Source organism: Columba livia, chromosome Z (assembly GCF_036013475.1).
Source record: "Columba livia isolate bColLiv1 breed racing homer chromosome Z, bColLiv1.pat.W.v2, whole genome shotgun sequence".
NCBI classification, from domain to species: Eukaryota; Metazoa; Chordata; class Aves; order Columbiformes; family Columbidae; genus Columba; species Columba livia.
In genome coordinates, this window is record NC_088642.1 from 31,968,864 (window position 1) to 32,105,381 (window position 136,518).

At 37.0% G+C, this 136,518-nt stretch overlaps 1 protein-coding gene across 34 annotated transcripts; it reads right to left on the reverse strand.

Annotated features, from left to right (window-relative positions):
- Nucleotides 1–30,311: 30,311 nt before the first annotated feature.
- CSNK1G3 (casein kinase 1 gamma 3) lies at nucleotides 30,312–114,009 on the reverse strand. 34 transcript variants are annotated; one of them, XM_065045287.1, is made up of 16 exons: nucleotides 113,610–113,750; nucleotides 93,164–93,243; nucleotides 92,199–92,618; nucleotides 88,353–88,393; nucleotides 81,648–81,717; nucleotides 63,685–63,833; nucleotides 62,180–62,414; nucleotides 54,212–54,297; nucleotides 53,995–54,079; nucleotides 49,615–49,763; nucleotides 48,483–48,578; nucleotides 47,401–47,496; nucleotides 39,356–39,462; nucleotides 38,970–38,993; nucleotides 34,157–34,249; nucleotides 32,804–32,914 (listed from the first exon to the last, which is right to left on the reverse strand). In XM_065045287.1, the coding sequence occupies exons 3-15, from the start codon at nucleotides 92,374–92,376 to the stop codon at nucleotides 34,192–34,194; spliced, it is 1,374 nt and encodes a 457-aa protein (XP_064901359.1). In that variant the 5' UTR covers nucleotides 92,377–92,618; nucleotides 93,164–93,243; nucleotides 113,610–113,750; the 3' UTR covers nucleotides 32,804–32,914; nucleotides 34,157–34,191. The 34 variants fall into 34 exon arrangements, 32 of the variants coding, with proteins under 32 accessions (XP_021148965.1, XP_005506749.1, XP_021148967.1 ...); XM_021293291.2 differs by lacking the exon at nucleotides 93,164–93,243 and having other exon boundaries at nucleotides 32,799–32,914; nucleotides 47,407–47,496; nucleotides 113,610–113,812; XM_021293289.2 differs by lacking the exon at nucleotides 93,164–93,243 and having other exon boundaries at nucleotides 113,610–113,876.
- Between the last annotated feature and the right edge of the window lie 22,509 nt (nucleotides 114,010–136,518).

The window sequence follows — 136,518 nt, forward strand, 5'->3', positions numbered from 1 at the left end:
GCTAAATGCTTGTAACTTGTGATAGATGGGTAGGGAGTCCTTTCTGACTTTGCAAGCTCTGGGTCAACTTTCCATTGAATACATTCTATCAGTTTTGATCAATCAGATCAAAAGGGTGAAAAAGCCTTGAGTTAACAAAGTATTCCTGACTGCATAAAAAATTATTTTGGAAGATATAGCAAAAACAATTAGGCACAAACCCAGCCTTCCAAAGCTGAGACTAAACAAAAGAGTAAGCAGTTATCTCAGCTCTCAGTATGAAAGTTGCAGGAATCCTGTTAGGGGACATGTACACTCTTTGCTTTCAAAAAAAAATGACTTACCTTGCATTAATCTGTGTTCCTATTCCTTTGCCTGTACAAAACACTTAAGTCAGTCAAGGTTGTGTGGTTTTTCTGTTTCCTGCTTGCAAAGAAAGTTGATGAGTATCAAATCACATGAGTTTTTACGTACAAAAGACTTTCTCTTCCGTTTCCTGTGACCTAAGCATAGGAAATTTCCATGATGTCACCCCAGCAAAAGGAAAGGCGTGAGGTTTCATCCCTGAGTTGATGCCATTGGGCAGAATAGAGGAACAGTTAAGTCTGTAATGAAAGAAGATTTCAGCCTTTCTGAATAAACAGCACCTTGAACACAGAAAGTGACTTAAGGTTGGCTTCAAAATAACATGTCAAAGAGATTTTAACACCATACACAGTCTCAGTGTGTGTTGTAAAGGGTGCTGGGTTTTTTTATGTGGAAAGTTTTAAATATTTTCTTTTATTTACTATCAATGCCTCAATCTGCTGTTACCACTGGTAAGCACTTTGATGTGTTCATATACAGAAAAATTAGTATGGATGCCTAGAAGACAACAGTGCTATTTTCCAGATAATGGTGAAATAACAGCTTTTTAAAGAAAATTTTCTTCAATTGGGAAACAGTGCCAATTTGTTATCAGCTTGTCAGCACTCCACCAACTACTTCTGAAATAACTTACAATTTTTTGTATTTTGTTCTTCTGCATTTTATTAATGCTATGAGTTACTGTGCTGGTTCGACTGAAAATGGGCTAATTCTCATGCAGTTAGAAAGCTTTCCTTTTCATAGCTAGCATGGTCATTATTTTTGACTTAGTTTGAGAACAAGCAGATAACACCCCAGCACAGATTTAATGTTTTTAATTGCTCTGGTCTGAGCACCAAGGGCACTCTGAGTGCTCTGCCTAGAGGTGTGAGGCAGTGAGGAAGTGGGGCAGAGATGGGGCAGAGCTTGACTGACATCCAGACTGATCAATAAGAGTATTCCATCCCATTAGCATCATACTCCTTATTTAAGGAGTTGAGTTGGGCTTTCCTGCTCTTCCCCTCTCTCTCTCGCTCTTGCTTACCCTGGAGCACAGCTAGGAGAGTTTTGGTCTGGACATTTAGTCTGGCCTTTTCCCATTTTGCAGAGGCATAGGGGCTTTTCTGCTTTCTTTCCTTTTTTTTTTTTTTTTTTTTTTCCCTCTGTTTTGGATCGGCAGCTGAGGACTGAGGTATCACTTCCTGGGACTGGCTGCTTAGTGTGGATGGAGTTCATGGGGAATTGCCTTGAGTAGTGTATTAGTATTTTTTTATTTTATTAAACTGTGTTTATCTCAATCCAAGTTTCTCCCTTCCCTTTTGATCCTCTCCCCTGTTGAGGAGCAGGGGGAGGGGTTGAGCGTGCAGCTATCCTGGTTGTATTGTTAGCTTGGGTTAAACCATGACAGTTACAAATCATCAGGAAGCCTAAAAGAGTTACAAGCAAATATACACCAGCTAACAAGACATTCTGCTAACAAGTCATTTAACAATAAAGCTTCCAACACATTAGGGACATCTAAAAATGTCATTTCATATTCTATATCAGCATTACTTCAAATGGTGCTTCTGATTTCCGTCAAATTGGAAATTTTCAGAAAGGTGAAATTGGCTAACAAACTCGTGAAGTGCAGAGCCTGAATTAAAAATCTATTTCAGTCAAATAAAAATTGGAAGATGGTTTCACTGGAATTAAATTGTCAAAAAACAGGAAACAACTCAATTCTCAGAAACATGTATAACCGCTTAGGAGCATCTGTTAACAGAAAATAAGCTCTCCGCATGATGGGGTGGAAGAACCTTTCTCTAGTTCAGCAGTGGAAAAAAAAAGCCTCTCCTTAATCTTCTCTTCCGAGCTGGGGGTCTACAAAAGGGTCTACACAAGTGTGTCTGTCTTCTCTCTATTCTGAGCACCTTAAGGGCTTCAATTAGAAAAATACAACTTAAGTTCTCAACCTTCAGTCTGGTGACAAGTTTTTGTTCTCCTTATCAAGGATATGCAATTTTTCAGGCTGATGTCTACCACGCGAAGAATACTCACACACCATCCTACTGTATCTACAAGGCAGAGCATACTGCTAGGCCAGCAGAAATACTTTTGTATTGACCTTGGAAAGTAGGATTAGTATTTCAATAGTACTAATTCAACAGTACTGATGCCACTATGCATCTTTCAGAATTTTGATTAGCTCACTTATCTTTGCATAACACCATACTGAATTTTACACCATAACCCAAGAGTCACAAATATGCAATAAATACACACACTTATCAGAACCTTTCTACCAGTTCTTCAATTAAATACAGCCAGGAGCTATTCAGATTCTCTATTTGGAGGAATCATCTCCATTCTAAGGCTGCTCAAGCAGCCTTTTTGACATATCACTCTCTCCTGTATTGAAAGTGTCCAGTATCCATATAAGGTAGACATTTGCAAGCCTGTCATCTTCTAAGCCAAATAAGACCCAAAAAGTGATACTTAATTTCAACTTCATACTGAAGATGCTTCTTCTAATCCTTATCTGTGAAGTGCTCCATCTCTTCTCTTATACTCACGCCCTGTGGTCATTTTGCTTTAGCTTAATCTGAGTAAAGCTAAATTGACCTAATCAGCCTGCAACTGTTAATCATATATATAAAGTGATTTTGAATTGTTTCATCTTCAATGGTTATTGTATACAATTTCCTATATTGAATGCTAACACAGGAAATTACAGTTAAGAACAAGTGATAGGTCAGCATCCCAGACAGTATCTGACTCCTTTAGGAACCCTCCAAAGTGATACTCTAAAGCCTTCCTTCCCTCAAAGTCCTGATGGATTCTAATTCTCTCATTTTCTCCATTCGTCACACCATCCTCTCACCACCCTAGTCAGGCAAAACTGAGCTGAACCTGCTCTAGCAGAGAATGGTAGATCCTCATCAAGAAGGACTATGTATTCTGTGACAGCAGGTCAGAAGAACAGCAGAAGTGTGTCTTCTGCTGTGAAGGCCTCTTCAATGGTCAATTCAATTAATTTCAAAAGTCTTGGTCATTCATTTCAAGAAAAAAAGTTTTGCCCCTTTTAGCATGCAGTCACTACTTATTACATAGACAAACACCAGGCCATTACCCACTCCCTGTTAAACCGTTACTAAATTTCTAAACTTGTCAGAAAATTATTCCTAAAAAGCCTTCCACTGACCTTAGTGCAGAGAGATTAACATTAAAGTGTTTGGGAGCAGCAATCTTTCCTGCTCACACCCAATTCTTTTGCCAGCTGATTTCAACACGGTGTGAAAATGCCAGTCATTAGACAAGTGTAAGCTCCTGTCCTCACATGAAGTTCATTTTAAGATCAAGGCATAAGTCAGTGTAGCCATAGCAATAGCAATTTTATTTTAGCACACTGATCACAGTATCACAGTATCACAGTATGCTTGGGATTGGAAGGGACCTCAAAAGATCATCTAGTCCAATCTCCCTGCTGGAGCAGGAACGCCTAGGTGAGGTCGCACAGGAACATGTCCAGGTGGGTTTTGAATGTCTCCAGGGAAGGAGACTCCACAACATCCCTGGGCAGCCTGTTCCAGTGCTTTGTCACCCTCACTGAGAAGAAGTTTTTTCTCAAATTTAAGTGGAACCTCTTGTGTTCCAGCTTGATCCCATTACCCCTTGTCCTATCTGTTTGCCACTGAGAAGAGTCTGGGTCCATCCTCATAGCACTCACTCTTTATATATTTATAAACATTAATAAGGTCATCCCTCAGTCTCCTCTTCTACACACTAAAGAGACCCAGCTCCTTCAGCCTTTCTTCATAAGGGAGGTTCTCCACTCCCTTCATCATCTTCGTTGCCCTACGCTGGACCCTCTCCAGCAGTTCCCTGTCCTTCTTGGACTGAGGGGCCCAGAACTGGACACAATATTCTAGATGTGGTCTCACCAGGGTGGAGTAGAGGGGAAGGTGGACTTCTCTCTATCTACTAACCACCCCCCTTGTAATACACCCCAGGATATCCAAACAGTTACCTTGGAACCTCACTAGAAAGACTTGGATAATCAGCTGTGATTATAACAGTTAAATGGTCATGATTTAAATCCTACAAATTGTAATTTTCATACATGTGTTTGAATTAAATATTTCTGTCTTTTGAGGACAGAGAAATAATTTGCCCTGATATTCACACAAGCTTCTTTTCTATTTTTTTTTCATCCTTTTTTTTTCTTCTCCTTAACAAACAGTCAAGTGACAATCAAAACAGTAAACTCATGCTGTCTTTGGAGATCAAAGAAAATCAAGGAAATTGCTTCCAGTCTGATCCTGAGTAATCAAAGTTTCAGCTGTTTGATATTTCAAAAAGCAAACACATCAGCACCAACTGGAATTGGCTTTTGCAAAGTAATTTTTTTATCCTGCAGTCAAATAAAAGTACAATTAACTTTCCCTGCAAGCTGATTTTGGAAAAAAAAAAAAAAAAACAAAAACACAGAAACAAGAGAAAAAGAACGGAACGGGATGATCCAATAACATTTTATAATGTAGACTTGGTTATTATTTTAGAAAGAACCAGAATAAAAGGCAATTTTATTTTTTTCCAGATTGGTGGGAGAAGCAAGAAGGAAGAGAACAGAGTGAAATAGCAGACTAAGCAAAATAAGTGTCCTTGGAAAAGATTACACTGAATGCTTTATCAGCATGTACCAGAATATACTGTCTAGTGGTCAGAAAATCAAACATCACAGCTATGCCAGGGGCATGGTTGTTTTGTGGATTCTGACAGGAAAACAAGCACCATGAATGCTCACTTCAGCAGAACAAGTGCAGCCTTCTCCACTCACAGTCTAAGATACTTTGGGGCCTAAACATAAGCTACACCTATTGCTCATTTGAACAACCAAAGCATGTACAAACCAAAACAATGTGTTGTTTATTTTGTGCCATCTGCCACCAACATAACATAAACTTGGACAGCATAATCCATTACTCTTAGTGCAAGAATAGCATGAAGGTGTTCACTGTCAGCAAGCTTTTTGTTGAAAAAGTGTGTTTATTTTGTAATTGTTCAAAGAACATTCCAATTTGCTTATGTAACTTCTTGGAGGAATGTTGTGTCAATTGAGGGCTTGAAGTCCTATTCACCTGAAAAATCTAATGTATGATAAGAAAAGAGAAAATACAACAGCATGACCATTATGCTGCTGCAAAGCAAAAAAATGCCTGCAGTAAAAAACACCACACTGATTTAAGCACTGCTGTCAACATTCGCTTCTTTTAGGCCCTAAGGACCAATAGCCTCTTACAGGGAAGCAAATCTGGGTCTTACAGACAGGCAAAGCTCCTAGTACTGATTATTCACAGTCAGGTCCCCAGGAACTCTTACCACATTTCATATTTTTTTCAGTTTGAAAGAACGCAGTACTTATCTTGAAACCTCCTTTTTCCCAGAAATGTAATCCATCAATAATAATGTAACATCAGCACAAAAAACCCCGCAGAACTTATGTTTGCCTCTGATTTTCCCTTAAGTGTTAAATGAATTAATATATGACTATCCACCTCAAAAATCGTTATCCAACAGTATTGTCCATAACCATAAAATAATATTCACTGGTGTGAAACTAAATTGGAAGTCTCTATAACTAGCCATAGGCTGTGATAGTCATCACTGTCACAGCCTTCTTTTCCTAATTGCATATGTATTTTTGCTTCTGGATTAAGCAATTGACACAAAGGAAACGAGTTTTATAGTTATTGTTACAACAGCTATCCATTCATTTCTTCTAGCTGCATTTTGCACCTCCTTGAACTGTGAAATGAAAGGTAGTACGTTAAAAGTTAAGTTATACTGAGGTAAGAGAAAAAAAGATGAAAGATGTAGAAAATAAATAGCTGGCTCAGGAAAGACCTGAAAATCCAGACCTGGTTCAGAGACTGGTATTTAAGCTTATGTCTCTAACATGAAAGCTAGCTGCAGAGGCTCTTTTGTGGAGATGCATCTGGCTGTATGAGGTAGGATGTCAGAAGTAATAGAGCATGGAGCCTTCAGATTGGAACACACTCTCTTTCAACCAGACTGAAAAGAAAACAGAACAAAAGATAGCTCCTTACTGAAGATGTAGATCCAAATAGCTTACACATATATGCAAATGACAAACTGTAAATAAAGTTTCTCTTGGTAACTCTACAACTTTAAAACTCCAAATCTTGGATCAAAATGAGGGATTGTGGTAAAAAGGGGAAAGGAAGATATACTACTTGCATGTGATCATGTTTTGTGCAATGACAGTATTTTTAAATGGCCATTGGTTAATCTCAAAACTGTAAAACTAATCCTGTAAAGACCAGAACTCTTGAGACTTTGTTTCGTACTCTGTTCTCTGATCTATACCAATGCACATAGCATGGGCAATGAACAGGAGGAGCTGGAAGCCATTGTGAAGCAGCAAAAATATGATATAGTTGCCATCACGGAAACATGGTGGGGTGGCTCCCAAAACTGGAGTGGTGCGTTGGATGGCTATAAAATCTTCAGAAGGGATAGGCAAGGAAGGAGAGGAGGTGGGGTATCCCTGTGTGTTAGGGAGTGTTTCGATTGTCTGGGGGTTGATGAGGGTTATGTGAGGGTCAAGTGTTTACGGATAAGAATCAGGGAGAAGGTAAACAAGTCTAGGAGCTGGATGGGATCCCCCCAGAAGTACTGAGAGAGCTGGTAGAAGTCTTCACCAAGCCACTTTCAATCATTTATTAGCAGTTCTGGCTAACCAGGGAGGTCCCAGTTGACTGGAAGTTGGCAAACGTGACATCCACTGACAAGAAGGGCCAGATGGAGGATCCAGGGAATTACAGGCCTGTCAGTCTGACCTCAGTACCAGGGAAGGTCATGGAACAGATCATCCTGAGTGATGTCTCATGGCACATAGAGGACAATCAGGCAGTCAGACCCAGTCAGTATGGGTTTATGAAAGGCAGGTCCTTCTTGACTAAACTGATCTCCTGCTATGACAAGGTGACCGGCTTAGTTGATGAGGGAAAGGCTGTGCATGTTGTCTACCTAGACTTCAGTAAAGCCTTTGAAACCATTTCCCACACCATTCTCCTGGAGAAACTGGCACCTCATAGCTTAGATGAATATGTTTTTTGCTGGGAAAAGAACTAGCTGGATGGTTGAGTCCAAAGAGCTGTGGTGAATGAAGTCAAATCCATTTGGTGGAGGTCACGAGTGGTGTTCCTCAGAGCTCAGTATTTCAGCCATTTCTCTTTGATATCTTTATCAATGATCTGGATGAGGAGATCAAGTGCATCCTCAGTAGTTTGCAGACAACAGTAAGTTGGGTGGGAGTATTGAACTGTTTGAGGGCAGGAAGGTTCTACAGAGATATCTGGACAGGCTGGATCAATGTACTGAGGCCAGTTGTATGAGGTTCAACAAGGTCAAGTGCCAGGACCTGCATTTCGGTCACAAAAACCCCAAGCAAATCTACAGGTTTGGAAAAGAGTGGCTGGAAATTTTCTTGGCAGAAAAGGACTTGGTTGGTTGACATGCAGCCAAATATGAGCCAGCAATGTGCCCAGGTGGTCAAGAAAGTCAACAGTATCCTGGCTTGTATCAGAAACAGGGTGGCCAGCAGGACCAGGGAAGTGATCAACCCCTGTACTCGGTGCTAGTGAGGCCTCACCTTGAACACTGTGGTCAGTTTTGGGCCCCTCACTACAAGAAAGACATTGAGGTACTAGAGAAAGTTCAGAGAAGGGCAACGAAGCTGGTGAGGGATCCGGAGCACAAGCCTTATGAGGAGCGGCTGAGGGAACTGCGGCAGTTTAGCCTGGAGAAAAGGAGACTGAGGGGAGACTTTATCATTCACTCCAACTACCTGAAAGTAGTTTGTAGAGGGGTGGTTCTTGGTCTCTTGTCCCAAAGAACAAGCAATAGGATGGGAGAAAAGTTGCACCAGGGGGTGTTTAGATTGTATATTAGGACCAATTTCTCCTCTGAAAGGGTTTTCAGGCATAGGAACAGGCTGCCCAGGGAAGTGGTTGTGTCACCATTCCTGGTGTTGTTTAAAAGACGCATAGATGAGGTTATTAGGGACATAGTTTAGCGGTGGACTTGGCAGTGCTGGTTTTATGGTTAGGCTCAATGATCTTAAAGGTCTTTTTCAACCAAAATGATTTTATGGTTCTATGATTCCCTTGTTTACCAACAGCCCTGATCAAAGGAAGTCTCTATGGTTTATTCCCAGTAGTGAGGTGTATGTGCTTGCTGAGGCTGGTGCCAAATGAACAGTAATGGTTGAGCTCTGCCTGGTATTCCTGCCACTGATCTCTTTTCATTGATTTTCATGCATCTTTCAAGAATGTAATTATCTTTGAGAAATTCAACTTTCTTTCAAAATTGCTTGAAACTGACCAATTTTTGGCAAGGACGAAGGGAACTGACAAACAGACAGCTTCATTCTACCTTCTAGGTCTTTCAACAGTCGCTCATAAGTATGCATGTTAGCTTTTTTGCTCGTGTTCTTGGTTTCCCTGTCTGCTAGAGAGCTCAAAGAACCTAGTCTGGCATTTGCTCTAAGATACAATTTTTGCTACCATTACTTGAATGGGTGAAGTTATTAATTTATTTTGTCCTGACTTTTAATTCAAAATCAGACATTCTATTTAAAAAATTTATTTATGAGTAGCAGCAGCACCATAACTGCATACAGATTCACCAGGAATGCAGTCCAACTGTATTATGTGCACAGAAACCAGACAAAATCCACCTGTTTGCATAATAGTGTTCAATTCATGTTTTATCTTTTAAAATATGCACATAGTACTGCATGTTCAGATGTTCTTGATATATTTAGTATATTCAAGGAACATATTTTAGAGAAGAAAGTCTCAAGAGTAGCACTATCTGAAGAACTGTTAACAGACAGATCATGTATTTAAGATGGAACAAGCAGGGCAACACCAACAAAATATGATCAAAAAAAGATACGACAAATGTATCTCAATTCAGTCTCTCTCTAAACCAGCAAAGCTGAGAAACAAAGCATTACATTTTCAAGCACATATAATTAGGCATACTTAACCCCATCTAAGTAGTCATTCTAACCTTGTACATTTCAGTAGCAAGTGGACTGGTTTGTTATCCATCCTGTAGATTCAAATGTGTATTCACACCCACAAAAAAAAAAAAGGAAAGCAAAGAGACTATATGGAAAGAATCCAAACAAATTCAGAAGGAAAATCATCAGCTTCAGGCAGTGCCAAATCCTTCTCAGCAGAATTATTTACTTCTGAAGATCTTACTGTGTTACAGTTTCTTATTCTTCATAAGAAAGGCCTTCAGTTTTATGAACAATAAATATCTTCCAAACCATGAACAGATGCATTTCAATGCAAGTCATTTTATTATGAGAGCTAAAGAAAACTGTTAAAAATTAGCCTCATCAAAGAAAAGTAAACTAAAGAAAAGCAAACACTTATTTTACTATGACAGTTCAGATGCTATGTTACATGATCAGCGATAATCTCTTACATTGAAGGACATTAAAAATAACCAATACTCAACATATGTCATAGGTTCCTTAACTTTCTGGATGCTAGACTCTTGTCAGCTTTCAAAATTATACTGATTTTTTTACATGAAAACATTAGACATGCAAGATGTTTCCTAGGATGAGCTGAAGCTGCCTTGAAGACCAGCAGTACATACGTGACCTTTTTTGTATTAACAATGCCTTTGAGAAAATAAAATCAAGTTTAAGAAAGTAACCATACCCACAAGAGATACAGACCGTGGTTTGAAGCTCAATCAAAAACATGTTCACATTTGGATTTCATAATACTGTAATTACAAGACTACAGGTCATAACTACAGAACTGTTTTCAGATTTCAAGAGCTTCCTTTTGGCTGCTTTGACCTTGAGGTTAAATGGTATAAGAATATTTTGGGTTTTTTCTGGTAATTTTGTCAATGGAATAAGTGATAAAGAAATAAACATTTTATACATCAAACTACCAACAAGAAATACAAGGAATCTAATTAGGCCTTCAAGTTCAATATTTACACATAGAAAGTTAATTTTACCCCAAATAAACTGTTTCTGCTGAAACAGCATTATGCAAATAACATTTCAGTCCACAAATGTAACTGCTGTGTAATATGCTCACTGAAAAAAAATGCCTGGTTTGGAATTATTTGTAAAGAATAACAAAGACATTAGCAAAATATTTCAGTCAGACTTTCCAAATCTCACTACTCTAATTTGCTCCATCTTAACCACATTTTAAATACAATGAGACTGAGCAACTATAATCTAAATCATACACTTACCAGTCTTTTTCCCACAAGACTTGGAGTCTAAAAGTTACCATGGAAACAAATTCTACATTTCCACAAATTGTAAGAGCCAGTTAAAAACAAAACAAAACAAAACTAATAAATAAATAAATAAATAAATAAATAAATAAATAAATAAAATGAACTCATTGCTAATTATTCAAGGTATAAAGATGGCAATGGCTAACTAGATTGCAAGCAGTCAGGAATAATGAGAGGGGAACTCTAATTAATTAATTAATTAATTAATCAGGCATCCAAAATAGTATGGGCCTCATAAGGCCCTCTTAAAAAATAATAAATAAAAAAACCACTCTGTTTCTTCGAAATAATTATTTTTACAGTGTATTTACAACGTGCTGTTAAACTGTTAGCGTGTGATAAGAGTGCCACTAAACCAGAAATTATCCTTTCACCTAAGTGGAGGCGGAACTCCTGGCTGAAGCTTTTGGTTCAATCAGCATATACTCAAAGTGTTGTCTACATCAGAAAATTACAGAAGGATTTAATCTCTCACAGCTCTGGTTTCCTATCTATAAAATGGGGATGGCAGTGCTTGTAATAGCAGATAATTCTTGGGAGAGGTACTGCTTAATGTCTATCTGCATGGATACCTAATCATGTAACGTCATACAACTGCCATATTGTGCTCTATTTATATCCCATGATGCTTATCTGTGACTTTGAGCAATACAAAGAAGCTGTAACTCCCAAGGTCGTCTCTTCTGTTTATAGAGGCGAACGGATGCATCTCCTGATACCTATTTTATAACAAGGTCTGATACATTTCAGATTATACGTGACCTAAAAGCATATGAAAAATCAAAACACAAGAGATAGAAGCCAAAAACATACACAACTGGGGATCACCTATCCTTGTTTGACTATTTCTACTATTGGATGAATGAGGACTGGAATTCTTGTTACTTCAGAAGTCCTTTTCTCATTCATAGGACATAAAAATAATCAGATATGGTTCTGATATGAGAATTTACTTGCAAAGTCTCCTGCTTCTGGATGATATGATTCTCAAAATATCTAGGGTTGGGGGCATTATCCTCCTGTTCAGTTTGACATCTAATTTATCCTCTAAATCCTCGTCATTCATTTTAACCTTGTTTAATCACTATATTGATCTTAAACATTGTATCTTCTGAGAATGCCAATGAATGTGACAGTCCTGATAATGGTTTATGTCATGTGAATCCCTGTCAATTATAAACCAGCTTCAAAGCGCTAATGGCACTGAAGTAAATCAGATAGTAACTGTTCTTAACCTAAGCCAGATTTGAAAACACAATGAAGAACAGTTGTATCCAGGTTTTTCACTTTTTTTTTTCAGTGTGTATTTCTAAGAAATCTTTGAAATGTGGCAAGCTATTCACTGTGATTTTTGGACTTGTACAGTAAAGAGTCACATTAACTGAAAAGGTTTAAAATCGGGACTAGACTAGGAATCAGCAGATCTTTGGAATGCACTACAGCCTCATCCTGACTGCATCACAAAAAATATAGGGGACGGGAAAGACATCTCATTTCTGGTTTTTTGTTCGCTTGTTTTGTTGTTTGTTTGGGGTTTTTTTAACTATTCCATAGTTTCGGAAATTTATTGTAAAACAAGTATTTTCTTCAGCCTCAACTGTAAAACAATAAGCCTACAAATAAAAAGACAGCAAATATCTAAAGAATCTGTACAATTTTTTACTTAAAATAAAATTTAATAAATATTATGGGGATTTAATTTGTTTTCTTCAAAGTGTGCATGTGAGGCAGACTTTTTCCAGTACTCCTCAAATATAAATATGGCTACAAGGGGAAGTTGTAAAACTTCAGTATTATTCCTCCATGCTACTTCAGTGCAAATGTTGAAATTATTTCTAGAAATTCAATCCACTGTTATAACTGACAGTTACTAAAATCAAACCTATTGTTAAATACAGTTTTATTCTTCTTTTGTCCTAAAAATCTTTCACTTGATGAAAATCAAGAATGAATATGCTGGTTTTTTGCTATAAAAATGCAAATTTGCAAAAATGTTATTTTTGGCATAGTGAAGACCAAGTATAATCACAAAATTCATAAAATTTCTTAGCATTGTCTGCACAGGATAAACATTCACTATTCTTACTAAGAATACTTATTTTATACTTATATTTATAGAATACATATATATATATAATATATATATATAATATATAATATATATATAATATATATATAATACTTATATACTTACTAAGAATACAATATTCTTACTAAGAATACATTTTAACATTTTCAGATGAGAAAAATTGGTTGTTCATGCAGCTTTAAGACATTGTCCTGGTTTCGGACTAGCTACCATCTCTGGTCATTGAAGAAATGTCGGTGACAGAGCTTATAAGTAAAATCCTTTTAGCATAATAAAAGAAAAAAAAAAGTAATAGATACTAAAGGAAAGAGGGTAGAGACAGCATGAGAGAATTGCATGCTTCTCAAGAGATACAGCAGAGAAGACACTGATTAACTGACACCATCTAAACCAGAATATTCTAAGGGTGTTTAAGGGGCAAAATAACTGCTTCTTTCTGTGCTAAAAAATGTACACTAACCATCTTTAAAAATCAAAAACCAAACCAAACAACAAAAAAACAAACAAACAAACAAAAAAAAAAACTCAGTCTCTGATTCAATCTTCTTTGTTTCATAAATCTTAAAAGTACCTCTGTATTGTTTTTCTCAGCTCCATTCTTCTGATATGGTTTGATCACCTGTAACCCTGGTCTCCCTCTGAGGCTGGAAACTTAATATCTGTTTTTTCCTACATCTGCTATCAAGCAGAAAAGGAATAAGAAAATCTTCAGTGATCTTTGCTTCTATAAAGTGACTACCATTCAACTTCTAAAGCATTACTGATTTTTAAACTGTTTTTCTCACATAGCAAAAGGGGGCACACACATCTGACTCAAAATTAAAAGACATATGCTTTAGCAATTCAAGTAATTCATATTGTGCCCCGTTACCTGCCATGACAATTGATGTACTGTCTGGCATTCAGTACGCATGCAAGTTTACAATGTTATTCTTGTCATTTTGGAACAATCATCCAAATTTAACATAGCCTTTGATTTTCTAACAAACAAATCTTCCGGATTACAATCCTGAAGTTACCTCAAACTGAACTTTATATATAAAATCATCACTAGTCTGCAACTCCATGGTGTTTCTCAAGTTTGCTTCACTTTTGTTTCAAACTCATTTACTTTCCCAGCAGAAGTCATGTCACCACTAAGATTAACACATGTCAATTTTACCACAAATTTTATCCAGAAACATTTCACAGTAACTTCAAGTAGCCAGTTACAAGACATATTCTGATGCACAAGGAATGAAACGATAAAGTTACCATTTAGGATACTATAGTCTTTAGTTCACTGATGATGCTTGAACACCTTCTACAAACAATTCTTCTTTACTACATAGGATATATAAGAACATCTTACTCCCTAAATAATGCACATTTTGTCTTTAAACAGAAGTTGCAAAATCGTTTGGGTTCTTATTAATACAGTACCTTGGACTAAAAGTATAATATCTTTTTTATCTGCATTCTCTTCCTGTCACAAGTATTCTTTACACAGACCCTTGCACACTAAGCTTGTTTGCAAAATGTAGATTCTTCATTACAGAATTCACTAATACACTCCTTATGCATACCCCTGGAAATCTGTAGTACACTAACCCAGACAATGGTATGTTGCCTTGTTTCCTTAATTCAAGGTTCATTTCATTACATTCAGTAACGTGGAAAACTCCTGTGCATTTTTATGTTTAAACCAATACATTTTAACATCTTGCATATGTAAAATATTGCACGTCATAAAATTCTCATCTGTTATGAATGGGAAAACTTCTTGAGAAATTTACGTTTTTCATGTTTTGTGACACTTCTTTTGAAGGTTTAGACATGGGAGATACTTTCTGTGGTCTCATACACAGTCTGAAAACACGTTCACTCAAGTGAACTGTTGTAGACTTTCACCTTCTGACAACTGCCTTTTTAGTCATGCTGATTTTAAGCCAACCAACTTCCAGCCATATCTCTGTTTTCGCTAGGCATAAAGAACTTTCACCAACACGTGAAAAACACCTTAGACTGTAACATCTTCCAGTCTCTCAGAAACCAGACAACAACTAAAGAGAACATTAGCATCAAGCAACAATTTCACAGACAGTGAGAGAGGGATCCCTCACGTCTCTGAGAACAGCTGACAGCTTGCCCTTATTTGAAGAAGCATTAGCAATGCCTTCCAACAATAGACCCAAGTCTATTCCACTTCTTTTCCACAGCTGCATAAAGAGCACAGATAGCATATGTTCAGCTGCTTGTGCAGATCTTCTTAGCACACCTGAGACTGCCAGTCAGGACACAAGGCAAAACTCCATCAGGGTAGGTTGGTTCTGTGTCGACATGTTCCTGCCTTCATTTCATCAAGTTGTTTTGAAAACCATCCTGTAACCATTCAAATTGTACCTACAAAGAAAACTGAAATAGTATCTCTTCTTCGCGCTTACTCTGTATTATCCGAATGCTTGCTTTAAAATTGTGTCCTTGCAGAAAGGCCTTCCACAAAGCATCTGCTAGACTTAGAACACACACATATATTGATCCCTAAAACATAATACAATTTGAGAAGAAATTGAAACAAACAATTCTGTAGGGAAAAATCAGTTAAACAAAATCTAATAAATATACATACAACCCTAGAGTTATAGATTAAAGTGACTTTTTTGTTGCTATCCTGTCAAATGTTTAACCAATGCTAGATTACTACCTTTGCTCTTTTATTAATCTTATCTGCATTGTTGTGTTCCAAGGCTACTACAAACATTGCATAAAGCCACTTCTATATGGTAAATAAGTTCTATCTGGTTACCTAGGCACAACACAAACCATTTTCTATGAACAGAATAAGAAATTCAATGTCTAAAAATACAAACCTTAGAGGAAAAAAAGACAACTAAGGTTTTCTGCCAGATTGTATTATTTATATTTAACATTCATATTCTCCTAACAATTTTTTAAGCAATGAAAGTGAACAATATTTAGTGTAATTTAATTTTAAATCTTATGCTAATAGCCAGTGACCTTTGAACTTTGAAAGTTGTGCTACTATCCACATGGCAAATGTAATTACGGAATTTGATTTCTTATATGTTGTAAACAATGAAACTGCTTTAACTGACACTGATATATATATTTGTAATAACTTCTGTGTAAATTAAAAATCAATGCCAATTTTGGATCCCTGGATACTATCTTTATCGAACTGGATATTTCTTTAGAATTGCAGAAATAGGGAAGAAAACATTTTGCTGAATGTGCAATATATATATTTTAAATCCCAGTGTAGTTTGCATGCATGCAACTTATGTTTAGAGCTTGTGTATCTCACGCTCACATACACGAACATAAAGACAAATCCCATCAGATCTAGGCTGCTGCCACAAGGTTTTCTTCCAGCTGATATTTGATTGTCAAGCGTGCTTCACAATGACTAAGTGGGATATCATTGTATTATCCAGTACCAGTGCTTCAGTGCACCGTAGACATTCAAAACAGGGTTACAAAAACAAACAAAAACAAAGCCTGGAAGTAGAGTTATTAACTTTTTTTTCTTCCAAATTTTTATGGGGTAATCTAGATTTAGCAAAACTTTCAGCCCTTTTGGGCTTTCTAATACATACTTGGCAAACATTTCTTGTTTTATCATTTTACTTTGTCCTCATACTCGTTGATTGAATGTTGGAAAGCAAACTACAAATACAAATACCTAAAATAAAGTTACAACTTCATACCAAGGGCAATGTTTTTGTTTGGCTTCAATAAAAACATTTTGTGATCTGGAAAGACGTATTCTTTATGAGTTCAGGTAGATTTCAGTCTAGGTTTTTAAATAGCTGCTGTAGGGAGTGGAAGACAATCTTTGTGATTTCAGCCCTCCAGTAATCTGTAACAGTATAACAGTAAACAGTAATCTGAATACAGTATATAATGTCAGATTTCCAAACAAAAGTGAATGGAATTGTAAATTCAGGAATTTTCCAAACTAGAAAGACAGGGTAGAAATACAACATTGAAATCGGAGAAAGTTAATAAGTTTTAGCTTAGTAGGAAATATTTTATTACCATAGGGAGGTTTAAAATCACCTCAGAAAAACAGAAGTGCAGGAGTCATTTCTCTTTTAAAAAATATGTCACAGTCAGTAATCATGAAAAAGGTGATTTATTGCAGGAATCTATGCCCAAGTTGTAGGTGCTTAATGACAAGTATGTGCTTACATGCTTTTCCAAATAGAAGTGTATTTAAGCAAATGCTCCAAATCAGCATGCTGAATTGCATAAAATATTTTTCTATTGTCAAAAAAAAAGCACAATAGCTTACATTTTTTCCCTAAAAGTAAAAAGGATAGAAGTATATTTTGAAATGACCTTTCATGTTTAAACAGTGTGCACCATATAAGCTACATACTAAATAAAGATAGATTGAGTAACAATGAAGAGAATAAGAACACTCACAGCTCAAAGGTCTTGCCCTCACACACAGCACTGGGCCACATCTGATCTCACAGTGGTTTATCCTGCTGTGACTGCATAGACTTCATTAAGCTTCATCCTTTATATAAACACAAATGAATACATAAATAGAAAGCAAAGAGTTGCACAGATTTTACACTAGAAAAGGGGTGAGGGGGAAGGAACCTCAATCAGGAAGCACCCAGCTACAGCTCCAGTTCTGTTTTCAAAAGCTGTTTGTTCACATTGTACCCCAGGCAAGAGAGCTAATTTACACCATATCTGTAAAGCAGCAAAATCAGTACAATATTATAAAATACTACAGAAATTTTGCTTTTTTTAAAAAAAAATAGTATTTCTCACCTGTAACGGCAACTCAACATGACCTAAATTGAGTCTTTAAATAGAAGCATTGAACCACAACAGCGTTTATAATAATTTCTTTTTGCTCCATGTCAAGTGGAGAACTCCCTTCTTGGATCCTTTCCTAGCATTACTAGTCTGTCATCAGGATGTATCCAGGACTTCCACCCCACAGTGGGAATCATTACAGCCCCTCTCACTTCAGGCTCCTTTCAGCAAATTGTGTTTGGGAAGAAGGGGGTGGGGAAACAAAAACAAAAACAACAAACCCACAAACAGTAACAACCAACCAACCAAAAAAACAACCAAACAAAACACAGAAAGCTTCAAACCATAACTAATTTCTGTTAGCTTGCTAAAAGAAGCACATTTTTGTAATCAGTAATTTTACTATAAGCATCTTCTCATGAACTAATTCCTTTTATAAATAAAAGACTAAGAAGAAAAAATTTACAAGCTAGATTTTGTAACTGCCACAGCGGCCCAGCATAACCCAGCATACCTGTGGTTATATTTTACATAACAAACAAATCTTCAGCTTGTAATTTGCTTCTGATGTAGCCTAAAAGCACTTTATTATATTAAAGCTTATTGATGCCTGTAAGGACATTTTACCTACAGCTATTTCAAATGTAGTGAAATAATGCAACACTAATCTCTAAGACTTTTATTCCATAATAGATGTTTTTCTCACTAAATCAATTCAAAGGCTAATTGGGGTGGAAGGTGACTATCTCTAGTGGTTATAAATACATTTGCATTGCTATCAATCTTTTTACACGACGGATGTTTAACGAGGCTGAACAAGAGCTCAGCCTGGCCTTAGAACGGTAAAACTCGACTCAACACGTAGTCAATGCTGCCATCAAGTGGCACAACTCGCACTTGCAGCACTCGCCAGTTTCCAGGTCGGAGCTCCTCGCACATCCTCAGTTCCCACACACCAAAGAGGAGGGAGGATCGCGATAAAGAGATGGCAGAGACGATGCTTTTGCTCAGCTCCATTTTGTCCCGTGGGTTCCGGCGCCCGAGCAGCTCTTCCAGCACGCAGACACTGCTGCTCAACCTCCCCCAGCTCTGCTGGGCGCCTGAAACTCGACCCTAATATTACCATCTGCCCACAGGCAGGGCTGTAACGAAAAGCAGCAAACACCCCCATGACAGTTTAAACCAGATAAGCCTTGCCTCAAGGTCTAGACAGACCAGAGAAGGTTATTGATTCCCTAAGTGTATCTTGGACCGTAGCCTTTTGTCCATACATTCTAAGTCACTCAAAATATCTATAAGTGCATTTCATCCTCCTGCCCAGTGAAGAGTCCTCTTCTCATCTTCCGAAACAAGCTTTCTCACATGTACAACCCAGAAAAGCAAATAAAAATGGCACTTTGCAGTTGTATTGGGCACTTAAGATAAGGTGTTGTATATACTCCACAAGTTACAGCTGTCACAGAGAGACAAGGACCAACAATGCCCATCACATGACCACCTCAAATAAATTTACAGGCAAAGATGTCAAAAATATTCCTGTAAGCTGGACAGAAAAGGATATCCAAAATATATAAGTCCAGTTTACCTTCCCCACAACAAAAAATGAATTTGTCTGAAGCAGGTGATAAGGCTCTCCTTAGACAATAAACTTTAATAAATATTTTTGGGCTGAAGCATGTTTAAAAACATCTCTACAACTTCCACCTAATAAGAAATATAGAGATATGGGAAAGAAGCCATCTGTTTTTCTAGCAGGAAAATTATTTGGGGAAAGAGCTATTTCGTTTCCTTGGTTTGCCTGTGACAGAGTCAGATTATCTGAGCTCAGTGGCTCTTTCCTCCATACATCATTTCTGCATGGACAGCTTGCAATGAAGTGTGTATTGCTCTTGAAGAAAGGGTGATCTAAACCAATTATTTTGCATACATCTGCAACTTTTACCCATCACCAGTTAGACTGTTACAAGCATTATCACTGGAAGGATCATACATAATGAATGGCAAATATATAATAAGCAAGCAGCCAATACAACCTTTACGAAGTTACAGTACTACTAGGTGCTCTCTAGAGTTTTACAACCAGAAACATGAAATAGTTAATTGCTGCTATGATAGAAGACTGACTGGGTTTACTGAAGCGAGCTATTATGATTCCAGAATTTTGCTTTCATGTGCCTAATGTTTCAGTAAACAGTTCATAAACCTCAAGTTGTGATATTAAAGCAGCAGGCAAGAAACTTGTATTCTGTTTTCATTTCTGTATTCATTAGTACTGAGCATTTCTGCACACATGCAGAAGACACTATTTCTTCTGTAAATATTAGTGTGGTAGCATGGTACTTCACATTGCAAGTAAACACAAGACTTTGTGTCAATGAATACACAGGCTAAAACAAGTATTGGAATAGAAGTGGAAGCCTAAGGGAAAACAGCATCATGAAGACAGACAAAATGAACAAAACGAAATTAAAATAAGTTACAGACATATATGTGTAATGGCAGCTGACAGCACTTTCCCTAACTACAATGTAAATTTACACTGTTTGAAAAGAATTAGGGGATATACTTGTCAGATGGCCAGGGGAAATTAAAAAAAAAAAAAAAAAACAAACAAAAAAACAACAACAAAAGCAACAACACAAAGAAATATATTTAAAAATCTTCCTTGAGAATTAAGCCAAGAATTCACATTGGGAAATTAAAAAAAAAACAATAATAATTAAAAAAAAAATGTTCAATTTAGCAGGCCTGTGGCTAAATAAGGACTGAACTTTACAAACAAAAGCAAACTCCCCTCAAATGTGGTACATATGCTGCACCATTAGTATTGCTCGTTTCATGCGTTCCGAGATCACAACTGGTGTCATGCTGACATTTTTAATTTCTGCCTCAAGTACTTCTAAACAAAGATGTATACAATTAGAAGACAACTGAACGGAATACATCTTATCATTTATTAGTTGCTCAGAAATCAGTATCTTCACTGTTTATTGGACAAACATAATTGGCTTGCACAGTGTAAGCAGACGTGAATAATGGGAAACTAAGTACCTGTAAAATATGCAAGATGTCAAAACAAGCATTCCAAGCAGAAAAAGGATAGCAATTGTCCATTCCAGATTTTCTTTGATATCATGACATATTGCAATACATTATCAACTACAATTAAAAAACAAAACAAAACAAAACAAACAAACAAACACCATAGCCCTTCACCTGTTTTCATTCTTCATTTCAATTAAGCATATTTGGAAACACTACCTTTGAAAAAAAAAAAAGTCATAAAAATTCATTAGAAATGTCCTTGTAATCACCTGTCTATGCTGAGAATGTTTGTAGTTTCTGATAAGTCATCTTAGTTTAAATACATTTCATTAAAACCTTCACAGTTATTGAGCGAGACAACCTTGTATCTTCACAGGAAAGACTGACTAGAAGCAATCTGCTGAGTTTCCATGCAAACTAATTCTGTGCTTTTTGCTCTGCACCTGCTTTTGCAGGTTAAAACAGCTCACTGCCTCATTGCTGTTGCATTAGCCTGCTTACTGAAGGAAAGGCACAAACAAGCACAGCATCAGCGAGGACCATAAACCAACATTTTACTCATGCTAATAGGGAATATTTGAAATCAAATCACTAAAACACTTCAGCAACCATAAAGTTCAGTGCAACTACAAAGTTCTATGTTTTTATTTTGATCTAAGAGCAGCATTCAGATTTAAAAAGATTTTGTTGCATGGTAAGATCATTCACATGGAAGCAGATGCAGCTTGTCTGCTGAATCAGGCCCTAATTTATATCACATTTCATCCAGCAGAAATGCCCTGGTTTTGCTGTAACGTGTTACCATCTATTAAAACAAAATTGGAATCTTTTCAGTCGAACAGCTTTCCTTAAAAGACTCTTACAGGCAGATTTGACCTTTACATTACAAATTTCATTTCATTGTAAGCTCTTACATTTATATTACTGCTTAACATGAAGTCTCACTGAAACGTGACCTGACAATTTCTATCTGTATTTATTCAGGCTAAGCTTTCTGCTTAACAACCATTGGGCTAAAAGTGTAGTATCATTACTGTAGAAATAATATTTCCTGCTATTTCAGACAACAAAGGACATACCAGCTTCACATAAAAGCATTTTTTTAAATGTTTTCCAATTGTGGCATACATTTTGAACTCCTAGTTAAAATCACCTATAACAGAGTGTTTGCCTAAATGGCTTTTTTCTCCCAACTCCCTTCTCTCTCTTTTAAGTCAGGCATATAGTTTCTCATTAGCACTGCCTAATCAGCAACATCGGTTGCTTTTTCTTTAAGCAGATAAATACTTTTAGAAATATGTAGATATTTTTGTGCTCTGTGGATATGCTTCCATGCTCATAGAATATGCTCTATTGTACAACTTTAAACAATATACTTTCAACAAGTTGTAAAACACAAATATTTACAAGATAGTTCTTAAAAATAGATCTATAGTCTTTTTAATAGACTAGTTACATGAGGGTGTCAACATTTATAGCAGTTCAACATATTAAATACCAGGATCAGTAGCTGGGTTGGTTCTTTTTGTTTGTGTGGGTTTGGAGTTATTTGTTTGTTTGTGGTTTGTTTGGTGATTTGGTTTTTGTTTGTTTTAGGCAATGCATTTTAGCTACAAAATGGAGAATTTTCTGAAGCACTTACTCCATTCCTGGTCACAGTTCTTGATAAAACATATTTTATTTGGAAATAACTAATTATTTCAGTTACAAAGCACATATAATAAGAACTTTCAAATGTCCAATCTACGTGGCAGTATTGCAGCACAGTTAAATGAAGTATTTTAACACCCATAGCAGGAGTTCTGTTAAAAAAAGAAACAAACCAAAACATAAAAGCAAACAAACAAACACCACACCATGTAAAAACCAATTCATCAGCAATGTTTATTTTGTGTCTGCACAAGTGATATAAGATGTTTTGGTCCAGGGCTCCATCTCTTCCTCAGTCACTCTATGTCCATTATCCTAGACAGCCCAGCACCCATCTCACAACAATCCCTATTTCCATACTTCTCCGTTCCCACAAGTAATTAACTCTCTCAAAAGACTGGAAGTCTACGTGACAAGCAGTTAGCCTGGGGAAGAGAGGGAAACATAAGCATCTGGTGAGTGTGGTTATACAAAAGTTTACTGCCAAGGTGTTACATTTGTACAAGGATTGAGATCAGGTAAAGCAAATATCATATTTGTGAAATATGGAACTTGAGAGAAACAACCTCAATACTAACAGCAACCCAACTGCAGCGTATCAACTGTATCCAATGAAATCCAGCAGTTGAATTAATACCTCTGGTACACTGGCAAAACAAACAAACAAACAAAAACATTAGATGGAGATGGGGTGGGTCATAACTATTATTTTCACTGGACATACACAAATTGCAACTAATTGCAGAACACTATGGCCCATTATTGTGTTTATGTGCAACCTATAATTATGACAGGTCAAAAAGTACAGTACAAAGCTCAAGCTACTGAATACATAGTACTTGCAGAGAGACGTGGTAGATGCTCCGTCCCTGGAGACATTGCAGGCCGGGCAAGATGGGGCTCTGAGCAACCTGATCTAGTTGGAGCTGTCCCTGCTCATTGCTGGGGGTTGGACTAGATGACCTTCAAAGGTTCCTTTCAACCCAAACTGTTCTATGATTCTATGACAATCAAGTTTTGACCCATCAGCTCTATTACCAAGTCCCTCAAAAGTTGCATCGAAAAACCTCATTGCATACTAACTGTGGAATGTCATACATCTTGAATGTTGTACATCCAAGACAGGAATATTCACTGTCTTATATGTTATTTGTAGACTTCAATACTGAGAATCAGTATTACAGAATGCTTACAGTGTGCTATTATACTAGGCAGGACAAGACAAACGGCCACATGACTAAACAGTTTAGCTGCTACTGACATGGTTCTTGTCAAGGTTAAATTCTGCCTCATGGACCAAATACAATACAGGAATTAGTATAATAACTCCTCTCTAGAATATATCCCTCCAAAACTATTTGACTCTGGAAGAATGCAGACCGCTGAGTTCTATATGTTAGTATTTTAATGGGTGACCTGCTAGATAGCAATTCCAAAATGAAATCAAGTATCATTGTGAAACATCTCTAATATGCTGTCTGTATTAAAAACAGAGGAGTTGTGTATGCCTTTTAGAACAACTTCCACATCAGCTGTTACAGTTGCACGGATTGTACTTGGTTAGTGTGCCAATAACTCATCCAAGCTCACTTATGATAGGCATACTACAAAGAAAATCTTTGCAGCCAAAAGCCTGAATACAATTATCTTCAGAAGAACATAAAACTACCTATCAATAGAAATCATTCTAAAATGAATGGCCTTTAATACTAGTCCTAAAAATACAGTATTGAATTGCCTTAGTTTTCTGGATCATTCACATGAACACTGGAACATATCACAGCTTTTGAAAACTACATATATAATGATTGGATTTTTTCTTCTTTTAAATATCTCAAACCCTAGTAGGCTTTTAACCTACTGCCTCTTAATTTTACCCCTCATATTCTTTTATACAGACGAGGCCTAACTCAACAAGTTCTATACAACAAACACACTCAAGCGTAGTGCAGGTTTTTTGCCTTTGAAGAAGCAATAACTGTTCACATTATGTGTACACACATGTAGGATTTTAAAATCTGGCTTTGATCACAAACGAAAAAGTGTTTGATGCGTAAATCTCTAAACTGTGACAGCAATGTAGGAGAGGAATCAATTGTCTTCTAATATGAGTCCATATTATGAAGTCATGACTTTATAAGGTACTGGAATTATGAAATATAATTCAGATCTCAGAACTGACATGCAGTTAGGCTACCAATTCATGTGGTATGCAGACAAGATGCACTTTTTAATTAGATAAAACTTTCAGACAAATTTTATATGAGACTGTACTTTCAACTGTAGTTTTGTGCAGTGCGTATGGATGTGTAATGCAATACCTAGCACATGTGCTAAGTACTAATTCAAGAACATGGCTTCCTTGCAGAGACTCAACTTTTCTTCAGAATACCGTCCTGACTGGGGAACAGTCTTCAGACTAATCCCTATAGCCTAAATTTGTTTACTGGATTTTGTAAATATTATTCTTCATAAAATATGAGGAATTCATATCTCTGTTAGGAGAAAAAGTCTATCAGTCTTTGGAAGAAAAAATATTAATATAAGTTTCCTTAATAACAGGACAAACAAGTTTTAAAAGTTCCATCTTATTATTCAATAAATTTTTCACTACTGCTTTCTAATAGCTCAAAGATGAAATGGGTCACTTCTGTGCTGATCAAATTAATCCCATTTCAGTAATTGCTAACTGATCAATGTGGCAAATCAGAATAACAGGGAAAGAAAGCAGACATTACCACACACATTTTCTCTAAAAAAGGAAAATTCTATTTTTCTTTAATATGGGCATAAACAATACAAAGCGACACTGCAGTAAAATAACCACACATTTTAATAGCAGATCTCTTCAATTATGTCAAAAAACTCAGTAAAAAAAGTGCTGAAATTGCATTTTTGGTATTGTCTTTTATTGGAGTTCTTTTAAGTCAAGACTGTTGGTCTCCATTGGATTTTATTTATTTATCCACAGTTATTAAGTAAAATGCAGTAATACTACTCAGAAATATTTAAAACATAGCTTTTAAAACCATTGCATATACAGTGTATTTAAAAAATATGAACCTGATTTCAAAGCATAGTGATTTCAAATTGGGTCCATTTTATGCAACACCCCACATGTGGTTACATGGTTCTCTGAGTAAACTAGACACTTGGAGCAGTACCTGGTACAAACCCGTTCCTAGCTGTGTCCTCTTGGCTTGAACAGCCACATTTTCTTAGCCCAAAGACACAGTCCTTCTTTCCCAGGCTACTGACTTGAACAGCACTGCAGGGTAACAGCAAAAGTCTGTTGACTTGCAACTTCTGTCTGCCTGGGGCAGGCTTTCAGGAATGCCCTGGCACTTGGAGAAAACCCTCCTTACTCTTCCCAAACTCCCACCAGTTAGCTCTACCCAGAGCATCCAAAGGCTTAGTTGTTCTCATTTAGTATCCATTGAGGAAGAAAAGCATTTCCAAGCTTGCAGCAATGACCACAGGACCTGTGCAGTCCATCTCATTTCTTTAGAGGGGAGCTCTGGTGAAGCTGATGACTCTGCATCCCTTACCTTTCCAAAGATGCTCTGTAATTTTTTTCAAGGCCACCAGTTTCAGTCCATTCAGTGGGTTGATGATGGCATCTGTGTTGTGATTGATGAGGAAGTCTTCCAAAATGAAGTGGTGGAGCAGGTCACTAACCATTTCCCCTTGGATTACTGGGGTTTCATTGTGCTTCCCATCCCTGTCTTCCAGCTCAGGCGGCTGGGTACCTGGAGCACAACTGGTCTTACTATTAAAGACTGAGGCAAAAAAGGCATTTAGTACCTCAGCATTTTCCTCATCCTCTGTCACTGTGTTTTCCCCTGCATCCACTAGGGAATAGAGTTGCTCCTCAGCCCTCCTTTTGTTGCTAATGTATTAATAAAAACATTTTTTGTAGTCTTTTATGGCAGTAGCCAGATTCTGTTATAGTTATGCTTTGGCCCTTCTAATTTTCTCCCTCCATAACTTCATGGCATCCTTCTAATCCTCCTGAGTTGCCAGCCTCTTCTTCCAAAGGTTATAAATTATCCTTTTATTCCTGCATTGCGGCTGCAGCTCTCTATTCAGGCAGGTCGACTGTCTTCACTGCCAGCTCGTCTTCAGCACACAGGGACAGCCTGCTCCTGCACCTCTAAGATTTCCTTCTTGAAGAGTGACCAGCTTTCCTGGACTCCCTTGTCCTTCAGCACTGCCTCCCACAAGCCTCTGCCAACCAGTCTTCTGAAGAGGTCAAAGTCTGCCCTCCCAGAATCGAAGGTAAGAGTTCTGCTGACCTCCCTCCTTACTTCTCTAAGAATCAAAAACTATTATAGTATCATGATTGCTATGTCCAAGACAGGACACAGGACATGTGTTACATCTCCCACAAGTCCTTCTCCTTAGACAAAATAGTTCACTGGGGCATCTGGATCCAAATACTCTCAAAAGCAGATTCCCAGGGGACCTTACTAACTAGTTCCTTGAGTAGCCTACACCCTACTCTTCTGAAATCCAGGGTAGCACCTCCGCTAACAGTTTTTCTTATATTGCCAAAGCTCAAAAATTTCATCATCATTGTGGCCAAGATAGTCACTAATCATCACTTCACCCATGAGACCATTTCTATTTACAAACAGATCTAGGGGGGCATCTTTCCCACTCTGCTCCCTTAGCACATCTATCAAAAGGTGATCTTCAAGGCTTAGAGGAGTAGGCACATGCAAACCTCATGAAGTTCAAAAACAGTAAGTTCAACATCCCGTACCTGGGTTGGGGAAATCCTTAGTATCAGTACAGACTGAGGGATGAAAAGACTGAGAGCCGAAAAGGAGAACAACTTTGAGATCCTGGTGGATGAAACACTGGACATAAATCAGCAACATGTACTTGCAGTCCAGAAAGCAAATCATATCCTGGGCTGCGTCAAAAGACACATGGCCAGCAGGCTGAGGGAGGTGATTCTCCCCCTAACTCTAATCTTGTGAGATCCTTGCCCAGAGTACTCTGCCCAGATCTGGGGTCCCCAGTACAGGAGAGACATGAATGTGTTGGAGCAAGTGCAGAAGAGGCCACAAAAATGAACAGAGGTATGGAGTACCTCTGCTATGATGAAAGGCTGAGAGAGTTGGGGTTGTTCAGCCTAGAGAAGTGAAGGCTCTGGTGAAACCATATTGTGGCCTTTCAGTATCACAGTATGTTTGGGATTGGAAAGGACCTCAAAAGATCATCTAGTGCAATCTCCCTGCTGGAGCAGGAACGCCTAGGTGAGGTCACACAGGAACATGTCCAGGCAGGTTTTGAATGTCTCCAGAGAAAGACACTCCACAACCTCCCTGGGCAGCCTGTTCCAGTGCTCTGTCACCCTCACTGAGAAGAAGTTTTTTCTCAAATTTAAATGGAACCTCTTATGTCCCAGCTTGACCCCGTTACCCCTTGTCCTATCATTGTTTGCCACCAAGAAGAGCCTGGCTCCATCCTTGTGGCACTCACGCTTTATATATTTATAAACATTAATAAGGTCACCCCTCAGTCTCCTCTTCTCCAAGCTAGAGAGACCCAGCTCCCTCAGTCTTTCTTCATAAGGGAGGTGCTCCACTCCCTTCATCATCTTTGTTGCCCTAAAATAAAGTATATAAAGGGGGCCTATAAGAAAGACAGAGAGTTCTCACCATAGCCTCTTGTGACAGAACAAGGGACAACAGTTTTAAACTGAAGGAGGGTAGATTTAGATTGGATGTACGGAAAACATTTTATTACTATGAGGATGCTGAGACCCTGGAGCAAGTTGCCCAGAGAAACTGTGGAAGTCCCATCCCTGGAAGTGTTCAAAGTCAGATTGGATGGGGCTTTAAGCAACCTGATCTAGTGAAAGATTTCCATGCCCATGTCAGGGGTGTTGAACAAGATGTTATTTAAAAGTCCCTTCCAATCGAAAACATCCTGTGGTGCTATGAATTTGCTAGAACTCTTCAGATTTGCTGTATGACACTTCCAGTTAACATCTGGAAAGGTGAAGTTGTTCATATGGTCAAGGGCAAATGATGTTGAGCACTGGGTTAAATCCTTATGGACTAATACATCAATGTCCTTCCTGCCTGGGTGATGTATAGTTGACTTCCACGGCAATATCTGCTTTATTAGATTTTCCCCTAATGTTTACCCAGACGTGCTCAACCATTTCACCGCCTCTGCAAACACTGTACAGTCCAACCACTCCTTTACACACAGCACTACCTTGCCTGCCCTGCCTCTCTCTCCCGAAGAGCCTGTAACCCTCCATCACAGCCCTCCAGTCACAGGACTCTCTCAACCAAGCTTCACTTAGGCCAAAGCTGCAGCAGCTCTGGGATTGAGCCAAAGCTTCCAGTTCCTCATGTTTACTCCTCAATCTGCAGGCATTCATGTACAAACATGTAAAATGTGCTCCATTGTATTGGGTGCATCATGGAGCAGAGTGAAGGTCCTCACTAGCACACTGTCACTCAAACCTTGTCATGTTGTCCCAGAGTTTATCACCAGTAACTCTGTCCTGCCTCACACCCCTGCAGCGTCACCTTCCTGAGCAGTGGTCATGACCTGGGCTTCTACAGATCCAGGCAAACAGTGGTGTCTTAATGCTGCAAAAGCAGGAGGCAGAAACTTAGCAAAAATGGCCTAGAGATGCCAGGCAAGGGGCTCTGCTGAGTGCTGCAGAGGAAAGAAAAAAAAGTCTCACCTTCTGGCACATGGGGACAGCCTGCTTCTGAACCTCTAAGATTTCCTTTTTGAACACAGACCAGCCGTCCTGGACTCCTTTGTCCTTCAGCACTGCCTCCCAAGGGACTCTGCCAGCCAGCCTTCTGAACAGGTCAAAGTCTACCCTTTGGAAGTCCAAAGTGGCAGTTTTGCTGACCACCCTTCTAACTTCACCAAGGACAGTAAACTCAATCATTTCATGATCGGTATACCCAAGGCGACCTCCAGTCGACACGTGCCCCCTAGCCCTTCTCTATTTACAAACAACAGATCCAGCGGGGCTCCTTCCCTGGTAGGCTCCCTAACCAGCTGTGTCAGGAAGCTGTCTTCCATGAACTGCAGGAGCCTCCTAGAGTGTTTCCTCTCTGCTGTTTTGTACTTCCAGCAGACATCTGGTAGGTTGAAGTCCCCCATAAGAATAAGGGCTAGTGATCAGGAGACTTCTCCCGGCTGCCTGCAAAATATTTCACCTGCCTCTCCATCCTGGTTGGGTGTTCTGTAATGCAGGGGGCGGGGGGTTGGTGTTAGGGGTTTTTTGTTTGTTTGGGTCCTCTTTTTTTTATTTTTTTTTACAGTAGTTTTAGATTTAGCAGCATTTCATAACAGGATAATATTTCAGAGGAAAGTTGTGTAAAGATGTAAATGTCTTAAATACCCCATATTATAGTATGGGAAGCCCCCAAAATATGCAGTAAAGCTGTATTTTGAGTAAGGTTCAAACAGATACAGTAATAAGATATGAAACAGTCTGTCTTACAAGAGAATAAAAATTGAGCATCTGAGAACTGAATACATCTTTAAAACTATACTACCTGAGTTACTATCACTCGTTCTGAAAACTTGAAGTGGAAGATACATTCAGAAAATACACTACTTAATTTGATCAGACAATCAATGAAGCATCTTCATGTTTGAAATATCTTTCAAAAAAGTTACTAAAAGCTCCTAAAAAGCTACTGAAAAACACACAGGGGTGTATTTTTTAGCACTCAGGTGTTAAAATTCCTCTTCAAAATTTTAAGGAAAACTTTAGTTCTAATAAAAAGAAAACATGAACTTGAAAAAACTTTTACTTGCAATATTTCTGTGTAACAGCATGTGAATGACAAATCTGCTTATAAAGCAAAGTGCCAGCAATCTCAACTAGAAGTCTAGCAACCAATTTTGCCTATAAACATTGCTCTCAAATAAATATGCCCTTTTTCATATCATATCAAAAGCTTTACAGCTAGGAACAATCATCTCCCCTGAATAAAAGGTTGGAACTGGAAAACTAACTAGAAGTCTGCTTTTTCTAGATACCTACCGGGCAAAATTAAAGACACATTTCTTGCATATGTCACAGTATCTGTAGCAGCTTTTATTCTAGGTAGCACAGACAGCATAGACTTCAATCCATGGAGACCCTGAGTAGACTTCCTAGTTACAAACGCATTCAAGTGTCTTCACTCTATTGTTATCATTAGATATATTAAAGCATATAGCAATAACACATGTTAACTAAGCAAACATAACTGCAATGTTGAGGTAGCATTTTGAGTAACACATTTCCAAATTCCTTGCTGTCCAACAAGATCGAAACTGTTCAGCAACTCTTAAAATAACAGCTCCCACTATTTCATCCAAGACTGTAGCAAAGGGGGGGAAAAGGCAAGTTTTAAAAAACTATATTTTTTTTTTCTTACATTTAAACTAGGATGTATTTCATTAGACACCCAGCCAATGCTGACTTCATTAGTTTAATCAGGAAAAAAAAAATGCGAATCATAATGACATAACCTGAACACAGCTGCATTAGTACTGACCGCTTTGCTAGAAGAAAACTTTCTTCAGCATTTAAATCAAGCACTTAAAAAAAATTGCTGAAAAGCAAGTCCCTAGACACTGGTCATTTCAGCAAACAAACAGCTTATATATTCAAATATTTTAAGTCAATAATATACACACTTTCTTTCTACATGTATAGAGTTCAGATTATACAAACACTGTACAGGTCAAAAACCTCTCAGAATAAAACTAATCAGGTGTGTGAAAAATACACCTACCACATGTACTTAAGACCTTATGAAGCAACAAATTTGGTCAAGTACTACAAAGAAGGATGTGTTTTCATATGAGAATGGCAAGTAACCTACCTTTTCCGTTCAAATAAAAGCAGAGAAGTAACTTCATGGGTTTGAGATAATCAATAACACAAACTGGTGGAGTGGAAACTTACAACCTGTTATATAGTATGTTTCTGTAGGCCAAGTTCAGGTTTTTTAAAACTAAAACTTAAGGTCATGAACAGTAATAATGACAAATATCAAAGTATACATATGAGCACATAATCCAAACAATAAAATATACTTTGGGCTGTTAAGGAAAAATAAATTACAAAATACAGTTCAAATACTTGTAAATGTAGTAGTGAATTCAAAGGTGTGCATTTATCTTAACATATATTTTAAATGCTACCACAAAACGGATTAAAAATAAATAAGTATGCCAAAAGGCATATGTGGATAGGAAAAAAATGCTAACTACGTCTAGAAGAACTAAAAAAAATTGATATCATCTGAGTTTTGATCAACAAATCTGTGTAGTCACATTTATTTTTCAAAACCCTTCTTCAATAACTGGCAGCTAAACATGAGAAAAGCACACCTCTGTCACTATGGCTTTAAAGAAGTATATATTTTCTGAAGAAAATATAAAGTGGGCTGCATTGTCCACAGAATTGCTGGTTTGTTCAGACTGCAGGCACTTCATTGGACTGTGGGGAAGTACCTGACACTTCCTTGCTATCCTACTATAGTAGTGACGTTACACTGAAAGACAAGAAATTTCCAAGAAAAGAAATTTCAGGAAATTTTGGGTGCTATGTACTAGTATGCAGAGAAGAAAAAAAGCCTAATTCATTTCCATTGCATTTGCTTTCTAAATTAAAAACAATTTACAAACAGATCTTGAACATTACATGGCACATACATATTTTCAGTTTAAAGATGTTGTCAATCATCAATTACCTTAGTGAACACATAGGCTTTAACGGTGATTCCACTGTATCCAGATTCACATTTATTTCTCATTTTATAATTTCTCTGTAGATCTCTTTTGAAGGTATTTCCATCTTACTAACATCACTGGAAGCACAATTTGAATTATACAAACTTCCGTATTCTTTGTATAATACACACACTCTTGTCATTTCTAGTGTACTACAATTCCATTGTAGGCATAATAAAAGCAGGTTTTCAAACCTAGAAGCTACTGGCAATATTTTGTTCATCAGTATCACCAGCATTTAGACAACTGTTAACAGTTATATCAGCATCCGCAGTATCTCTAGACAGTGACTGCACCACAGGATCACAGACAGGGTTTAACATTGACACAGTTTGACTACAACGGTAATATGGTGGGGGAAAAAAAGGTTAAAAAAAAAAAGGTCAGAAAAGAAAACATTATTTTTCTATCGTTGTACATCTGTATTTTTCTTCTGCATTTTTGAAGAAAAGTGCTTTTGATACGCTGCCATGAACTCAAATAACAAATATACGGTATCTGTCTTCAGCTAAGACACTGCTAGTACTTCCTAGGACAGAAAAAATACTTCTCAAGCTTAGTTTTGCTGAAGATACTCTTCATTCGTACTGTTTTCTTGGTCCATTGGTTGATGGTCAAAGAAGCACTCATATTTGACAAAACGTTAAAGCTTTCAGAATAGATGAATAGAAGAAACAAAAGATGGATGAAGGAGGACCAAATCAAAGCACACAGGCATGACATTGTTTCTAAGGGAGTCCTTGGAAAACGTGTGCTCATTATGGAGGTTTTCTTTTTTTTAGGATCACAAGACAGCAGTTGAACAAATAGGCAATTTCCCATGTTCTGTTTGGTTCTAGTCACTTGTGGCGCTGCATGGTTTTCCTTTTCCTCCGCTTGAATAAACAGCAGCACCTGCAGGTGTGACATGAATTACATAAGATATAAAAAGAAAACACAAAATCAAACTCTGCTTACTGTATTTGTTTCATTTGAAGTATGTAGTTCAAGTATATCCAGGACCATAAAGAATACATTAAGCTCTATTGCAGTTGATTAATTTATTAGTGAAAGAAACTGAAATAGGTATTTTTGCCACATTTCACTCTTCTTTTATTTTGAAAAAAAAATATTAAATTAAAAACATTAAAATAAAAATCGCTATCAAGTAGAGTATTGTGTGAGGGTATTAAAAGCATAGGCATTATAGGCTGACTTAAAAATGTATTTGTAAGAATAAGGAATGTTCCATTACCTGAATACTCTTTCACATTAACTTGTAATATGCCAAATGCTTGAGCTTAAGACTGTGTCACCTGAACTGCATACTTAAGACACTACTGTTGCTAACACTAGAAAACAAACTGAGCTTCCTTTGTCAACCAAAACCTGGAAAAACCTTCCCCAAGGATATTCCACAAAATATTTTATAAGAATTCATGAACAATATAATGTTCAGATTCAACACTGTGATGATATTACTGTGAAAAAAAATCACAGCTTTAAGTGTACTGACATTCTTTCTTGTCTTTTATTGCAAAGGAAACTAAAATTGACAAATACTGCAAATATCACTTAGCAAAAAGACACAATCCAAAAGTAACTGCAAAAACAATACAAAAGGAAAAAGAATTGGAGGGAGTTAGAGAAAGACAATACAGAGGAGGACTGCAGAAGTCCAGGAAGTATTTTTGAAAATAAACTAAAAAGGAAAGCAACAAATACACCAAGAATAGTTTTTCATTTGCACATAATGTTAGCCTTATTTGAAGCAAGTCCCAGCTCCTGAACACCACCTTTTAAAATAAATCTTGCACTTAGTACAGTTTTCACAATTCGCAAACAAAAGTGAACATGCAGGCTCTCTACCTTAACAGAGCTTGCCCCGTGGAGTTCTGCAGTTTGGTTACTGAATCCTCACCTGCAGTGCTATACACTCAAGAGTCTTTCTTAAACCAATGCAATGGAAGTGAAAACCTAAATGTACTGCATCAGTAACCTATCAGTAAGTCCTTAAGTTCACCCAACATTCTGTTGATTTAGTTTGGAATATGGGAAATGGGGAAAGCATCTGAAAAACAAGGAGAATAAGGGTCTAAAAATAAGGTTCTACAGGGGATCAGAACAACATCCAACGTAGGGGGAGACAGAAGTTACCTTATCAAAATATCCAAGGGCACCCTGTTGCTCAGTCACTGAAAAAGTAGCAGTGGGCAGAGGCAGACCAGGGCTGCTCTGAGAGTTACATAACTTTTAGTAGAAAAAAACATTGGTTATTGATAAAGTCCAAAACTAAAATTCAATAGGGGAAACTACATAGATAAGTACTTTTACAGATCACAGAAATATACTGTATTTATGAACTTCAAGTACTTCTAAATGAGACATAATTGTTTTTGAAGGCTAGTAGCCATCAACTGCAACCGGAATTCTCTCATAATTACTAACCCTTTTTATTAGCATCTGTCTACAACCACTAACATCCATTATCACTTAAGCTTTGAATTTATGTGCAGATGTATAGAGTCCAATTTAGTTTAATCCTTCTTTTACCCCAGTCTTTTCACCAAGGATTTCATTTGTATACATATACAACAAACATCATATTTAAAAAAAAAAAAAAAAAAGCATTTTACAGTGCTCCTTCGCTTTCATTGTGAATTATCCTATGATACTGTAAATGAGGAAATCCTACCCTAGACTGTGATGGTAAATCACTTTTGTACTTGTTTCAGATAGGAAGCCTAAAAGAAATCTTATAGAAAAATTTTCTCTTATTTTCGGTATATACAGAACACAGGTTTCATAAGTAACTGTAGGAAGATCAAACTGTCTCAGACAATTTATGTTCTAGAAAAACAATACGGAATTTTAACTTTTCACTGTTAAACCACATTTTGCTTAAACGGAGCATGTCTCAAGGAACAGCAGATCACACTTCTAATTCAAGAACACTTTAGATTTTCTTTCTTTCTTTCCCAGAAAATTTTAAGCCATTCTTGCTACAAAACTTATACTGTCCTTTATTCCTTCTCCACAGCCTATTAAGTTTGCTACTTCTCTGTCAACCAGGTAAGAAGGACATCATGCAACACAGAATTCAATAATTCTATTTTTAACCAACATAAAGCACTGCTTTTTTAATGTCCTGGCCTCTTGGAGTCCGCATAATAGTCTTACAAGGAGTATAATCTCTATTAATAACTGTTTTTTTCTGTTGTTATTGCTTGCGTTTTGTTTGTGTGGTTTTTTGTTTGGTTGGTTTTGTGTGTATGTGTGTGAGGCGGGTTTATTGTTCTAAGAACTAATCAAATGCATTCTAGTTCAGAGAATTTCACTAAGTGCTGAAGACTGTTATTTGGCGTGGGAAAGTAAATCCCTTACTAACATACAATATATCTAAAAAATGCTAAAGGAATGCAAGTTATGTAGAGCATTGTAAACCACAGAACTGGCTTGGAAACTTACTGAAATGTATATTTATCAGCCTGAGAGTGTTAGACCTGCAAACCTTCCAAGGCCAAACATACGTCATTTTTAAATATATTTACATTTACATGGGAATAAGACAGGTCAGACTACATTGCTGATAATAGGTTTTATGACAGAGATATAACTCTGATATTAGAGATCCATAGTGCATGATCTCTTGAAGAGTATAAAAGAAATACAGACATGTTCTCAAGAATACTGTCACTAGAGGGTGTCATTATCACTTTTCCATGTATATTACATTGCTTAAAGTCATATTAAAGCTACAGATAACGGTATTATTAATTAGTTAATAAATTAATTAACCATTAATTTATCATATTAATCAATACGCATGCAAAATGCATATGAATAGGTGCACTTTGACGATTTCTAATTCTAGGAAAGGAACTTTTTTTCTTTATAAAGAAAGCATTTAATCACTGCTAACCTCTTTCTCTGTAGGTATTAAACATTTCTACAGCAGGCAGTATAATACCAATTTTTGAAACTTGAGAAACAACTTAATTTGCCCGTACAATCCAAAGTGACCTTTGAGATATCATCTATGGTAGCAATCTCCGTATTATGGTTACAAAAACTTCTTGTCCTTCTTAAAACATTATCATACTTTTTTTCTGTTAAATACCCTTCTCTCTATCACTTGATTAGGCCCTTGGCACAACATGCTAAAGCAACATCAGTTCTCATTTGTGTTTAAATAGCTGTGGTTTTATATTTGCCATCTAGCATGTGGCAACACTTAACTGCAGGATTATTATCAGGTGTTTAAAGACGCAAAAAGAATGCAAGATGCAAAAAGGAAAGAGTATATCTTTTCCTGTTTGTCCTCCTCTGTCATCCCAGGACAGAGCCTTTTAGTTACCAAATTATGCATGCTTCATAGATGCAACTGTTCTGATGGCTAGCAAAGAGTTAACAAAATAAAGGCTAATTGCTCAGTGATAACTCGAAGACCACCCATACAAGACAAGATGTACAAGTTCCAGGGCAGAACAGTGATCAGGTTATTTTTCTTCCTGTTTTACAACTCCAGTAAGTAACAACTGAAATAGTGCTGAAAGTGTTTTTTCTAAAAAAGCAAAAAACAAAACAAACAAACCACACCAACAAAGCAAAAAAAAAAGGCAAAAAAAAAACCCAAACCAACAAAAGCCAAACACCCAAAACTTCAAAACCCAACACCCAATGCTGAGTTGTGCTTGCTGCACATGCTTGCTGCACTGCAACACCTGAAGTGCATGAAGATGACAAGGCATAAGATTTAGCATATATACTGCATGTGAGTACATAAACATATAAGAAAAAAAGGAAATGTTGGATGTATATCCCAAAATAATGCAATGCTTACTGAAAAAAAAAACCTTCTACTTTCTGATTTACAGTATCTCACTGAAATGGTAACAGAAGATCTAATATTCAGGTAAGCAATATTTGTGTTCATAGTTAAGACCACTCATGACAGGGCACCTGTTCTTCAGTCTTTTAAATGAAGGTATAGTGATGTTAAGCTGCTAAAACTATGCAAACATCTAGAACGAAGAATGACATGTTTCTAAAAAAATATTCCAGTTTGTGTCCTCAAAGTATGAGGAAATGTTACAAACATTAAGATACAAGCAAGAGACATTAACTTTGTTCATACTGTCAGATGGAAAAAAGATTATGGAAGAGGCATAAAGTGAGAGTCTTCCAATTAAACAATGTCTCCTTAAAACCAAAAAAGTCTGTATCACAGACATGAAAGATACTGATCCTTGCATTTCCTTACACTGTTCAGCAGTATAAAAATCTATAAATGGATGTTAAGTGTCTCACAATATCTTTGGATTACTTAAACCTTCTCTAGTATTGTTACTGAGAAAAGATGTACACTTATACACTGATGTCTGATAGCTACATGGGGGAGGTGTGGGTGCGAGGGTATTGCTTTAATTACTGCCAAAATATAGAACAACTTCTACTCCCGCAAAAATAGCAAATGTGGAATCTGCAGTTTAAATAGACACTACTGGAAAACTAGTTTGTCTGTTTCATATTGAAAAATAAGATCAACCTAAAATGTAGTATATTGAGACTAGATATTTGGTCTGAAACAAAACCAGTGAAGAGAAAGCCAGAAAGGTGAGGTGATGGATAGCATATTTGTCCATCAACTATTCATACCAAAAGAAATTAACATCTACACTTTTAGAGTAGCTGCAGCATCTTGCCTTCTGAGAATTCTCTTACTTTCTGCAGAGAAGTCACCATTGGTTTAATTGTGCTAAGCACTACTCAAAACTTAAGATATCTAATCTTTTCCTCTGTGTACATAATCTGGGCACAAGGAAGGTTATGACTGCACATGTCCAAAGAGAGGAGATAGGGAAGTTCTCTATGTGCAGCCTATCAACATCTTTGCTCTTTGGGGTCTAGTTTTTTTTTGCTTTAAATGTATGTTTTAGAAAACAGAATTATAGAAAAAAAACAGAAAAATAATAATACAGTACTCTGCAAAGATGGCAGATAAAGAACTGGTGTTCTCAGTGCTCACACAAAACTAACTCACAAGTGTGGCACAACAGGCACTTCTATTCACAATTTTTAACTACACATGCACATAAATCTTACACATGAAAACAAGAGCTTGCACAACAATCACTTCAAGAAAAAAATTGTACTTTGAGAAACTGCCCCTTATCTAAAAGTTAGGAAAAAGGGCCCTACAAAACTTACTGCTATTAAGGAATGCTTACTGGATTTTTCTGCTACTTATGTATCCTTCATACTAGCATGCCCCCATTTGATGATAAATGAGATCCATACCCTTGTAAAATTCTATTCTAAGCAAAACTATAAAAGAAAACATGTCAAAAGTTATACCGCCTTTAGCTATCAAGAATGTTTTTCAATACTATTTTGCAAGTCTGACTTTACTACTCAAATATATATACACTAGTTGTCCATCACATGTTAACAGACCTTAATGTTTTCCCCTTTAATTACACTGTAATTTTACAGAACCCTGACGTCATGTTTTAGTAATTAGTTAGCAGGTTGTCAAAGACTAATCATCTGGGAAACAATGTTTACAGCAATAACAGGCAAAGTTCAAACATTTGGTAGCATTTATTACTTGTTCATATAAGCGAGTTACTTTCTAGATATTAAAATACTAGCTGAATGCTACAACATATGAAAAGAACAATTCCTCCTCTAAAACAGGATAGGGGGTAAGGAAAAATATTCTGCTACTCACTAAAAAGGATTAAATAAAGTACATCACAGACTACACAACTTAAAAGCAAGCAAGATGTGAAGCAGGTAAAATAGCCCCTGAAGGTGGCTGTTTGTAAAACACTTGTTTCACAATATTAAAACATGTTTTGTGATTTCCAAATTGACTTATTATTTTCAAGTTCTCTGAAATTAGTTTTAAACCAAATAACAAGAACAAAACCCCTGGGGCTATTTCTGCCTGTGCTGCAGAACTCACCACATGTTCAATACTTTCTGGCAGCTATACAGAAAGAAAGTAAGGGAAAAAAAGAGAATCAGAATACAACACAGAGGAAGAATTTTACATTTTTCATACGTAATTTCTGGCAGCCAGAAAATGTTCTTAAATAAATATTTCAAAATCAGTTGAAATACCAAAAATGCATGCATTTTTCTTGTGTGGAGAGATGTGTTATTGAGGGCTCAGCCTAAAAAGCATAAGCTACAGGAAGTCTATTATTTACAGCCAAAATTATGTATAGGACTATAGTTTTGCCCCTTACCAATGGCTATTCAGTTTAGCCAATATTTTTTAATAGCTATACAAGAATTTTTAAGTAGCTGAGCACACAAGATCCAAAGAATATAAAAAGATGGACATACTTAGTTTCATCTGTTACTTCTCCTTCTGCAGGAGCTGTGATGGGTGCATTTGAACGGCCTGCAGTTGGGTCATCTGTGTTCAGTTCTCCATTTGTTGAGCTTACTACCTGAAATCACCAGAAATACCTAAAATTATGCTAGTGCCAGACACACATTTGTCAATTCCCAAAGTCATAATACACCTTCAAAAAACAGTACTTTTCGCTAATTCCATAACTCTTTTGATTCCAATAACAGTATATTTCCAGGTTTCACTACTACATCCCTGCACTCCTGCAACTTTACATTTTCTAGATATAAGAGTGTAGAGATGGTGTTTGGTTTTCACTCTTAGAGCACAAGAAGACTTAGTGCTGTCTTCATTTCCATTAACTTACTCTCAAATTCCTTCATAAATTCTCGAGCCACCAGGACAGCTCTGGTTCTCTGGGAATGTTTGTTCTGACCTTAAACCAAATGGAACCCAATATTTCCTCTCTCACTTCCTAACATCTTTCCTGCATGACAAATGGAGCTACTCCAGAGGCCTCTCTCTTATTCACCTCACAGAATTGGCCAAGAAGATGGTTAACTGGATAAAAGACAAGTGCGCATCTGGTCAGGGCAGCTGACGCTGGTAACAGAACCTTTAAAATAGAAAGAGGTCTAGTAGCTAAACACTAGCCACAAATGATTGGCCTAACAACACTGAACAAAAGTATCGTTCTGCCCAAATAACCTAAGAGCCAGCAGAAAACATCTGTAAAACATAATCAGCTAGAGGAATGTGGTCCGACAGTAGTTCATAGTTCAAGATTCTTACCAGCCTGAAGGTCAGAGATTAAGGTAGAAGAAAGCAGAGAGAGGGAAATTAATCATCATCATGTCACTAACCCCCTCACCCTTCCAAGTTCTCTTAATGGAGCAGCTACGTCTCATCTGTTTATAACCAGAGCTAATAGCCTTGCCTGCTAAGGTTTGCTTTCCAGTTCCTATTGTAACTAAGAAGCGAGCTTCAGAAATCTGGGGAACCTAAGCCATTTTCCATGCCATATGCCTATTTCAGACTGAGTTTTCTTCTTTTTTTTTTTTTTTTTTTTTTTTTTTTTTTTTTGAGTTTAACTAAAATAGAAGCCACTGCCAAAATACTGTGCAGCCCAATAACAAAACAAAAGGAAAGATCTCTGAGATTGCACTAACCAAATTACTTAAATTTTGGTCAATATAACTACAGAAATTTTAGGAGATTGGACTTTATTTCTGTGGCGACAGGTAGGTCAGTGAAGTTTCAGCCAGGTGGCTTAAGCTTAGTTTCATATCATTTGGGATGGCAGAAGCACTAAACGTTCAGTGACAGAAATAGGTAGGAATTGTACTAAAACAGATCATAAGATGGTGGGTCAGGCATCTTAAACAGAACATGCTGGGACAGCAGATCTTTTTTTTTTACAAGTACCTTAATATTTGTTGACATCATTGTCCATATTTTCCAGCAAGGGGAAAGAGTATGATCCCAAGAATCTCACCAGGCATCTTACTGTGCAGGTAACTTCTTTCTTTTTTATGAAATATCCAGTTGTAACAGTGATAAGCAGAGCAGAAACATATGGTGTTTGCATGGGAAGTACTTGCTAAATAAGACAGGATCTTTCATGAAAATCTAAGGGTAAAAAAATGCGCTCAACTTGTCTACCAAATGAATTTTGGATCCAAAGGATCTAAATCATAACTACATAACTAATCACAATGACAGCCTGCACTAACCCATATACAGCAATGCCATCCAATTAAGATTGTGGTCAGCCTTGTGTGCAGTCCTAATCATTCCAGATTTCTGCTCCATTATCTAAACTTAAAATGAACTTCTCTAATGAGATCCTCAGACCTCTTCTCAAATTTTAGTAAGAACATTTGATAAGAAACAGAAGCCTTGTCTTCAGTTTTTTCAAGGGTAGGGTTCATCAAGAAACAACACAACAGGTATATTCTGGATGGAAGCATCCAAAACCCATACACGTTAGCATTTCTGATCGTTTTAAAGAACAGATGACAGTTTGCATAGGTATTTGCAAGAACTCTTATTTTCTTCTCTTTTCCTACAAAAAGCAAACGAAAACATTTATGATTTTTACTCAAATATCAAACACATTCCCCAACTCCAGTATCTCTGGAGCTTTCACATGGCATTCTCCTTCACACTTCCTTCCTAGAAGTGCATATTAAATCATTCACCTCTGTTTTCCTGAATGAGATTCAAAAAAAGGGATCAAACTCAAGCATTTACACATTCTTCATTTGAACTGGAAAACATGAAAGCAGGTAACTAAAACTCCTTCCTACATTAATAAACTAGGTATGAACATTATTTTTCAGCAATAGGTTGAGGAAACCCATCTTTTCCTTCTGATGGATAAAAAGTTTGACAGGAACAAAACTGTATCTAAGCATGTTTTTATAGTCTGTCATTCTATCCTGACTAGAGGAAGTTTATTTTTGAAAGCCTGGCAAAAAAAAAAGGCTTGCTGCTCTGGTTCAAGATTCATGGATGGTTCTTATCAGTCTTTGTCAACAACTCTCTTCTGGCCTCTTCGGAACCTCTTCTGGCAATTGTTAAAAGAACATGTGCAAGATTTAAGCAAGTCAAAACCAAAAACCTCTGACAGGTTTTGTTTTGTTTTAAAATCACAGCTAGTTAAAGTCATACTAATTTAAACTGACTTCAGCTTTAAAGGAGCAATAACAGTCTTCTGCATGGGTCAGTGCACTGCCATACGGTAACAAAGAGTAAAGCTTATTTCAGTGTTTCCCAATACACTTATATGCTTACAAAAGATGAAGTCTTTCATTTCAAGACCGCATTTGTCCTAAGGTATTTTTTTTTTTAATTTAATAATGCTGTTTTCTCTATGAAACTTTGACACAAATTTTGTGGAAACCTTCACATCAGATAGCAGAAGACTGTCCTGCCTCACTCTGGTTGAAAGACATCAAGGAGAAAGAGACCTCAGTCTTGCTCATATACATACACCAGGCATATCCAACAAATACACAATCCAACATGACCAAGTACAAATAGCTGTTGCATGGCTTAGTTTAGATGGGACGAAAATGGCATTAATCTTTCTGGAAAGAGTTGTGATCTCTGAAAGTGTAAGCGAACCAAAGGGTATTTAAAAAAAAACCAGCTTCAGTCATCCTTCTCTGGAATCACAAATTCCCTGAGTTTCACTCTATTCTACTACTGCTGAAAAGAGCTCTAGGAACAATCTCAGTAAGATGAAAAACCAAGAATTAACACAGCTGCAACAGAGTCAAATATTTACCTTTTAAAAAAACCTAAAAAAGCATCATTCAAAGCCGTACAAAAGATAGGCAGGAATGCTTCACTTCCAGCATCAGTAAGGGTACAACTGTATGTTCTTACAACCATAAATTCTGTAGCATGTTAAAATAACCTACAATGCTGGAAGTTCATTCCCTGAACATGAACATTTTTCCATGAATATTTATAGAATCAGCTCTCTGAAAACCACTATTTTAAACTAAGTTTCACATTAGAAGTGTTGCAATGTTGAAGATTAACTTAAGCTACTCAGCTATATACAACTGAGAGATTAACCATTAAACTGAAAATCTAAACCAATTTTGAACATTTTGATAACAGATCTTATCCTCCTTCAAATTTAGTTCCTTCAAATTATTCAGTTCTTTAAAAGTTTATATGAAGAAGCATGTGTGTCACATTGGCTGTTTCTTGCTACCCTCTATTCCATAAGGCAAACAAATTTAAAATACTAGACCCAGCTATCTAATAATTAGATATATTAATTGTGGAACAGATTCGTTTCTTAGATTATGTCCTTATGAAGCTTGATAAAGGTCAGATATAGCAAGGCAGAGTTAGGTCTGAATACCAGTTCTCCAAATGGTAAATCTTCAGGCTAGCCCCGTGTTTTGTTTTGGATTAGTATGTAAACTAGTCTTTTACTTGCTATGTTCAAAAATCAGTCAGAAACTCTCTCATAAGACATTTTGTTGTTTTTCATGCTTCTAATCGCAATAAGAAATCGAAAAACATTTAGAATCACTGAGAAAATAATCATTAATTTCATTACCGATCTCAGTAACTGAATTCTTCACCCTTCAAAAAATAAAGCCAGCCTTCATGCCCAAGCAATTAATTAGTGATATTACAGAACGCTATATTTTACCTTCAGAAAGTTTCCAGTTAAGACAAAAGAAAATAAAAAGAATAAATAAATAGAATAAATAAATAGAATAAATAAATAGAATAAATAAATAGAATAAATAAATAGAATAAATAAATAGAATAAATAAATAGAATAAATAAATAGAATAAATAAATAGAATAAATAAATAGAATAAATAAATAGAATAAATAAATAGAATAAATAAATAGAATAAAAAGAATTTTAAAAAATCACACTATCATTTTAATACACAAAAGATTAGGGAAATTTATTTGTTAAATCTAACACATTGCTATCTTGACTTCTTGAAGAAGAGGTGTCTCACAACGCAAAACTACTTCCATCAAATATCTAACCCTTCAAGCAGTTCCTAAGCACCTTTCAAGACCTGTGGCACTTCACTGGGAACTCTTTAACCTGATGTTTTAATCTAACCTTCTTTTAAAGAATTTCTAAATGGGAAAACAGAAAGAGAAAGGATAAGGGGAAGGAGATAAGCTAGCAAGTGAGGAAATAAAGTAATGAACAGATTAGTACAGTCTTTCTGAGTGCATAAGCAGTTTGCAGTTCATGTAGAGAAGGAAGCAATTCAATGTTGTACAGCTGACTTTTTTGGGAACTGAGGCAAACTTACAAACTAAAGACACAGTAAGTTGCTGAATGAAATGCTGGGAGGTACAAGGTGCTCTCATGAATAAGGCTACACAAACTAGAAAGACAGACTGCCATACTACAGCTTTTTGATCTTATTCTAAATACAGATGAGAGGAAGAAGAGATGTGAGCTATTTCTGTAGGTCTTCCCTTTACAACTCAATTTGCTAACAGTATTTGAACTTTAAACATGAACTGATGCTACAAAGTAAAATTAAATATTGAGCATATTAATATATAATTAACATAGGTCTAGAGAGTCTGGGATAAATTAAAGTAGCACAAAACTAGAATGATCACTGTTAATGAACAAACCATTTAGAACCTGAATGTTTCCCACTTCAACATGATTAATAAGAGCATACAAAATATCTACCAACACACATATACACACATACATTCAGATCACTTGAATTTAATGTCACAGCGAAGTATCACTAACACAATTTAATAATCTTCTACAAATGGATTTTAAAGATGACATCGGCAGTAGTACTACAGATGAGTGCAGCAGTGACCTATGAAACGTTTCATTGTCACTTTAAAATAAAATTATCTGCCAGATTTTCATATATGGCAGAAAAACAGATAATTCAGCATAAAACTGATCTCAAAGATAAGCAACGACTCATTAATGTCACACAAAAAATAAACAGACTTCAATTTCATAGCTTAGACTCAATTTTCCTTTGAACAATTATCCATGGCGCTTTTAGAACTAGCCTTCTTGGGTGCAATTAGGAATCCAGCTAAACTAGCTAGCTAATAATCCAACTCAACAGCATGATTCAGTTAGTGTCACTACAACAAAGGGGTATTTGACAACAGTCAGGGGCTCAAACTTCAAAACAAAACTGAAGATATTATGTGGTTTTATAAGTGCACCTAGTGAGGAAACATAATCACATTAAAAACCCAATCAAGCTGGCTTGAAAATATTCTTGTGCACAACACTTGATCTTCAAAGACACAGACCAAAAGTCTGAAATTTGCGACAATGCTCTTTTTACATGGCAACTCTGTAGTCTCAACTGATCTAAGCGATCTGAACTCAGAATACCCATATTCTTTGAGGAAAAAAGAAAGATCGTTACATTAACAGAAAGCAGTACTACCAGTATTTAATAGAAAATGTTCTCTCCACCCCCAAAGGGCATTTAATATATGTTAACATTACAATGGAATAACATCTCTCATGATTATTATGTTTTACCTAAGAAAGAACAAGATGTTTCTTAAATGCTAAAATTGCCAAAAGAGTGTTATGATATACAATTTGAAAGTTCTACCAACTGGAATTTAAAAAGTTAAATACATATTTTTCTAATCTAAAAAAATAGAAATAAAAAATAAATTTAATAATTTGGGAAGATACAACTTCAAATCCAATTTTGATTCCACATTACCCTAATGTCCTCAAAAGACGCTACTGCGAGTACTACAGCAATTCAAGTTAAATATACATCTAAAGTTTTTTAAAATTTTGTTATTGTGAAGTCCAGAATATTTTTGGTACTTTTGATATACCCAGAAAATTATCATCTACCAGCTTTTCTTATAAGACACTTGACAGTAATTTCTAAAGCAGCAAAATTTAGAGAATGTTACATTTGAATTGTGTTTCAAAGCGTTTAAGATACAGAATTTTCACACTGGTGAGACTACAGCATTGTTTTCCTTAGTCTGGACTTCTCATTCTTCAGGCATTGAAAATATTTTTCCAAACCAATACGTCAGAAGAAATACATGTAACTTAGACTGTCAGAATCAAAAATGCAGCAGGCAAAACATTTTTCCCCAGATATCCCTTTATAAATACAAATTATTTTCATTTCAGACCGAAAGGTCAAAACCCCATAGAGACTTAGCAGCTGGCATTCTGAATCACAGAATGTTAGTGATTGGAAGGGACCTCAAAAGATCATCTAGTCCAATAGCCCTGCTGGAGCAGGAACGCCTAGGTGAGGTCACACAGGAACATGTCCAGGTGGGTTTTGAATGTCTCCAGAGAAGGAGACTCCACAACCTCCCTGGGCAGCCTGTTCCAGTGCTCTGTCACCCTCACGGAGAAGAAGTTTCTTCTCAAATTTAAACAGAACCTCCTGTGTTCCAGCTTGTACCCATTGCCCCTTGTCTTATCGTGACACTCACCCTTTACATATTTATAAACATTAATGAGGTCCCCCCTCAGCCTCCTCTTCTTCAAGCTAAAGAAACCCTGCTCCCTCAGCCTTTCCTCATAAGTGAGATGCTCCACTCCATCATCTTTGTGGCTCTGCACTGGACTCTCTCCAGCGCTTCTCTGTCCTTCTGAAACTGAGGGGCCCAGAACTGGACACAATATTCCAGATGCGGCCTCACCAGGGCAGAGAGAGGGGAAGGAGAACCTCTCTCGACCTACCAACCACCCCGCTTCTAATACACCCAAGGATGCCATTGGCCTTCCTGGCCACAAGGGCACAATGCTGGCTCATGGTCATCCTGCTGTCCACCAGGGCCCCCAGGTCCCTTTCCCCTATACTGCTCTCTAACTGGTTGTTCCCCAACTTATACTGGAACCTCTCCTTATGTATTATTCCAGCCATCTCATCCCTAAATATATTCAAAGATCAAGACACTAAAAAGGAAAAATTAAGAGTAAACCAGTAAAAAAAAGCTCTTTGATGATGAAATAAATTAATAATAAAGGAAAAATTCTTGATTCCTGCTTACTTTTCCACTGATAAGTGTGAAGTACTGCCCTGGGAAACATTCTTCTAGTCAACTACTGTTTAAACAAAAGTTGCAAAGTTGCATGTTTAAAGTTTGCTTAAGGAATAAAAAACATCACTTGAACAACACCGAATTCCATCAATTGTGTTTCAGTTGCTAATACAACTAAGTAACACATCAAAATTCTAAGCTTCAGTTGCTTGCACTCATCTAAGTGCACATTCCCTCAAGAAGAGATAGTTTCTTTGGTTTAGGCTTCCATTAAAAAGCATGTAGCAGAAATTCTAGTATAAAAAGATCCATATGTTTCTGCGCCTTTTCTTATTTCAGTTTGAGACTTGTGAATTAGGGTATAGTTGGAACATTCTGAACATTATTGGACAGTAAACTTAATATGAAAACATGAATCATGTCATGCACTACAGGAAACTATAACAGTATTATATAATGCAAAAAGATGGATTAAGTCATGGAAAGAAGCAGAAAATACCTGTACCGAGCCACCATGTCTGTCAGCTGCTAGGTGAGTCCGCAAATGATGTTGATTGGCTTGCTGTGAGTCCCAAGCTGCCCTATGGTCTGCCGACTATCATTTTTTAATGCAATAGGAATATAAGGAAAAGAAGAAATAAAAATTCAAAAACCAAAAAATTCATGCATTAATTATTATACATTATTTTTAAAAGCACAAAACCACTACAGACTCCACTCCGATACAGACTGTAAATCAACATTATATGCACACTGACATATAACTACACATACATTTTCATAGAGAGGTAGATAAAACTAAAAATTTCTAGCAAGAAACAAAGTCTACCAACACAACCCTGTAAATGGACACAGATCTAAATTCCTAATGTTTTTACCACCTTGGTCATTATCATAGAATAGTTTGGGTTGGAAGAGACTTCCAAAGATCCCAGTCTAGTCCAACCCCCCTGCAATGAGCAGGGACATCTTCAACTAGATCAGGTTGCTCAGAGCCCTGCCCATTCCAACCTTGAAAGTCTCCAGACATGGGGCATTCACCACATCTCCAGGCAACCTGCGACAGCATTTCAACATCCCCGTTGTTAAAAATTTGTTCTGCATGTCTAGCCTCAATCTACCGTATTTTAATTTGAAAACATTACTCCTTGCTCCATTGCCACAGGCCCTGATAAATAGTCTGCACCCTTCTTTCTTATCCTGATTAAAAAACAAAAAAAATAAATGAAAATGATAGAACCCCACACATGTTACAGCTGCTAAAGATGATACAGCATATGGAGAAGAAACAGTGATTAAAAAGACAGAACTAAAAAAAAAATTTAAAGAACTATCAGCAGAGAGAAAATCCACTACTGATTTAAGCTATACATTTTATCACAGCATCATACAAACAACATTTTAGGACATTTTAAGGTCTGCATATGTAGAAATACATTAACATGGACCTACTTTAATCAAGGAAAAAGCAAAGAAATCCTGAAGTCAATTTTATTTTGGAGTTCTAATAAAAGAACAACATAGCACAAATAATTAGATAAAAGACAAAGTAATTATGATAATCTTATATGAACAGTTTACCTGACTTTTGGATTGTTGCATTTTTTCTCTGTGCTGATAGGCTTCTCTGTTTGAAGACAGTGCAGGGTCTGAATGTATTGAACCCACCGGAGTAGGCTACAAACACAAATAATATGTAGTGACTGGTAAAAAAACAGATTTCTAAGTCTTACCAAAAGTTACTGGTTTGTAAAAGAAATTAATCTTTAAATCTGACAGTTTCCCATAACCCAAAATGATCAAATTAAATAAATATGAAGTGAAGCTTTTGCTAATACTAAAGAGAAAAAGATAAATCAAGACTTACACCATTTCATGAAGTAGCAATTCTGAGTATTATCAGACATTAATTTTCTGAAAGACTTCAGGCTTACATTTTCTGCAGTTAGCAGTTAGGACATTCTGATGAAAGCATGAAGAAAGGCCTAAAGCATTTTTTAATGCTGAAAAAACATTTAGCAATAAAATACTACAATTCTTTCAGAAAGTCACACAAGGAATTACAGGGTAAAATGTATAATCTGAAATCATTCAACCTACACACACAGCCCCTCCTCTACTTATTAAAAAGATGCAAGGAAAAATTTGAGGTGTTTTGAAAAATTCATCTTTTAGTCTTTAAGGAATTCAACGCAGTATTTTTCTGTAACTTTAGATGCACTGTGATCAAAACTGATATTCTACATCATATTTCATTAGAAGAATGCATATAAAGCATAGCCAGTTTCTTCATAATGAAGAGATAAATATCTGGAGCATACCTCAGATGCAGAGAAGTGATTGCCCTACATTTTAAAAACACTAGGAGCAATAAAGTCCTCAAAGCAAGAAAATGCATGCAATAATGACAATCACTTGCAAAATTTTAAATTTCTTCAACTCAGAAACAGCCTGAACCCCTACAACCTCGTTTCCAATTGAACAATTTACTTTGATATTAACAGTAAGTTTGGAAGAAGACTTAATATTAAATACCGCAGCCAAAAGATAATGTTTGGAAATGCATTTGAAAATGGGTTTGTAATAGCAGCTGTTCACAACTGTAATAGCAGTCATGAGATGCACATGCATTCTAAAACTCAAGAACAACATTGGCTCAAAACTGATCACACAAGGACCCCCAACATATTACTAATAACTTAACTGTACTCACCAACTGTTTGTCAATCCAGTCATATTCATAATCAAACACATAGCCTTTCTGATCAAGTAAGTCTGTGAAGAGCTTTCTTAAGTAGTCATAGTCCGGCTTTTCAAAAAAATCTAGCCTTCTTACGTAACGTAGATATGTAGCCATTTCCTCTATATATATATTAAAAAAAAGTACATAATTGTCATACCTGTTTTAATGGCACTTAAAACCGGTACTTAGTTTTACACTTTGAAGCAACTTCTACCTCTCACAATAAAACCTGAACAGTTTTTCACTATGAATCTATGAATTACCAGAAAGAAAAGTTACTTAATAGTAACAATATTCTTCAGGATATACTGCCATATTCTGCACATACCAAGTGGCTCCCCACTCATTTTCTCTTGGCATTACCTGTCAAGATCTTCCATACAACCTTCCAATTCTGATGCACAGTGTGTGAAAAAATGGGGAGAGAAATGCTTCTACATTTCAATTTTTTTTTTCAATTAACTGTGAAATGACAAGCCTAAAGAAAGGTAAAGAAGGGGGTGTATGCATGTACAGAATGGACTACGTCTCGAAAACACCTGTTACTGGAATGTAACCTTCCTTTCTATAAGAGAGGACAAATATATACATTCTGAAGGGGGCAACTCCAATTGTCCTGGCAAAAAACACTCGCTATAGGCTCTGTTGAGCTCTGTCTGTAGTATGATTACAGAAGGTTGCAACAGCACTGAATGCTTCAGGCATCATGTTATATGAAGGTGGTGAGCAGAAGTGGCAAATACTCCGAACAGAAACACTGCAGAGAAATACCAAGGTTACCTGAGCTATTGTAGAGTGATTTCTGACCCGTGTCAGTTTAATAGCACTGTTTAAATACCATGTCAGCATACAAATGGAAATTTGAGTAGGTATTATATGGAAATGATAACATTGTTCCAGTAGTAGAGATGAGGGAGATTTCTGAAAGGGCCTGTGCCTGTAAAGATAAAAGGAGCTTTCCTAGCCGTTAAAGGGTGCACTACCAGCCAGAACTTTCTAGTTAAAATAAGAGTTCCAGCATAAACCTCATAGATGTTAAGTAGAGCATACAGGTGTTCCATTCTTGATAAGGGGTTTAAGCCAGGAAAGGCTTCTGAGACAACAGCTGTAAGGAACAAGCATCCTTAAGGACAGAGGACTACCAGAATCTAAGGGGTGAAAGGGATGAACAATGAACATCTGAAGCAAAAGTTTCAAATCCTATTGAGAAACTGCTCAGACACGTGATTACCTTTGCAATAACTCCTTCAGGACTCAGCGAAACGAGGGCAGGTGGAAATAAAACAGTCTGAGAAAACAGCAGATGGTGGGAAGGGATACACATTAACAAGCATTCAAAAAGACCAAGTCCTACAGATCCTTCCAATCCAGTAGGTATTATAAGAAAGAACTAAAGTACTAAAGGAAAGAAGAGTTCAACAACCTAACCAATACTGACATTTTGGTTCACTCATCCATCCATACCTTACAGTTACAGGAGGAACAGTAAAAGGAAAAAAAAAAAATCATACTACAGTGGCTTGAAACAGAGTACTGCAAGAACTTTTCACAATCTGATATGGATCAAGTAAAGCACTTGAAGTGAGTCCTGGGACCAAATTTCCTGATGGACCCAGCTCTTAAAATCTAGCTTGTTTAGGAAACTTTGTAGTTCATGAAAGAGTGGGAAACCACCCACTCTCAAGCCATCTTGAGAAAAGCAATGACTCCTTACTCTCAAGACAAAAAGGCTATTCACATGGTCCCAAAGTACAAGAGAAAGCACCTCTGTATGATCAGAATTGTCAGAGGATGAATAAGGTTAAAAGTAAGTGCCTCCAGTGATCCTATGAAGAGGTATGTAGTCAGAAGCAGCACAAGAGTATCACTGCATACTCACCCTGATGTACCCATGATATTTCAAGAAGTCTGGAGAAGCTAACATTTCATGGTACAAACAAGGTGTTGTAAGAAGCCTATCTTTTGATAGAGGATTGCTGAGAAGTGAAGAGGCAGTGCTAGGACTGAGCTATGCTAAGTTAAACTCTTCTGGAGATAGCAGGGTAGAAAGAAGGAGAAGGAAAGGTTTGTGACCAGCTTGATAACAAAAAGTTGTGAGGCAGCGACATATTGGTGCTGTCAGGTATTCACCACACGACAAAGGTGCCAAGACATTCAAAATTACTCAGTTCTGACAAAACCATAGTATTAAGCACTATGTTTTAGGCATGAGCAGATGGAGCAGCAGATAGGAGGAATTCCTTGGTACCTAAGGTCCAGCTCTGCAGATTAGAAGTGACTCTTCAGCAATACCACCCAGAGACAGTTCTTGAAGAAGGCTAAGAGAAATGTTGACACATTGGTATGGATCTCTTTAATCATATTTCCCCAATGCAAACCAGAACCCAAAGCAGATATGTCTTCAGAGGTATGAAGGCTGGAATTGAGTCATATAATGCAGCTGAATCTGTTACAGCTGGCTGACTCAAAAAAATCAAATATCACCCTTATGAGGTATTTGAAGCAAAAACTCCAGAGTTTGAATCCTTGCTCATATTTTGTACAAGGCTTGAAATAGCAGTACTGTTACACACTCAAAGACAGTACAATTAAATGGAACAGGGGATTAAAAAGGTAAGTGCTTCACATGTGACAAAGACTAAAATATCTTTCACTGATACTACAGAGTTCTCTTGCCTAATGGAACATCAGTTAGTTAGCTCAGTCTGCAGGCTGACTGAAAAAAATTGAAATTATGATGGATGTACTAATTTTATTCTATGTCGTAAGTGACAAGAAGGACAGGAAAAGGTGAAAAATCCTCAGATATCTGATACGCAAAAACTTCCACATTCAAGAAAATATTTATTATGAAAAAGTATATATGTACTGTCAAAGTTGTTTATCTTTCATGCCCTCCAAGGCCAAATATCTTTTCCTTGTTCCATTTTCAGATCTAAGCCTGTCAAAAAGTTGATTAAATTTGGTGAAAACAGTCCACTAGATATATGGAGATACTCGTGCATAATTATTTAAAGGAATTGCACCATATACAGCTAAAGTTAGATATTTAAAGGACTCTAGCAACTACATAACAATCAACATGCAGATAAGCATGTACTACTGGATACACAAGACTTACATTTCAGAATACTTATTTTTCCCTCACATTTAAACTCTTTTCAGTTCACCAAACATTATGTTCAGACATTTGCTCTAAGTTCTGTGAAAAAAGTCAATTTCACTAGATTTTATTATTTTTTTTAATATACGCAAGTGAAATAAATAACATAAGAAAAATTGATAATAGACCAATTTTTACTACAGGGTTGGAAAGAACTTCAGAAGGCCATCTAGTATATCACCCTATCCCATAGCAAATCAGTTACAGCCTTGTCTGACTGGTTTGCTTTCACACAACTCCAGTCAAAGCAACTCCATACTCTCCTTGGCAATAGTAATCCCTTCATGCTCTTCACTTCACATATAAATTTCAAACTTATAATTTCTAAGTTTAAGAAATATTTTCAATTATACAAGACACTCAAAAATACGGAACAGATCCAACACATATCTCTCTGAAATACTGTTTCATGTTTTAAATTTGACAACAATGTACTTAACTACTACAAATTGGTTTACACTCTTCTTCCCATAGTAGGTTCTTTGTGATTATGCTTTTAAGATTACTTGTGAGGATACTTAAAAATAGTGTCAAAAGCTAAAGTACTAAGATTTCATGACATAAAACATCTGCCTGCTGTCTGCTGTGGATATGATTTCCTTTCATAAGAGGAAATCAAATCAGTTTGTCATAAGCTATTCTCAGCAAATCTATTTTGCCTATCAGTGACATTGTGATTATTTTTCAAGGTGTTTACTTTTATTTTGGCAGAATTGTGTCCATGTCATGCATGTCTATTCCCCTGTCCTGAGCTGATTAGCCCAACTTCTAAAAAATGTCCTATTTGCTTCTCTCCAGTTTTCCAATACTTTACTGATTCTCTGTGCATGTAAGGAAGATTAGAAGCGACACCTGAAAGTACTTGAAAGTTATTTTAAATATTATTTCAAGCTGTTCCTAATTGAGTTTGTTTTTAAAAGGGACATATCAGTTTTGTGTTAAAAGGCTTGCAAAATTTTGTATTACTTTTTTTAATGTTTCCTTTATAAGAATCTGTCTTTGAAGAACACCAGCATTAGCTTACTGCTGCTTCAAAGGATAACTGTTGTACCTATTACAACAGTACATAATACAGGTATTTAGAAGCGTTATTTTATTTGTTTTTTTAAACCAGATATTAAACAATTATTTATGTTGGTTTCATTTTCTAAATCAATACACCACATTTTATTAACAGCAGATATTACCTGGGAAGTTTTCACATAATACTTCTATAGGGGTAGTTCGTTTTGTGTCTCCAATTTTCTGGTAACGTTCTTTTAACGTATCAGCCTATGACACAAGAACAAAACAAGCTTCTGAAGTTATACAGCTTGCAGACAAACTTCCAAAAAGAAAAAAGATCATGGCAAAAAAAGCTAATGATCTGATAACAGGATACAGGAATATATCAAAAACCACTACCTTTAAACCTTGCCATGGAAGGCTTCCTCTGAGAAAATACATAAACATATGACCTAAAGCTTCCAAATCATCTCTTCTACTTTGCTCTGAAACAAAATTTAATATTATTAGAACATACAAATTTCAAAGTTTTCAAAGTACATTCCATATTATTTTTAAATAAAATCCATTATTCTTAGGAAAACTGAATGTAAACAGAGAATAGCACGTCTTTAGGTAACTAATAGAAAACAGATTTTTACATTTTCACCCAACTTGATTCCGTAATGCTGTTGAAATGACGGTTACACAGTGTATTATGTTTTTTAGTAACAGGTAGTATTTACCTCTAACTTTGATTTCCTCCCTGACAAGGAAGAAAAGCAAAATATCAACATTGCTTCTACTCAGTATTTTCACAATGCTTGAGAAAATGGAGAAACAGAGCAGAAAAGTAAAAAAAAGGATCTGCTAGATTTTGAACACAGGACAGTTAATAAAACCAACCTGGCTTTGATCTGATCAACACAAAATATTGACACAAATACACTGCATTTGAAAAACAATTCTTAATCTTCATATAAAAAGAATAATTTATTCATTACTCTGTCTTCCATTCTTCTCATTTGGACACTGAGTAAACACAGTATAGCAAATGGACAAGAAAATACCAAACAAATATATGGTAATTTCAAAGAATGGGCTACATCTCTAGGCCATTATTTCCTCACACCTCTGCCAGTCATATGAGGCTCCTTCATAGTCATGTCTCTTTAACTCATTTTCATGTTTCCAATTCCCTTGTCAGCACTCTTCTTAGTTTTGAACATTCCTCCACTCATTTTCTCAGAGAGAAAGCCCAGACAATCTGGGGTTGAGTTTCTCTGCCAACCCTGCAACATTGCAATTACTGACCATATGCTATCCTGATGCGACCACGTATGTTAAGAAGAAAGCAGATTTCAATGCCTAACAGTTTTCAGTACACAAGACAAAATGACTCCAGTTGCCTGCAGAAATTCTGTACTCTTTATGAGACAGGGTGGAAATAGAGATAATGAGTACTTATAAGCACCACTCATGACATTCTTTTTCATAGGAAGCAGATAATGTTCGGAATTTGGACAGGACAGAGCTTTCACAGGAAGCTGGGAGGGGTCACAGACAGGACAGCTGACCCAAACTAGCCAAAGGGATATTCAACACCATATGATGTTGTGAGGAAGAGAAGGAAAACAGACCGACGGGTAATGCAGCTACTCCTACCCTCGTGCTATACACAGCTACTCATACTCAGGCGACAGGCACTGAGGTTGAACCAGAGAATCAACACATGCTGCTATCAGTTGCCTCTACAGAGAAAAAGAAATACACAAAAAAACCTGGCCTGTGTAGTGAGGGATGATGATGAACCAAGGTCATCACAAGATAAAGACAAGAGGCAGAATCAGAGATAATCACCTGATCCCTATTGCTGAGTGAGCTGTGAGATACAGCTCACTGTGAGATACAGCTGCTGTCCCAGTGAGGATACTGTCATCTGGCTCCTCTGATGCTGGCTTAACTGGGCCTGTAGCCTGGAATTAGAGGATAAGGAAGCAAAACACCTGGGATCCTTGTCAAGGGAAGGTAGCATTAACAAGGTGACTGGGAAAAAGACAGAAGCCCTCAGACTCTGGTGGTGACTTCTGTCAGGTGTGAAGAAAAGTTACCTCTTCCAGAAAGATGTTCCCTCTCACCGAGGCAAGTGGACCACCATGGAGAGAGGTATCCAGTACCTGAGGGAATTAGCTGTGCTGGAGGTGGTTTGCAATATCCTAATAACGAGCCTTTACCCACAGACACAGATGAAGTTAAACGCACACAACTCGTGGCAGAAGTTTCTATGGAGCACACCATCATTGTATGTCAGCTCATTGACAGCAATGTCCTGGAAAGACAGTGGATGAATTGGCTGGCCAGCTCCAGCAATATGAAGGAAGGCTTTCTTCCTCTCTACAAGCCTGCATCTTGGCTATGGAGTAACTGTCAGACATGCTACCTGAGAAACTGTCCTGAGAGTTCCAGAAATTTGAGGGTAAGTTCCACTTCCCACCTGTGCAGACTGGTATCTCAACTATTAGCAGTCTGTTCTTCAGACAAAGAAGAAGGGCTGGTCTTACCTCTGAGTCTCTTAAAGGGACTTCTGATTCATTTTTACAAAAAGTGAGTAATGAATACTACAACCAGGACTAAAGGAGCCCTGCCTCCAGCCATGGAAAGCAGAGGGACAGGTTTAGAGGACAGTGTGGATTCCATAGCCTGGCATGTGACACCTCCAGGAGTACAAGGCTCTAGTGGACACCGGTGCAGTATACCCTAATGCCATCCAACTATGAAGGGGCAGAACCCATTACTTCTGGAGTGACAGAGGGATCCCAACAACCGCATTAGATGCTGAAGCGAGTCTAACTAGGAAGGACTAGCAAAAGCACCCCATTGTGACTGGCCCAGGGGCTCCACACATCCTTGGCACAGACTACCTCAAGAGGGTATTTCAAGGATCCAAAAGGGCTTTTGGCATAGCAGCTGTGTTGACAGAAGACATTAAACAGCTGTCTACCTTGCCCAGTCCATCAGCAGACTCTTTTTCATTTATTTTCTTACAGGATATGGAGGGGGTTCTCTTATTTAAGAACTAAAAAAAAGTTATTTGATTTTGGAAATAGTTTCATGGCCTTAAACTGACACTATGCCTGAAAAATAAAGTGAATGCTTCCTTTACTTGAAGAACTTGTGTTCTAAAAGTTATGTTTAGAAAGCTCAAACCATGCTATCAAGTGTTGAATATTCATTATAGGAAGTATTAATATTTACACTGTAAGTCATTAAATGAAAAATTATTTAATCTAATCTTAAAGCTCTTTGGCTCTAATATAGTTTAACAACAACAGAGTTTTAGTCTTACTTGGTGAAGAATATTAAAGCTAGCAAACATGACAAGCTTACAGTAGTTCAGCTACTTTTTACACATCCTTTTACTATGTGAGTGCATACAGAATTAAGGTCAGCTTCATAGACAATGCATTTTTGGACAGGTAAGTGGGGTGGGAGGTCTTTCACTATGTTTAAATTACCTGAAATATGCTAATATACTGTTTTAATTAAGACACTGCTCCTTATCAAGAATTTCAAAACTCACTGACATCAGTGATGGTAAGACCTGAAGTAACAAAAAACTTGTCATCACTGTGGTTACAGTTAAAAAATACTGTAGCATTCTAGTACATAATGCTGTATTATAATGGTAGGATTCCATTTTCAAACACTTAAAGAACTGCTTAAATAAAGCTGGGACACATTTCTTTTCTACCATGGGGGAAAAGCCAAAATGTGTTCTAGCAAGCTAATTCTCAGAAATGGTTTCAGTACCATTGTGGAAAATATATTCATCTGAAAAAGGAAAAGATACCTATTTTTATACAACTGTAAAACAATAAGAAAAATATATTAGTTTAAGCTCATAACCATTACTTCCAACAAATATTAAATAAAAATAATAGTAAATAAAACCTTTTATCCATCTGACAAACTTTCAACTGCAACTGCTAAACTTTCAACTGAACTGCTTTCTCACCATGTGAGAAAGCACAGAAAGTTTTCTGCTCTGTATGTACTACAAGAAGATGTATTACTGGTGCAAGTTGCCTAAAGAGGTTGTGGAGTCTCACTCCTTGGAGATATTCAAAAGACATCTGGACACAGTCCTAGACAACCAGTTCTAGGTGGCCCTGCTTGAGCAGGAAGGTTGAATAAGATGACCTCCAGAGGCTCCTGCCAACCTCAACCATTCTGCCATTACCAGTCCACTACTGGAATCTTTCTTATTTGCCAAGGGTCACCAGACACTTCTGTAATGAGGAAAGGAACCACAGTGGCCATGATGCTATGGCAAATGGGGATGATGATTTAAACTCTTCAGTGCTGAAATATGTAACCAGTACCTTCTAATTTTGAGACATTTTCTGAGACTCAAACCAGCAGCTGAGAATGCACAAAACAGAAACAGGGTAATATCCTGATGCCCAGAAGCATCAATTGAAATAAGGAGAGATTCCTCCCGCCTTTTTTCCCTGTCCACATGAAAACATGTGGGTACAACTGAAAACAATGATAGACTGTCAGCCAATATCTAACAAAACAGACCTTCGGAAGCTATTGGTCACTGGCTGTGGAAGGTGAATATCAGATGGCTGACAATGAGCTTGGCCTTCCCCTAACACTCAGAAATTGCAGCCCTGTGGCATGGATGACTGAACACTTTGTGAATCAAACTGTGAAACTTTACAGTTTTCTAGTGCAGTTCAGAGGTTTGATAGCTTTAACACTTAATGTTGAAACCTGTAGTTGTTCATAATTTTCTCGATTATCAATTTGGTCTCCTTTCCACGACTACTACCAATCATCATTCTTTCCTTATACAAGTAAACGTGACCTTCAGTGGTTCAACTTTTAATTTGCTATTGCACTGCAAGCTACAATAAGCTGCTACACAATTTCTTGTAAAATTTACTTTCATCAATTTATTTAAAACCTTGGAATTCTTTAACTTTCTACCACTGTTTTCTACTTAAATAGAGAGAATATCTTTCGAATGAATCATTATTCCCACTACTTTCTAAAGAATATTTTGCTTAAAAAAAACCCCAAACCTTGCTCATCAGTGAAGAGTTGAGTAGAAAACTATATGAAGTTATTGACATACATCAGGTATTGAAAAGGTTCCAGAGAAGGACAGAATGTCTTGACATCTAAATATGGAAACCAGGGCTATTTAAGTACTTAAGTCAAAATTCAAAACTTGGTCCCTTCTACTTCTCCGCTCTGTTGTCCATGTCAACCTTGTTCACAAATTGCTTATTTGAAGGAAGGATCCTTCCAGAATTCGTTTGTATTATCAGAAAAGGAAGTCTGTAAGAGTTATAACAAAAAGAGACCTCCATCAAACTTCCAAGACTCAACTTGCCAGCAAAAGTATTTCTCACTTGTTTCAACTGTTCAAATACAACATGACAGTTAAACTTTGTACGTTGATTAACTTATTTAGGTACAAAAGCTTTAATGTAAAAAAAAAAAAAAAAAAAAAAAAAAAAAGAAAAGCAAACTGGGTAACTGTTTCACAGCTGTTCTGTTACATATAAACCCACTTAAAGTTAGCCAAGCAAGTTGAATTCTAGGATGCTCACAGAGTCAAAAGTCTCAGTTGCTTTTCACAAGACTTAGTTATATTCTAGATATTAGATGTGTTTCTTTGACAAATGATATTGTTGAAATTTGTGCATTTCTGATGTATAAGCACAAAGAATTATACCAGTGCTTCACAGACTTAGCAGAAACTACCTAAAATATCTGTTACTTAAATTAATACTCTACTTTCTACAGAAGCAATTCCATAAAACTGAGCAGATATGCAAAACAGCCCAATCTCCCACCTTTAAAGTGAAGCAACTATTGTTTTATTTTCAGAACTTGCCCCCAAAAGCAAGTATATAAGGAAGGTAGTCACCTTGTGAAGATGTTTCCAGCATGTTAAACTGCCAATGGCATTTTAAAAGCAACTCAGAAATCGGCCTCACAAATCAATTTTCAGTTACAAAGGCAAGACAGGTACACATTAAACAGCACTTTTTTCCATTTCCCTAACAAAATACATAGTGTGTGCATACATAAAAACTTATTTAAATTTAGGTGAATGCTACCCAAATGTAACTCTCATCAAGTAACTGGGATTGCCTTTAAGAAATTGTCCAACTCAGTGATTTTTGACCACATGCTTCTAATAATCTGGAGATCATATATTCACTTACATATGGATAAATAACATAGCCATAGCTACAGTTGCTTCTTTCTCCCTACTTATTGGAGAAATTTTATGTTGTTTTAGGAACCTGTGGAAAAAGCAAGATCAACTGATGTCAGAATCTGGAATGAATGGCAGAATTTTCTTGCAAATCATGAAATTAAATTCTTCAGCTTTGATCGTGAAGAAACAAAGAAGCCAGAGGATGCAAAGAGGCATGTCAGGTAAAAGACAATTCAAAACTAATTTTAAATTATAAAGTAATATTTAGTCACGTGAAATCAAAATCCTTTTGAAATGTCAACATAGAAAAACATATTCTTTTTACCACCAGTTAAATAGATCTCCTTAAGTCTTACTCCTATCTGTTTTGTAGAATTGTAGGTTTTGTTTGATTTGAAAAAGCTCCAGGTTCTTCAATTTGCCTGGAGATGCTGAAAATTTCCCAAGTTTGATGACTTGAAGTGCTGTGGAAGGACATGTTGTAAACACAGATCTACATTTGCCATGGAATGCACTGAACAGTAATTGTTTATACTCTTCCTCTACATTCTCATATAAAAGGCATATCTGAAGTCAGTTTAGAAGTCAAGAAAGTTACTCAGATCTTTCATTCCAATTAATTTTGAGACTAAGGCAGACAAGAAGAGAAAGGCTGAAATAGACAGAAGAGCCTCATACTAATTAAGTAAAACAATTTTTGCCTATACATGAGGTAATTCAATTCCGTATTAAAAAGGCATAAAGGCTGAACACACGTGCCTAATTATTGTTCTTTAAAGGATATCTGTTATAACTTCATTATTAAAAAATACATTAAATTGAACTACATTTGAGGTGCTGGAATGTGTCCAAAGAGCTGCTGAAGGGTCTGGAACACAAGTCTTATGAGGAGAGGCTAAAGGAACTGAATTTTTTAGCCTGGAGAAAAGGAGACATTACTGTTCTGTACAACTGCCTGAATGGACGTTGTTGGTCTCTTCTACCAAATAACAAGGGATAGGACAAGAGGACACAGCCTCAAGTTGCACCAGGGGAGTTTTATATTGCATATTAGGAAAAATGTCTTCACAGAAAAGGTTGTCAGTCACTGGAACAGGCTGCCCAGGGAAGTGGTTGAATCAGCATCCCTGGAGGTGTTTAAACAATGCACAGATGAGGCACCTAGGGACATGGTTTAGTGGTGGACTTCACAGTGTTAGGCTGGACTTGATGACAAGTCTATTGCAACCTAACTGACAATATGAGTCTATATGTTAAGATCATTTCACCGGCTACAGTTGCTAGCCACAAGCTGTTATAGTCTGATTTTATTGATAAAGCACCTCATTACTATCTGTAAAATGTGAAAGGTTTCTCATCTGCCATGTTAGTAAAAAAGACCTTTGAACTATCAGTGTTGTGCAACGTATTGTATGACCAAAGAGCAATTTAATTAGTGATTACCATGCAATGATAAGCAACTGGCTTACACAAATTCAAAGGTGTCCAACCTGTTTTCACTAGAAAAACTCTATATAACTGAAAGAAAGACCACCTTGAGTGCACCTTGTTCCAGCTAAATTTATGCAATAACAACTTACCTCTCTGCATATATCCTGTCATTTTCTTTAGCTGATCATATTTACAATAGCGTAACCTTCAGTTACTTTGACAAAGCCTCATTAAAAGTATAAACAATAAAGAAAAATAAAAACCAATAAATCAGCAAATATAAGCTACTTTTATTCCACTGCATGGTGCATTTCAGTAGGATTAAAAAAACTGGCAAGGTAGCATTAAAAACCTGCTTTGTTGCAATCTGTTCACTCTGAAGTCTTTAATAAGCATATCTACTTTCACCCCACCCCACTATGGTATACTTCTAATATGGAGATGTTATGATACAAAAAGGTACACGTCAGATTTGTGTTATGGACATAAGAAAAATAACATAAGTATTTGCTGAGACATGACCATGATTATTAGAGACAGAAAACCTTATTCTCATGAATAGTATTTCCATAAGGAGCAAGTATAATTATGTGTAGTACACAAATCTTGCAGTTCTTAATGACTACAGACTGAGAAAAACTACAAATTGAAAACAAGATGATTTCAGGGAGATGACAGCTGTTGCATTGTTTTCAGCCATTAAAAAGCACACATACCTTTTCCTGAATGTGTATTTATACTCATGTATCTAGCTGTTCCTGTAAGGCTCTTGTGTTCTCGATATGGTATGTGCTTCTTTGTTTCTGGATCTATATACTCCTTTGCCAAACCAAAATCTATAATATGAATAATATGCTGGGTTTTGTTTCCAGGTCTTCCTATTAAGAAGTTCTCAGGTTTTACATCTCTGTATATCAAGTTCTTTGAATGGACATATTCCATACGAGAAATCTTTAATAAAAGAAAAAAAAAATTTAAGCCTCAGGTTGCCGCATTGCGGTAGAAGCTGAATACCTTACATTGACTTTATATTTAGAGGAAATCACCCCACATAATCCCTTAAAACCAAATGATTATTGCTCGTAACAATGTATCTCCCAATTCAAGTCAATGAAAATTGTACACATCCCCTAAGTAGATACACCACTTGGTGTATTGGAAACTTCCACACTGGACGTTAGACATATATAATAACAGAAGTTATCTTCATAAGGGTAGCTGACACTAAGTATGTTCTGTGCACATTATAACCAGAAATCATGTCATCAAGCAGTGAGGAAAGTTTCATATAGATCTATTACATATTAAAGGTATAAATTAGAGAAGCACTGAAAGTTCACCACTATGCATATAACCTTCGTTCTAGCTGTATTGCTATCAAAATTTATATAATCAGAAAGGAACAGTAAGTTTTAAATAAAGATGATCTTTAGGACTGTGATGCTTTGAGCATTTTAGAAAATTAACTTCATGCTCCTGACTGTAAATAAGCTGAATATGTCTATATGTCTATAGTTGCAGGCCTATTACACAACTACAGTCATGTTTATAACAGCTGCTTTCACACTACATGGTAAAAATGTCACTATTTATTTATGGAAGTGGAGGTTTAGTATCACTAATATTTCATAAGAACTTATTTAAAACATATTGTATCAAAGTAAATATGCAAAGCCTTATTCCTCTTTCTCTCTTTTTCTACTCCCACCATCCTCGGGTGGGAACCAAATCAGGAAATCTTCAAAGAAAGGGAAAAATTCTTCATTTAATCATTTTGTGCTATTTTAGTATTTCTGGAAGGGTTTGGGGTATTTTTTCCTTTGTTCGTTTGCTTGCTTTAAGAGAATGCCAAGGAAAAATATTTACACTATTTAGAAGTCCCGTCCAACTGTTTTTGTGAATGAAAATTATTTTTGTTTCATGGACATTTTCTTTCTAATTTTGTCAAACTAAAATTTGCAATTTCAGATCGTGACTATAAGAATTCAAAAGACATAATGAAACTGCACTAATGTAACAATTGTTGAAAACCCAGAACAAAGTAAGCAGAAGTGGCATAAAACAGTCTCCCTGCTAAAACTGTGTCATAGGCTCTTTAGAAGCCACCAACACCAATTTAAAACATGAAGTGTAAATCTCTTAAGTGAAATAAGCAGTTGATCCATTGAAAACTGACTTAATGATTCTAATGAACACTAAAATTAATATCTATTCTACTTACCAACTGTATGGCTATCATAAGAACGGTTTTAAGAGAAAATGTCCTACCACACAAATCAAATAAATCTTCCAGACTAGGTCCAAGTAGTTCTAGCACCATAGCATTATATTTGCCACATGGGCCAAAATAGTAAACCTGAGGTATTCCATCTGTAAAAGGAAGATAAAAAGTAATTAAAAGGAGTTAATTAAGATGAATGAACATACCAATAAAATTCCTACTGCATTTCACATTGATATGAAGTTAAAAATACATTTTTTCAAACAAAAGCAACAATAAAAACTTGTAAAAACTGCAGGTAAGACAATGGGTATAACAAAGGTAGCACAGGTTTGTTAAATATTTAATCAATATCATGTGTTTGACTTGTCAAAGATTTAAAGCTTTATATAAAAAAATAAAAATCAGAACCTGTCTGCTAGTTTTTTTTACTGGTAAATTGAAACAGGATTTTAAAAAGGTACAAAGAGTGTTTAAATAAGCTCCTTTTCATAAAGATAGGTATTTAAATTAAGCTTTTAAAATTAAAGCTATGATAAACCTATATTCAGGAACAAAACCACATTATATACAGAAATCACTTAAAAACCCAAAAGATATTATTGAGTCTTCAAGTTTAATGAGACATTATGTCAAGTTATACAGAAAATAAATATACCATAGATGACAAATTGTTATAGTCACCACTTGTATTACTGTTTTTTGCCCAAATACAAGCATTTTCTATTTAAATTGCAGTGCAAGTCTTCTTCTGTCTCCTCTTACTCTGTTATTTTTGGCTTCTGTTTATATAGAACATAAAAGAAAACATTTTCCTTAAATGTGAGTTAGTCTATTCACAGAATGACAGAATGGCTGGTGTTGGAAAGGACCTCTGGAGATCATCTAGTCCAACCCACCTGCTAAAGCAGGTTCACCCAGAGCAGATCACACAGGAATGTGTCCAGGTGGGTCTTGAATGTCTCCAGAGAAGGAGACTCCACAACCTCTCTGGACAGCCTGTTCCAGTGCTCTGGCACCCTCCAGGTAAATAAGCTTTTCCTCATATTCAAATGGAACCTTCTGTGCTTCAGTCTGTGCCCGTTGCCCCTCATCCTGTCATTGGGCACCACTGAAAGGAGTCTGGTCCCAAACTCTTGACACCCATCCTTGAGATATTTATAAACATTGATGAGATCCCCTCTCAGCCTTCTCATCTTCAGGCTGAACAGACCCAGCTCTCTGTCTTTCCTCATCAGAAAGATGCAACATACCCCTAATTATCTTTGTAGCCCACCACCAGACTACCTCCAGTAATTCCTTGTCCTTCTTAAACTGGGGAGCCCAGAACTGGGCAGAGGGAGAGGACAACCTCCCTTGACCTGCTGGTCATGCTTTTCCTAATGCACCCCAGGATATCATTGGCCTTCTTGGCCACAGAGGCACATTGTTGACTCATGGTCAACCTGCTGTCAACCATAACTCCCAGGTCCTTCTCTGCAATGTTGCTTTCCAGCAGGCCAACCCCTAACTTGTACTGCTGCCTGGGGTTATTCCTCCCCACGTGCAGGACCCTACACTTGCCCTTGCTGAACTTTATCACGTTCTTCTCTGCCCAGTCCTCCAGCCTTGTCCAGGTCTCCATGAACAGCAGCACAGCACTAAAAATCTAAAAACCACAGTATGGAAGTTCGTGGTATTTGTTGTTGGTTTTTTGTTGTCGTTTTTTTTTGTTCCCCCCCCCCCGGGATTTTTTGGTTGGTTTTGTTTGTTTGATTTGGCTTTGGTTTTTTGTTTGTTTGCTTTTGGTTTTTGTTCAGGTTTGTGGTGGGGTTTTTAGTGGTGTTTATTTGGTTTGATTTTTCAATCTAGATTTCTAGTTAAATATATGGTAGACTGAGACTCATTAATTCACACTGCATGAAGGACAGATTTTTTTAACGTAATCATAAGAAGAGATAACGAGGGGGACTTTTATAAGCCTCAAGGGGAACCTATGGTAAATATTAACCCTGTTTTCACTTCTGAAGTATCATACCAGAGACAACTCTTAACTTCTTAAATTATTTTAAAAATTTATGTCCAGTAAGAATCCACTAGATGCTGTTCTTACTGCAAATCATTAACTTGTTTTAGAAGAAAAAGATCTTTGAACAAAAATCTCACATTTAAAGTTTTATACTAACAAAAAAAAATTTTAAATGTTAGGGGGATTTTGCCTTTGTTTTTGTCGGTTTTGTTGGTTTGTTTGTTTTTTCCTTTGGTTGGTTGTTTTTGTTGTTTTACTTAAAAAATTACTAAAACAAAAATTAAGTTCAGAATAAAACATACATAATTTCCAAACACTATATATGGGATCACAAATATCCTACTGTATGTTCTGGTAACAATCAGGTAACAATCCCTTAAATACTTTGTAAGCAGGTATATAATACATCTACCTAGGAGGGCAAAAGGCAAATTTCATGTTAAAGCTACACTTGTTTTCAAATCCTGTGCAGAGTCTAAAACGTAAGCTGTCACTCTGATACCTTATTTCTCATTCTAACATTTTTCCTGTTGTAAAATAAGTGTTATATTCTACAACACAAAACACTTGGAAAATATATTAATTTGCTGTTCATAAAAACTACGAAAACTTAAGACTGTACTTTTGTGTTGAAAAATTGATTTTTGTTGAGTTTTCTATGGCAGCATTCCAGAAACCCTGGCAGGGTTGTCTTGAAAACTAGGGTAAAAAGTCATGTGTTACACTGAGAAGATTCCCTTCCTATGTCATTTGTTACCAAAATCATTGAACAAAAGTCTCCTGATGCACACAGCTTAGAACAGCAAAACTACATTACCCAAAAAATTACTTCTTTTTGCTTAAGAGAAGCATAATAAGCATGTCCATATAACACTTCTCCTGGCTAGGCAGAAGAATGATTAAAAAACAAATCAGTTAAACATATCTAAACCTTTAGCAGAGACATAATCATTTTTAGTTTCAGTTAGCAGTGTACAGAAGATCACCCACACCACTAGTAAGTGCTTCCTGAAAAAATATTTGACAAAATAAACGCAGGCATCAAAAGACTGTAAATGTTCTTTAATAATCTCAAGCACTGCATTTACAATTACGCTACCAATAATGCCATGTTCTATCTTTATGTTCATATATCTTCATATATAGTCATATACTTTATCAATAAGATGAAGAGCATATAGATTCCAAAAAGTAATACAAAAATATTCTGCACCTTCTAGACTCTATAGCTTTATATAAACACCTGCCTTAAAAAGCCAGGCAGTTTCCAAGTTTGAAAATATAAAAATTTAAAGCCTTATGATCCAATTTTACTTTAGCTTTTTTGTACATATGCATAGTGTGACTACATAATAAAAAATAACTTGATACCACTGCCCCTATTCACCTTGTACTTCCTCATATGCACAAGATCTCTTCCTCATTCAGCAGAATAAATTTGTTCACTTAAGGAATCCAGCTATTCTGGTTTTTTTTTTGCTCTTCAGTATGTATCCTGTCTGTCTCATTTACTCTATATATTCAATACACTGAAAATGTAATTTTCCTTTCATTTGAGCTTTTTCTATGCCATCCATTGCTACAATACTGTACTACATAGAACTACAAAATCTGTTTTCAGAATAGCGTAATGAAACAACGGGATTCTGTGTTCCTTGTAATTGTGTCCACTATAGCTTTGGGTAAAATAAAAAAAATAAAAAATGAAAAAATTAAAAAACAATAAAACAAACAAACCAACCACAAACCCCTTACTGTATTAGCAAAGCAAAAAGCAAATGAATGCAGCATTTTCAAAAGCATTTTCACTAATCTTTTTTCCTAGAAGTCAGAATAATGAATAATGAAATAATGAAGAATGAAAAACATAGCCCCTAAAAACCCAGTTTAACTGTTCCATTTTCTGAAGACTAGAGCTTTCATTTACTTTTTAAATATTTATTATCAGACACATACTCATACTAATATACTTAACATGCATAATCATACGAATTTCAAGAAGACTTCACAAGAGTAGCTTATTGCTACTAAAAAAGGAGCACATTGCACACTACATCAGAACATGGTGCAAGATAGTGTTTTAATTCTAAAAACATTATCCCTACATTGTACACATAAGGGGATATCTTAATTCTAGAATTCAGGTTTTCTGCCTTCACTTTCTGGTGTGGTAGAATTACACACAGAAATGTAGATGTATCCCCAGCAGCAAATTCAGTTATCCAGATGTACAGACAAAAAAAACACAAACAACAAAACACAAAACAAAACAGAAACCATCCAAAACAAAAACAAAAAAAGCACCTCACAAACAAACAAAACCACAACCTAAAACCACAAACTACCTAAGCATATAAAGATAAAGAAAAGCACTGGGAATCTGGAAAAAAGAGTACCACTTGTAATGGCCTGAGATGTATTCTGAGAATCTCTGTTCTTATATTTGCATGTTTAAAGACATTAACTCCAAAATACTTTCAAGAGAAGTTAGTTGGTGTAAGAAAATGAGAAGAAAATACTGGGAACTTGTAAGACACATCCCGGTCTTCTCTCTGTGAAATTAAAGAAGTCAGTGTTCTTTGGTATCTTGTGCTCAATAACTACTTTGATTACTATGCAACCCCTTCTATTAGGTTGACAGATCTTCTGTGCCATTCCCAAAAATCCTTTTTAAAAATAAGTACACCACTACACTTCTGCCCAAATTATGTGCAGAAGTCAACGCTTGTCACACTGATGTCACTATAAAATTACAAATAACTTCGTATTCTTCCACCAATGAAGAAACTTATCTGTGGCTAAAAAATATTATCACATAGTAGCACTAAATTACTTGAACGCTATAACAACTAATACCTTTCTAGGTTTACAACTCTGAACACAGTATCCTTATTTTCAGATATGAGTCACACTTGCTTATCTTTTTATATTTTTACTTGCTCACAAGTAAAATGCTTTCATTTGAAAAGATTCAGTTTACTAAAGCCACCTACAATGCTTTATGTGATGGCCCTGTCATAAAACTGTAAATCCATTTTAAACCAATATGTCTCTCAATAACATTTTACTCATGGCAAAAGCAAGAAAGTCTGGACTTGGAAATCCACTACTTGCATACTGCTTGGATCCCAGTTTCTTTTTCTGGAAAAGTTAGTTTTCATAAGCCAGCTAAAAAGACGACTGCTGTACACCAGTGGTTTCTAAAATAGAGTGCAAAAACACAAAAAATGCACAAGACTGGGGTACTGGAAAAAATATGACAACTTTTTTTTTTTTTAATCTAAAAACAAGAAAAAAAAAAGCATTGATAATATCAAAAATACAGCTTGACACTGAAGCCCTCACTCAGTCTGATGGTTGTGTCACATACAGTACATGAGGAAGAGATTCTGTCAGGAGAGTGGGAATGGAGAAATTATGACAGCAAAGTATTAATTTGTTCACTTTTGGCTTATTGTAGTTTACATGTGCCCAGTTAAGTGGATTATATTGTCTAGTTTTCATTAAACTATCCCTCACAAAACAAACAAGCAGCTTAAAACAACTCCTACAAAGAAACCACATATTGAAGATAAAGCTACTAATGCTAGGACAAGCAAACAACAAAACATAAGAGCTGGCACTTCTACTCCTTGTAAAAGTTTATTTTCAAGAATTCCTTGAAAAGCTAACTACAGGAGACTATCACCTTGTGCCTATCAGATCAAGAAAACTGCATTTGGTATTCCATATAAATTATCACACTGATAAAAATTGTGCATCAAAATATCAATTAAAAATATTATCAAAATACAATCAAAATATCAAGTAAGTGTCACATCCTCCAGTTCGTAATTTTCTTCCATAAATGTATATACTGAAATCCCCCCAGTATTTTACTAAGTCGGACTTGCACTTTGCTTTATATTCAGAAAGCAGAAAAGGAAAACAAGTGATGTTTTCTCCTTTTCGCAGTTTCTCAAGACTAAGTAACGAGGAGTTACTGAATAGAATCACCTCTGTCATCCATCAAGACTGGTTTATCACTTAAGTGCGTTAGTCCACCACGTTTATGTAGATGATGTCTAGAAAGTTTTTAAAGCTGACAAGTCCGATTTCCTCTAAAATGATGACAAGATAAAAACATCAGAAACCTGATTTAAACCTGAGGCTACATGCTGGCTGCTGCAATTATCTAATGCAACATACATAATGAGTAGCATGAACACAGATCAGTATCTTACAGCAAAAACTCCAGCTACTTGCTTTAATGCAGATACTAGATAGTAACCTCAATTATTGCATGTGTGTCTTCATTCAGAAAGAAAAAAAAAAATTAAAAAGCACAAAACAAAAACCAAACAAACAAAAACTAATTAACAAGGAGTAGAGACTGACTGTCAAAAAATATGTAACACACAGGTCAATGGCAATACCACTCACACTTAACCTTGTGTTCCCAATTTACCAGTGACATAACTTTGACCCATATCTTGGCAAAGTACCTCTGTAAAACACAACCTGAATTTGTAAAGCTATCAAGCAAGTACGCAGCCTTTCAATGCTTTTCAGTTTCTTGTAATATTAGTTTCCTTCTAGAGTTTTCTCTCAGACAGTCAAGAAACACACCTACTGATGTGATCTGCATTATATCTTATTGCTTAGATTGTTTGCTAAATCAGATCCATAAATGTCAGTAAAATACAAAAGATCGCACTTCTAGAACAGGCATTCCATATCCAGCTTCCTACATCCCACTGTCTTCTACTTGTAGTTCTAATTTTCATATGTGGCTACTAACTGGACACAAGCAAAATACCCTAAAGTGAGCAGCTGGAAGATCTGCAGTAACAGCCATCTTCCATGGCACGTGCATACAGGTACTCTGCCAACAATACAATTCAACAACCTGCCACAAATACAAGTATGCCCTACTAAGCCTACAGAATCTGGCCAGAATCCAGAATAGTGTCATATGTGGTTTTTGACTTGAAGTAATGCAGCATAGACAGAGGGCAGTATAATTTCTGGAAATGTAGCATTATATAGCTACTGAAACCATGCTCATCCATGCACTGTAGAACTCTAAACATGGAACAAGACACTATATAAGAAATGTGACTTCAGCACTGCTGAAATGCCATGTTGGAGGCACACACTTCAACACTTGGACTACTTTTTGTATTTACAAATACAAGAATATATTTACAAATGTAAGAAATTGTAATTTTTTCTATTAAAATTGATCCAATAACTATTTACATTACTAAAACACAATTAGATATGCATTTTTATCGTAAGCCTTATTATATCAAATATCCATTTACGCAGCATTCACTGGGTTCTGTGAACCTTACCATCAAGCTTTCTTCACAGTTTCATCTATCTATTATATTTTGTCCAAAAATCACTGACTCTGAAATCTGTGTTTGACATCACATTCCAACATCAGTACAATTCCTTTTTATACTTCCAGGCTTCTTATGGCCAGTAATTGTTGTTTCTCAGAAACATTAGCATGCACACCTATAAGCTACATTTAAATTTATGCAGCTGCCATTCTTACCAGATCTTTTGCACTCATTCTAGGGAAAAAAAATACTTTAAATAGGACTCGTATAAAACCAGAAAAACTGCCCACAAAATTTCTTATCACTTAAGCTTATAGGTTTTGTTGGACTCTACTTAAGTAATACATTTGCAATTATCAACATTGTTTGTTCACTTCAATGTAAATACTAGTATATTCACATTAAAAACTGAGCAGCTAAACCCTCCTCTTAATCAGCAGCCACAGAACTCTAAACTGAGTCAGCTTTTTCTCCAAACAACTGACAACAAGACCACAGCAGTCATCATTACAGAGATTAGCAGTACCTATGAACAGATAAGCCTTCAGTCAAAAGATTAATCATTTGATTCAGGTTAAGTGCTTTTAACAAATTTTTAAATCAAGCACAGAGCATGACTTGCTAAGTTCACCTGCCCTGTGTTTTTATTATTTGAAATAAAAAACTAACTGCTTGAATTAGAGATTCAACTAACTGCTGATTGTTTATTTTCCTCCATAACAGTCAAAACCAAAGTATTACAAAAGTAATAAAGTAGGAGAGCATTAATTAAAAAAATGCAAAATAACGAATTTTAAAGTAAATTCTCAGTTACCCATCTAAGACTACAGTTCAAAGCAATGTTCATGTGAAGTTACTAAAAAAATCACTTTGGATTTATACTGAATAACTTTTAGCAAAATAAATGGACAGGTTATGAAGTGAAACAACTCAAAGATACACACATAAGAACTCATAAAACATTATTTACATACATAAATAACACTACCCTGAACTGAGTTACTTGCTATCTCTGTAGCTAACAGCTAGGCATTTTGTCTTCAACTTCCATTGTTACTGATTGTTAGAAACATAATGAGTTTTAGAAATGAAATTATATGTTTAAATCTGAAGCTTCAGTAAATTATTACCATTTTAATTAAATAGTGGAAACATTCCATTAATTATAGGTTTGCACATATATCACATTAGAGTACTCTTGCATCACAGTATCACAGTATGTTTGGGATTGGAAGGGACCTCAAAAGATCATCTAGTCCAATCCCCCTGCTGGAGCAGGAACACCTAGGTGAGGTCACACAGGAACATGTCCAGGCGGGTTTTGAATGTCTCCAGAGAAGGAGACTCCACAACCTCTCTGGGCAGCCTGTTCCAGTGCTCTGGCACCCTCACTGAGAAGAAGTTTTTTCTCAAATTTAAGCGGAACCTCTTGTGTTCCAGCTTGATCCCATTACCCCTTGTCCTATCATTGTTGGCCACCGAGAAGAGCCTGGTTCCATCCTCATGGCACTCACCCTTATATATTTATAAACATTAATGAGGTCCCCCCTTAGTCTCCTCTTCTCCAAACTAAAGAGACCCAACTCCCTCAGCCTTTCTTCATAAGGGAGGTGCTCCACTCCCTTCATCATCTTCGCTGCCCTACACTGGACCCTCTCCAGCAGTTCCCTGTCCTTCTTGAACTGAGGGGCCCAGAACTGGACACAATATTCTAGATGTGGTCTCACCAGGGCAGAGTAGAGGGGAAGGAAGACCTCTCTCGATCTACTAACCACTCCCCTTGTAATACACCCAAGGATGCCATTGGCCTTCCTGGCCACAAGGGCACAGTGCTGGCTCATGGTCATCCTGCTGTCCACCAGGACCCCCAGGTCCCTTTCCCCTACACTGCTCTCTAATATGTGATTTCCCCACCTATACTGGATCCTGGGGTTGTTCCTGCCCAGATGCAGGACTCTACACTTTCCCTTGTTAAATTTCATTAGGTTACTCCCCGCCCAACTCTCCAGCCTGTCCAGGTCCCGCTGGATGGCAGCACAGCCTTCTGGCGTGTCAGCCACCCGTCCCAGCTCAGTGTCATCAGCAAACTTGCTGATAGTACACTCTATTCCCTCATCTAAATTGTTAATGGATATATCAAATAATATTGGCCCCAGTACTGACCCCTGAGGCACTCCACTAGATACTGGCCTCCAACTAGACTCCGCACCATTGACTACCACTCTCTGGCTTCTCTCCTTAAGCCAGTTTGCAACCCACCTCACTAGTCTATTGTCTAGACCACACTTCCTCAACTTAGCTGTGAGGATGCTGTGGGAGACTGTGTCAAAGGCTTTACTGAAGTCAAGGTAGACCACATCCACCGCTCTGCCATCATCCATACACCTTGTTACATTCTCATAAAAGGCTATGAGGTTGGTCAAGCATGACTTACCCTTGGTAAAGCCATGCTGACTGCCCCTAATAACCCCCTTATCCTTGATATGCCTTGAGATGGCACCAAGGATAAGCTGTTCCATTACTTTCCCAGGGACAGACGTGAGGCTGACCGGTCTATGATTACCCGGGTCCTCCTTCTTGCCCTTTTTGAAGACTGGAGTGACATTTGCTTTCCTCCAATCCCCGGGTACCTCTCCCGTTTCTCAAGACTTGGCAAAGATGATGGAGAACAGTCCAGCAATGACTTCAGCCAGCTCCCTCAGCACCCGCAGACACATCCCATCTGGACCCATGGATTTATGGATGTCCAGACTATTTAATTGCTCCCTAATCCAGTCCTCATTGACTAAAGCAAACTCGTCCATTGACCTGGCTTCATCCAAGGTCTCAGGGGTACAGGGCTCCCCAGGACAGCCTCCGGCAGAGTAGACAGAGACAAAGAAGGCATTCAGTAATTCTGCCTTCTCTGTATCTTCTGCCACCAGGGCACCCACCCCGTTCATCAGTGGGCCTACATTGCCTCTGGTATTAGTTTTATCTGCTATGTATTTGAAAAAGTTCTTTTTGCAGTCCTTGACCCCTCTCACCAGCTGTAATTCTAAGGAGGCCTTGGCTATCCTAGCTGCCTTCCTACATCCTCTAACAGCAGCCTTATATTCTTCCCAAGTGGCCATCCCCTGCTTCCATGGCCTGTAAACTCTCCTCTTCTGCTTGAGCATACCCAACAGATCCCTATTCAACCATGCAGGCCTCCTGGCTCCCTTCCTTGAAAAATCATCTTTTTAAACTCACTTCGAACCCTGCTAACTTCCATCATTTTTACCCTACAATAAACAGCAAGTGCAGGGTGACAATCCCAAAGTAATTTGAAAAATACAGAATGGGGTAAGCTATTTTACACTGTTTCTATAAGAGCCACAAACAAAAATGATAATTTGTCACATTAATTTAGATGTAAGTCTAGCACTACAATAGGACTTGCTACTGAGATGCTTCCTCATGATGTTGCAAAATATCAATCTAGGAAGTAAGTTTCAATCTACCTATTGAGAAGGGAATTGAGACCATAAGACAGGATACGCACCACATCTAGGTGTCTTTTAAATACCTCCAGGAACGGTGACTCAACCACCTTCCTGAGCAGCCTGTTCCAAAGCTTGATAACCCTTTCTGTGCATAAGCTTTTCCCTAATATCCAATCTTGTAAAGATTACACACAGATTTGTTGTTGTACTGACAGTATTTACTAGTTTCTGTACCTTCCAAAATCACACTATGCCAGCACTGCAACCGTCTTCAACCACTAATCCAACAGTAACTTTTTCATTACCACTGTCCAAGTAGGATGATTCTGCTATGTCTAAGGCAGGCTCTCATTACCTCAAAACTGCAAAATACACTTTTAGATAGCAAAGCAGAGCGCATTTACCACATGACTGCTAGTACCAAGACACAAAAAAGATTGTTATGCACAGAATGCAACACTCAGCATTCATTTCACACTGGCCACAACCTTTTAAATTACAACACTTTTTTCCATAGTACACAAATATGTATCTTACACGTGCACTGGCCAACAGCCACCCTGCAAGTAAAGTGTTTCACAGTTTTAAGAACAGAAGTGTTAACTGGACTTGAGCTAATTAACAGAAGTACAGAAGTTAAATAAAATGCCATTAGCAATACTGAACATCTGCCTTCTCTGAAATGTTAATACAGCAGCTTCTAATGTAGGATAACCTACAACTGAACAGATCTTTGTCTTCTTCAAAACAGAACTCAAATGAAAAACTAGAATTTGACAACAGATACCCCTGGTTGCTAAGGACAGGTACCATAGTAACAGACTGTTCTTCATAAAACAGCAGTACTGCAGACACAAGCTCTACTAAGGCAGGTTAAACAGCAGGAGCCATATGCCATCCTCTGGTTCCACTTGTCAGATGGGTAAGTACAAAAGAGTCCTCTTTCACTTGTAAAGACTCCCAGTTGTTACGATTCATGACCCACAGATTTACTAAGAAACATTAGAAAAAAAATCAGACAATAAAAGTTGAATACTTTTTATGCCCATCAACACATAACAATACAGAACTTATTTTAATACGTACACTGGACTCCTTATTGCAAAAGGCAACTGACATACTGTAAATACCTACCTGTCAAAGAAATAAAGTAAATTAAAGTGTTTCACTAATAAGGTTTTTAACTTCAAAAAACCCCACATTAAAAGAATTCTCAGCTTTACTGCCAAATACTCAAATTCAGCCAGATACTGATTTTTCCCCTCCCTTGGATCCTCCTAGAAGGAAAGCACACTGAATCCAGGTGCAGTTGAATTATGGGTATAGAACATGAAATACATCTACAGTTCATCTTTGTAGCATAAGAGAAACACTGGCAGTGTACAAGATTAATTTAAAAAATCAATAAAAAATACAAAACTGTTTTCTATTCATTCCAAAAGTCTTAGTGTAATTTCAGGTAAGAATTCAGCTATAGTTTTATTTGTAGTACTCCATTTATCATAATGTATCAGTTTTGTTACCACTTATACTTGGATGTTAAGAAAAAACACTTTGACTAAAATTTTATTGGATAGTTTAAATTCCACCTGTAGGTTGCTCATTCAGTTCACTAGAAATTTCTGCATACTGACTAAATGATCTCTAACTTCATGAGGAGAGTATGCTCACAGCTACTGAAAGACAGAACTATGGCAGAAAAGAGACACCAGTTTTTCATGAAAATCTCTATTGGTATATAAAACTTAAATGAAAGTTAAATAATGATGCAACTAAAATAAGTCACATCTTTAAACCAATTTTAAAACTAGTTTTAATAACTTTCAGACCTGTTCCCCTGAATAATTAAAAATGTTTCCAAAAAATTCCAAAAGTCCACAAAATGTTTCCTGTTTAAGAAAGATTCTTCACATTTTTTACCTATTGCACGCTCACAGGCATATTCAGCAAAAACCGTATTTGAGAGTAAAATCACAGATGAAACTTATTTATGACCAGATTCTCTCCAAAGGAATACAGTTTCAATATGTTAATCCTTTTTTATGCAGGCCAAAAGTGCTTCATATTAAAGAATGCTCTAAGTTCAAAAGTCCTGTGTATATAAACTGCACATCCATCATATTTAATGTCTATTTTTGCCTTGGTCTTTCAGGGAGGAGATGTATAAAGATCTCCCAAATTTTCTACACTCAAGTACATCTTCCATGTCATGGTATTCAAGAGATAGAATAAGCAAGACTCTTATTACAGAAATTAATAACTAGAAAAATGGTCTAGAGTCACAAGATGATTAGAAAAGAAAGAAAAAAGGATATTATGTTTCACAGAATCACAGAATGTTAGGCATTGGAAGGGACCTCGAAAGATCATCTAGTCCAACCCCCCTGCTGGAGCAGGAACACCCAGATGAAGTTATACAGGAATGCGTCCAGATGGGTTTTGAATGTCTCCAGAGCAGGAGACTCCACAAGCTCCTTGGGCAGCCTGTTCCAGTGTTCTGTCACCCTCACTGAGAAGAAGTTTCTTCTCATATTTAAGTGGAACCTCCTGTGTTCCTGTTTGTACACACTGCCCCTTGTCTTACCATTGTTTGCCACTGAGAAGAGTCCGGCTCCATCCTTGTGAAACTCACCCTTTAAATATATATAAGCATTAATGAGACCACCCCTCGGTCATCCCAGCTCCCTCAGCCTTTCCTCATAAGGGGGATGCTCCACTCCCTCCATCAACTTCATTGCCGTGCGCTGGACTATCTCCAGCAGTTTCCTGTCCTTCTTGAACTGAGGGGCCCAGAACTGGACACAATATTCCAGATGCGGCCTCACCAGGGCAGAGCAGAGGGGGAGGAGAACCTCCCTCGACCTACTAACCACCCCCCTTCTAATACACCCCAGGATGCCATTGGCCTTCCTGGCCACAAGAGCACAGTGCTGGCTCATGGTCATCCTGCTGTCCACCAGGACCCCCAGGTCCCTTTCCCCTACTCTGCTCTCCAACAGGTCATTTCCCAACTTACACTGGTACCTGGGGTTGCTCTTGCCCCAATGCAAGACTCTACACTTGCCCTTGTTACATTTCATTGAATTTTTCCCCACCCAACTCTCCAGCCTGTCCAGGTCTCGCTGGATGGCAGCACAGCCTTCTGGCGTGTCAGCCACTCCTCCCAGATTGGTGTCATCAGCAAACTTGCTGACAGTGCACTCTATTCCCTCATCCAAGTCATTGATTAATATATTGAAATGTACTGCTCCCAGTACTGGTGCTTGTGGCACTCCACTAGATACAGGCCTCCAACTGGACTCTGCCCCATTGACCACAACTCTCTGGCTTCTTTCCTTCAGCCAGTTCACAGTCCACTTCACTACCCGATCATCCAGACAGCCCTTCCTCAGTTTAGCTGTGAGAATGCTGTGGGAGACTGTGTCAGATGCTTTACTGAAATCACCATAGACCACAGCCACTGCTTTACCATCATCTATCCACCTGGTTATGTCCTCATAAAAGGCTATGAGGCTGGTTAAGTATGACTTCCCCTTGGTGAAGCCATGTTGACTGCCCCTGATGACCCTCTTCTACTTTGTATGCCTTGAGATGGCACCAAGGATAAGTTGTGCCATCACCTTTCCAGGGATGGAGGTGGGTCTGACTGGTCTATAGTTACCCAGGTCCCCCTTCTTGCCCTTTTTGAAGACTGGAGTGACATTTGCTTTCCTCCAGTCCTCAGGCACCTCTCCTGTTTCCCACAATTTAGCAAAGATGATGGAGAGTGGCCTAGCAACGACTTGCGCCAGCTTCCTCAGCACCCGCGGGTGCATCCTGTCAGGACCTATGGATTTATGGGTGTCCAGATTGCTTAACTGGTCCTTAACTCAGTCCTCATCAACTGAGGCAAACTAAATATTTCAGGAAAACATTTCAGGAAAACAACCTCATTGTCTTCCAGAACTACTCCTTCACATGCTAATGCCCCTCACTCCTCCCCATGCCATGCCAAATAAACTGGGACTGCATAAGGGCTACAGGTATTTATCTCAAACTTCAGGTTATTTCACACTAAGCATGATTCTGTTGTAGCATAACTTGTGGAATTAATAGTTCATATTTATGAAAAATGAAGTTCTGTTAACAGGATATAATGGCTCCGCTTACAAAATTGGGAAAGAAAGAGAGTAATATTCTCTTTTGACCATTTGATTTTCAAACTATTTTTCAGTAATCACTTGTTATTAATAAACATGCTTGCACGTACACACAAGGAGAACAAGCAGGAAGTCTATTTAATACCATTAAATGCAAAAGAAGCAGTCCAAACTCGGGCATAAAGCTATCGCCGAAATTATAAGAGTGTCGTACCAACGGACAAAAACAGCTAAGGAAGTCTACTTCATCCTGATTAAGAAAGCCTGCAAATAAGGATTTTTAGTAGCCAGAAGGTTCCAGTCAACTGCAACTGCTAGTACAGCCAGTAATTACTTATCAGAGAAACCACCAATTGCTCACAGTTACTACAAATTTCTTCTAGGAATAGCAGCTATTTTTATACCTCCTACAATGGACTCTTCTGCCATATGCAAAATGAAGATACTCTTCCTTCAATCTACTCTCTAATAAAAGAGAGTAGATTGCCCATAAAGCAACATTATCTGTATGGATAAATCTGACATAAAGCTTTCAGCATCTCCTGTTCGATATAGAACAGATCAGCTTCTACCTGACTTCATTGGTTGGTCCATCAACTTTCCACCAGCATGTTTTCCAGCTGTTCTGGTGACAAAATTTTTTACATATTCTCTTGACAGCAAACATGTATGTCCCCAAAAGAAAAGAAAAAAACAAAACAGAACACCCACACTAAAGTAAAACCAATTGTCTTAGATTATATGAGGACATAAATTATATAATTATGCAACTTTTTTTCTGAAAGAACCTTAGCCTGCAAAACTTTCTGGGCTCGAAGGCCCAACTCCTGCAAAGATACAAAAAGGTAGAGTACTGCAGAAAAACAAGGAACCAGTAATTCTAAAATCAGTGTCATGTTGGGTGCCTGAGCAAGTCAAACAAGACTCAAAAAAGAGCTTATGGGGTTCTATGGCTGCTGAAGGGGTCTTTCACTTCAGAATAAAAGCAGGTTACCTAGACACCAGAGGAGGTCTATAACAAGTTTATTCATAAATATTGAAGATGGTTAGTAACACATCAGTTTCATCATCTTGTTTTCATCTCAAAGGTCTCCTTGTCTTCCTGTAAAGGATCAGAGGAATCATTCTCCCCTACAGCACTTCAATAAGGCAACAGTGAAAATGATGAAGTTATTGCACCCAACCAATAGGGTTACAAAGACTGAATGATATCAGAATTAAAGCATATTAACTTTGACTTGCCTACATTCTTACATTAAACACAGTCCCTCAGTCTAACTCAGTAAACAAAAAGTTAAGTTACATTTGCTAAGACATTTTTCCCAAGAAACATTCCCATATGGGTTCCTACCTCTGAGAAGCATTGCTTATTGCCTGCAGTTTAAGCTAGTAATTACGGATTTATTCTTACCTCACTACACAGCTCCTTTGCTATTTTAGATATCTAAACCTTGGTTTTCACAGTTCGGTACTGTCCCTAACTTACGGGTTGCTGTGTTTAATTAGTTAAGCGATTCAGATCTTTGCTTTCCACTTATCAGCTATTTCACAATGATAATCTGGTGTATGCTGATGATTCAGAACTACTTACAAACAAAACCAGACATTGCGCCCTGGTGCCTTTCTCCAACTCACAACCATGTAAGACTCAACGCTTCGCACAGACATTCTGCAGCTTCATTTTCCATCTATCAACAGAAATAGCTCTTTGCAAGACATGACACTGTCTATCTCAAAAGATACCTGGTTGCAGAGCATTCACACTACAGCATCAAAAACAAAAAGAAAAAAAAAAGTTCTATAGGGATTGAAAGTATTCGAAAGGACATTTCCCTAGAGAAGGTCTTTAACTAGAGAAACGCTATCCAGTCTCTGCATCAATGAACATATGATCACAAACTTTTGAAAGTGAAGGTAGTATTTTAAAAGTATTAACATTCATCATAACACACATATTCAAGGCAACGAAATGGAAGTTTTATGGGCATGTTGATCTTGTATTCCCTGACTTTCAGAGATTACTTTTGAGCTTAAATAGTATTTTATTCTAGTTTTAGCATAACTTTAAAATCACCGTTACCAAATCCAAGCTGCCTTTCATAGAAAAAACAAACAAGTGTCCCTGTATATAAAAAAACTACTAGTAGTAAATTTTATACAATAAACATCTGCATTAGTAAAAAAAAAAAAAAAAAAAAAAAAAAACCACAAAACAACAAACTAACCACATGACCTATGAAAAACTATTATAGGAATAAAAGGAACATTTTCAAGGAAAATACATCATTTTTTTTTTTTTTTTCCTAGGGTATAACTGATTTAGGGAAAAATTGTACTCACTTTTCTAGTTTAAGAAGCTTCACGTCTTGCTAACTGACTAGATACAGTTTTGTGAAAGGCACAAAATTATGTGAGAAGTTTTAGATACTGTTCACCTATAAAAGCAAAAGGTGATAATTGTATATTTGAAAGGATCATCATAAAAGTACTTCTGGGTATAAAGGGACCACAGGGAGCAAAATGACAAATTAAAATCTTAAACTGCATTTAAAATTAAACTTTTTAAAAAGTATTTAAGAGGCTTAACACCAGTAAGCAGTAATATGTGTTGTTTCAATGGAGGTAAAACTGAAACTGAATCTCTTTAAATATCATAGCAACTTTAAATAAAAATATGTGATTAACTGATTAATGATTTGGCAATTTATAGTGTTTATTCAAAGAAAAACTGGGAATAGTCTAAGACTGCTTAGTTTAAGGTACACCCCTATCCACACGAAGTATGTAATATTTAAGACTTATTAGTCTTAGGATTTCATATACACACTTTAAAGAGTAGAACAAAAATATCTCACAATACTAGAAAAATGTATACATTAACCCACCACTTCATGGGGCGTTTTTCTGTTTAAAGTAGCTAGAGACACTTGAATAAATAGATTTGTACCCCTAACTCAGAAAACTTCTGTCAAAAATTGATACTGGATTACATCACAGTAAAATGCATGACACTGCTTTTTACCTCCAGATCCTAGCTGCTTGTAGAATCTGTATTCCAAATGTAGCTGTGGTGCTCTCGACTTCATTGGCTCCTGATTTAAAAACAAAAACAACATTTAAAACAAAGCCTCTCTGCCAAAGCCCAGAAACTAAAACACTAACCTACTACCAGCCAAACTAACCCTACTGCTTCCAAGCCACATATAAAGTTTTATTGTTTTACCCAAAATGACTAGTAATTAACTAAGAAACCTAAACCTCAATCAGGTGAAGCTAGGGCATATAGGGACATTCCCACCTTGTATTGCTCCAAGGGACTGGGGTCCTACATATACACCCAATCACAGACTCACAACAGAACAGCTAAAAAATAATCTGCCTCTCCAAAGCGCATGGGTGATGTGTCTTGCAGCTCTCAAAAGGTAGCACTGATATGCAGCTTAACAGATTGAAAGGACTCCCCACACACTTTCTACACAATATAAAGGTATCTTTATTAAAAATAAAATAAAATAAAATAAAATTACTAGGATCTTGATAAAAACTACCAAATCGTAACATCTTAGTATAAATTCAGTGGCAACATCCTAAACTCTAAATTCAAAACAAAAAAAAAAAAGTGCACCAGAATAAATTTGTAGAGTGTATATCTCTTTTCCCAACATAATTTACATAAATTAATGAAATCTTAGTTCTGTGGTAAGGCCTAATAGAACAAAGTGACATGAGATCAAGCACAGGAACACACAAGCAGCCTAAATGAAAGCCCTAACTTTAATATCTTTATCCTAAGATTCTTAAAGTAATTTCGTAGAGCACCTTTAGAGGATATGCCTGGTTTCTTGTGATACATAACATCTTCCAATGCATCAGTGATAATCTAGATATTAACTGTGCATTAGTCTTACATTGACTGCTCTGAATAGAATTGCAGCATGTAATTAGTAAGACTGTAAACACACTTAACAGCAATAACTTATACCACTGGATGTCAGTTTTCAGGAAAAGTTTGGGCAAGGTGCTCATCTCTTTCTTCACATCACCTGCTCCAGAAGCTAACAGTTTAGTAAGCTGTGTTGTTTCCCAGTAGCACATCCAGGACATAGAACCCATGAGCCAATGTGCAATCATGAGAAACTTAGTTGTCTTCCTCCTCAAGCAATCTCCCTCGAATAATCAGGTATTTCAAATCGCTGCTAGTCCTACAGCCAAAGTCCTTGTCAGGACAAATTTACACATGTGATTTTGCCAGGGTGCCAGAGGTTGAAGCCTGATAGTAAAGAAAGGCCAGTGTAACAGTTTCTACAAACAAACAAAACAATTTCATACATGCTTTTTATGCTCCAGAGCATTCATCCTAGCTGAATACTGTAGTTCACTGCAAAGAAGGGAGCAGGAACTTTCTAAAACAAAAAGATGCTGATCCTTCACAAACCTAATATCTAACTAAGACTAACTGGGCCACCGAAAGGTGTGTCTTATAGTTAATGAGAAGAACATATGAAATTTGTTGTTACATATTAAAGACCGATAACCCTTAATATCTTACTGTAACTGTATACCTAAACAAATCAGTGTAACTATCAACCTGCAGTAACAAGCTTCCAGAAGTGTAAGAACATCCACTATGAAGCAAATTACTGAAACATTTTAACCTTTATAAAACAGACCAATTTAGCTACTAGCTTGCCTGCAGTAGCATTGTACAAGTCTGTTAGTTACAAAATATACCACTCTCTACATTGTTTCTAATTAAAGCTTGTAATTCTGCCTGCCAAGAGGAAAATGGTCTATAAAACTCCACGTTTGCAGAATATACCAAGATAAGACACTGGCTCATGGGCAGTTCAATTCTATTCAAATACAGTTTTTCCTTAATTGATAATACCTTAGCAATTTAATCACCATTCAATGTTATAAGATGGTCCCATAATAAGGATGAAAAATAGCCTGAATGTATTCAATCTATGCAACTAGACAAAAAACAAAACAAAACAAAAAACAACACACACCACAACACCCTCCAATTTTTGGCATGTCTTTACACTTTTTCAAAAGAATGCTACCTCATTCGGTCATCAGCAGGAAACAGTTCTGGCAGGCTTCCAGAAGGCAAATGTTCTCAAACAGTCAAACAAATCTAAATTGACAACTACACACCAACTAACAACTAAGTAAAACCCTGTCTAGCAGACGCCAATTAAATACTGTTATTCCCTCGAGTAATGGGGAAAAAAATGCAGTACTATGTACTTGTAGCCCATTTATTGGCTGACAGTCTTCTGGAATTGCCTTATTTTTGTAAGAAGGCTTAGAAATCTTCCTGACTGTTCAGTAACTCCAAACACACAAAGGAAATACAATCTTTTGTTCAACAAAACTTGTGACAGGACAAGCACAATAAGCTCCTCATATAAAATTTGTTTTGTTCCTACACATCCCTCTTTGCAAAATGCAGTGAACTGATAAATGGAAAAAGACAGAGAGGTAAGTATAAATCAAGACAAAAGTATATTAAATGCAATCTTCTACCATAACATAAGAATGAAGAACACACCACTGTAGCTACTTTTTTATTAATAAGTCTAAAAAGCATATTCAAGAATAAAGAATAAATGGCAAATCATGGTTCTATTTTCATTAGTATTTCAGTACATTTCAGCACCTAAAAATAGCTAGGGAACATACAACTGTTCAAACATTATGTTAATCCCAGAGGACTTTGAAGCCAAGCTCTGCTCTTACCAAAAGAAATTAGTGTATTTTGTTTACTTAAAAAAGCTTAGGTCTTCATTAAAGTATCCTAAAAGAACCATTCTAGAATTCCTGCAATGTTCTGTAAACAACCTTCACTACATTGCTTTTACATTCAAGTCTAATTATTTCCAAGCTTCTATATTAAAACTTAGCTTATTTTCTGTGCAAAAGGGCATTTTTGTCTCTTAATGAGAAGTCAGCATCTTGCTGCCATTGAAGAATTAATGTGCAGTTTTTACCAAGCACCGTTACCTGAGCATCTGAAACAACTGTTCCTTAGTTCAGAGAGGTTATTTTGAACAAAGTTTTTCTTCCCTCCCTTTTTTTTTTTTTGTGTGGGATGCTTACACATTCAAACAAAAGGATAAAGACACCTAAAACGTGAAATTTATTTCAAGTTCATAATGCATTTTTTTGCAATTATTGTGCCAAATAGATCAAATAAATCCCTATACAGCTTCCATGATATGCTATTTCCCTTCCAAAGGGCACCCAGAAAACAGTTTGCTTACTCTAACTGTAAGGTTAGAAATTTTCAAGAACTCTGATATTAACCCAAAGCACAATATAAACATTCAACTGTTATGTACTTTTCATGTTTTCAATCAGACAGTGATAACTCCTACTCAGTATATCTTCAGTTTCTGCTTTGTATTTTCTTAAGTGACAGCAAATAAAAGCTACTTTCAGGAAAAAAGAAATAATAAAAATATTTAAAATTCTTTAAAAGGTAGGGCTCTTGTTACAGGAAAAGATCAGTCTATTGAAGAGAGTTGCACTTGACTTGGATTTACTGTGGCCTTTTAAAGAGGTTCTGAAATTTTATCATTTTATAAATATCATATCATAATACTATCATAATATCATATTATAAATGGTATAATTCTAGACTGTAATAATTCTTTAAAAAACAACAATAGGTGGGGGGGGAAATATTCTGGCCTTGGAACCAACCACAATCTTCTTCACATGCACCCCATTTATAATTTTAAGGATTAAATTCTTAACAGTTGAATGATTAATGAATCAATGAATTAAAGATAGATGAAACGCAGCAGTGACTCCTGCACATCCTTTAACTGGTATTTGGTTAGTGGTTAAGCATCCTGCAGAAGAGGTAAGTTTGGGAAATAGATAAATTTGTCAAAGGGAAAAAGAAGAATGAAGGAGAGGGAAGAGCTGAATAGCGAATAGGAGGGTTAAATGAAGTCCAGGATCCTGTAATAAAAGCAGTAAATCTAACAACAAATGAAGAGGTGAGCAGGAAAGGTACAGTTCATCCATACCAAATATTTATTGCTGAAGAACTGTGTGATCAGATAATAATTTGTATATTCACAGACCAGCGAAACATGAACATCACTAGACTGCGCAAAACTGATAAAGCTCAGTTAAGAGTCTCACTCCAGTTCTTTCAAATGAAAGGTCTGTTCTAACCTTTCAAACTTGAGCACCTGCCCAACCAGAACAGGCCATAATGAAAGACGTCAGATAAAGAGTAATTTGCTGGAACCATAGCTATTTTCCCAGAATAAATATACATTTACATATAAACTTATATATTAAAATGCATACACTGTATGAGCCTCAGATCTCACACAGAAAAATTAAACATTTACACTATTTCCTTACACAAGTAAATCCTGAAATTGCCATAAGCATCATAAATAGGAAAATACTTGCATAATTTTGGCTACAATGGAAATATTAATTCAACACAATGAAAAAGTCAAACAGTAGTTATAAAATGCATTTACTTTTAACATCAGAAGCACTACTGCAAGCTGCTGTATCATTGTAGTTATTATAATTAATCGTCTTGAGCAAAACCCACACAATCCTCCTGCACTAGAGAATATAGTTGCCATTTATACACAAAACATCTGGCACAGGAGATGCTCTGCTGCTCACAAGAAAATAGTATGTCAACAATGGAATGCTATCATGAGGAATACAAATGTGATTTTCAGATACCACAGGAGAGATAACAGCACAACTGTATTTCCAAGGGTAACTGCTCCAACCAGCAAACATACATAATTAAAGCAATCCCATCCAGGAGGGCTAAACTTGAAGTACAACAGCAAAACAACAGAAATTAAAAGTACTTCATTTAGAATAACTAAACAAAGACTGAGCACAGGCCTAATAAGTGCTCTTAAAGCACAAAGTGAGTAAGTACCAAAGACAGACTAAACTGTCAGGCTTACATTTTAAAAGGGAAAGAATGGCATACCACAAGCAAGTACAACCAACCATTACAAAAAGATCCTGGCACTGTCTCCAGTAGGAAAAAGAGCAAAAAAGCCAAAATTCAACAAAATCCTACAATTAGATGCAGCTGCTTTTAACAGACTGAACCTTGTGACACAAATCCCTTCCCATTTAGAAACAAATACAAAAAAGCTGAATGCTATTAAAAAAAAAAAAAAAAAGAAAAAAGTGAGAACCACATTAAAAGAACCTATCTGCTAATGAAAGTATTTTTACCTTGGAATGATGATGCAAACTCCAGTATTGATTTTCACTATGATTCCTTTCATCTGCTTACTGCAGAGACACTATAGCTTTTCATACCACTAATGGTAAAGTCCACTATGTATTCACAGTTCCTTAGTGACTTTGAAGTCAGTCATTCAGAAGTGATAATTCAAGCTTTTTATACAGCTGTAAATGAACAGCTATAAGACTGAGCAATTTGGAAACAAGGGTAGTTATTTTTTCCTTGTATTTTCCTTGGAAGCTGAAATGTGCTGATATAGTAGCTGAGTTTATTAATGGTTGCATCTATAATACAAATGGTTTTACCAAAACTCACTGATCAGATTTAAATGTTCTCTTGCTCTACATTAATTAACTAATTAATACTTTAAAAACACTATTTTGCAAACTATTTCTGAATGTGCTTTATAGTATATAGTCTTTAACTAGAGCAATTCTCAATTTTCAAGTTTAACCAGACATACAGAATAAGTTCAAGATATTTTAAGATCATGAATTTAAATCTGTTATAAAACACATTTACCAACAAAACTGCACCCAATGTTGCTCTTTCAAAACATAAGGTGGATTTTTAAAAATCCGTAACTGCTGCTGAAATAAGTACTTTTCTCAGCAAGGATAGTGATACAAATATTTTTCAGGAGTTTATAGCATACATGTGCAACACTTTTTAGATTTCCCACCTAAAGCCATGTATTTCTATTTCTGTTTCCATAATTCCCTTTTTACTTTATTAAACCAGAAAGTCAAAAATTCTGTCCTACTGCAGCAAGAAGAAATTAATGGGAGTCCTAAAATTCCTTCAATAACAAAAAGTAAACAACTGAATTTCATCTTGAAGTACTTGGGTTATGAAAACAGCCACCAAGAAGTTAAAAGTGTCCCTAAGGAAAACGGGAAGTAAACCAAGTAGTTCTGACAAAAGATTCAAAAAAAGCAGAAGGGTGACATATTAACAAAATATCCAAATCAACCATGTTTGTAGGTGAAGGAAATATTTTACACATAATTGCAAATAAAACATGTGTACCAAAACAGATGTGTAAATACCAATTATTACAGACAATAAACTGTTTGAGGCATGAGTAAGGGTGTTAAAATACAGGCAGCCTGCAGAATTTGTGGAACTCTTCTGTAATCTGTCAGATTCACACTAAATCCGACGTTCCTCTAACCGTTGCACAAAAAAGGAATCTACTAAGAAGACTGGATATCCTCGAAGCAGCAGTCAATCATCATCGACTTTACAAACATAGACTTAGCCTTTAGAATAGTGACAGCAATTAACACTGGTTTTATTCAATTTGGCCAAAGTATATAATTACATCTATCACCAACTGTCTTCTAGTCAGTTGAAAACATACAAAACTATTAAGGATTTTAATTAAAGAAGTCAAACCATTAAATATGAAAGGAAAGTTCTGATCAGTTTCTCATCCCAAATCCTTTAAAAAACAAACAAACTTACCAGCTTAATTGCCACGTATTCATTTGTATATAAATTTTTTCCTTAAAAAAAGAACAAAGAAAAAGAATGTGAGACATTGAGTTTCCTGTTCAAGAAAAATTTCATCTAAACCTCAAAAAAAGTCTTTGAAACATTTTTGATCTAAGGTGCTAAATATTCTGGTATTGACTTGAAAGTGGCTCTATTAGTCTGATACCATGCTTTAAAGAGAACTTTGCTCTTGAATAATATAAAAAGTAGCAGTTTCACTGAGGATGAGTTTCAGGTATTTCACTACTTTTGCAAAATTTTTATACACTAGAAAAGCTTGAAAATTATCACATTCCACTGTAAGTGGAAGGTGATAGTCTATATTTTCATATTTATTTCTGAAAAATATATAAAACTTATGTTAAAATTATCACATGGATTTGGAAGGCCAGACACTAATTAAAGCTAGAATTAACTAGGAACACTTTCTCCCCTCAATTCTCTAATTTACTAAGCTTAAAGTTACAACAAACACTGCAAGAATATTACTGAGTTAAATGCCTACTTCATTTGGAAAACGCATGTGCTTCTTTAAAAGTGACTTTAACTGGATAAGCATATTTCAAAAAGCATGACTTCAAACTGTACGCAATGACTAAAATAATCAACAAGCTTTACAGCTGTAAAATTAAAAAACAGTGGATAAAGGAAAAAATAAGTTGTCACTTTCAACACTTCATTTCTCTACAGTCTTTAAGTTGGTTTAGTGCTTGTTAACTTTAATGACAACCCTCCTTTTTTCTCTGTAGTATTACTCAGGTCTGAATTTCCCACGTTCAGCTCAGTTTTGTTAAAGAAAACAAACAGGGAAAAGACATTGATCAAGACAAAGAAGTTCCCTGCAAAGACAGCTATAGTCAAACACTATGATCTCAGCTCTAATCCTTATTTTTAAAAATAGAGTACTCTTGCAAAGCTGAAAAGTGTTAAAATCTTGTGTCTGTTAAGGGGTCAACTTTACAAAAAAGCAAGTTACCCATACCCTGTAAAATAATAAACACAAAATCAGTATAGGCAGCATACCCTAACCTGACCACCAAAAGAATGGATAATTACAAGACCTATTTAGGGACTAGAGTAGAAGCCCAAGCATCTTAAATAGTTTTCTTATGATCATTTGAGTTATATTTTTGATAACAAGTGTACTTTGTGAAGTTGCTGCAGTGTCTTTGCATGCTATTACAAACCAGAAGACACTGAAAAAAACTCCTGAAGGGATCCGGATCATTCAGTCTATTAGGTGTATTAATGAGCTACTGAGGTAGCTATAACAACAAATCCAGTTATATTTAAGTGACTGGATATCACATTCCAGTAGCCAAATGCAGTAATTACAGTCTAATCATTCTGAATAAACATCAGAAGGCATGTTATAACTTCCCATGTGGGGATTCATGACGATTGTCTCTTTAAAACATGGAAGACAGCAGATTTGACACTTGTATTGATCTACCTCTAAAAAAAGAACAGGTATTGTATAAAGCATCATGCGTGGCAGCAACAAGCCTTCTTTTACTACCCCATCAGTTTCCCTTAACTATAACTCAGAAGAGCCTTAAAGATGAACAGCTCAATATTTAAAAAAAGAGAGTCATTTGCAAGTTAATAGTTGCACATCACACACACATACCACCAACTTACCACTTGATCCACAAGCTATTCCAGAATTCTGGCCATTCCTTTCCTCTCAGGTAGAAGAACTACAATGGCTACTGAATAGTAACTGAATTTTTAATCTCTTGAAGCACAACTTCACTGTTCTTTAAAAACTTCATTCCTCCTTTAAATCTTTAAGATTCAACCCTAAGACACATGCTCAAAATATATTCCAGTTTGCAAAAACACATAAAACAAACTAAGCGCTCGTGTACATTTTTGTAGTAAGGATGCCCACTTTAAATTACCTCCTACTGCAGTAATGCAAATGCAAAAATAGCAAATTTAAATCAGAATCTGTAATACCCATCTTAACTCCTACTTTCAGTAACTTATATTTAAAACATCTTACTCAACAAATAACAATAAATAAGGATTTGAACTATCTACTGTATATGTAAAAAAAGTTGCCATTAAAAAGGGAAAGCTTGCACTTGTCCTGGTGGCTGTACACTACATTATTATCTTCTTCCTATGTCCTTTACTGTTTTGTCCTATTTTATTTCAGTGCTATCAGGCTTTAAGTCTTAGCTATTTTAATATTGTATTTAGAATGAAATAGATTATTTCACTCTGTATCTGCTGCAAGCAAATGAGTTAATCTGACATTGATCTGAAGTAGATAATCAGCTCTGTGTGTTATGACCACTCCAAGATGGGAAAAACAGATAAGAAAAAATTTACTAGTTTACAGTTGTCCTCAGTAGTAAATGTTACATTAATTATACTAGTTTGATTTAGTTCACAGAGAGGTTTAAAAGAAAAATTATCATTCAAAGCCAGTTTAGAAAAGTTTAGGAAAAGCTGAAGACAGAGTTTAAGCTTGACTTGTGAACTGCAGAGGCACATATATAACACCGTGAAGGTCAAAATATATCTATTTTGTTTAACTATTAATAGGAATAACAAGAGTACCTCTTATTTAGACAGTGTTAATTTCAGTATCCTCAGTCAGAGCTCCAGGAATATTATGTTTCATCCCTCTGCAGTACTAATATGTGAAGTTTGTTCACATTCTAACTTAGACTAGATATAAGGCCCCCAGAAAGCACTTTAATAAAAAATGTTATATTTTGTCCATGTTATAAATATGCATATATAAACATGCTACATTTTATGCAAGCACTACATTAAAAACATTGCCTGAAGGACATTGAGTACTAGTTCTACCAGATGCAGATCAACAGAAACACATCACCTACATAGCCCACCCTGCTCCCAAATATCCTACTTTAGAACCCATCCTTCTTTACACCTTGAAGTAGTGCATTAACTCAGGCCTTCTAGGAATACAGGAATATATGCTTGCCATAATGGTCAAGTTATCTTTGTTAACACAAACGGAATTCCCAAATCTTGAAAAGCCCTGCTAATTACACCGTCATTCCAAAAAGGTAAGTCCCAAAAACTAAATACATACTCTTTCAAAAGCCCACACCCATAATTTAGCATCCATTTTAATAAATGGTAAAATTTCCAGCTTTGCTGCCCAAATTCTTCAAACTTCCACAGGTCCTCCTCAGTTCCCCCCTTCTTCACCATTTGATTTTCATCCATTTGTTCAGCAGGAAACTATGTGAATTAATTACCCATCTCTCAGATTCTCTCTACACATGGATTCTCACTGCCCCAGCCTACCAACAGCTCACTGTTTAGCCTCACTACACTGCTGTGGATGGAAAGGAAATGAAGGAATCAAAGAGCTTGCTGCTGTCAAAAACCCTGTAATGCCTCCTACATTCTATGATACACTGTCTGCAAAACCACAGAAGTGTAATTCGGACCTACAGGAGGAGGAGGATGTATATCACTTACACTTAGCCCCAAATATATCTCAGAAAACTGTCTCAGGAAGCCAGGAAAGGTAGCAAAGCACAATAACCATGAAGTAATTTCCAGCATCCTCGTAGAGACAACTGACTGAATTTAGGATAGCACTGCACACTTAGAAAACACTTAGTCCCAGAAACTCTCCTGCTACGGAGATTCTTAATGTGTGATAGAGCTTGCGCTGGACAAGGTCAAGCCACAAAAGGTAGGCAAGGCAAATTTAACCTAACTGAATGTAGAAAGTACCTTGAAGAGCTGTATAGTGTGTTCATGCCAAGACTGCATACAATGGCCTTGAATAATGTAAAGTGAAATAAACAAGGATCTTACCTAACCGTAGTTCTCCAAAATTACCGCATCCGACTTTTTTGCCAACTCTGAAGTTAGGGCCAACCATTAAGACTCCAGAATTTGAAGAACCAGTTCCACGTGGATTATGGCCTGACCTCCCACTAGGCCGTGCCATTCTTTCATCTGGCTTGTCCTTGTCTTTCCTTTTATTATCCATGTCAAGTTTACGGTACTCCACCTTGATTTCTTCCTCTTTTTAAAAATTAGGATAAGCAAACCCCAGTTTTGGACAACGTGAGAATGAAAACATCACCAGTGAAGTGCCTTGCTGGTTACTGTAAGTAAGTAGTCAATAGCAGCGTGTCCATCCCATTCACAAAGCCTTGGTAGCATCTGTAGTACAAATATTATCTCCAGGATGCGCAATACCAGCAAAACTTACTAGTTTTTACAGGAATTCTGTTAAAGAAAAGAAAGTTACTCAATACAGTAAGATTCTTGTACAAAACTACCTCTCCCTCCAACCCATCATACAATTAAGTTCCAACTAATTATATTTGCTTTACAGATTCTCTATAAAAAGTACTACTGGAAGGTTAAAGCCTCTTAATTCTAGCGCACAATGGCAAAAGATATTGGTGTGACTGAAGTACGCTAAAAAATCTCAAGTCTTAATGCAACAGATAAGTAAAAAACAACAAAAAAAACCCACACAAACAAACAAAACTACATCCTGAGTAGGTAAGCACACTTAAAAACTGGCATTTAGACACTCATTGAATCTTAAGCTGGCTGTGCCAAAGAAAGCATTTTACTTCTGTTTTTTGGTTTTTTGTTTGTTTGGTTTTTTTTTGTGTGTGTGGTTTTTTTGTTTGTTTTGTTTGGTTTTTTTGGTTTTGTTTTTTTTTTTTTTACAAGTAGTATCTGTTGATCTAATGAAATGCTCAAGCTACATAATTATTGAAATTATAGAAATATATTCAAGATTAAAATGATTAAATTACCCTTTCTAAATAATTTCTGAGATGCACAACGTATAAACACATGGAAAACACACTTCAGTTCTTTCAGTAGCTCCTAAATCCTGAAAACAGAATATTTTTACTGATTCTCCCCTGCACCTTTTAATTATGTCATCAATTTGCTTCCCCACTCCCCTTGTATACCATTTAGTAAAAACATAATGTTAGCTTACCACTACAATAAAGAATGCAAAGAAAGCTTACATTTTTATCTTGCCCATAAGAACAGTGGATATTGTTTTCTATTTGTCAACAGTAGTTTTAAACCCAAAAATTCACAAGATAGTTGGCTACTACATAGGAAAATTTCAGAGCAAATTAAATCTCTGTTCAAAATTACTTTGCTACAATGTTGGGAATACACTGCAGTAAAAGAAAATATCCTCTGAAAAAATAATGCATTTCATGTACTAGAGCCTATTTTAAAGATAGTCATCAGGAGCTTAGTTTAAACACTTTGAACTGAAGACATCTACACTTCTCAAACCCATTTCTCACAAATTAGTACTTACATCATAGCTTACTACAATGTTTTAAAAATAAAAAGATCCAGTAGAGAAAACAAATAATATGAAAAACTGCTCGAATACTTGCATCTACTGAACCATGGATATTCATAGCATGGTCATAACTAGATAATATTTTAAAATCTCTAAACAGCTGACCAACCTATGATCTGAACAAGGAAGCACATGGCAATTCAACAGGCAAAGAAATATGATCACCTTACTATGAAAGATGGAATGAAATACTTGTTCTGAGAACAATAAAAAAATGCAAATAGAGGTTCCAGTCCAGGTAGTCTTGCTTAATGGAAGTGTAAAGGACCTGAGCAGTGTGTAATGAATGCAGTATGGTACAGAAAGACGCATTTCAGATAAAAATACAAATCTATGTGACTAGAACTTTATCCTGCACATTCAAGCACTACCACTAAATACCCTTAAGCGACTTACCAAACCAAACATCTCAGAGGAACAAACTCAACAGGAGGAAATGGGTCGTTTCTCCTCACCCACTGTGCTACAAAAGCTAGGGAAGAACTAAAAAAAACTAGAAACAGAGTGTCTTAATACTTCAGGAACACATTTAGCACTTGGAAAGAAGGTTAGTATATCTGATGCAGCAGAATTGCATAAATATTTTATGTAGCAAAGAAAAAATAGTTATGTTCCATATCTTCCATTCAGAAATAGTAAGATACGCAATCCTAGATTTTTTAGTGCTAATACACCGGCTTCATGGCAAACAGAAGCAATGCACCTAAGCACAGCATTTTATTGCCATCTGCAGAGCAAAAATACCTAGATAGTTACTAAAACAATGCTTTGGTAATCTCAGCAGCAGTGGAAAGCCAAACTTCCTCACACTATTTTCCACATACCAAAATTTTTATACTGCCAAGTGCTGAAAGACTTCACTGAGAACAGTAACAGGATAGAAAGGCACTAATACTTCATACGAATGACACCAACAGGCTTCACAACGGAGCACTAGGACTATAGAAAGGACTGGGTATGCAGGCAAACCTGAAGAAATCCAAAGCCGATTTCAGAGTTAATAAGATTGTTAGCTTACAAGTTTTATATCGCCTACTTGTTGACACATATACAATAACTAATCACATGTCAAATGAGTTTAAAGTTGTATTCTTCTAACGCATCACAACTTCATTTCAGAGGGATAAAACAGTTCTAGTTTTGTGATTTATTTAAGATTTCCCCATTTTGTCTTTAACTGTCACCTGAGCACAGCATGTACCCTTGCTAACCAAGCCAAAAACTTACCTATAACAGGCTGGGTTCTGCAAGTGGTGGAAGTTGTGACGCAACAGGAGCACAAAATTACAAGCAGGCAATACGAGGACAAAGGGCACCAGAAATTCAGTAGCAGCACTAAGGCTATGGTGAACTCTAAGAAGGCAATTGTGAGCCAAAGAAAGTACATCATCACTGGAAAAGCTTCCAGTCCCACACTGTTTCAGCTCATGTAGCAATAAGGCAGTACTAGAGAAGCCAAGCTGGGAGCTCAAGGACAGATTTTGTAATTACACAAAGCATATTAGCTGTTCTGCATGTATGTTTGTCCAGATGAAGCCCAGTAGTTAACAAGACACTAAAGCTTTGCCAGTAGGAAATTAGTTTGCATAATACATTTTTAACATACCTATAATCATAGGAAGATCTTAAATTTCTAAAGTTGAAATCATAACCAAGCCCACCCCTTAACAGTATTAAGTTATCAAAGATTAAGACTTGCAATACATGCAGAATCACTTTAAAAATAATCTGTTTGCACACCTAAATATCTTTTTCCACACTTTAGCAGTCTAGTATTTTAGATACCAGCTCATTAGGTGAAAATGGCAACAGACTTTCTCAAGTCATTCATACTAGTACTACAGTCTTCATCAAGAGACCTTTTTTCTTGATGACTTAATACACGCGGCCTCAGACACTGAAAATGTATTATATAACACTACGCACTTAAATATCAAATCGCATGTTCTTTTAAGCAATTTATAAATTAATTGAAACAGCCAATTTGGAACAGAATCCTGTCAAAGAAACCATTGCCAGTATTTTTTTAATTCCAGTATTCACTCTGAAACTGAAGCTAGAGTACTTAAGTTTTAACCAGTTTCAAAAACTGAGCTAATTTATGAGAAATCTTTTTAGCTTTTTTAAGTCTTCTGTGAGGTATCCACCCAGCTGCTTACTTACTTCCTTTCTTCCAAAGGACAGGTGGAAGAAAATAAGACAAAAAAGCTCAGGGGGTCAAGGTAAAGGCAGAGAGATCACGCACCAGTTACGGTCACGGGTAAAACAGATCTTGACTTGGGCAAGATTTAAATTATTTTCAATTAAAATAGGGTAAGATGATGAGAAATAAACACAAAGCTAAGAACACCTTTCCTCCACTCTCCTCCTTCCAAGCCTCACCTTCATTCCTTCACTTCTCTCACCACTATCTCCCTCCCCCGAGCAGCGAAGAGGAACAGGGAATGCAGGTTGTGGTCAGTCCGTAACAGCTCCTCTCTGACGCTTCTTCCCCCTCATGCTGTTCCCCTGTTCCAGCGCAGGGTTGCTCCCCCTGGAGGCTTCACTAACTGCTCCAGTATGGGTCACTCCTGTAGGGCACAGTCCTTCAGGAACAGACTACTCCAGCATTGGTCCCCCATGGGATGCAAGTCCTACCAGAAAGTCTGCTGCAGCCCGGACTCCTCTCTAGGTACTGCCAGGAGCCTGTTTTGGCATGGGCTCCCCATGGGCTGCAGTGTGGATCTCTGCTCTACTGTGGTTCTCCATGGGCTGCTGGATGACAACCTGCATCACCAATGGTCTTCTCCATGGGCTGCAGATGGACACCTTGAATCACCATGGTCTTTTCCATTGAATGCAGGGGGACAGCTGCCTCACCACAGTCTTCACCAAAGGCTACAGGGGAATCTCTGATCTGGCACCTGGAACACCTCCTCCTCCTTGTTCTCTGACCTTGGTGACTGCAGGACTGTTTCTCTCATAAAAGCTTTTTTTACCCTTTCATACATATGCTTTCCCATAGGTGCCACCATCTTCACTGCCAAGCACAGCTGTGCCCTGCAGTGTGTCTGGCATAGGACAGCCCTGGCCTCTCCTCACAGAGGTCCCTGCAGTCCTCCCTGAGAGCACATGAGCAAAGACACACAGTGCGTTTACAAAAGCAACACCCCTAGCTTTCAAATTTGTGAAATTCCAAACACTATAGCAGAGTAACTGCCTTTTTAAAGCATCAAGTGCTTCCAGGAGAAAGAGCGTACCACACACTTTTCAATTTAAGAAACCACTGCTTCCCAAATGTTTGTGTCCACACAGACTCACTACAAGCTGTTTGACAGATGTAATTTTAAACACTGAGAGTGTAGGAATAGAAAAGACAAGTCACAATGGATTCTAGGGATAATGATAAGCTTAACCAGAAGCTTCAGTATTATCAAGTAGATTAGTTTTGTAAATGGTATTAGCATTCTGAGAGCAAGATACTTTACAATACATAGTAAAAACTGATTACTGAATTCCTTCCTAAAAAATATTTTGTCATGTTTAATTAATGTATTATTGAGTGTTTTACTGAACTTTAAGGTAAAAATGATGAAATGCATTAACAACATAAATTTCAGTTTCCAAAAATGTATCCTAATATATGGATGAAACTATTATATGATAAATCACAGATATTCCAGTTACATTATGGTTATGCTTTTTTTATAATCTGAAATCAGCAACTTTTATCAGACTCCTGCTAAACAAATATCAGAAGCCCTGTACATTTTTCACACAGTACATGTCAGAAGGAAGACACAAAAGCATTACTGTCACAGATCTCTAGGACACAAGCATTCTCTTACAACATTTCCTAATAAAACAATCTGCACCTAATTTGAAATAAGGAGTGCACTTAGATTTTCTTCATATTAAAGTTCCTGTGCAACACTTTTATGTATTTACCTTACAAATACAAAAGGTATTCACCGTTCTGTTTATTTACACTGAACTTACCTATGGCATAGTTTTACTGTTGATGGCAATATCTTTTCTTTACCATAATGCTCACATTTTAGAGGAAAAGCACTACAAGGCAAATATATATATATATATATATATATATATATATATATATATATGTAATATTTGCAATTACTTGGGCATGCAAAACCTTCTGATATAGAATGCAAGTACATTACAAGTTACGTGAATCACATTAGCTTTCCCAGACTGTTACGGAAGATCCAGCAGAGTTTTTTTGAAAACTAAACATAAATTGTAGGGCTCAGAATTCAGACACTGTTCAAAGGTATGCATCATTTAAAGTGAAAAAATAAAACCTAAGTGTAAGCATTCTAAGTTCTTTGCATAATCATTTTCTTGCTCTGTGCTAGCTACAGGGACTATATTCTCTTCATACGCAATCCACATGAAACATGTGCCATACTTGTCCTCATTTCACAGCTTGACTTTCTGTTTGATTTTCATTTGTCATCTCTGCCTGCATAAATGAGCACACTTGACGCATAAGCTTCAGCCAGACAGCAGGGAATATTGTTAATATTTAAATAAGCCTTCTTGTTAAAAAAAAAAACAATTACTAAATATCAGTATAATGGCAAACACACCACCAAAGCCAAGTTAACAAAGCAATGTCATTGAAGTGAAATATTTGTTTATGATGGAGTAGAAAGAGGAAGAGTAGGCAAAGGAAGACATGAAAAGGAGTCAAAACGGTGTTACATAGCAGGAAAAGTAATAAGCTCCTAAGCAGAAATCAGATCTACAATCCATATAGATTGAAGATAAAAGGTGAAACAAGACTGGAAGACTTAAGGAAGCGGTCACAGTAGCTGAGATGCAAAACTAATAGCAGTTAATAGAGGTTTTCTTTATTAGATGGAATTTCATAAACATTCCTAAGCACTGTAGAGAGACTGACTGAAAAGCAAGGAGATGACTGATAAAGACAAGCAAGAAGAGTGAAGACAATAGCTAGACACATGTTTCAGTTGACTGACAGCATACACACAACACCTTGAGAACACCAAAAGGAATCTCAGTCTCAGTTTCAGAAACATAAATAAAATTGATGGCAAAAGACAGGCTATTTGTCTGTGTCGACACATGGCTTAAATACAGAATCTATAGTCAAATTAACCATATACATATAAACTTAGCCAAAAGATTATAGTAATACCATCCCAAAACAAAATCCCAGTTTGCAATGAAGAAGCACACAGGGACAACTGCATTTGCTGTGTCCATAGAGAACTATCTATTTCTGAGAGTACTTGCTTTCCCACATTTTATGTAATAAGTCAGGCAAAACTTAGTAGCTTGGATTCACCATCACACTGGTGTGGCTAAACTGCTAACTCTGGAAGCACAGTAGTTACTACCAATTCAGAAGGGTTTGTTAACTTCTCTGCTCCATTAAATGAACACGCTACAATTCACCTACATCCATTACCACTTCCAAATTTTTGAGCACTTGACTTCACAACTTCAGTCATGTTCTGTCTTACCACAATAGTTGATTAAATACTTCTTCAGCATAGCCAAGACAAAGACTAAAAGAACCATTTCCTAAATATTTCTACTGTTTAAAGGTTAGATGAGCAATTCTGTGGTATTTGAAGGACTGATAGACAACTTAATGGATAAGGGAATTCCAACACATAAAATCCTGCCTGTTTGAAATGTTCGTTTTGCACTCTCTCTGCTGCACAAAACTCTACACACAGAGAAATTGAAAGAGTTTTAACAGAACTATACACTTGTGTTAACAAAAATGTTCCTTCAATTCACCACTGTACTCAAACTATTTTTTATTTAAATCCATGCTGTGTAGTTGTATAAACCTGAATAACTAGGAACACTGAGAACTCCTTAAGAATATACACAGAACCAGACATACAGAAATAAAATCAAGCAAATATCTTCCTTACAAATTAATTCATTGTGGGAAAATGTCAGTATTTTTTTCCTCTTAACAAATAGATTATGATCTCTGAATGATTTACATTTAAAGAGTACTTGCCTAAAGATCTAAAGAAAACTGTTTAAAGGCACTGAAAAAAAAACCAAAACACTGTAATATTATATACATGGTGAACAAAAGGATGTTAGAAAAACATATTCAGGCCCTGTTCTGTCCTCTCTTCCATTATATGCTCACTATATTCAACAATTTTGCTGCTATTGTTCCAAATTCACACAGCACCCGAAAGAATACATTCTATACTAAGCAAATATATGCTGCTACAGAAAACCTGTGAAGATAAACAATCTTCACCTAAACCTGCACTGGAGAAATTTTCCTTTAAATCCTCTGAATCTTTTCCTTCTTGATTCAGTATTCAGAAACCAACAGAGCAGTGCAACATCAGCTTTAAGAAAAAGCAATAATTACAAAAGGCCACAAAAATTTGATAAAATCTTCTAATGATATTAGTATTGGAGTTCTCCATTTTCAAGTGCCCTGGAAACAGCTTCCAGTTCTTTAGGTTGCATCACTACCAAAGATCATACACACCCAGTGAAACATAATTTTTTTCATATCTTCTAGTGAAAAAAATCTCAAAGCCCGAGATGGGCTGGTAATTTTAAAGCACCATTACATTTCATTATCACACAATTATTTCTAATTTCTTGCACAGCCACACTCATGTAAGAATGTCCTATTCAAAGTTCGGTTTAGGATCAAGGGCAAATTATTGCCAGAAAGCGGCAGGCTGCTAAAGTTCAAATTCTAATACAGGGATTGGCACACAGGAAGAAGTTAGACCTATAAAACATTGCAGACTTCCCTAGATTACAAAGATACATATCTACACATCTCTAAATCTCAGTTGAAAATGCCCAATTTAACACTACTAAAGACTATACACCACATAACAATAACCCTACTTCAGTGCAATAAAGACTTTCTAGGACCTTATATAAGGCAGGGTAATAGACTAACTCATTTAAGCACCTCCTTTATTCATACATCTCTCAAATGGCTGTCTGCAGCAACAGCAGCACTGTAAGTACATTCAAGTTTACATATTCAGAGGTGTATGTCATAACAATGTTCACACTCAAATGTGCAAGTCACCTTTAAAATAAAAACTTACTAGCTGCTTCACTCCTTTTCACGTTCCAGATTTGCTATTAAATAGACCTGTTAAGAAAACATTAAAGCTGCTAAATAAAGCACTCCACTGTCAGGAAGTGACAAAATTAACAAAAAATGCAACCATAACTGCTCCCTTAGTTAGGTATCATATGCATTACCTTTCAGAGTTTAATTACAAAAATCCTATATCACTGCTAGTATCAGTATACTAAAATTTTTCTCTAATTTTAGAAAAAGCATACGATAGTGCAAGTGTTGGGGAGAACAAGAAAATATTCCATTAAGCAAAAAGACAGTAAATAAACACCTTTGATTTTAGCACAAGGCATTTAGAAATTCACTCAGCCTCCTACATTTTCATCCATCTTCAGTTTTTCTCACCACTAAAGCTTCTTTGTTCACACACTTTTATTCCCAAGGTCTTAGGTTTTTTGGCACTGACATCAATCTAGCAGCAAAGCTACTCCTTACACCTTCTAAAAATGCACAGAAAGTTTCTAGTGCCTCTGTCACAGATCTCCAATAGCCTTCCTCTAACATTACATATAGCTTTTATGGAATAATTCACCTACTAAGTAGCCTTGTTTCACATGGAGAACAGTCACGTTCCATTTCCAGTATTCATTTGAATGTTATGAATACTTTTGGACCGCAGATAGAGTAACATGGAACTTTATTCTGCAAAACTCCTTTAGAAGTAATTAACAGTAGAAAAACTGCAATTCACACTACAAATCTGAAATCAAGCTCAGAATGAGATCTTCATTGGGAGGTAATCAACACACAAGTCAAATATCTAATCAACTATTTCTAGTATTGTTTGTATGCCCCACGGAAAGATTAAGTTGTTCTTTCTAGCCCAGCTATGAGACAATTGCAAAATTTTCATTCATTTTTATATACATGTCTCCATGCAACAGAAGACACCTGTAAAACTTCAAATCTACAGCAAAAAGGTTCTCAATTGAAGAGTCCTTGAAAGTTTAGGATAGTTTATAGCCTTGAAAACCTCTTGGGATAGAATTTGAGTTAGAAAATAACTCTAAATTTCTATATAATTTAGTCAGATTCATTGTTTACTTAAATGAAAAAATAAATCCACTGTTTAATCATTAAATATTTAATTATTCACATAATCTTCATGTCACCCAAACAGTAGAATTGTTATTCCAACAAGACATATTAACAGTAAGTTTGTCTATACCTTTATTTTCATACAAATATATGCTTTTAATATCAGTATCACATAGCTTTGATGTTTTCTTATTTTATCACTAATTCGAGTCTGAAAAGAAAAACACTTTCACATACAAACTCCAAAATAAGAGATATTAAAAAGTTCACTGTGTAAGTCAATTAAATGTAACTAAACTGACTTTGACTTAAGAATATAATTTCATCATTTTCCAGATTTCAGAAGCAGAAAAAAAGTAAGATCATCAGCATCTCAGACAAAACTGAGAGTAAGAATGCTGAAATATTCAGCACATAGAACTTCCACTGATGCTACTTATTCATGAGTTTCAAAAAACAAAAAAAATTCCGAACTAATTTCTTCTGACACAATTTTGCTCTCCAGCTATCAATGACCTGTATAAAAATTGCTCATTACTGTATCATTATAAGCTGTTCTCTAAACGTAAGCTCAACATAATGAAAACTTATTTATTAGTAACTCATTTTGTTCACAACAATGTAATCCATTTGATTTATATAGGGAATTTCAGTCTAACTTTCGCAAGTCTAATGCAGCCTAATTTTCTAGGTTTTTTTAATCTTTTCACATTATATATATATATACACACACACCTTGGCATTACCTGCTCTTTCCTTCCTACCATTTCTAGCACATCTCAAGATTAATCACACTTTCAGATGTTAGTTGATTCATCTAAGAACCTTTTCTTCTCCCATTTCTTAAGTACTTATCCCCGTGACTTCAGTCAGGTAAACCACTACCTTGGAAACACTGCAAAAGAACTGAAGCAACACCATTCTGCCCCACAGAAAACAACATTCTTTTGCAAGAAAGAAGGACAAACTTTTTCAGTTTTGCATAAGAGGATTGGTGTCTCAACATCATTAAGATGAAAAACCTGTGGAACACACAAGACGTGAAGATGCACCTGAATCACATCTTACACAGCATCCACATTCAGCTATCAAAAAAACACTGTTCACATTCTTTCCCAGCCACCTTGTCTTTCAAAATACTGAAGACTAGATCACGTATATGCTATGCAATACACTAATGAGTTGCAAATACTTCCAACAGTTTTAGCAGAAAAGAGGTAAAACAAGCAAAGCAAGTACTACTTCTTGATCACATGCAGACCAAACTCTTCACACTTCAGAAGACACATTTATTTAAGAAAGCAAACATAATACCCTCATTTCAAAGGCAAATTGAATCTCCTTATAACAGATCATGCAGGAACTCAGGTGTGCAATTTGTTTCTCAGTATACATGGCCCCAAAACATACTGGATTTGTGTTCTTCAGCACTCCAAGGCAACTAACAGATCACAACTACACTTAAATTTTGCTTGCATTAACAGCACTTCCAACAATGTGATGCTTGTATCTCAAGTACTTTCTATGTCACTACTTGTGTCTTTTTTTACTTAATCTCAAGTTTTCCACAGATTCTTCTGTACCCTTTCTATAGGAGGACTACAGAAATGCTGCTCACCATTGTAGGGAGGAAATTCATGCTGCCAAAGCTCAATTAGAATTGAAGCTGGCCAGTACTGTGAAGGACAATTAAAAAGCCTTTTTAGAATGTATTAATGGCAAAAGGCAAACTAGAAATAACATTTGTCCATTACTTCATGAGCATGGTCACCTTATTAACAGCGCTATGTAGACAAAGCCAAAATGTTTAATGTTTTCTTTGCCTCTGTCTTCAACACTGATCATGGACATGGGTGCTCCCATAGCCCTGGGCTAGAAAACCATGGCTGCAAACACCCAACCAATCTGGAACTTGTACGGGATCTGCTACTCCAGCTAGATCCCTACATGTCAATGTGGCCTGATGGGATTCATCCAAGTGTGAGAACAGCAAGTGTATGGCTCCAGCCACCTGTATGATAAAGGAAGATCAATACTAATATGACCATCTGGATGAATAATACTAACATGATTAAATCACAGTAATTAGTCAAACATAAATGGCCCTGGACAGGTTATACAGAAGCATGGTTTTTTTGGAGTGTAAGGAGCAATAGCCCAAGCCAGTGAGAATGATACCTTGGGCCAGAAAACTGTCTCCCTGTGTATGATGTGTGACTGTTGGGCCTGGGCATGTGAACGAGTGGGTTGAAACACTGTCCACATGATATGCACGGGAATGTGACTGGAAACAGTCACAAGATGAGTGTGGTGCGTTTGGAACAACATTTTTTGAAAAAGCATCCTGTCTAACCTCTTGGTCCAGGCCCGTATCTGTAAACCTATAAACTGAGAATTGTTCATAAAAGAGGGATCAGATCAGCTTGACTCAGCTCTACCTAGCTCTGCTCTGGCTGCTAACAAGAACTCTGTGTCTGTGCATCTCTGTATGCATCATTCTCGTTGCTGTGTACAAGGGTGCATAAAGAGCTGGCTGACGTCACAGCAAGAACTCTCTCCACGATTTTCAGCGCTCTTGGGAATCTCAAGAGGTCCCAGTCGATTGGAAGCTGGCAAATGTTGTGCCAATCTACAAGAAGGGCAACAGGGATGACTCTGGCAACTACAGGCCTGTCAGTCTCACTTCTGTGTCTCGCAAAATCATGGAGAAGACTGTTCTGGGAGTTATTGAGAAACATCTGAATGACGATGCAGTCATTGGTCTCAGCCAGCATGGGCTCATGAGGGGAAAGCCTTGCTTGACAAACTTAATTTAATTCCACGACAAGGTTACCCACCTAATAGCACAAGGGAAGCCTGTCAATGTGATCTTTTTGGATTTCAGTGAAGCCTTTGATACTGTCTCTCACAGTATTCTCCTGGACAAGGTGTCCAGCATACAGCTGGACAGATACACAATACAAATGGGTGAGCGACTGGCCTATGGGCTGGGCTCAATGGGTTCTAGTAATTAGGGTTATGTCAGGCTGGTGACCAGTCACTAGCACAGTTCTGCAGGGATTCATCTTAGGGCCACCTCTCTTCAATGTCTTCATAAACTATTTGGATGCAGGACTTGAGGGACTGCTTAGTAAGTTTGCTGATGACACTAAATTGGAAGGAGGTGTCAACACTCTTGAGGGCAGAGAGGCTCTGCAGAGGGATCTGAACAAACTGGAGAACTGGGCAATCATCAACCGCATCAAGTTCAACAAGGGCAAGTGCCAGATTTTGCACCTGGTACACGGCAACCCTGGCTGTACATACAGACTGGGGTATGAGATGCTGGAAAGCAGCTCCGCAGAGAAGGATCTGGGGCTTCTGCTCGATGGCAAGTCAAACATGAGCCAACAGTGTGCCCTGGCAGCCAAGAGGGCCAACCATGCCCTGGATGTATCCAGCACAGCATTGCCAGCTGGGCAAGGGAGGTGACTGTCCCACTCTGCTCTGCACTGGTGCAGCCTCACCTGGAGCACTGTGTGCAGTTCTGGGCAACACAGGATAAAAAGCATATAAAGCTACCAGACAGTGTCCAGAAATGGGCTAAGATGTCGGTGAAGGGTTTGAAGGAGAAACAGTATAAGGTGCAGCTAAAGTCATTTGGTTTGTTCAGCCTGTAGGAGACGTCATCACGGTCTGCAGCTTCCTCACAAGAGGAGGAGGAAGGGCAGGTGGCAAACTCTTCTCTTTAGTGACAAATGACAGAACCTAACCAACAATGTAGTCTTCACCATCACACAACTGCCAGTTCTGGTCAAAATACTGTTACACCAGAAAATGTATACACTACTCAGGGACACCCCAATTCACTACAGTTTTTCGCCAAATGACAGACTGGATTAACTACATAAAAATTAAGATCCCCTAACAATCTCTTCATCTCTGTAAATTTAAAATGAATATCAACTGAGGACCGCTACTTTCTGTTCAGTGCACAAACATTTATGTTTTCTCACTGACTTTTCCTCTAAGTCTGGACCTAATCCACAAATCACACTTTATTACAGGCTTTCACCACAAAATCCCACTGACTTCAGTTTAAGATTTCACGCAACTGAAAGCGTTTATTTGGTTAATATTATTTTGTGCATGCATCCTGCTTGCAGTATCATATAATCATAATTTTAGAGTAACAATTGAAAGTCAGTTTTCAAGAAAGGAGTGGTGCAACACAAGGAATAAATTTTTAAAAAATAAAGACAGTATTAAAGTTTATTAACTAAAGCGCAGAGAAAGGATGTAACTTATGGTTACACAGCGTTCCAGTAATTTGTTTTTCTCACTTTTCCAACACCACCTCCACACACATTTAAATGAACTATATTGTTCACAGCTGACAGAAAGCTAATGCTGAGCTAGCTAATGCTGTACAATGGATGCTTCAATTTTCTACATCAAACATTGTACCATGCGCACTCAGCTGTTACAGCAGAACAACTGAAAGGTATAGATTCGCTTAAAGCTAGGCTAAAGAAACAGTGAAGTTGAACACATCTAAAAGCTAGAGCACAAAGCAAGGACAGCATCACGTTTAGCACCAGAACTATGTCTGAAGACAAAATTAAGCACAATGGTGAAGCACTCCACTGTGACGTGAGAGGAGAAAAACAAACAAACAACACAAACACACAAACACCAAACCAAACACCACCACACAAAACCCCACACATGTTTTTCTAAGAGTGCAAAAGACACAAACTCTTTTCCAGTTTAGAATTTGGATAGAATTAAGCACATAGTTTGTTCTGGCATTCCACAGTGATTGTGAAAAGCAGTTTTCAAAATGAAAAATCTAGTTAATTCACTGAGAACAACTCCTCCTCACCTTTACCTTTAATTACATAGTCACATTCTGCTATAAGAACTTAGAGAGGAGCCAAATTCAAGATAAACTATTTTAACTCTGGATTTTTTCAGCTTGAACTGCAGTCACATCAGACATTGACTACTGTGCTGTGCTCCTGAAAAACAAGCCTAGAAAATAAGACATCACATGCTCAGGCCTGAAAGATCATTATTTGATCCCATAAAACAGTTATCTATTACCAGTAATAATGAACATTATTCCTTTTTATGAGACCAGACCTTCAAAGGCACATACTTAAGTTTCAAAGGCTCTGACAACATAGAACTAATTAAAGTATGTTTTAGTATCTCTGACTTTCCTTATTTTGACCTTACCAAATTCATTTGCCCTCTCAACTGTTCCTGAATTACTTGTAGTTCTTTACCCTATAGCTCTTCTTCTACTTTAGTCCAACTACAACTGTACTGAACTGCAGCTCCGAGTGTGCTCTTCCATATGTGGCCAGTATGGATACATGTACTGGCATCTGAGAGGAGGGAAATACTCCTTTGTCATCTCGCTCAGACAAAGCCCAAGTTATAGCCCTAGCCACCCTCTCACTGTTAAGGTTTCCTCCTTTTTCTGGATAGAAGCAAAGAAAACACCAAAATCACAAGCCGGAAAGTCACTTGGTGTTAAATTTCAGTGCCTGGCACCACAGCAATCTCCCATCAACATGACGCAGGTTCCAGAGAAGTTTTGTTCCATTCACGCATCCCAGGCTTGAACGCAGTCATGACTTAATTTTTGTAGAATTTCTTTTAAACTGTCAGCTCTGTTGGGCTGTTCTAAATGATGTTTCATAAACTTCCATAAAGTTTTCTTCTTGCTTTATAAGTTTAAAATGGAATTAAATGTTACAGATAAAAAAGTGTCAGAAACCACAAAATTAGAATCATGCCAGCCACTGCCATATTTATAACAAAAGATACATAGTGACACAAATTAAAAAAAAAAAATAGCCACAGTTACGATCTTAAATTTAATCTCCTCATACAAAATATACTTAAATCAATGACTTAGTATGAAACTCAGCATAAAAAACACATTTCTCAAAGTTTTATACAAAACCAAACAACACTGAATACAAAATAATCTGGTATAAATTAAAAGTTCAGAGAACAAAATAACCTGTATGCTACCAGCATGAGTTCTGCCAGCATCTGATGGCAATTAACTAACTACAACAATTTTAATTTAAAACAAAATTCTCATGCACTAAATGAAAAACTCAGTATCTTGATGCAGGCACCGTGTAGCAAACTCTCAGTTTACTACTTAGGGAGACTAAGATCCAGACTAAGCAAATGGTTCCTCAAATGTAACAAGGTTAGTTAAGCTTAGCTCTCTACAGATTTTTGTTCAACACCCACACAGCCTCATTTGTAGTAACTTCAACTTGCTGAAGATCTTCCATGTTTCCACAGAATTCCCAGGCCTTCCTCTGTTACATCTTGAGCTCTATTTTGCAAAACCCCTAGTTTCTTCCCACAATAAAACTATCGCCTTCACTTCTCACTCAGCAGAGCGGTGTACTGTTGCTTGCCCAGTACCACAAAATATAAGCTGAACAGCTCTCAAGCTACAACCGCACAGAACAGGTAACATCCTTCCTTCACTGTGGATAGCTACAAGTATCTGTCTGCTTACTGTCACCTGTAAATTCAAGATTCAGCACTTGTTTTCCCTCCAGATTTAGAGATTCCTCAGCCTACAAGCAGCAAACATTAAATAGAAGTAAAAAACTTTCACAACCTGATACCTTGAGCAATCTCCTCCTGGAATACTGTACGAAATTAATGACTAGCAGCTGTTTGAGACAACCTTCCATAGAAAGAGAAAGGAAGAATGCTTCATACTGGACTTCTTCAGTTTCAGAAGCCAGTATTTGCAAGACACAAGTAAGAAAATATTAGTGTTAGAGTGAAACATGTCTCCCACGAATCCCAGAGTAACCATTTCCCTAACTGCAAACTCTACAATATTACTTCATCTTGACAAGATTACTGCAGAATTATATATATTATATATTCATTATATTAATGATATATATTATTTATTATATATAATATCTGTTTTTATATGGACATTATCTACATTCAAACTGACATCAACAATATCAAAGATATCTGAAATTAATTATGTACTTAATTTTGAGCTACTGGAACTCCTCTAAATCAACAATGAACACCTTTAGAAGATTGCTTTACACCATTACATTAAAAAGCTGTTGAAATATTAAAATTATTTAATGTCTTTACACATAGAAATGCAAGCTGCTTCATTTAAGTCCAAATATAAAGATCTAAAATGAAAAATGTTTAGTGCCTTAAATGCAGAAAGGTACTCAAATACCTGGCAATAGAGACTATGACCCTTTCAACAGCCTGCGATGCAATTTCAATGACTCCTGTCTCACACACGTTTGCTGCATCTCTTAAAATACAGCACCCTCGTGCCCAGTAACCTCCATAGGTTGCCACCCAAACATCACCATTAACTATGCTTCTGTTCCATCTGCTTTCTATTATTGTACATGATTTACTGAATAATGAGCATGGCACCTCAAGAATTATTCAATTAATAAACGTGGAAACTACAAGAAAGTGTGTCAAACGATATACTTTAAAATGGATTCTGGGCCTTGTCATAAAACATCTCTGTACTACTGAAGAGGGCATTATCTTCCATTGTTATCATCCACATCGTGACTTAATAAAAAAATAACATAATTTAAACATGTGGTTGGGTATAAATTCCCATACAGGCAATTACATCCATGTAATCTGGAAAAAAAATCCTTTCTAGGAAAATGACATTAAATTACTAACAGATTTTAGTAAAGTAAAACAGTTAAAGTCTTGGTATGTTAAACAGACAAGTAAGCTTGCAAGGACAATCATAGAGCACAGAAAACACTGTTGTAATTCCATTAGTGATGTTCTACACAATGTCAGATTAAGTAATAAACCTACTTGAAGTATGCAAATCTTACCTCTGTGTCTGTCATGGACTTCTGTGACCTACAGTCATCTGAGTACAGATTTTTGCAATGACAGTTCTGACTTGTCATTATTATCTCCTCCCATTCCTAACTCCACTGCACAAGGCAGCAATAGGATACTAGACACAAAAATAGTATGAAAAAAAAAGTCATCTTTCCATACCTACAGGGTATGCTTGTTCTGTATAAAACACCTCTCTTCTAAAAGCCAAAAGTGGATATTATCTATCTTGTATTAAAAAGCTTTCCTAAAATATATGCTGAGCTTTTATGTGTAAATATACTCAGATACATCAGATAAAGGAATAAACAACCGAGAGAAAACTTAATAACAGGGAGCTACAGTGAAATGTGTTCAAACAAGAATTCTAACAAATGCAGGATAATGTAGTTGAATAAACATCCTAGGAGGATGCACTGGTAAACACATTTTTAATATTCTGAAAGTGTTAGATATTTAATATTTTAAAATATTTTCTGTCCTTTTTCTTTGAAAAAAAATCATCCTACTCATTCATTCAAGGTAGTGAACATATCTATGGAACACTAGAACTAAATAGAACTAAATCTGATCAAAATTAATTAATCTACATTCTTTAAACATAGCCGAGTACTTTACTACTTACTAAGAGTTTCAGAACTCCCTTTGAAAGTGCAGCTTTCAAAAAACTCTAAATAACCAAAATCCAAACCAATTCTAGAGCACAGGCTGCCGTTTCATGTCTCCTTTTCTACATTCTCCCTACTCCGAAGAGAAGACATTCCACTATAAGTGGCTTACCTAAGGTCACAAGGAAGGACAGATGTTTCAGTTAGTGTCTTTTATCTGTGATCACCAGCCTAGCTTTTAACTACTTTCTTACTACTCTGCTTTTATTTATGCAACTATTTAGCTTAAACACATACATTTTCCTTCACTGAACTATTTCAGCTGTGGCCCACAAACCTCTAGAACACCAGCGACAATGTCTGGGAAGCTACTCTGAACCACGCTCAGAAAAACAAGCTCAGCAGCAGCAGGCTTGATTTCACTGCATTGGTTCTACAGCAGCACTTAGGAAGCATTAAAATGCTTGCATAGAGAGAAAAAAAAAAATAATGCCAGAAAGTACATGGCAATCAGATAAAAGTTACTTCTTCTTCATCTCTGAATAGATCATGGAAAACAATTATCTAGAAATCTCAAAACACTTCTGAAAGAATAGCAAACAACATGTTGTAATTCTTAAGCTTTTACCTATTCTTCTAGGGTACATTACTTGCTCCCTGAATATACCATTCCATTTTATTGCTAAATAACCCCCAGCTTATCATGATGAGTTTAGTATCATCCAACCACAGTCCGCTGCTGAAAAGTCCACTCTTCCACTAAACACTGTGTCAGCTCCTTTGCCCATACAACTGCAGGTGGGGTATGCAGGATCAACTGAAAACTCTTGCAGATAGCTTCCAGTTGAATCAGTGAGCTTAAACCGTGAAGAAGCAGCACCCTAAACTCCTCCACAGATTTGTTCTTCCTGTGATTTGTGTATGCCTTTAATTGTGTTATTGCTTTTGTGTACGCTAGCCCAAAACCATCAGTTAAAAGTAAAATGAAAAATCTAAGAAATGAGAAGTACCTATATGTTTGTTTACAACAAACTGAAAGAAACTGTTTAGCTAGTATGAATTATTAAGAAAAGTTGAGATAGTTAAGATAGTTAATGCAGCTGATCAGTACCCCGTTCTTTAGAAAGTAGTTTCCTATAATTACAAGATACTGGAGAAAAGTAACCACTGCCACTTCCCTGTTCCTCACATTTGATCTATTGTTGCCTTGGAGTCATAACTAAACTAAATTCATCTTAAACACCAGAAGACTTCTTAATATTTTATAAAACACAATTTTAAGACAAAAGTAAAGATGTTACAAATACATGTAACTTGGATACTTCTAATCACAGAACAACTTAGCATAGTCACTACTGAAGCATAAAGAACCAAATTTTCATAGAACACACTTTGTGAATGCAGATGGGATGCTAAGTATTGATATATTGCATCAACTTCAAAAATATCTAGTTATGAGACTAAGAAAAAGTGAAAAATTGCCAGAGGAAGTAAATTCAGTCTTGTTAATTGTACATAACTGAACTGGATACGGAAAAACTCTTTTGCAGGCCCAGTGATTTTTTTTTTTTTTTTTAATGGAAGAATAACTTCAGAACAGCTAAGACAGGGCCTGCAAGTCTTCCAAACAAACTGGTTGAATCTCCTAACCCTGAATATCTTCCTCTTGAACACACAGAAAGGAAAAAAAAAAAAAAAACACACAAAAAAACACCAAAAACCAACACACAACACCACACAACAAAAACCACTTACAGAAAAACTTATGTATCATTATATCAGAACTTGTACTCTAGATTCTGCAATTCATTTACATTTTAGAAACAATTATATCCATTTGGTTCAAAAGCACATTAGCAACACACAAAGATTAATTTCATTAGCTGAAAGTCATTCTCAGCTGATGAACTAATCTGCTGTTTGCCAGGCCAGCACAATAAAATACCACTTATTTCTATTCTAAACATTGTTTCACTTGCTGAAACTTGTCCATTCAAAAGAAATTGACAGAAGCATGTTGAGATCAGTAGAAACGATCTCCTAAAATATAGTTAACAAACCTCTATCTCATCTTTTCCCTCTAAGAGGAAAACTGCATTATTCCTATCTTGGGGTTAAATATCCCAACACAGCTCAGGATAAAATGCACCCACTAGACATTAGTGTTCAGAAAAGTTGTGAGTCTACAGTGCAGATAAGTTGTTTATTCCTAAAACTGACTAGTCATAAGCCAGGTAGCAACATTTAATGCACATAACAGTGTGCTTCACTTATTATCATGCTTAAGAACATGCAAATAAAGAATAATTTTACACAGTCTATATCACTACATACGTACTTACAAAATATGTTACATACAAAATGCATAAAGAAAATATCTTCATTTGTTTTCCGACTCCTTTTACGCATAGCATGTCACTTTAATACGCATTAAGGTTTTGACAGCTAAGTCAACAGAAAAACCTGAAAATAAGCTCTGTGAAAGTTTCACAGCACATCACCTGAAACATCACTCTTAAGAGATTTTAATGACTCCAAGTTAAAACCATTACACCCAGAGTGTTTATAAATAACTTAAAAAAAAAAAAAGGCACTGGCAGGTCAGTTTGCCTGTAATATGCTAACCTGCTAACCGAGCCAGTACAAACGCACGCCAACAACCTGCTTCTACAGAACAGGAAAACGAACTTACTCACTTGTTCCTACAAAAACAAGTCAGTGTTCTGTCGGACTAACCACTGCCGGCAGCATCGAAATCGGCGATTAGTCTGGAAACCAAACAAGCCGCGAGCAACACTTCTTCGGGAGAGGGCGGCAGCTTCTGTCACCCAGGCCAGGAGCTACGGGGAACCGAGGGGGCCTCCCACCGCGGGTCCCGACCCCTCGCTCCACGCTGCCGGCGCCGCCACGGCCCGCGCTAGGAGGCGTTAACCCCGCGGAGGGACGCGCAGTCTCCCGCCGCCCACCTGGACGAAGCAGCGCGGCGGCTCCGGGACAGACGGCGCCTCCCTCCCCCCGCCGCAGGGGACCCCTCCTGACCAACCGCCACCTGCAACCGCCGCGACGCCCGCACGCAGGGGGCTCTGCTCCCCGCCCCGTGTTGGCCGGAGGCAGAGGGAGGGAGCCCGCTACAGGCCTCGGCCGAAGGGAGTGCTGCGGCCGCCAACCATCGACGCCCTAGCGAAAGGCGGGCAGGGACAGCTACCTACCGGCTCCGCTGAGCAGCAGAAGCCACTGCGTGGGGGCTGAGGGAAGCCGGCTGCGCCGCGCGACAGGGAAGAGGCTCGGTGTCCGGCCAGCAGAGTCGGCGACGAGCCCGTCAGCTCTGGGCACTGCTCCCTGACCCTGCCCTGCCGCGGCAGCTCTAGGATAGGGCCAGCCAAGGAGGGCGCAGCCGGGGAGGGGTTCCGAGTTAAAGGGGAAGCGCCGGCCGCAGCGAGCGAGCGCGCGCCCCTTCCCACCGCGGCAGGAGCTCCGGGCGGGCCGCACCTTCGCCCGGATGCGGAGGGGGCGCGCGCATGGGCAGGGCCTCTCGGAAAGCGAACGGGGCGCGTTCGGCCGAGAGGGATCGGCGCCGCTCGCCCCTCGCGCGAGAGATTGACAGGACCCGCCAGCCACTCGGGAGACGAGAAGCGAACGCAAGGCCTCCGGAGGGGCGGGGCTCGCTGGTGGGCAGAGGAAGTAGCCAATGAGGGAGGGGCTGGGCGTGGCGGCGCGAGGGGGTGCGCCGGGATGCGCCTGGGCCGTGGTGCGGGCGGTGGGTGCTGCGCGTCCCGTTCCTGGCTCTTTCCTCCTCAGCGCTGAGGGGCGGATGTCGGTCGCGCTGCGGCGGGCGGCGGCGCCCGGAGGGGTCTGGTTGGGGGGCGGCGCTTGGGTGTGCTTACGGCACCGGGAGGCGTCTGACTGCCGACCCCCAGCCGCGCTAGCCTCGGTGCTTCCCCTCAAAACTTAGAGATCCGGTTTAAAGAAGCGGCGGCGGCGGGTCGTTGTAGGCACGCTGTGAGCGCCTCTCTTGTTTTAAGCTTCGGTGAGCTGTTATGCTCTTTGCCGCATTCCTCGCTAGAGAGGCAAAAGTAGCTGCTTAAAATAGGAAGGGCTGGGTGTCCGGGAACGGTTCAGTCATTTACAGGCCACAGCTGCCCTTGATTCTGTGCTGCGTACCCCAGTCCCCAAAATGCCAATATCCTTCGACATCGCACTGCTCTCTTTTACTAGATGCTCAAAAATGATGTTGGGTGGGTGACGTTACACACCGCTAGCTTCACTCAGGCGTCGTGCATTCCCTATGTCTCAGAGAAATCAGAACCCCACTCTCCCTTGATGGCTGTGAGAGCTACCATGTAAAAGTTAAAAAATAGAATTAAAAATGCTATATAATAGAGTTTGTGCCACCATTTTTGCAAAAGAAAAGATCTTTAGGCCCTTGTTCACCAGAGGTGAGTAGCATTTTGGCCACTGAGGGTCTAAGGTTTTAAGTAAAAGGATTTATTTTTTTTCATTTGTAGACTTAAAAATAGCTTTAAAAGTTTATTAATGCCTTTTTTTTATAGTCATTATAAATATGAAGAAGATGCAAAAGGTAAGTGTTGGACCTTCTGACATATCTTCAGTACTGCTTGTCCAAATCAATTGTTAGGGAAAGTCTGCATCTTTCCAGAACCTGGAAATCCTTGCAGAACAAAGAATTTAAAACAATATAGCTGCAAGAGACTTTAAGAAGTCATTGGCTTAGCCTTGTTTTCCTCAACTGTACATTTCCCAGCCTCAGCAGACATTTAATTATGTCTGCCAAAAGATCTCTATAGGCCATCCATGCTGTTATTCCCATTAAGAAATATTTTGCTGGTGTTTAACTGTTATTTTCTAACTGAAGCCCATTGATAATTGTCTTGTATTCATACTAAGTATTTTGAGGTGTGCTAGTGTATAAGGCAGACCACGTTCATTTCCAGAAATGTGTAACTCCTCGCTTACCACGTGGAGCACAGATTCACCTTCAGAACATCTAACTTTCTTGCAGCTATTAATCTGGTCTTCTGTAGCATCACACAGGATGTGGTCTTGAGACGATGTAGAGAGCTTTGTGCTGTTTTGCATTGAAAGTTCCCCCTCTGTAAAAGATAGTTTCATTGAATGGGAGTGAGCATGTACTTAGTTCCGATTAGTACTGCAGGATCCTGTCAAACATGCATTCCACCCTAACAAGCAACAAAGCAGAGACAAAAACAGTCTTGCATTACTGTGATTTCAGTTGTTTGGGTTTTTGGTTTGGGTTGTTTGGTTGTTTTTTTTAGAATCTGTCCTCGAATTTTCTATTTACTTTAATCCAAAATGGACACATTCTCACTAATACTAATGTTGCCTTTCCCAGTGTTTTCTAAACAGGCCATCATAACCTCACAATAAGTGGAGATTTATTTTTTATGAAAAATCTGTAGAGTAGTTTTCCAGTAAAGTTATGATTTCTGACATTTAAAAAAAAGCGCAATTCATTGGCCTTTAATTCAACTCAACAGGTTATTTAATCTGTAATTGTAGGATTTAGGTGAAGAACATAAGGCAAAATTAAAAATGTCTTCCACATCTCAGAATTTTGAACAAAACATGCATCTGTTTGGAGTGGTTAGAATTACAGTCAGTCAGGCTGCAGTGGTGAAGAAAGTGGATACTTACTACATGTAAAATGTGTTTCTACTCTTTTCAGTCATTAAGAAAAACACAGACTACCATGCTGTATGCCAAGTACATAAAACAGAAAAGGAATGCTGTAGCTTCAATTTTGTAATGTGATGTACCTTGTAGTGTACATGCATGAATGCTGTTCCAAGCAAAGAAAATGCTGAGATAACTGTGCTTGTTCAGACTTGAGAAAAAAAGGTTTGAGGAAGACCTCAGCACCATGTTCCACTATTTAAAGGGTGGTTACAAAGAATATGGAAACTCACTTTTTACAAGGAGTCATATGGAAAAGATGAGGGGTAATGGGTACAAGTTACTTCTGGGGAGATTCTGATTGGACACAAGAGGGAAATTGTTCACAATGAGAACAATCAGCCATTGGAACAACCTCCCCAGGAAAGTGGTCAGTTCCCCAACACTGGACACTTCTAAGATTCAGCTGGACAGGGTGCTGTGCCATCTTGCCTAGGCTGTGCATTTTGCCAAGAAAGGTTGAACCAGATGATCGTTGTGGTCCCTTCCAACCTGGTATTCTGTGATTCTATGATACTTTCAGTGTTTACTTCCAGAATGAGCATTACTGCCTTCATGGAATCCTTTGAAAATTTCTGCACACAAAAATAACAGAACTTGCCAGATGCCTATTTTCAAAGCTTTATATTTTTAAAAAGTACTTCATCATAAAGTTGACAAGATATTTCATCCGCTGTAAAATTTCTATGTTCATTTTAATATCATTTTGCTCTAAGATTTCAGCAACTGTTTCCAGAAGCCTACAATATTTTGTTTATGCAGTGTTTTTCTGATGAACTCATTCCTCCATGCCATGTTAAAATATTTAATTATTAGATACTAGTAAATTTAGAACTCGCAATAATAAAACCCAACAGGCATAACTTCTGACTTATTACAGTATTACAGTTCAGGTTTCCCGTAACAACGGCTCTTTCAGTTTGTTAAGATCTTTGTTTGTTTCACACATGCGGAAGAAATAATTAGTTCTTCCAGCCAATGTTTTAAACTCATATTCAGTTCTTAATATTGGTATTTTCTCCATTGTCATGTGTCTTGAGCCAGTCAAGATAATTCAGAATTATTGCTCTCGCTGTGGTATCTTTATCACAGTCCTTTCAAATTTCTGCCATTCAGTACCCTGTAACTTAATCCATGTACCTAAGAAGATCTCAACACCTAAAAACAGAGCTAAACAAGCAGTAATATAAGCTGCTGCAGTAAATTAATTCTTTCTTGTAGATCATCCAAATTCTGTTTGACTAACCTTTAGTTTAAGTTTTTTGTTCTAGACTTCCCAGTGTATGACAGAAAAATTACTGCAACATAGTGAACTACATAATGATGAGCCAGCACTTGGCCAACTTTTAGCCCTATGTGGAGAGGTAGTGGTGGGAATCTGTTACTGCCTGCTGTAGATATGTGCCTACAAACAAAGAAAACAAACAACGCTGGGTACTTTTCATCTGTTCTAAAGTTCATGCAGTTTGGCAGCACATCCTGTTTGTGACGGAGAAAGCCTTATCTGGCTGGACATAGCAGATTGGGGTTGAGGTACACTTTTAGGTTCCAAAATTTCAGGACCACAAGGAACCTTTCACAGTCCTCTGAGTGTAGAGAGCACAGCAAGGGACCTAGATTTGCTAACACCATGTGACAGAAGGGTGGAGCGTGCTTTCTGCTGTGCATGACTGTAGAGCCCAGAAATTAAGCAGGAACTCATGCGATTGCTGATGTAGTCCTGTCATTGCTAATGACGGTGGCAAAAAGCATGCCCAGTTTGAGAATCACTGTAATACATCATCCTCATACATCATACAATATTAAGCATCTGACAGAGTGACATTACTTTAACTAAAAAAGCAAAAGTAGGCTTTGACTGTTGATGTCATCTGACCCCCACACAAATGTGCTATTACTTTCTCTCCATAATCCTGAAGTTTTCTGTTGAGCTGACTTCTCAGCAGTTTGCTGTTCTCAATTTTTCTTCAGAAGAACTCCCCATAACCTGGAGGGAACACTCCAACATGAGGGAGAGATGTGAAAAAGTGCTGTGCTTAGGCTGATCCCTTCCATACTAATGGACAGCAATGAGCTTTTAAAAGCTGGTAAAAATCAGAGTTGCAGAAAGGGGACATACACATCTTCACAGCTGCCATGCCTCAACTGCACCAAAATCTATTTCAGTACAACTGGGGAATTAGCCTATTAAACTGTAATGAAAACATTATAAGTTATGTCAAGTGAAAGGGCTGAAAAGGCCACACACATGAGAACCACATTATGAGGTAAAGAAACACAGGCACTTTGGCAAAATGCTGAAATTCTCAAGTTTGAGATGGTGATAAGTGATCTGATTGTTGATATAGGGCTGCTTCATATACGGAGAGGATTTTGTTTTAAGCCTGTAATCACAGACCTTCAACCAATGATAATCCCTTTGTCATTTATCCAAGAGTTTGAACAGAAGTTGTGTATATTTTTCTTTAGGTAAAAGTCATAGTCAAGGCTTGAAGTTTAGGGAAAAGAAAAATTGATAGATTTCTCCAAAATTTGTAAGAAGTATTTGAAAAGGTTTTCTGTCTCATAAGTATATTGAAAGCTAGGCTTTCCAGTAACTGTTGAAAATAAAGCTTTGTCCTTTTGTTAGAATATTTAGAAATAAATGTATTGATTTTATTATTAAGCTACTTCTTCATTTTCATTCTGTGATTCCAAGTGTAATTAATTTAATTGAAAGCTGATACTAACTTTTAAAATTTAGATGTCTTTTGTTAATATGAAGAGGTGTGTTTTAGAGAAACTTTTTTCAGTAGTATATGCTTCCTTATATTCTCTTTATCTCATTTTCTGTTTTCAATACGTTTTAGAAATGTCTCCATAACTCTGCAAGTTGAATTAAAAAAAAAAAAAAAAGAAGATAAAAAAAAGAGGAAATACTGGTATGATGTAAACATTTTCAATATTTTTCAAGCACTGCATTTTTGTGTTTATTTTCCCCTCTCTTAATGTAACAATCAGGAAATAAAAATGAACTATTTATGTGTTTCAAGCTATTCCACAATATTTCCACTTCCTTTCATAACAGTGATTAGTCAAGTTCTAGGAGTTTTAGAGTGTTGCATTTGCTAATACATTACAAATTACACTATAAATTGCACTTGGGGTTTTGTGCCAGCTGCTAAATTATTCACAATCTGGCTTCAACAGTATTTGTAGGTCTTCCCAACTCTCTCCCTTGAAGAAAAGCAATGAATAGTCTTTTGCCTGAATCTAGATTTTTAGCCTTTTTACCCCCAATGCCCCACCCTCAAATCCTGTTCTCTAGTTTATTAATTGTTTGAATTCTACCTTAGAAAATCAATAGTGAATTATTTACAAAGCACTAATTTTTAGCGCACAAAGAGTACCAACAAGGCAACTGTTCTGCAATGCAAAAGTTACATTTTCCAACCCTTGTTCTAGCTGCTGTTTCTCAGTAACTGACTCATGCTGCCCCTTAATTATTTCCAGAATAGGTTCTGTGAACAAAAAAAAAGAAAAAAAAAAAAAAGGAAGGTTTATTAGAATCAGCTGGTAAGAATGCAGAATAAACGTTCCTTTTTTCTGTAGACACTTCGGCCTCCCTCTCATCATCTGTTAGAGCTGTTGCTCTTCGCCACGTATCCAATGATGTCCTTCAGTGTTTTCCAAAGGAAATCCCACCACTGTCTCTGATGCCTCTGCATCCCATGAAAGTCCCTCAGTTTGAGAGATGAGGCAAAATGTTTCATAATAGCACTGAGTTAATTTGTGTGCTATTATATTGAGCATGGTGAAGGGTCATGCAATATAGTAGGATATCATTTAAATTGAAAGTATGTGGGGGAGCAGAACTGTATTCAGATGAGGGGACCCATTAATTAGCTTGCTGAATCACTGCCACTCCTTCCCAAAGCCAATTATTTTTCTTTCAATGTCATATAACGTTATCAAGAATATCCTGTTACTAATTAGGAGATCACGTATTCCATAATCTCTGTAAGTCAGATTTCCTACACACATCAATGGCTTCGTCCGTTTCAATACAAAAGCCACCTTTGGGTCACCTTTCCTTAAGAATCTTTTGGAGTCTGTATCTGCCATTAGCTCTGTGTATACCCTAATTTTGACTTTCCAAAATCACAAGGATTCCTTTTGTCCTTTACCGTTACATACCAAAATCTATGCTGTTTGTATTCTTACATTCTAGGAGTCATTTTCCAGCCTTGTTATACAGAGTGTAAAATTTCCATTTTGCCTTTTTTATAAAACTGGTTGTTTAATTAATGGAAAGCGATGAAGGTGCTCAAGTCTGTCTACTCTACTAAACAAACAAAACAGATTCTACAGTTTTTCAGTTTTGCCCTTTTTGGCTTCCTAATTATCCTCCCAATCAATAGCATTCTGCTCATCGACACTAAAAATATCCCTGAAATTGAGGAATTGATTAAGTACAGAGCTACTTGGCAGAGTTATGGCTATGCTGCCTACACCAAGTGGGTTTTGTACAGTAGAAGCTAGAGAATTCGCTGAAGATTTGTATCCCATTATACTGGCTCTTACAAAAATGGATGGTAGTGCATATTTCTCATTAAAATGTTAAAAATATGCAAATCATATCCATCGTCACCCAGGTCATGCTTTCCTGTTGGAAATAACTAGTTTTACAGTAGTAAAATTCATATTCAGATTTGTATTGCTTTTGTTTGGTTTCCTAGATATAAATATTGCACTGGATTGATCACTGTATTTTATGTTTTCTCTGAAAGTTGAAATCAGTGAACTGTATTTCAAAGAAAGGAAATCAAGGCAGAACCTGGCCTTAAAAAAATAATTTTGCTGCCAAATTGCATTCAAAAGGAGATTCTTTTGGCTTTATTTATGTTTCTATCTCTGCTATTGATTTCTTAAGAGTTTCTTCCACTACTTATGAATTAGAAAGCTTTGAACCTTTATTTGAGCATTAACCCTAAAGAAAGCCTGTGTATCATTTTAAGATATGAGTATTAAATTTCTGGAAATTTGATTCACATGGATTTGGAGGGCAAAATAAGATTTCCTGCTCCATACAGAAATAGAAACCATTTATACTGTCATCTGGAGCATGAGAAATGAGGTACCAATAGCTTGGCTTCCTTAACATCATTGCCTTTTCATTAATTCAATAAGAGTATGTTTTTAAGTATCCCTGATGTGCTCTGTGTTACTGCTACTAAATAACATTCTCCTGAAACTCACTAATGATGTGCTGAAAACATGGCTTTTTCCACAGAACTTGTCTTCTTTATTAATGAAAAGTAATAGTATAGTCAGTAAAATACTATGTTTACTATTACAAGATCAAGGACATTTCTATGAACTGCTTTTCTGTGAAAATCCTTGCATTTGTAATCTACAAATTCTGGCAGCTGCTATATAAAAATTTGATTGTGTGGGAAGGGTAAAGAAATAAATGTGAACTTTTTTTTACAAACAGGTTGCTATACATAAGTGATTGAGCTGTTTTGTTTTGTTTTGTGCAGGTGTGTCCCAGGAATTTAGATATTACTTTAATCAATTACATTGAAGAAAGAAATTTTTGTCAATCCAAAATGACATAGGCAAATTTCTAGTTTGGGGGATCACATTTTATCCTTACTTATATTTATTTCCAAAGGTTGCAAAGGTAAAATTATTTATATTCCTATATGAGCCAATGAGGCATCGGAATGTGACTGGCTTGAAGCAGATAGTGAATCCCTGAATTGACTAGCTTATTTATCTCCTCGTTTTCCCTCCTTCACTTTCTGAAGAGATATCATCACATGCTTCTCATTTTCATCTGAAAAAAAAGTTCACAAAATTTCCCTATTCTTTGATACGACACATTGCAACTGCTTTGTATTCAGAGCAATACCATCTGAAGAAACACTAACAAGAAGATAACACTAGACTGACTTAAAGTATCACAGTACCACAGTATCACAGTATGTTTGGGATTGGAAGGGACCTCAAAAGATCATCTAGTCCAATCCCCCTGCTGGAGCAGGAACGCCTAGGTGAGGTCGCACAGGAACATGTCCAGGCGGGTTTTGAATGTCTCCAGGGAAGGAGACTCCACAACCTCCCTGGGCAGCCTGTTCCAGTGCTCCGTCACCCTTACTGAGAAGAAGTTTTTTCTCAAATTTAAGCGGAACCTCTTGTGTTCCAGCTTGATCCCATTACCCCTTGTCCTATCATTGTTGGCCACCGAGAAGAGCCTGGTTCCATCCTCATGGCACTCACCCTTTATATATTTATAAACATTAATAAGGTCCCCCCTTAGTCTCCTCCAAACTAGAGACCCAGCTCCCTCAGCCTTTCCTCATACGGGAGGTGCTCCACTCCCTTAATCATCTTCGTTGCCCTACGCTGGACCCTCTCCAGCAGTTTCCTGTACTTCTGGAACTGAGGGGCCCAGAACTGGACACAATATTCCAGATGTGGTCTCACCAGGGTGGAGTAGAGGGGAAGGAGGACGTCTCTCGATCTACTAGCCACCCCCCTTCTAATACACCCCAGGATGCCATTGGCCTTCCTGGCCACAAGGGCACAGTGCTGGCTCATGGTCATCCTGTTGTCCACCAGGACCCCCAGGTCCCTTTCCCCTACACTGCTCTCTAATATGTAATTTCCCAACCTATACTGGAACCTGGGGTTGTTCCTGCCCAGATGCAGGACTCTACACTTTCCCTTGTTAAATTTCATTAGGTTATTCCCCGCCCAACTCTCCAGCCTGTCCAGGTCCCGCTGGATGGCAGCACAGCCTTCTGGCGTGTCAGCCACCCATCCCAGCTTAGTGTCATCAGCAAACTTGCTGATAGTACACTCTATTCCCTCGTCTAAATCGTTAATGAATATATTGAATAATATTGGCCCCAGTACTGACCCCTGAGGCACTCCACTAGATACTGGCCTCCAACTAGACTCCGCACCATTGACTACCACTCTCTGGCTTCTCTCCTTAAGCCAGTTTGCAACCCGCCTCACTACTCTATTGTCTAGACCACACCTCCTCAACTTAGCTGTGAGGATGCTGTGGGAGACTGTGTCAAAGGCTTTACTGAAGTCAAGGTAGACCACATCCACCGCTCTGCCATCATCCATCCACCTTGTTACATTCTCATAAAAGGCTATGAGGTTGGTTAAGCACGACTTACCCTTGGTAAAGCCATGCTGACTGCCCCTAATAACCCTCTTATCATACTGAGGGATTTCCACTGGAACCAGCAAGACTGGAAGCCTGCAGCATCTTTGGAAATAGGCCCTAGGCCTCTACATGAGAACAAATGCAGGCAGTGTTCCACAGCTACCTCGTTATTTGTTCAAAGAACCTGAACAATCAATGCACAGGGATCAGTAGGAACATAGCAATCACTTATGAGTCTGCCCCACATACTTCCCTAGTCACTGATTACTTTCAGATCAGAGAATTGCTTTCCTTTTTCTGTTTAGTAACATTCAAGAGATTTCATTTACAATATTAATCCTGTCTCCACTTGAAATAATATCAAGTTTTTGCATTGACAACATCCAATAGTGAGGAGATTCACAGAAAACTTAGCTGCTGTCTGAAGGATTTTGCTCATTTTGAGCTTGGCTAGTCCTGGCCTTGGCTCTTTTGTTAGAAGCCCTGTTGAATTTATACCACCAGTGATTTTGCAACCTCTACCATGACCCTTACTAAATTGCCTTTTTTCCAGACTGAAAAATCCTACCTAACCCAGTTGTTCTTTATAAAGAAACTGTTCCATGCTTTGATGATCCTTGTTACCCTTCTCCGAATCTTTTCTAGTTCCAGTACGTCTTTTTCTGAGATAAGGGGATCAGAATGATCCTCATGTCTTATTTCATATTGTTTTTCAAATAATTCCTAACATCCAATTTTCTTTCTTGGCCTCTGTAGAGCATTAAGATGAAGTTTTGCACAGACGTTTCCTAAACTAAGGTCCAGCTCCTGCATAGTTATGGTCAGCCGATCATTTTATATGTAAAGCTAAGATTGTTTTTCGCCATGTCCATCACTTTATGTTTGTCCATCTTGAAGTTCATCTGGCATTTCAATTCCTATGTGATTTGGTCTTGTAAGGTACAGTGTCGTCCAGTAAGTTTTATCATGAGATGATCTAAAAAATCAAATAGGTACACATTTCTATGATACAATTCAAATATACTTCAAGCTTGAGATTGTAGTTATCCTTTGTTTTTAAAAAGTGAAGCGGCATTGTAAGATGAAATAGTGAATGACAAGGCATTTATCTTAAGAAAACTGGAAATTTCATCACATTAAGTTTGGTACAAGAAGCTGACATACTACTGAAGATATTATTATTCTCAGTGCATCCAACTCAAATAAAACTTACTCTTTGAAAAGAGTAACCACTTCATTATTTTCAAAACACTGCACTGAAGTTTTGATTTTTTTCATTCAAATTGGCCATAAATCCATATCTTAGTTTTTCCGTGTGGCAAAAGAATACCTCACAGTGTAGTTTTAGGTAAAATCCACACTGTGTAAAGGCATTTCATCCCAGTTCCACTACATACCGTAAGTTGTAAACAACAGTATGAATGTCCACTTCCTGGACAGAAGACTATAGTGAACTATCTAGCAGGATGTGGCTCTCTAAGGTTTTTGAAGTTGTTGAACTTGAGGAATAATGGAAATAAGTGTCAGGACAAAGCAAGCATAGGAAATACTTTCTGCTGGGAGGAGAGAGGGGAGGAAGGAAATGCTTTAGGGGATCTGGATCGACTTAATTTTGTTGTAAGAAAAGCGTGGCTCATCTGTTCTTAGTGTAGTTAATAAAAGCTCTGGCAGCATTATTTCCCCAGAATCAGAAATGCCAGAAGGAAAAAAACCAAACCAAACCAAACCAACAAACAAACAAACAAAAAACCCACAAAAACAAAAAAAAAAAAAGGGGGGGGTGGGGAATTGATCTTACCAAGGTATCACTGAAGTCCACAAAATCTAAACAAGGAACTATGTGAATAACCACAAAACTTAGACTGAATACTGTACACTCCTGAATTAAACATAATGAACTATCCTTATGCCCAAACAATGTCTCCAGACTCCAGAAGAAAGGTAATGAACAAAAAGGCTGGGATTCTGTCAGGACATATCTGCAGCTGGAAATAGATGTCAAAGGAAGAAGAGAGGAATTACTTGGAAGGACAACCCCAAGGCTTGAAAAGGTGTCAGAGATAACATCCTTCTATTTTAATATTTTCCGAATCTTGCCAGTATGCATTTGTGTGATTTTCTCCTGGGGTGTGACATCCTCCAAACTTTATGATCTCATCCACTTTACAGCTGCATACTCCTAATATAAATCCCACAGAAATACTTTCACAATTTTCCTTCCAGTTTTAGTTTTAGTAACATTTATAATTATCTCTTAATAATGCTGTATTTTCCAGCAATATCAGTCTAAAGTACTGAGTTATCTTTCCACTGTAATTTCTCTACTGCTATTTCTATTACAGTAATTTCATAGGGTAGAACCTTGTAGAGATATAATTTGGAATCTATATAAAATTTATTACATATTCCTATCAAGCCACAGGCTGTAGCTGTGCTTGTGGTGTATGTTACAGAGTATATTGATAAATGTCTATTTTACATTTATCCTGATACCTTTATTCCTGCTATTATTATTCAAATTATGCAAACTTCCATATACTTTACACAAATTCTGTTTCCATAGAATGAATTCTCAATTATCTCACTAGTTATATGCCTCTCATTTTTCCTCTGGCAAAGCTAGCGTAAGTGAAACCATAAGAATATGTAGAAATTACAAAGTCTTTTCTAATTCTTCCTATTCAGTTAATGTGCTATCCGTTCTTACATAACCCACTGTAAAAATTTTTATAGCAACTCTTCATAGTTTCTCAGCCATTTAGATAATTGCAACAAACAAACAAAATACCAACCTCCTAAGCAATTACAGCACGGGGAAATATTTTATGTGTCGACACACAATATTGCCAAAATTAAATAGTGTTGCTTACCAATTATATTTTGAACATTCAGCCAGAGGATAAAGGAACTGAACATTCTTTGATTCTCCATCTGAACAGTACTACTATTCAAAGGAACCATTTCCCTTCGTCAACTTTCTAGCTTTTTTAGAAAAATATACCAGCATTTTATCCAACTTTGTCTAACACTACTTTTTGACTTCTGATAAATTTGTCCCTTATTTTTGTGACCTGTAGTCATGTAATTTCTTGAAATAATTAGCTAATTAAATCTTGAAATAATACATTTTAAATTGTCAATACATGTATTGTAGGCATCTGACAATTAGACACATATTTAAAAATAATGCTCTAAGAGGCCCTTAAAGATCATTTCCAACTCTGTGTTTCAAGACTACGCCTACATAATTCAAACAGAAGCTTGTCTAATCTTTTCTTAAAAAATTTCCAGTGGCCATGTAATTGAGAATATAGGCCAAAAGTCACTCTTGCCTTTAGTACTATACCAATCATAAATTTTATACTACTAAAAAATTTGGGACCATCACAAAAAAGACTTCATTTTATTTATGTGGATGATACTTACATTATTATGTTTCTTCTCAGAGAAAGAAAAACAATTGACTTATAATTTAACTTTAGAAAAGGTATATAATCAATAGTTACAGCTGAACTTCTATAGTAAAAAACAGGGACATGAAGGGAGTAAGTCAGTACTGAAGTAACTTGATATGAAATAAATTAGTTGATGTCCTAATCTAAAACCTTTTAAAAGTCGATAGAAACACTGTTGAAAGTTGAATGCTGCCAAGCATTGGAGTGTGTGGAAATTTAATTGATTTATTAGAGTAATTCTGAATTTATATGTAAGCACTCAAAATTACGGTTTTAAAGACCTAATTACAAATGCATATACAATCAAAATGTTGCAAAACAGTGAGTACTAGGAGCACACAGCTAAGTGTAAACTAAGCAATCATCTAGGAACAAAAGGAAAATACAAGGCTGACTGTCAAACTTTTTCCCTCTGCACAGTGTTACATTGAAACAACAACAGAAAAATTGTGTGTGTAAGTAGCGTTAACCTCCAGGGAAATTATTAAAAAATAATTATATTAATTCACTTATCTAATAATTTACCTTTCATTTGAAAATTAATAATTTCTATTAATGTCAAATTATTTTTCTTTGAGTATGAATGTGATTATTTTGTTTTGTCATGGAATGAAAATGTGAAATACTCATCAGGTATAATTTCCTCGCTCAGTATATCAGTTTTTGAGATCTGGAGGGCATATATTTCTCTACAATGTAGAATGACTGTGAGCCAGTTGTAAAGTTATATGCATTCTTGCTCTTGAGAAGAAGTCATGCAAAAAGTTTAAGGCCTGAACACTCTCAAGCATATGAATAGCTTCTCTTCCACATGCATTAGCCTGTTGACTTCACCAGGACTGTTTACAGTTTTCAGGCTTGGCAGGATGAGGATTACAATTTTTATCATGTTAAAAAAATAACAAGAAAAAAACAAGGCAGAAATTTGTTAGAATTAAGAAATCACAAAAACTTGACAATTTTTTCCCAGAATACAATACAGTGAAAACCCACTGCAAATAAACCAGATTTAAATATACAGGTATCCAGTAAAAAGAAATATTTTAGAATTACTGCTTCTCCATGCTTATTATCATCTCCTGCACGTACATTCCCCCATGTATCTTTTGTTGTCAAAGCATGCTTCTTACTGACACATGCTTCAGCCTTTGATTCTGAGGTATTCTTGTGATCTTGCTTAACACCTTAGGTGGAGTCCACCACCCCATCGGTGACAGTGAGAATTGTGCCATTGACTTCAGTCCCAGAAGTTCCTATTTGGGAGTCCTTATTGCATGCAAGTAGAAGGCAAATTATTTTATTAAAGAGATCCATCCTTAATGTGAGCATGATTCACGTTTTAAAACAGTTAAATCAAAAGTACATGGTGCTGACACACTACAATGCTGCATGCTTTTCTTGATAATACACAGCACCAATAATATAGTTTTTATCACATTATTTGGGTGAATAAACTAGGAAAAAAAACCAACAAATTAATCTATAAAATTCCTGCTTTAAAAAAAAATACTTCTAGTACGCTTTCAGTATTTTCAGTGGATTGATATAAAACTAAAACTTCAGATTAAAAAAAAAATCCTGGAAAGAGATCTGCTTCTATGATTTGACATTCATTTCAGCAATCCAAGGACAGTTTTCAAGCACTTTAGAACATGCTTTTGGATTTTATTTTGATTTACACTGCTATATCATTTACTTAACACTTTACCCTTAAAATCTTATCTAAGAAAAGGACAAGCACCAGAACATCCTACAAATGCTTTCTGAATTAGCAACTAATTAATAGATGCTTCTAGAATTCAAAATAAATGTATTAAATTACTAAAGACTTTTTTCAGACACTGAGGCTTACTGATCTTCTGCAGAGAGATTTTGTATTAACATACAGCAGAAGGTATTAACGTGCAAATTTGTAAAGTATATTTATTCATCCTGGATGTAGAATGTTATGGGTGTCATCTTCTTACCACTCTGTATATTACTAAAAATGTATGTCTTGGGAGTAGTGTCCTTTGCAATCTAGTTATTCTGGTTGCATTCCAGTATAATCCCAATTGATTCATTCTCATTTTTTCAAGGTTATTTAGAGGATGCAAAAATAAAAATACAAGCACTGCCAAATTTTACTTATCTAGAACTGTAAGTGAATACTATTGATTTTTACACTTCACTTTAAAAATCTAATAGTATTCAGACTGAAGGCAGTGGCAAAACTAAAATCCCTTATGTGAGTACTAAAGAAGTAGGAAAAAAGTAAAAGATTCCAAAATAAATTATATCTTGTTTAGTCTTTGGACACTGCCCAATTTAAGCAAAGGATTTAAGACTTCAAAATGTTTCTCTGATACTACTATGAAAGCAAGAGTAGAAGGGAAGAATCTTTAATACTTTAATACTTTAATCTTTAATACTTTAAAAGTATTCAAATGCACTAGCAAGATGAAGTTCTTGGGTTTTCAACAATAAATTATTTGGAGTGGGAAAAATATGAAACATGTAGGATATTCAGTAATGTAATATTCCATACTAACATAAAATTAAACACTGTCATTGCATGAAGTATTCTCCAACACTTAAGCTAGGCTCCTAGGTGAGGAGTCTTGTCAGAAGAGTGCTATACTAGACAGACAGTTGATAATTGATTTACCTTGCTGGTGAAGAAGAGAGCAATAGACATTTTTTTCCTTTAATATCTGTCTACTGTTTGTACAAAGGAACCTTGATCCCTCTTTGGAGTATCTAGGAATTAGTACCTGTAAAAAATAACTATGGTTGATTTATGACAGTTCTGCCATAGCTCTGAGTCTGTGCATTCTCATGCTACATTAGATGCTGTTCAACACTATTAATATTTAAATAGTTAATATTGATGACCATTTTGTAATGAATAATAATTACAATGGCCACATTTTACACTTCCATCTCATGTAGTTCGAATAATGATATACGATTTCTAACAACAGTGAAAGAAAGAGGCCTCTGACAAAAAGGTAATCAAACCAATAACTCTGTGGTTTGTAGAAGTACATAGAGAATGCAAACTTTGGATAAATTATATTATAGCTACAGAAACATTCCATGTTTCTGGCTTCAGAATTTCATCTAAGCAGTTTACTTGGATTTTACCTTTCTCATTAAGAAGCTATTTAGCAGAAGCCGTTAGCAGTACTATTCAACAGTACTGACTGCATTAGAGAGTATGTTCCAGAAGAATCTCAGAATGGCTCATATGTAGTGTGAATTTATTTATTAGGGTATTTTTTAAAATTATCTAGCCTTAAATGGGTCTAGTATTATGAAGTAAGATGAAATGAGTTAATTTAAACCTATTATATCTAAAATACATCTTTCTTTTCACCCCACTGAGTGCTACTAGTAGTCCAGAGAACAATAATTCTAGTTTACTGAAGTGTAAGATCAGGTGAAGATTTGCCATTGGATTCAGCAACTGCTGATGGTATTGCAATTCCTGTAAATGTGTATTTAGAGAAGAAAACTGGCATTCTAGTGAGTGGAGGAAAAGCACTCACCCCATAACAATTGTAACAATATTGTTCAAACTAAGTGCAGGCCACAACGTGTGTTAGGAAAGTTGGTTGTTTTTTTCTGGTACTTAGGAGGGGTAATTCTTACTATTCCTATTTTTAAAACTATGCTGAAATATTTGTTTACATTCCTTCTCTCACTCTTCAGCCTGAATGTAAAAACAGATACAGATCCCTTGCGAGGTTTTAAACTGCCAATAGGATTACATAAGTTGAACATACACATTCACCATCTCTTATGTGTATACATACCACAGATGTGGTTGACAGGTCCAGAAGTTGATAATATTGTATTTGTAAAAACTGATCTTTCACTAAAAATATTTTTCAGTTTTATACTAATTATATGGGAAATAACATATTTGACAGACTTTAATAGACATGATACTGTGGATGTACATTGTATAATTGCATGAAGATCACAGAGAATAAAGAGCTATGTGTTTTTATTCTTTTGTTTCAGTTTTCTGTAAGATTTCTTGAAGACTGAGTGGATGATAAAATTCTAGTAACTAATACCAGAAATAATATTAAGAACAATGTAAAAAAGTAAAGATAAGCTCCTGTGTTTCCCTCTGAGAAGTATTGTAAACCCTTGTTAGAAAACCTAGGGACAGCTGAAAAGCTTTTCACAGAGAACACTACTGAGCATAACTGCGGAAAGAATCAAAGCAGACGGCTATGCATGGCACACTTACCTAAGCAGAATTTGTAGCTGCTAGCTCATGAGGGACAGCTATTTTTTTCCAAAATACTCCACCCTCATGAAAAATCAAAGGGAATCTTTTTCAACAAGAATAGGGGGAAAAAATGTCTGCATTGTGTCTTGTCTGCAGTTCTTTTTGATAACCACTGTAAATATGGGTAGCGCGTCTGCCACTGTCAGGCTGGTGAACTTTGCAGTGACATAAAAGAGACATATGCTTGCATCCAGTGTACGAGCTAATTTGCAGCCAGTTTTAGACCACTGTGGTGATACTTGATAAAAAGCTGATAATGCTATGCAGCAAACAGTCTGGCCTTTTCTGCATTTCATTTTTAGACACTGCATACAATTTCAAAAGTGATTTAGCTTCTTAAAAAGAAGATAATTGTTTCATGCTGTAAGTTCTGTTGCACTTAAGTCTTCTTCTAATCTATACCAATACAGTAAGGAATCTTTGAGAGTTGTCAAAGTGGGCAATGAGTCAATCTGATTTCTCTGTCCTTATTATCTGGTTTCATTGAACACAAATGTGTTGAGCTCCAAATACAAGGTCAGGAACAAAATACATTTTCATCCTGGGGTATATCATAGGGGATTTCCCTCCATGTCCCTCAATGGAGTGAAAGCCTTTGATTCTGCCTTACTGATGAGGGAGGATGCGAAAATTTCTGGAGATGGTGGTGAAATTAATACGGATGTAAGGATTTATATCTTTGGAACACTCCATGTAGAAATATAAGAAAGCTCAATGGATGAGTTAAGCCAGAAAAAAATACCTTTTTCTCACCAAGTTTGAGTTGCAACGCTGAGAACCCATATCACATGCGGCCTCCAGTGGCCCACACAGAACTGTTTGCAGCCACGGGCGAAATCACATTGCCAAACTTTTTAAAACATGTCAGAAAAATGCAAATATAAGATGATACCTTAATGGTTATTCATTGTGTGGTATTCTTTCCCCTTGGAATCAGTTACAACTAATGCTGTAATGCAACACGTAACATGGGTGATAGTATAAAGTTTTTTGTTACTATGTTGTGTTATGTTCTTAGAATAACATATAAAATCAAACGAAGCCCATTAATAGTCACTAATAGTATTTGGTAAACTTTCATAAAATCTATAGAGCTAACAGGCAGTTTCTAGCAAAATGCTGTTTTGCTGAAAATCAAAAGTTATTTTTCAAGCACCTATAAAAATGTATAAAAATATGAAATATAAAAATATAGTTACAATGTACTACTTATGTCATTTGCATTGCAAACTTTATGGCTAATTAAAATTCCCTCTGCAGTGCTAATTAAGAAGGTGTTCATTTCACATCCCAAATTGTTTTGTAATGTTCATACATGTTGTTGAATTGCTTCTGATTTTCACAATGCATCTAGTAGTATGTCAGCACTTGGTGGAGGTTCCCAAATGCAAATTGTGTTACACTGTAGTGTGCTGCCAGATGTGACCTATTGACAACCAATTGACAATGTTTTAACAATTTTCCCCTGAAAACAAAACTGCATTTCCAAAATTATTGATTCCATTAGCCTGACCTGTTCTTTTACCATTCAACATCCAGGAAAAGTTAATAACAGATATTAAAAAAACTTAATGCATTCATACCTCATGAATATTTTAAAGCTGCAAAATGGCTTTTAAATGTCTAAAATAATTACAGGACAGTCTTGTTCTGCATATAATACAGTTAACCTGGAACAAATCCTGCAAATTTAACTAAATTTGGATCAGAATTTCAGAAACTTTTTAAGATTTACTGGGAAGAGATCCTTCCACCAATATCACAGATGTAGTGTAAGACTGCTTGGTACCTAATATGAAAATGAGAAATCCAAGACGGCATTAGGAAAAACTGCAATATCAAATGAGTGAAAAATAATATTTATAATATCATATAGTCAATTTATGCACAATATCATGTATTAATACAATGTGGGTAATTACCTAATTTTGTTTCCTTTTTAAAGGTGAGTCAATTCAGGCATGTATTTCCAAACATTTCCAGTGTGTGAATAGCTGAACAATTCCAACTGAAATCTATGATAGTTGTGAGTTTGCCATACTACTGAAAAATCATTAATAATGTGTTTTAAATTAGATATCCAGAAAGCAAGATGAACTAAATATGCCATTTCTGAAAATGTGTCCATATATGATGCAAGCTGCGCTCCAAAGGATTTAGCCTTAAAGATGGACCTAACATGGAAACAGTTCCAGCTTAAACCACAACAGTCTGTACTGATGACATTAACAGAAATAAGTACTGAGTTCCTGTGGTTTCATCTCACAGGCACTAAAATACCAAAGCGAAGCTATGGCACAAAATACATTTATTGTATACTAATTTTCTATACTCTCATAATGCTAAAAATTTGCAAAAAATAAACAGCCATTTCTCTATTACTTAATTCTCAGATGATGAATAAAATCCTTGTTCTTCTGTAAGATGGTGCTGTGGTGGGTTAAACTTGGTTGGCTGCCAGATGCCCACCCAACTGCTCTCTCACTCCCCCTTCTCACCAGGACAGGGTTAAAAGGATAGAAAAGCTCATGAGTTGAGGTAAAGACGGGGAGAACACTTACGAATTGCCATCATGGGTAAAACAAACTTGACTTGGGAGAGATGGAACAGATCTTCCTGGAAGCTATGTCAAGGCATATGGATGACAAGGAGGTGATCAGGGACAACCAAGAGCAAATCTTCACCAAGAGCAAATCTTCACCAAGAGCAAATCATACCTAACTAGTGGCCTCCTACAGTGGAGTGTCTGCACTGGTAGATAAGGGAAGAGCAACTGATGTCATCTGCCTTGACTTCTGTAAGGCCTTTGACAAGGCCCACAAAACATCATTGTCACTAATTTGGAGAGGCAGGTGTTTGATGGAGGGACTATTCAACAGATAAAGAATTGTCTGGACAGACGCATCCAAAGGGTTGCGGTCAATGGCGGCATCTCCAAATGGGGGTCACTAACTAGTCATGTCCATCAGGGTCCATATTAGGATGAGTACTGTTCCATATCTTCATTAATGACATAGACAGGGGGATTGAGTGCACCCTCAGCAAATTTGTGGATGACACTAAGCAGAGTGGTGCAGTTGATTTCCCTGAAGGAAGAAATGACATCCAGAGGACCTCAGCAGGCCTGAGGTGTGGGACCATAAGGTCCTGCATCAGGGGCAGGATAACCCCTAGCATCAGCACAGGATGGGGGATGCAGGGATTGAGAGAGCAGCCCTGAGGAGAAGGACTTGGGGCTAATGGTGAATGAAAAGCTGGACATGCACCAGCAACATGTGTCTGCAGCCCAGAAAGCCAGCCACATCTCGGGCTGCATCAAGAGAGGCGTGACCAGCAGGTCAAGGGAGGGGATCCTCCCGCTCTGTTCTGCTCCTGTGATGACAGGAGACTTTGAAAGAGTTTAATAACTGTGTAAGATCTTAACAGAAAAAAAAAAAGAATGTTTCAAGCATGAAAAAATAGTACTACTAAACTAGCTGGGTCACTTCAGAGCAAAATATGCATCTTGTTATTTCATACAAAAAAACTAGGAACTAGTACGTATGCATGTGTTAAGGCATAGAGAAAACTTTTTAAATTATCTTCACAATAATTCAGCTTTAGTATCTTTTGCTACTTTAGCATTTATCATGAACTCATCTTAAGCTCCTGACAACAAATTCAGCACAACCTTGTCAGAATCAATGGGGCTGCAGTACTGTCTTATCGTTTGTTCAATCATTAGTCATCTATGCATTCATTACCTTCATCCTGCTCTTCAAAATCATAGGCTAAGATGTTACTGCTATATACAGTGAAATCTCATGTTAATAATCTTAATAATCGTCACACAGCTTTTGGCTAAGGATGCCAAACAGAGTCCAAATTTCACACTATTCTTATATTTCTTTAATACCTAAAGTGGTAAATACCTAAAGTGGTAAATTAAAGATATTTATACTGACAAATTTAGCTTAGCTGTCTACTTTTATACAATAAACTTTATATTTCATTTTAAAATGCCAGTGTTGAAAAAGAATCTTTACTGAGTTTGTCCTTTCCTCAGTGCTTGTCATTGTATATCATAAACCTGAGAATCAAACTATAAATATTTACTTGTTAGATGATCTACATGTGAAATGCTTCATTATAGGTCTAACTTGGAGACTATTCAACATGGTAGAGAGAAATCAATTAACACAGTGAACACTAAGTTGGCTATTAAATCCATAGATTATTTAACAATTATCTAGAAACAGGAACAGACTTCTGGGCCACTAAGCATCTCCTCACTGCTCATGCAGCACCAAGACCCCACTGGCGCCCTGGGTCTGGGGTCAGGAAGAAATTTTTCCCCTGGGGCAGACAGGCCCTAGTGGGGCAGGACAGAGTGTTCCCCATGTTCCCTGAGCCAGCCACTGTGCCCTTTGAACAGGATGAGCAGAGCGTGAGCTGACTGCGAAGACTTCACGTCACAGCAAGACTTTGGATGACATTGTCTGTGGACAGGAGCCTGGCGGGGAACATGGCCTGCAGGAGTGCCCAGCCCTGCGCTGAAGGGGGTCTCCCTGGGTCCTGGCCGGGAAGGGCTCTGCTGGGTTCCTCCAGGCTGAAAGCTACTAAAACCTGATAACTCATTAAACCATTTGTAAATTTTTATGTAATTGTAACGTAATGGGTACATCTTTTTGAAACACCCTGTATAATTAGATCAAAAGTAACTTTCTAGATACAATACCATGTTCTGGACAAGACACCATATGAAATGTGGAAAAGAGGATTAGATTCATGGCTTTATCATTCATATGCATCCCTGGGCAATTCATTCAATCCTCCTACTACACAGTCATCCATCTCCATAATGGGATTAAAAATCCTGTCTCTAACTCTCTGTTCATCTGGTCCATTTAAGACCAGATGCTAACACACCCTGGCAGAGTTACCAGTTACAAAGATAGTTTATGTGAGCAAATGCATACAAATGCAAGTATGGATTGCTGCTTGCTAGACTGTAGACTCTCCGGGACTTAGTCTGTCTTTTTCTGTGTATCACTTTCTATGATTTATACAGATAACTACAGTTAAATCATCCCCGCCTTAAGGATCAGCTTTAGCACACTTCCAGTATTCTGGTCTTCAGAGCTAGAATATTCACACCTGTCATTTTTTTGCTAAATAGATGTTATATACATATTGTCTGTATTCTGCTCTTCATGCCGTATAGCAAAGACTAGTTTCTAAATTAATCCTCTGTAAGGACTTATTATATATACACACAGAAATTTGAAAGCAGATCCTAGAATGTGACTTGCGTCACCTGATTTTAGTGTCACAATCAACAACATGTATTTGACATTCATTTGCATTTTTTCCACGTACCTGAGTGCCCCAGAATATTAGTGAATTTGTCGAGAATATTATGTTGTGCGTCTGCACAGACAGAATCTTAAAAATCACTTATTTATGGGAAGGAATATAATCCCTGAGTTGGAAATGTAACTGAGTGTCAGCAGTATTTG

Bases quoted from the DNA above. Each gene is read 5' to 3' on its own strand.
- CSNK1G3 (XM_021293287.2), bottom strand. From the start codon at position 92,376: ATGGATAATAAAAGGAAAGACAAGGACAAGCCAGATGAAAGAATGGCA. The intron at 81,718-88,352 runs GTAAGTTTGTTT...TTTTTAAATCAG, and splicing joins AATACGTGGCAATTAAGCTG to GAGCCAATGAAGTCGAGAGC. The intron at 54,080-54,211 runs GTAGTGGTTTTT...CTTGTGTCATAG, and splicing joins TTCCATGGCAAGGTTTAAAG to GCTGATACGTTAAAAGAACG.